The following is a 144,179-nucleotide window of genomic DNA, read 5'->3' as shown; positions in this document are numbered from 1 at the left end:
GGGGGTCAGTCTCAGTCTGGGGGAAAGAAGGAGGGGGAGAGAGAAACAAATAGAAGCTCAATTGTAGAGAGGGACTGACTGGGTAGAGTGAGCTGTGAGCTGCAGGAACCCGGGGACCTTCCTGCCTGTAATGTTGCTCCACAGGCGGGAGGTGGCGCTACATGACAGTGTTGGAGATGAATCGGTCAGTGGGTCTCAGACTGGGCTCAGTGGGAGTCTTTCTCGGGTTTGGGACACCAAATCATTTCACTGCAGGGTCAGTGGGGTCTTTCCAGGGGGGGACACAAAATCACTTCACTGCCGGGTCAGTGGAGTTTTTCCACGGGGACTGGGCTCAATAAAAATAAAAATGTCAAAGTGATCTTCTTTCGTGTTCCAACATGTATTAGTAATGTATCTCCCACAAATGATTTAATAACATTGAGAAACTGGTCTTGTTTTGCTTAGTTTTGTAATTATTGTCCAGAATGTTACTGCTCTTAAATATAATTGGAAAATATGAAAACCTCAGCTTTGAAAGTGATGGTAAAGACAATGACTGCAGATGCTGGAAACCAGATTCTGGATTAGTGGTGCTGGAAGAGCACAACAGTTCAGACAGCATCCAAGGAGCAGTAAAATCGACGTTTCAAATAAAAACCCTTCATCAGGAATACAGGCAGATAGCCTGAAGGGTGGAGAGATCAGTGAGAGGAAGGTGGGGGTGGGGAGAAAGTAGTAAAGACGACAATGGGTGAGTGGGGGAGGGGATGAAGGTGATAGGTTGGGGGGGGCGGAAGGGTGGAGTGGATAGGTGGAAAAGAAGATAGGCAGATAGGACAGGTCATGGGGACAATGCTGAGCTGGAAGTTTGGAACTGGGGTGAGGTGGGGGAAGGGGAAATGAGGAAACTGTTGAAGTCCATATTGCTGCCATGGAGTTGAAGTGTTCTGAGGCAGATGAAGAAGCGTTCTTCCTCCAGGCATCTGGTGGTGAGGGAGCGGCGGTGAAGGAGGCCCAGGACCTCCATGTCCTTGGCAGAGTGGGAGGGGGAGTTGAAATGTTGGGCCACAGGGTGGTGTGGTTGATTGGTGCGGGTGTCCCGGAGATGTTCCCTCAAGCGATCTGCTCAATGTAGAGGAGACCGCATCGGGAGCAACGGATCCAATAAATGATATTGGTGGATGTGCAGGTAAAACTTTGATAGATGTGGAAGGCTCCTTTAGGGCCTTGGATAGAGGTGAGGGAGGAGGTGTGGGCGCAGGTTTTGCAATTCCTGCGGTGGCAGGGTAAGATGCCAGAATGGAAAGGTGGGTTGTAGGGGGGCGTGGACCTGACCAGGTAGTCACGGAGGGAACGGTTTTTGCAGAAGGCGGAAAGGGGTGGGGAGGGAAAATACCCCTGGTGGTGGGGTCTGTTTGGAGGTGGCAGAAATGTCGGCAGATGATTTGGTTTATGCGAAGCTTGGTAGGGTGGAAGGTGAGCACCAGGCTGGTTCTGTCCTTGTTACAGTTGGAGGGGTGGGGTCTGAGGGCGGAGATGCGGGATGTGGACGAGATGCGTTGGAGGGCATCTTTAACCACGTGGGAAGGGAAATTGCAGTCTCTAAAGAAGGAGGCCATCTAGCATGTTCTGTGATGGAACGGGTCCTCCTGGGAGCAGATATGGCGGAGGCGGAGGAATTGGGAATACGGGATGGCATTTCTTCAGGAGGTAGGGTGGGAAGAGGTGTAATCCATGTAGCTGTGGGAGTTGGTGGGTTTATAAATGTCGGTGTCAAGTCGGTCATCATTAATGGAGATGGAGAGGTCCAGGAAGGGGAGGGAGGTGTCAGAGATGGTCCAGATATGTTGGTGAATTTGATGAATTGCTCAACCTCTTCGCGGGAGCATGAGGTGGCGCAAATGTACTCTTCAATGTAGCAGAGGAAGAGGTGGCGAGTGGTGCCGGTGTAATTACAGAAGATGGACTGTTGTACGTAGCCAACAAAGAGACAGGCATAGTTAGGGCTCATACAGGTGCCCATGGCTACCCCTTTGGTCTGGAGGAAGTGGGAGGATTCGAAGGAGAAATTGTTAAGCGTGAGGACCCGTTCGGCCAAACGAATGAGAGTGTCGGTGGAAGGGTACTGTTGGGGATGTCGGGAGAGGAAGAAACAATGGCTTGGAGGCCCTGGTCATGGTGGATGGAGGTGTAGGGAGATTGGATATCCATGGTGACGATGAGGCATTGGGGGGCAGGGAAACAGAAGTCTTGGAAGAGGTGGAGGGCATGGGTGGTGTCTCGAACGTATGTGGGGAGTTCCTGGTCTAGGGGGGATAGGACAGTGTTGAGGTAGGTAGAAATGAGTTCAGTGGGGCAGGAGCATGCTGAGACAATGGGTCGGCCAGGGTGGTCAGGCTTGTGGATCTTGGGAAGGAGTTAGAACCGAGCAGTGTGGGGTTCCCGGACTGTGAGGTTGGAAGCTGTGAGTGGGAGATCTCCTGTGGTGATGAGGTTCCGTATGGTCTGGGAGGTGATGGTTTGGTGATGGGGGGGTGGGGTCATGGTCGAGCGAGCAGTAGGAAGAGGTGTCCTTGAGTTGGCGTTTGGCTTCAGTAGTGTAGAGGTCAGTGCGCCAGACTACCACTGTGCCCCCTTTATCTGCTGGCTTGATAGTGAGTTTGGGATTGGAGCAGAGGGATTGGAAGGCTGCGCATTGTGAGGATGAGAAGTTGGAGTGGGGGAGGGGGGTAGATAGGTTGAGGCGGCTAATGTCTCGGCGGCAGTTGGAAATGAATAGGTCGAGGTCGGTAAGAGGCCAGCACAGGGTGTCCAGGTGGATGCAGTGTGTTGGAGGTGGGCAAAGGGGTCCTCGGAAGGTGGGCAGGAGTCCTGATTGTGAAAGTAAGCTCGGAGGCAGAGGCGGCGGAAGAAATGTTTGACGTCACGGCGTGTGGATGGAGGGGGATGAAGGTGAGTCCTTTGCTGAGGACTGATCGTTTGTCCTCAGTGAGGGGTAGGTCTGGAGGGATGGTGAAAACTTGGCAGGGTTGGGAGCTGGGACCTGATGTGGGTCTGGAGCTGGGAATCGGGGTGGAGCCTGTAACTGGAGTGGGGGAATGGGGGTGGAGTCATCAACAGGGGTGGTGTTCCCCTCCGGGTTCTGGGCAGCAGGGACGGTGACAGTGGGATCTGAGGGGGCTGTGTCAGCAGAATGCAGGTGAGTGGCGTTGGGGGCGGAAGTGGTGGCAAACACAGCAGTTGGGGTAGGGCGGAAGTCACTAAGCATGTGACATCAGCGATTATGTGAGGGGCAGAAGTGATGTCATGTGTGGTGCATGAGGAATTGTGAGGGGCAGAAGTGGCTGTAGGAGCGGCCATGATGGGGGCGGAAGTGAAATCATCAATCAGCGTCGGGGTGGCAGCTGCACCCGCCATATGGCTAATGGCGTCCGAGCAGTTCCAGAGGCCAGGGGAATCTATGGAATGTTTGAGGAGCGCTGGTTATGGAGGTGGGTAGATAAAAGTTTGTTGTACTTCTAGTTTCTGATTCTAATCCAGAATTTGAAAGTGATGGGTCAACTGATCATTTCTGTCATGATCCGATAATACTTAACCATGTTTGAAACCATTCAGTTGGTGCAAACTGCAATGTAGGTGGAATCACAGATATCACTTATCCCAAGTTATTGCTTTCCCATCATTATTTACAGTGAAATAATCCTTAAGTCACCCCAACGAATATGTCTTTGATAAAAATCATTACTCTCACACTCTGTGCAAGGAGGCAAAAGTGAGCACTGCAGCTGCTCATTACCATCCTCATGACCTGTCCTACCTGCCAATCTCCCTTCCCACCTATCCGCTCCACCCTCCCCTCTGACCTATCACCTCCATCTCCACCCCCATTCACCTATTGTAATCTTTGCTGCCTGCCTCCATTCCTGCTGAAGGGCTTTTGCCCAAAGCATCGATTTTCCTGCTCCTCGAATGCTGCCTGACCTGCTGTGTTTTTCCAGCACCACTCTAATCTAGATTCCGTGCAAGGAACCAATTCAGATTTTGTCACTGTTTATGCTTATGTAAATTATAATTTATATTGGAGTGCAGTATTAAATTTGAAAATATTTTCTTCAATCAAATCAACATCAGCGATTCACTAGAGTGAAAACAAGATTTCTGAAAACATTACTCCATCAATAAATCCAAAAGAGTAAACCTGTTCTCATTTTATTTGTAAATTTCTCCAGAATGTGTATCCTTATACCTCGCATTCCAACTTCATCTGGATTATTTTATTTATTTGAGCATGGCTGATATATTTCTCAGTCCCCATTCTCCTGCCTTCTCCCTGTAACCCTGGTCCCTTTACTAATCAAGAAGCTGTCCATCTCTGTCTTAAACACACACAATGACTTGGTTTCCACATCATTCTGCAACAATGAGTTTGACATTAAAAACCCTCTGGCTGAAGAAATTCCTCCTCATCTCAGTTACAGAGTCAAAGAGTCATAGAGATGTTCAGCATAGAAACAGATCCTATGGTCTAACTCATGCATACCAACCAGAGATCCTAAAGTAATCGAGTTCCATTTGCCAGCATTTGGCCTGTTACCCTCTCAACACTTTCTATTCATATATCTATCCAAAGTGTCTTTTTTTATAATATATTTTTATTAAGAAAAAATAGATTTTTAAATATTCCAACAAATACAAAACAATGCAATTCAAAACAGTACAAAAATAGTACAAAACTAAATCCAAATGATAAAAAAATTCCCCAACCCACCCTCCTATACGAATGTATAAACATATATAAAGAAGTATAAAATTCAAAGAAAACCTAAGCTAGCTATTTAACTAACTAAATAAATACCTAACAACAAACAAATAAATACTAATAACTCAGCCCAGCCAAACAAAACACTCATACATTCACAGTTCCGCCTCCCTGGATATTGGACTCATGAAACACAATCCTTACGGCTATATAAAAGCCCTTGTTAGTGTGGCAGATAAATCTGTGTCCAGGTATTTCAAAAAGGGTTGCCATTTCTTGTAAAAATTCTCAGTTTTGTGATGTACCATATTTGTTAGAAAATCCAGGGGAATATGGTCCATAACAATCTTCCGCCAACCTGACAGGCCTGGGGGGTTTTCTGATATCCAACCTAGCAAGATATTCTTCCTTGCACAGAATGTAAGAATATTGAAAAGTTTTGCCTTATGCGAGCCTGCAGGAAATACAACGGGTAGGCCCAAAAGGAGTGAAATAGGGTCCTTCTCCACCCCTACATCTAAAATCCTCTCCATTGCACCCACCACAGTGCTCCAATATGTTTGAAGCCTGTCACAAGTCCAAAGACAATGGATAAGAGTACCCGTACAGATCTTGCACTTGGGGCATGCTGAAGATACCCCTGGTTTAAATTTTGACAAATGGTCTGGGGATAAGTGGACCTGTGGAGAATCTTCAACTGTAAAGCATGGGTCCTATTGCAAATTGATATCTTCCTTGCATTCTCCTAAATATCCTCCCATGCCTCTGAAGAAATTTCAACACCCAGCTCTCCCACGTCTTGCAGAGTCGATCAGACTCATCTGAGGTGGTACCCCCCAATTGGTGATATAGAGTACTGACAGAGAGTGTACTCTTAGCCCTTAGTACCCCTCTTTCTATGTCAGATTTGTAGGGATCAGCCAAAAGTGTGGTCCTTTTTAAAATAAAATCCCTAACTTGAAAAAACAAAAGCGGTCTCTATTAGGTAACTCGTACTTCCGTACTAACTGATCGAAGGACATCATTACATCTCCCTCAAATAAATCACCCATGCAAGATATACCCCTATCTGCCCAATGTTTAAATCCTGAATCTATCATACCTGGTTGAAAATTCGGCATACCCACTAAAGGTGTAAACAAAGATGTTTTGCTAATATTACCTTCCCTCTGCCGAATTGCCCTCCATGCTTTAACAGGGATGACTATTGGGTTATGGCAATATTCCCTAACTGTCCTCATCTTGTCCAAAAACAGCAAACTGGTAAGAGGGCACCTTGCCTGGGAGACTTCGATATCTAGCCATATTGAAAGAGGGTCTCCACAAACCCAATCACTTACGTAGGTCAAAAGCGAGTTTAATTGGTAATTTTTATTATCCGGAAGGTCTATTCCCCCCAATCTGTGAGTCAACTGCAGTTTGGCTAATTTAATGAGGGGCTGTTTATGGTGCCAGATAAAGGAGCTGAACCAACTGTTCAGTCTCCTGACTGTTTGTTTATTGAAAATCAAGGGGAGCATCTGTATAGGGTATAGCAAATGAGGGAGAATATTCATCTTAATAAGTGCTATCCGACCCAACCATGAGACTGGAAGTGCCTCCCATCTTTGGAGATCTTGTTTAATTTTTTCAAATAATTGAGTAAAATTGGCTTTGAACGGCCAATCCAGAACTGGAGTAATGAATACGCCCAAATACACAAAACCCCCCTGTGACCTCCTAAATGGGAATCTATAGCCACTCTCAAGAGCCAACTGAGCTGAAAATGTGTTGCTGGAAAAGCACAGCAGGAATCCTGAAGAAGGGCTTGTGCCCGAAACGTCGATTCTCCTGTTCCTTGGATGCTGCCTGACCTGCTGTGCTTTTCCAGCAACACATTTTCAGCTCTGATCTCCAGCATCTGCAGTCCTCACTTTCTCCTCAAGAACCAACTCTTTTGTAAGACCACGCATAGGCATAGCCTCTGATTTAGCAAAATTAATCTTATACCCTGAAAAAGCACCAAATGCGTGAATGCATTGTATCAGATAAGGCACTGAGACTGCTGGATTTGTCAAGAAAATTAGAACATCATCTGCATACAGCAAGATCTTATGTAATTTTGACCCCACTTCTGGAGCTGATATATTGAGATCCCCATGAATGGCCTCTGCCAATGGTTCAATCACCAACGTAAAAAGTAATGGTGAAAGGGGACAGCCCTGCCGGCTGCCCCTACAAATATTAAAATTGCTTGATCATACCCCGTTGGTAATGACCACAGCGAGAGGTACACTGTAGAGAACCTTTACCCATCTTATGAAAACTTCGCCCAGACCAAACCGGTCTAGAGTATAGAAAAGATACGGCCACTCAACTCAGTCAAATGCCTTCTCTGCATCTAAAGTAATCACCAATCCCTGTATTGACTGCTGTTGGCATATCTGAATTACGTTAAGCAGCCTCCTAATGTTATTGGAGGTTTCTGCGATCCTTTTGAAGACCGTCTGAACCTCTTTAATAATAGAGGGTAACACAGTCTCCAGCCTTAACGCAAGAGTCTTAGAGAGGATCTTAAAGTCCACATTTAAGAGCGAGATGGGCCTATATGAAGCACAGTCTTCCGGATCCTTCCCTTTTTTAAGGATAAGTGAAATATTGGCCTCTCTCAGAGATGGTGGGAGACAAACATGACTGTTTGAATCATTAAACATATTCAGCATTGTGCCTGAAAATATACTTATAAATTCCTTATAGAATTCACTGGGAAGTCCATCAGGACCGGGTGCCTTTCCACTCTGAAGCTGCGTCACAGTTTCCTGCACTTCTTGCTCTGATAGTGGGGCATTGAGAAAGGACCGTTGTTCGGGAGTCACACCCGGGAGTTTCAGATCTCTAAAAAAGGATTCCATTTTGGCCTGTCCCTCCTCACAATTCTCAGACTGATATAACTGAGAGTAGAATCTCTGGAACACCACATTAATCTTTTTAGAATCACATGTTAGGTTCCCAGACCCTTCCCTAATCGCTGAAATGGTTTGTGGGGCCCTTCTCTTTCTGGCAAGGAATGCTAAGTATTTGCCTGGCTTGTCACCATGCTCGTATAACCTTTGCTTTGTAAAAGCCAGCTCCTTCTTTGCCGTCTGCGTGAGCATGGAATTTAGTGCAGACCACAGTGCCGTAATCCTCTGTAGTTTGACCAACAAGGATCTACCAAAATAGGTCTTCTCGGCTGCCTTCAACCGTGCTTCAAGGAGACGTTGTTGCTCACCCTTCTGCCGCTTCCTACTTGTGGAATATGAAATAACTAACCCTCTGGCATAAGCTTTAGCAGTTTCCCAGTGAACAGATGAGCTATCAACCAAGCCTATGTTGATGTCTAGGAATGCCCGAAAGTCCCTGAAGAAATACTCCACAAACTTGCTCTCCATGAGAATAAAGGGGTCCATTTGCCAGTACCTTGAATCCACTGGAACATCCTTAATTTTAACCATGAGGTACACTGGAGCATGATCAGAGATGGCAATATTACCAATCGTACAGGATGCCACCAGATCCAGGGTTACTGCAGGGGTCAGAAAAAAAATCAATCCTCATGTGACATTTGTGCGGATTGGAGAAAAACATGAAATCCCTACCTGTAGGGTGAAGACACCTCCACATGTCCACCAATCCTAATTCCCCACACAAACCCAATAACTGTTTAGTTTGTGCAGAGGGTATCGAGGGACCTTTAGGCAACCTGTCTACTGTGGGGTCCATGAGGCAGTTAAAATCTCCCCCTATAATGGTGTGCCGAGACTTGAGACTTATCAGTTTAGAAAAAGCATCTACCAAGAATTTAAGAGGATGAGCTGGGGGACATTAAACATTTAAAATCCCATATTCTTCCCCAGTTATCTCGGCTTTAAGAATTACAAACTTCCTGTATGTGTCTTTAACACATTCCAACAATTTAAATGAGAGATTTTTCCTTACCAATATAGCCACTCCCCTACTTCTGGGGTTAAATGATGAAAAATAAACTCGGTCAAAGCCATTCTGCTGTAATTTCAGATGCTTCTTGTCATCCAAATGTGTCTCCTGTAACAAAGCAATATCCGCCTTCTCCTTTCTAAGATTCAAGAATAACTTCTTCCTCTTAATTGGTGAGTGACTTCTCTTGATATTGCAGGTACACCACTTAATCAAATCATTAGCCATAATCTTCTGCAATTACATTTAAATTCCAGAGAGGAGGAACCCGATCGACAAATTGCTGAGCCTTAGTGTCGCAAGGTCCACCAAATATAAAAACGACATAAACTAAAATCACTACATTTAACAAACATACAAAATTATTAAAAATAAAAAACACTAAAAACCAGAAAACAAACCAACATATAAAGCGCCAATAGCGCTGAGTAGGGGAACTCAACCCCTGCCCAGAGGAGGCAACTACCTATCCCAAACTGCCCATAAATAGGCATCTAACCATCTCAACCACCTTCACTTCTCCCAGCTAGAGCCGCATCGCAAGCACAAGCTAAAAAGCATAAACACCCCATAGAATATCAATATGAAGAAAAAATCTTTTTTAAAAAAAGGGGGAATAAACACCTGTTTTAAAAAATTCTCAAGGTCAAGGACCAGGCTCGCAGGAAAGTAGTCTGACACAGAACAAACAGCCAAGAGGCGAGTCTGCTAGAATATAAGTGTTTTATTCCCCGCAGCGTCGCCACAACCAGGTCTCGTACTTACAACGGGTCTGGTTTATACTCACTCTACGTGTTACCGGAACTGGGAGCCGTCAGTTCTCATAGAGCGGTTGCCAACAACCCATGCTCGGCGGTTAAACGCAACCCCGGAGCAGACTCTACCGAACTGGAGACTTTTCCAGCTGATATACTCTTTTCGAGATCTAAACATTCATGTGAACAGCAGAGCAAGGCTGAAAAACACATTCCATTCTGGTCACATACAGATAAGAAGATTCACACGGGAAGGTGTGTAATAAGATTCACACGGGACTAAGCGACACCTTCCATTTTCGGTTAGATTCACACATGTATTGGGACACAATTTTAACCCTTTCACCACATTCCACTGCTTGGCCCATCACACATGTATTGGGACATAATTTTACACCACATTCCACTGCTTGGCCCAATACATGTGTTACATTATGAGCACACATGTATTGGGACACACCACATTCCACTGCTTGGCCCAATACATGTGTTACATTATGCCCATATGTATTCTTTCAGAAAATAATATCCAGAAGATGTAATCACTGGTAATACATAATATCGACAGACCGTAACAGTGTGGGTTACATTCATGGTAACAAAGTATCCGTTACACATAGTTGCGTTACACCATGTTCGTTCTGGATGGGTTATCATCCACAATTTCTCAGATACATTCCATATTCCCCTCCACGCTTGTACATTGGGGGATGTTACCACACGCAAAAAGCGTTCTTTCTGTATTTGAGCATGCAACATTTGAATATGACAGGCAGTCCAATTTAACTGAGCCGTAATGTTCTCAAACAGTTCCTGAGTGGCACCCCAGACATCCAGTTCCCATTGCAGAGATCGTATCATTATTTCAGCTGTCTCTCCTTGAGTCATCATTACGGATGGCATCCACCTTCCATTTAATGATGCTGCTCTCTTGGGCAGTTCCTATTCGGTGGGTAGTGGGGTCACTAAGTACCCACGGAAGAATAGGGATAGCTGTTCTCATGATCACTTCATGTCCAATGGTCAGGGCTTCGGTTTCCACCAAGCCCCAGTAGCATGCTAATAACTGTTTCTTAAAGGGGGTATACCGTTCCCCTGCCGGGGGTAATTTTCGGGACCAAAATCCCAATGGCTTACGGGTTCTTCCCTGTTTTTGCCATAAGCTCCAATTGGCATAATCCCCCTGTGCTGAGACTTGCAGTTCTACAGGTCCTGACTGTATCTTTCCCAAGGATACAGCTTGCTGTATCGCTTGCTTGGCCATTTCAAATGCAGTTTGATGGACCTCCGTCCATTCGAACGCTGCCTTTTTCCTCGTAACTCGATACAAAGGTTTTAAAATTTGTCCTAAATGGGGAATATGCTGTCTCCAGAATCCGAATAACCCAATAAATTGCTGCACGTCCTTCTGGGTGTGAGGGACGGCAAAGACCTGAATCTTATTTTTAGCTTTCGCAGTGATTTCCCTTTCCCCCTTGTTCCACACGATTCCTAAGAATTTTACTGTTTGTGAGGGACCCTGGATTTTGGCTGGGTTGATCTCCCACCCATATCCTCGCATATGTTGAACCAGTTGGTCCAGCAATTCCTGAACCTGCTTCTGACTTGTCCCCTGTATCATCATATCGTCAATATAGTGCGAGATCATCACTTCGTCAGGCACTTTAAAGGCAGCCAAGTGTTCTGCAACTATCCGGTGGCAGATAGTAGGGCTATGCAGATATCCTTGGGGCAATCGCGTGAACGTGAATTGTCTACCCTCCCAAGTGAATGCGAACTGTTCCTGCCTATCTTCGGGAATAGGAATTGTGAAGAAGGCATTAGCCAAATCAATTACTCCGTACCACACCCCTGGATGATGTTGGATTCGTCCTATAATAGTGACGGCATCCGGGACCGCTGCCGTCAAGGCCGGAGTGTGACGGTTTAGTTGCCGATAATCTACCGTCATCCGCCATGACCCATCGGCTTTATGTACGGGCCATAAGGGGTTATTCCACGCCGTGGTGCATGTCCTAAGCACTCCCGTTTCCAAATAATCCTTAATTGTGGCGGATATTTCTTTATGTCCGCCGGGAATCCTATACTGTCTAAGACTTATTACGCGATCGGCGATCGGGATGGGGAAGGGGTCCATTTTAACCTTTCCCACTAACACCGTCCTACAGCGCAAAGCCATTTTCGTGATTCCAAATTCAAACTTCCCTTGTTGGAGGTGAAGTGTTAAACCGGCCAGAATGTCCATTCCCAGGATCCATTCTCTAACTGGTGTAATGATAATTGAATAAGTTTTAATGGGCATTGTACCTATCTTTAGGGGCAATTGTACTGTTTTTCCTTCAATCAGATTACCTCCCAGCCCAACCAGCGTGACTGGGGTTCCTTTAAACTTATGGGGCGTCCCATAGATTAAGGTGGCCTCCGCCCCTGTGTCCACTAGAGCCATAACGGTTTGGACGGATTTGCGCCAATAGATAGTCAATGATACATGAGGTCGAATGTCGTCTGCTGACCATTGGCTCGTTCGTGGGCAAACCCTTGGGGCTTGGCCCGATTCCTATTGTTCCTCCCATTCATCTTCCCCAGACAGCACTGGGTGAAGACGTTTGCCTCGCCCTTCTTTGTTCTTGCCTTTCTTACTAGGTTTCCGGCCACGCCTATCCACTTTATAACACTCTCGGAGGGGAGGCCGTACCTCCTCCTCCTCCTCGTCCTCCGAGGATTCCCACCGCTGGGAAGTGGAAGTTCTACCCCTTCGAGGCTCATTAACAACCGGACCCCGTGTCTGACATTTTTGTGTTAGTAATTCCACTAGGTCTTCCATAGTGGGTCGGGACTCCGTCTCTACCCGGGACACCTTCAGTCCCTTTCGTCTGCATAAGTCTTTTAATTCCGGTGTAGGTAGGCCATCAATCTCCAATGCTGGGACCTGCGCCCGTATCAAAGCTTGCCACAAAGCATGCCGTGAGGGGCCTTGGTTACTTCCTTGATTAGGGTTTACTTTTCCCCCTGCCCGAGCCTCAGGGCGACGCCCCTCCGTGCCCCCCTGAGAAGCACGGGTTGTGGGTCCCCAATCCCCCAAACCACCCATCTCCCTCATCATACTACGGGCATCTCCTAGGGTTTCTCCCCGTCCACTCAACATTATGGTTAATAACAGTGGTTTATAATGGGGGGGGGGCAGTCTTCACTAGGTGGTCTCTAGTCTGTCTACTAACATTTGTGTTATCTACCTCGTCCAGCACTCCCAGCAACAGGGCATCCCGCACACACAAACGGGTTAGCCTCTGAACCCCTTCCTTAATTGTTGTCCAAGTTCCTTCCAAGGGGGGCCAATCGGACGGGAAGGGATACTGTTCGGCCACTGCCCTGGCATACATCCCAAATAAGGTCCCCATACTGCGATCTATTACCATATCCTTGGCTTGTCTGCGGTACCCCAGGTCTATGGCAGCATCCTTTGCTAATCCACCAAACTTGGGAGCATCCTGATAGTCTACCTGCACTTGTTGCCCCCCTTCCTCGAGGAGCCGAATTAGCCATAGCTCTAACGACTCCCCAGGATTACGTCGGGTTTTCTGGGTGATAAACAGCACCTCATCGGTAGTGAAATCTTCCGTTAATTCAGAGAATTCTGCCGGAGGCTGAGCCCGCGGTAATTCATGCATAATTGCCTCCCCTTGTTCATTCCGTATAGGGTTTCCTTCCTCATCTAACATTACCTCCCGTTGCACTGGGAGACGTCTCTGAACCTGCTTTCTCCTAACCACTGGTTTAGCTTGGAGTACGGGTAGGTCCTCTTCGTACTGAACATCTGAATCTCCCCAAATGTTCCCATCCCAATGATCGATATCCCACCGATCCCCGTTATTTAACTGGGCTACAAACGCCCGTACTTGTACTGGGTCCGGGGTTCGAGGGACCTTCCTTTTCTCTTTCCGTTTCTTAGCAGACAGATACATAATAGTTCGTCCTGCTAGTTCAGTTAATGCTGTCAATTCAGCTTTTAACTTCATAATTTCCTGCCTCAACATAGAGGCATCTCCCGAACTGAGTCCCTGCTCATGTTTCAGGAGGGCTAATTCTGCTTCAGCTTTTTGGCGCTTGTCTGACTGTTGTCTACAAGCCGCCGCACAGGCCCACATCCTCCGCTGTACCCCAGGCAAGGGGTTCTTCGGCAGGACTGGGATCCTCTCAAGGGTGGACAGCAGCGACCCTGGGGTTCCTACGCCCTCGGCCTCCCAGTTCTCCGGTCGCCCCCCACCATTTCTCAAACAAACTGCCACGCCATGCCACGGTCCATGCCATCCCGGGACGGTCGGGACCTCCATAGTTTGTTCCTCTGGTTTCTTAGCCTTTTTCCAAAACATTGTTCTGTATCAAAATCTTTCCTCAATTGCGATTGATCCTGCCGACTACGCCAAAATGTTTTAAAAAATTCTCAAGGTCAAGGACCAGGCTCGCAGGAAAGTAGTCTGACACAGAACAAACAGCCAAGAGGCGAGTCTGCTAGAATATAAGTGTTTTATTCCCCGCAGCGTCGCCACAACCAGGTCTCGTACTTACAACGGGTCTGGTTTATACTCACTCTACGTGTTACCGGAACTGGGAGCCGTCAGTTCTCGTAGAGCGGTTGCCAACAACCCACGCTCGGCGGTTAAACGCAACCCCGGAGCAGACTCTACCGAACTGGAGACTTTTCCAGCTGATATACTCTTTTCGAGATCTAAACATTCATGTGAACAGCAGAGCAAGGCTGAAAAACACATTCCATTCTGGTCACAAACAGATAAGAAGATTCACACGGGAAGGTGTGTAATAAGATTCACACGGGACTAAGCAACACCTTCCATTTTCAGTTAGATTCACACATGTATTGGGACACAATTTTAACCCTTTCACCACATTCCACTGCTTGGCCCATCACACATGTATTGGGACATAATTTTACACCACAACACCCCACCCATCGTTTGGTATGTCCTAACTTAGAAATTTAAAATGTACATCTTAACTACAACCAGACATAGTTTGAGCCAAATTATTATCAATAGAGTCAAAAAAAGAGGAAAGTCAAAGTTCCAACCAGATTTCCTCCATTTCTTTTATGGAATGATAAACACATATCCAAGCAACAATATTTATAGATACTACAATTGTTTAAATTAGGTTAGTTTGTCCATAAAGTCTCTTGCCTTCTCCGGTGTGTCAAAGAGATGCACGGATCCATCTAAGGTGATTCGCAGCACTGCCGGATATCTCAGGGAGTACTGAATCCCAAGCTCCTTCAATCTTCTCTTGACACTATCATACAATTTTTGTTTCTGGATCACTGCCGCTGAAAACTCCTGAAAAAACATGATCTTAGACCCGTCGTAAATTAGGGCCTTTGGATCCTTCCCCTGGAGTCTGGAAGCCCCCATGACTCTCTCCTTATCCCGGTAATGATGGAACCGCACCAGAAAAGGACAAGGGCGTTGACCCAGACCCGACCTCCGTGCAGCGACCCAGTGAGCCCTCTCCATCTTCAATCCTCTCAAGTCAGTCTCCAAGTCAAGGAATTGAGGAAGCCAATCTTCAACAAATTCCACAGGCCGCTCACCTTCTTTACCCTCAGGCAGACCGATGATCCGAATGCTTTTTCTCCTACCCCTGTTTTCAAGATCATCCACTTGGCTATTTACTCTGTCTGTGCTCTGCGTGATTATATAAACTTCTGCAAGTCATCCTCAGACTCCAGACCTCCAGGGAAAATAGCCACAGCCTATTCAGCCTCTCCCTACCACTCAAAGCCTCCAATCCTGGCAACAATCTTGGAAAGCTTTTCTAAACATTTCCATCTTTCGATAGCCGTGAGACCAGAATTGAATGTGACTGATTCTTTTTGAAGAAGGAACGAATAGGATTGATGAAGGCGGAGTGGTGGATGTGATCTATCTGGATTTCAGTAAGGCGTTCGACAAGGTTCCTCATGGTATACTGGGTAGCAAGATCAGATCACATGAAATACAGGGAGAACTAGCCATTTGGACACAGAACTGGCTTGAAAGTAGAAAGCCAAACACTTTAACTCCCCCTCCCAGTGCACCAAGGACATGCAAATCCTCTGCCTCCTCCACTGCCAAACTCTAGCCACCCTTTGCCTGGAGGAGGAACACATTATCTTCGGCCTTGGGGACCTCCAACCACACGGGAACAATGTAGATTTCACCAATTTCCTCATTTCCCCTCCTGTCACTTTTTCCCAATCCAACCTTCCAACTGAGCACCGCCCTCTTGAACTGTCCTACTTGTCCACCTTCCTTCACAACTCTCTGCTCCACATTCCTTTTCAAACTATCACCATCACCCCCCAACCTCCATCTACCTATCACATTCCTATCTAGCTTCTCACCAGCCCCACCCATCTCCCATTTATCTCTCAGCCCCCTTGGGCCATGCTCTCATTTCCTGATGAAGAGCTTATGCTCAAAACGTATGTTGCCTGACTGGCTGTGCTTTTCGAGCACCACACTTTTTGACTCTAAACTCCATCATCTGCAGTCCTCACTTTCTGCTTTAAATCATCTTTGCAGAAACTCTCCACCATCATGTCTCTCCCAGACACCATTTCCCTCCACACCTTCCGAGCACATGCCTCATCAGTTGTCTCACCTTCACTGTTATCTCTCTCTGCTCCTCAACTGCTTTTCCTCCTCATGCCATCAACTTGCATCCTCCTTTCCTCTTCCATGTCTTCTATCCAAATATATATCTGTTGTCAGAGCTCTGATTGTCCTACTCATCACACTCACCAGTTCTCCAAACATAGTGGGTTCTCTCCATCATTACCTCTTAGTCCAGCATTTCTTCATGTCATCTGTTATCTTTGTGATCATTTACATGCTATTTCATGTTACCACAATGATTGCATCTCCTCCGGCCTCACATGATGGCTTTCCCCTCCTTCCCACACCGTTTTTGGTGATTCATTATAGTGATCAGCCGAGATAACTCCTCCGCAGCATTTAAGAACTGTTGTGGCAGCAAATTTCAAATATCACACAAAACATAAGGAGGCATTTTCAAATATAATTGATAAAATAAATGACAGCATGAGTATAAATAACTATGTTACGTAAATTACTCCAGCTCCAGCGTATCTGACATTGGATCTGAACACAGCAAACCCTTGGCTCATCCTGTCTGAGGGCCGGACCAGTGTAAGACTCAGAAACAAACTACAACCTAACATCCCGGAGAGATTTGTCAACTGGCTCTTTGTCCTGGGATCAGAAAGATTGATATCAGAGAGACATTACTGGCAGGTGGAGGGAGAAAACAAGACAGAATCGATACTGGAAGTGGTCTAAGGGTCTTTGGAGAGGACAAAAGGAAGTTAGTTTCAATGCTGACACTGGCTATTGAATTATGCAGCTTTTTCCTGGAAAAGGTTATTTTGCCAACACCACCATCTTCTCGACCCCTCTCATCCCGAAAGCTAAATGCCAAAATATTTGCGTTTTCCTGGATTGTGAGAATGGACAGGTGTCATTTTACAATGCAGGCAACATGTCCCATTTCCACATTTTCACCTAAGCTTTCAATGAGAGGATCTTTTCCTTCTTCAATTTGGGATCTAACGAATGTGGAAAGAACTCAGCACCACTGACAATCTGTGATATTCAAGATCGTTCACAGGTCCTGCATGTAATTCCACACCATCTTAATTTTCCCTGCCAGCTATAAATTGATGGAGATTTGTCTTCATCAGCATGAAGTAAATATTTTATCTTTTTTGTAATAAAGAAACACTGATTGACAACACACAGATCAATGCTGTTGGAAGAGTAAAACACAAACTGCGATAGAATAAAAACCAAAAGAACTGTGGATGCTGCAAATCAGATTCAAAAATAGAAGTTGCCAGAAAAGCTCTGGAGGTCTGGCAGCATTTGTGAAGATAAATCAAGATTTCGGGAAAGATGCTGCCAGACTTGCTGAGTTTTTCCAGCAACCTCTGTATTTATGAAACAGATGAATTGTTTGCAAAGCCAGGTCTCAGAGGGACCTCATAAAGTAACTTGTAGGTTCCTTACTATCAGCTGCCCTTGCATTTCTGGGTATCAGAAGTCACAGATTTGGAAGGTGCTATCGATTAAGATTACCAAGGACAACCTACAGTTATATAATGCTTTCCATGTAGTTCAATTCATTCCGTACATAGAAGTCATAGAGTCAGACAGAACAGAAACAGATTCTTTGGTCTAATTTGTCTGCACCGAACACATATCCCTGTCAGACCTCGTCCTACCTGCCAACATTTGGCCCTTAAAACACTTCCTATGCATACAACCATCCAGATGCTTTTAAATGTTGTAATTGTACCTGCCTCTAGAGCTTTCTCAGGCAGTTCATTCCAAAAATACACTGCCTTTTGTATGTTATGCCTCAGGCCATTTCATAATCTTTTCCTCTAACTTGAAACCTCTGTCTTCTCATTTTGGCCTTCCCCACCCAAAGAAAAGGAGATTAGTTAATTATCTTATGCATGCCCCTTATGATTTATAAACCTCTAGTTCTCCAGCTCCAGGACGGAGAAACAAGTCACTGATTCATGGGGTCACGAGCATTTATGAATAATCCTCCCTGCCAAACTCTCTGGATTTCCTTCCTCACTGGAGATCAGGGGCTTCACTGGATTTCCCAAGAGTGAAAGGTCTTGCTTCTGGACAGCATGGTTTTGTGCAGGGGAGATCTTGCCTCACTGTCTTGATTGCGTTTTTTGAGGAGGTGACAAAGATAATTGATGAGGGAAAAGTGATTGGTGTTATCTAAATCATAGATTTCTGCAAAGCCTTTGACAAGGTCCCTCAAGAGAGATTGGTACAAAATTTGAAGTCACATGCTACCAGGGGTGAACTGGCAAGATCGACACAGAATTTGCTTAGTCACAGGAGAACAGAGGGTGGCAGTGGGTCGGAATGGAAGGTTGTGACAAGTGTTTCCAAAGGGATCAGTGCTGGGATCTCTGCTGTTTGTGGCCTACATAAACAATTTGGGGGAAATCGTGGCTAGTATAATTAATAAATCTGCAGATGAAACAAAGATTGGTGTACATGCAGATAGTGAGGAGGATTGTCAGAAGATATGGCAGAATATAAATGAGATGGAGGCATGGAAAAAAATGGCAGATGTAGTTTAATCTGGACAAATGTGAGGTGATGTATTTTGGAAGGTCATATACAGGTAGAAACTATAGTGACAGAAACTTAGTAGGATTGAAATGCAGAGAGATTTGAGTGTGCAGGTCCACAGATCACTGAAGGTGGAAGCACACGTAGCCAAGGCAGTACATAAGGCATATCACCTGCTTTTCTTCATTGGAAGGGGCATTGACTGTAAGGATAGAAATGATATGCAGCAGCGTTATAGAACTTTAGTTATGCCACACTTGGAATATTGCAGTTCCGATCAGCAGACTACCAGAAGAATGTAGATGCTTTGGTCAGAGTGCAAAAAAGAATGTTACCAGGATGTTGACTGCTATGAGAGATTTTAGCAAAGAAGAAAGGTTGGATTGACTGTATTAGCTTTTACTGAAATGAAAAAGATTGAAGGGTGACACGAGTGAAGTTTACGAGATTGTGAATGGCATGGATAGAGCATTTTATTTCCCCAGGGTGGAGGTGCCAATTACTAGGGGACACAGGTTCAAGGTGTGGAGTGCGGTGAAATGGATGATCTGAAAGAAATGTATGAGACACGTTTTTTTCACACAGATTCTGGTCAGTGCCTGCAACGCGCTGTCAGAGGAGGTGCTGAAAACAGACACAATAGCAATATTCAACAAATACCTGGACGAATACATGAATTGGAAGGTACGAGAGGGATGCGAATCCTGCAAAGAAAGACCATTTCAGTATGGAAGAGCCAAATGTATTGGCGCAGGGCCTGTTCCTGTGCTGTATTCCTCTTTGTTCTATTACACAAAACGTCAGCCACCCCCATCTCGGGGACATAAACCATCTCCCTTTCTCCGCCTCACGATCGTGGCTGTTCCCTGATGGGACGCTTCCTGGCAGGGAGGGTAAAAAAAATACCCGTCTGCAGACCCGGGAGCTACTCATTCTGCAGGCTTTGTGGCCATCACACAGAGTTTCTGCAACCACCCGCTCCAGGCATCACTTTCCTCTGCAAATACAACAAAGGACGGTCCCGTGTGTGGCAACGTCCGCGCAAGCGCGTCTTACAATGCAGGAGATAGAAGAAGTCCATTACCCTGTAGTATTATGGGTAGCCAGCCCACCATTGGAATCCATACTGTAGTTGCGGTTACACGTTTGTTGTGACATCGGATAGATAGATGTTTCAGAATTAATGGACAGAGTCCCACACGTAGGAGCAGCTATGGTTGGGTCTCACACATAACGGCAACTATCACCGGAACAATTCCTTCAATGTTTGCTCAACGATGCCCAGAAGGTGGGATGCTTGAGGGAGTGTTTTCTGTTAAGAACTGTCAAAATCGCATTCTCGTAAGTGTACCATTTTACTTATGCCAGTACACGAGGAAAGAGCAGGGAATCCTTGGGACACAGGCCACAGCTTCTTTATTAACTCCTTAAGGGTGAAGTTGCTGCCAGCATAGTCTTTTGTTATTGCCATTCTTAAAAGCCATGAGAAGATTCCATTGAACTCATTGTCGGTCTATTTGCTGCATTCCATTTGGATTGTAGTGTTTCCAAATGATTTGTACACAGCCACAGGTATTTCAGACTCAACCACTTGGTTGTGTTTGTGGAGAAATCTGGAGGTCAGATTAGAATGGCAAGTTTCTCTTCTGAAAGGAAGAACATATTTTTACTTCTATTTTATTTACTTTTCAACTATGCAGCAAAATTGGAAAACATTACTTTGAATTAACAGAACTGTAGAAAGAAAATGGCCACTGTTTACAAAGAAACGACTCTTGCTGAATTTGCCTATAGTTCGCAAAACAAAAACACTGAATGGGCGAGAAATAAATGATGTCAATGTGTGGGAATATCGAAGCCATACAATTTCTCTCTACCTATTCATTTTTGAGAAAATTATATGCAGTGACAATGGTTGTCAATGCTTAGCTTTTTCATTGACCAGGAGGAGTGGTTTGGAGACAGATCAAATGGGAAACAGCTTTTGGATTATCGTGACCAGTTTTGCCATGCAAGAAAAAAGGGAGAATCTAACTTCTGTAGAGAAAGTATCTGGAGACAGCTCTATCTCTCTCTAACCTACATTTGAAAAGTACCAGTAAATCCAGCTTCGTTTTTAAAAATTATTTGTGCATGGAGACATCGCTGACTTGTTAGCGTGTTGCCCTTGAAGGGACTTAATAGTGATTAATACTTATGAATGGCTTGCTTGGCCATTTCAGAGGGTAATTAAGAGTTAACTACCTTAGAACTGGATGAAGGCAAGACCAGGTGAGGATGGCAGTTTCCTTACCTGAAGGATCAAATTGAGTCAGGTGGGATTTCCTGAAATTGATTTTATGGTAGGCAGTCGACGCTGAATTCCAGCTTTTATCTGCTTTTTAAAATTCAAATTCCACCACGCCCCCACCCGATTTGAACCCTGGTCCACAGAACATGAGCTGAATTTCTGGATGAATAGTCTAGTGATTATGATCACTATGCCATCGCTCTCCATTCTTTATATTAGCAATTTTCATCTACCATCTTCATTATGGGGGGTGGCACTGTGGCTCAGTGGTTAGCACTGCTGCCTCACAGCACCAGGATCCCAGGTTTGATTCCAGCTTGGGTGACTGTCTATGTGGAGTTTGCACATTCTCCCTGTGTCTGCGTTGGTTTCCTCCGGGTGCTCCAGTTTCCTCCCACAATCCAAAAATATGCAGGTCAGGTGAATTGGCCATGCTAAATTTCCCATAGTGTTGGGTGCATGAGTCAGAGGAGAAATGGGTCTGGATGGTTACTCTTCGGAGGGTGGGTGTGGACTTGTTTGGCCGAAGGGCCTGTTTCTACACTGTCGGGAATCTAACCTACCCATTTCTATAAACTACCTTTTACATATCCCAACTGAAGGAACTAAAGGAAAAGTTTCCAGAGTAGCGTAAAAATCTATTTCAAATGATACAAATCTAGTCCCTTTTGTTTTCTAAATGTTGTTCCATGGCTCAAGGAAGTCCTTGACTTTTTTCATAGGGCAATAAACCAGGCTGGACATTCTGGTTTGGTACAGAGATGAAAATGATTTGGAGAGGCCTTTTGTGTATTTGTAAACAGATGAGACTTCAGGACAAAGCGGTCATGTTTTAGAAGTGACCTGTCTAATGAAAGGGGACTTATCCTGTCTCCAACTGAGTAGTTTAGTTCAGTCTAAAACTGGTGAGAAGTTCAACAGAGAGCTGTTTGGAAACTCTCTCTCTCTCTCTCTCTCTCTCAAGCATGTGTTTCATTTAAACTGGATTTGAAAGAGAGTTTGCTTGTTGGGACTGTTGTGTATATTTGGAACAGTATAATTAATTCTAGTTGGATAGGCTAACTTCTGTCGGGATTCTTTATTCTGTTCTTTGTGTTTCATTGTGTAATTTTGTGAATAATTTTTTTGTCTGTTTTAAAATCTAGTAGTCAATCTAGCTAAATTAATCGGGGTAATTTTCACTGCACACTCACGCAAACAAATTGCAAAGTTATGATCTGAGCTGTCTGCTTAATAATGTTTTGAGTGGTCTGTCTTAGTCCATAACACAAATTAGTGACTGATTATTAAATAATTGGGCAAATTGTTTTGTGGCATTTTCAAAAATAAGCATGAAGATTCCATGATAGCATGAATATAAATAACTATGACTTTTTAAAAAAATATACTTCTGTTAACAAAAGTAATTGCTTTTATTTTGCATATTAAAACAAATACAAAACTAAACAATTCGAACCAATGTTAAAAAACAAACGAACTAATTATGTAATAAATAATAACTAATAACTAAGCTAAAAAGGAAAAAACTTAATAATTTTTATTATTATTATAATAACCATAACACAGCTCAGCGAAACAAAGCAATAGCCCATGATCATCAAATGTATAAGTTTACACATATTCATATGTTTGTCGTTCCTCCGCTCTGGATACAGATTCATTACATGGAATTGCAATGACTGTATAAAGGCTGTTATTAGTATGGCGGACAAATCTGTACCCAGATCATCCAAAAAGAACCACCACATCTTATAGAAATTTGCAGTTTTTGGTACACCATACTCATAAGAAAGCCCAAGGTGATGTGCTCCATGACCAGCTCACGCCAGCCTGCCGGTCCCAGGGGATATCTGACACCCACTCCAATAGAATGTTCTTTCTTGCACAAAAGTGAGGATAATGAAAAAGCCTTTTTGTGTGTGCATCCAATGAAAATGAATTAACAAAGCTAAGAACAAGATGTCCATCTTCATCTCCATCTCCATCCCCATCCCCAAGGCATTCTCTATTTCACCTGCCCCAGTGCTCCAGTATGTCTGCAGTCTGTGGCAAAACCAAAGACAATGAGTATGTGTGCCTATGCTCACTTTACATTTAGGCCACATTGGAGAATCTCCCGCTTTAAATTTAGCGAGGCTGCCTGGCGCCAAATGGATCCTGTGGGGAACCTTCAATTGCAGGACATGGGTCCTGTTGCCAATCCACCTCCTTCTTGCATTTTCCCAGATATCCTCCCATTTTTCAGAAGAGATCTCAACATCTAACTCCCTCTCCCATACCTGACAGAGCTGTTCGGTTTCTTCCAAGGGATCCTCTCCCAACAGATAATAAGTGTTACGAACAGATAATGTCCTCTTCTCCATGTCGGACCTATAACGATCAGTTAGAAGAATGGTCTCTTTTTGAATGAAATTTCGAATTTGAAAGCAATGAAACAGGTCCCCACTGGGCAATTCATATTTCTGAGCCACCTGGTCAAAGGACATCAATGCGTACCCTTCAAAATAATCACCCAGGCAAGACATGCCCTTTAACTTCCCATATTAAAACCCAGAGTCCAGCATCACTGGCTGAAAGCCCAGCATACCAACTATGGGTGTCAAAAATGATGTTTTGGCCATATTGCCCTCACACTGATGCATTGCCCTCCACACCTTCACAGTAATTATGACTATTGGGCTATGGCAATATTCCTTAACTGTTTTCATTTTGTCGAAGAAGAGCACGCCAGTAAGGGGGCATCTTGCCTCAGATGCTTCAATGTCCAACCAAAGTGAGTGAGGGACCCCCGTCCCAATCATTCACAAAAGATAGCAATGAGATGAATTGATAGTTTTTGATATCTGGGAGGCAAACTTCTCCCAGTCTGTGAGATAAATACAATTTAGTCAATTTGATTCGGGGCCGCCTGTGACCCCAGATTAAGGAACTGAACCAGCCATTCAGTCTTCTCAACATTTGCTTAGTTAAAAAGCAGAGGAAGCATTCACATGGGATTCAACATGTAGGGCAGAAGTTCACTTTAATGTGGGCTATCCGACCTAACTAAGCACCTCCCATCTATGAAGGTCCTGCTTGATTCTGACAAATAAATGGGCAAAATTTAAATGGCCAATCAAAAATGGGAGTAATGAATATACCAAAGTAGAGAAGGCCCTCCTGCAACCATCTAAAGGGGATCCACCCACAGGATTAGGCACTCGCCAGAGACCGCCCATGGGCACGGCCTCTGATTTCGCAAAATCGATCTTATAACCCGAGAAGGCCCAAAATAGATTGATGCATTGTATCAGGTTTGGCACTGAGACTGTTGGTTTGATAAGAACACAAGAACATCATCCGCATACAACATGATCTTATGTGACTTCATCCCCACTTCTGGAGCGGTTATCTTGGGATTCCTATATATTACCTCTACCAGTGGTTCCATCACCAATGTGAAGAGCAATGGTGACAAGGTGCAGCCCTGGCCACTGCCCGTACAAATATTAAAATTGCTTGACCATACACTATTGGTGAGCATTATGGCAAGAGGATTACTAAACAAAACCGCCACCCACCCGATGAAGATCTTTCCCAGGCCAAACTGCTTCAACATGTGAAAAGGATATGGACCCTTGACCCTGTCAAATGCATTTTCTGCATCAAAGGAGATCACCAATCATCGTACCAATGGCTGTTGACATACTTGGATCATGTCAAGTAATCTCCTGATATTATCTGTCGATCTGCCAACTTTTATGAACCAGTCTTCCTTCATCATGGAGGACAGTACAGTTTATAGCCTTAATGTCAGAGTCTTAGATATGATTTTGAAATCGACATTCAGGAGTGAAATGGGCCTACTGGATGCACAGTCCTCCAGTTCCTTCCCTTTAAGAATGAGAGAGATGTTCACCTCTCAAAGATGATGGGAGGAGACCACAACTATGTGAGTCATTAAACATACTATGCATGTACAATGTACTCACAAATTCCGTATAGAGTTCACTGGGGAGCCTGTCAAAACCCAGTGCCTTTCCATTCTAGAGATGCCACACAGTCTCCTGCACCTTTTGCTCTGACAACGGGGCATTGAGAAGAGACTCTTGTTCAGAAGCCACTCCCAGAAGGTCCAAATTCTTAAATGAAGGCTCCATCCTGACCTGCCCACTCTCAGAGCTGTCAGATCGGTATAATTCAGAGTAAAGTTTCCAAAATGCTGCAATAATCCTTTTAGAATCGTAGTTTAAATTTCTAGTGTCCTCCCTGATCAAAGTAATGACTTGGGTGTTTTTCCTCACAAAGTATGCTAGGTACTTGTCTGGCTTATCCCCATGCTCAAACAGGCTTTATCTTGCAAATGTAGGCTCCCTCTTGGCTGTCCATGTGAGCATGGAGTTCAATGTAGCTGGAAGCACTGTGATCCTCTGCAGTATAACCAGCAAGATCTTGTCAAAGTATGCCTTTTCAGCTACTTTCTGATTCATCTCAAGCAAGCATTGCTGCTCACCTGTCTGACACTTCTTACTGGTTGAATAGGAAATATCCAACCCCCTTGCATAGGCTTTAGCTGTTTCCCAAAGAATAGCTGGGCTACTGGCTTAGGCTAAATTAATATCTAAAAAAATCCCTGAACTCAGTCGAAAAAAAATCAATAAACTTGCTATCCTTGAGGATAAAGGGCCCGGTTGCTAGTACCTTGAGCCTACCACAGTATCCTTACTCTTAATCATAAAATACATTAGGGTGTGATCAGAAATAGTGATACTGCACATTGTATATGATGCCACCAAGCCCAGATGTGCTGTGGGAGTCAGAGAAAGATCAATCCTGGTATGGCATTTATGTGGATTCCAGAAGAATGTGAAGTCCTTGCCAATAGGATGAAAGTGCCTCTAAACATTAGCCAACCCCAATTCAGCTGAATCCCTTAATTGTTTAGATTGCAAAAAAGATATTGGCTGGCCTTTGGGCAATCTACTCACAATCGGGTCTATGAGACAACTGAACTCACCTCCTATGACAATATGTTGAGATGCAAGGTTAACCAGTCTAGAAAGTGCAAGTGTCAAGAATTTAAGTGGTTGGACAGGTGGACAGTAAACATTTAAGATCCCATATTCTTCCCCATGTATCAAAGCTTTATTACAAATCTCCTGTGAGTGTCTTTAATACCCTCGAATCACTTAAATGGGGGTTCTTTTTCACAAGAATGCCCACCCCTCTACTCTTCATATACTCCTCATACCTATTCTGTTGCAGCTTCAAAGTGTGTTTCGGCATCATCCAAGTGTGTTTCTTGTAATAAGGCAGCATCCATCTTCTCCCTTTTAGTGCTGGAAAGTACCTCGTTTCTCTTGACAGGCACATGACTCCCCTTAATATTCCAATGGATCACTTAAACATATCCTTAGCCATAACCTTCTATAGCACCATTTAGACTCCAGAGAGGAAGAATTTGAACTACAAATCACTGAGCTTTCATGCAAAAGAATTTACAAAACCCAAAAACTACAGACTAAAATAACTAGCCTATAAATCTACAAAACTTACAAAAACTATATGTAGCAAAAACAGAAATACAAAAAATTGCCAAAGGCACCCGATTGGAGGAATTTACCCCAACCAGCCGCCACCCTTCAAAGGAGTAACATCCACATCCTACAACTCTACAAATCATCCTGACCGTCCCCCTAACTCCTACCAACTAGGGCCATGCCACATATACCGACAACTTGGTCAAGAAAAACAAAGACCAACCAAGAGCAAGGCTAGTACCATAGACAAGTAAACTAAAAATAAATATGTCACCCATCCCTTAATATCTGGACATCATTTCACACAACTTATTAATTGAAAGGAGACTCCATAAAGTTCTTTTTGAAAGAAGAACAAACCCAAACAGCTCTGTCCTCTGTGCCTATTTGGCCATTCGACTTAAGTCAATGTGTCCACAAAATTCTTTGCTTTCTCTGGCGTGTTGTAAAAAATGGATTATGATTGATCCAAAGCACTGCTGGATATCTTGAAGAATAGTGGTCCCCAAATTCTCAATCTCCTCCTGGCGCCATCGTAAGACTTCATTTCCAGATCACTGCCACTGAGAAGTCTAGAAAAAACATGACCCTGGAGCCGCCATAAAGCAACGCCCTCGGGTCCCTCCCCTGGGTTCTCGAGGCTTTCATGACCCTCTGCTGGATTTTATAATGATGGAGCCTTACCAGAACAAGGTGTTGGCGCTGATCCACACCTGGCTTTCATGCCGTGATCCAGTGGGCTCTTTCATTTGTTATCCTTCCCTTCTCAATATGCAAACCAAGGAATTCCCAGGAACCACTTCTTGAAAAACTCCACTAGCCACTCACTTTCAGTCCCCTCCGTATGCCACAATGAGCAGGTTCTTTCTTCTGCACCTGTTTTTGAGATTGTCTACCAGATCCAACAGACCATGAACCTGTGTTTCCAGGTCTTCAGTTTGGCCCTTGCAGGAGTCAGTCTCTGCCTCTCCCCCTGCAGCTCGGTGCTCGAGTTCATCAGTCCTTTTTCCGAAGTCTTGCAGCATATCAAATACAGGAGCCAGGTTCTCTTCAATTACTTTCCTGGATCTGCTTCCCCAGATTCACGACATCGTGAGATTTGACCAGCTCCTCAACCAGGGTCTGCTGAGGCAGCAAGCCTGCTGCTTCAGTGGGCTGGGCTGTGACCCCGGCTCCGGGAGAGTCTGGTAAGGAGGGAAGGTCTTTTAAGAAGAGGCTGAGGGACTTGAGGCAGTTTTCATGAGAGAGAAGAATGTTGAGATGTGACTTAATTGTGACATATAATCAGAGGGTCAGATAGAGTGGACAGTGAGAGCCTTTTTCCTCGGATGTTGATAGCTAGCACAAGTGGCCATGGCTTTAAATTGAGGGGTGATAGATACAGCACAGATGTCAGAGTTAGTTTCTGTGCTCAGAAACTAACAAGGGTGTGGAACACACTGCAGGCAACAGCAGCAGGCTCGATAACTTTGAGGGCATTTAAATGGTCATTGCATAAACATATGGATGAAAATGGAATACTTCAGTCTTAACTGCCTCTGGTGGTGTACAAATCACTTGGAAATACTAAAATTCAAATGGAATGCAGCAAATAGACATAAAATGAGTTTAACAGAACCTTCTCAAGGCAATAATGAAAGGCAATAACAAAAGCTAACACTGGTAGTAACTACACACTATAATGAATTAAAAAAGGGGTTGTGGCATGTGTCCCAAGGATTCCCTGCACTTATCTAGGTCATTTCTCAAAATGACAAACAACAATGCCCCCAAAACAGACCATTGCGGTACATCACTAGTAACTGAACATTTCCCATCAACCAACACCCTCTGTCTTCTTTCGGCTAACCAATTTCTGATCCAAACCACTGAATCACCCTCAATCCCATGCCTCTGTATTTTGTGTAATAGCCTACCATGGGGAAGCTTATCAAATGCCTCATGAAAATCTACATACACCACATCGACTGCTTTACCCTCATCCACCTGTTTGGTCACCATCTCAAAGAACTCAATAAGGTTTGGGAGGCATGACCCACCCTTCACAAAACCGTGTTGACTATCCTTAATAATAATTGATTATGAATTCTATCTTTTATCAACTTTTCCAACACTTGACCCACAATCGAAGTAAGGCTCACTGGTCTATAATTACCAGGGTTGCCTCTACTCTCCTTCTTGAACAAGTGGACAACATTTGCTATTCTCCAATCTTCTGCCACTGTTCCTGTAAACAATGACAATGTAAAGATCAAAGCCAAATGCTTTGCAATCTCCTCCCTGGCTTTCCAGAGAATTCTAGGATAAATCCCATCTGGCCCAGGGGACCAAACTATTTCACACTTTCCAGATTTGCCAACACCTCCTCCTTGTGAACCTCAATCCCATCGAGACTAGTAGCCTGGATCTCAGTATTCTCCTTGGAAACATTGTCTTTTCCCAGTATGATTACAAATGAAAAATATGCATTTAGTGCTTCCCCTATCTCCGCAGACTCCACACAACTTCCCACTATCCATGATTTCCCTAATCTTTTGTTCCTTTTACAGCGATAGAAAGTTTTAGGATTTTCCTTGATTATATCTACCAACAACTTCTCATGTCCCCTCTTGGCTCTTCTTAATTCTCTCTTCAGGTCCTTCCTGGTTAACCTGTAACTCTTAAGTGCCCTAACTGAGCCTTCACATTTCATCCTAACATCCGCCTTGTTCATCCTCTTAATGAGAGATTCAACTCCTTTAGTAAACCACGGCTCCCTCACTTGACCACTTCCTCCCTCCCTGACAGGTACATACTTAGCAATGACATGCAGTAGCTGTTCATTGAATAAGCTCCACATTTCAATTGTGCCCATCCCCTGCAGTTTTCTTCCCCATCCTATGCATCTTCAAACTTGCCTAATTGCATCACATTGCCTTTCCCCCAGCAATAACTCTGCCCTGTGGTAATACCTAGCCCTTTTCATCCCTAAATTAAACATAACCAAATTGTGGTCACTATCACCAAAATGCTCATGTGCCTCTAAATAAAACACCTGGCCAAGTTTGTTACCCAATACCATATCCAATGTGGCCTCGCCCTTTGTTGGCTTGTCTACATACTGTATCAGGAAACCATTGGACAAAAACTGACCATCTAAAGAACTCTAAAGCCCCTTGTTAAATGTTTTATATTTGGTTTAATCTGTTGGGTTTTTTTGTACATGTTAGAAAAAGTGATTTCAGCTTAGTTTTTTTTTAGGTTTTTTGAATCTATTTTGTCTATACTCAGCAGTTGATAAGTTGAATTCTTCCTTTTTGGAGACTTAATTATGTTAAAAAGAGTCATGGCTAATTGTGTCCTCAAGTGGTGTACCTGGAATGAGAGAGGGATCCATTTGCCAGTTAAACAGAAAAAGGAGAGGCTGAATATTGCCATTTTGCAGGAGACTCATCTCAATGATAAAGAACATTTGAAATTACAACAGGGTGGGTTTGATGGGGGAGTGGGGTACTTCTCTTCCTTCATATTAGGAGCAGGGGAGACCCATATCATAAGGAAGCATCTTCAAGTTAAGTTGTTAGAACTGATTAAAGATGAGAACAGGCGGTTTATCATTCTTAAGGCCTCAATACATGGAAAAGACAATGATATTTTGAATGTTAATTGGCCCCCAGCACACCCTCTTAAATTTTTAATTGATGCATTCTCCAAATGTCTCTTGTACTGCGGCAGATTATGATACAAGAAGACTTTAATTGCCTCATGGATCCCACGGTGGACAGAATGCCTAAAGGCCCCTTAACACATAGTGATCTCTTTAGATAGAGAAAGGTCACTTGTTTGGGTCAAGCGGCCTTCTCTTTTTTACAACTTTGGATTGGGAGAGGATTGTATTTGGTGGATGAAGGTCCTTTTTACTCATCCTCTGGCGGCAGTTCTCATCAATGGTGTGAGATCGAATAATTTTAATATTTGTCGGGACTGTCAGCAAGGTTGCCTTCTCTCACTTTTCACATTGGTGATTCAGCCGCTGGCAGAGGCGGTCCGTCGGGATCAGAATATAGCTGCCCTGAAAGTAGAATCTAAATCACATAAGATCTCATTATACACAGATAATGTTTTTGTTTTTTCTGTCGCATCCAGTGGTCTCTGTATCTCATCTCATACAATGTATCAACTCAGTACCTGCTTTTTGGATTATGAGATTAATTCGTCTAAACTGAAGGCTATGTCTATGAGGGGGCCGGGGTGGTCTTATGAGAACATCTGAGGTGGAGGGTGAATCATGGTTCCCCTTCAAATGGTCACAGGGGTTTTCTTTATTTTGGCATCTTTGTTATTTTTGACTTTGATCAGTTGCTTAAGGCCACTTCTGCCCATTTGCTTGACAGGATTAAGCAAGATCTCCAGCGGTGGGTGGTGTTTCCAATATCTTGACTCGGCTGGATAGCTCTTATCAAAATGAATGTTCTCCCCCTTTTGTCATACCTTATACAAACACTCCCCTTCGTTTTTCTGAGTGAAACATTCCAGAGACTTAATGGATGGTTAAGCTCCTCTGTTTGGTGCTGCAGGTGACCTCTTAACAAGCTGTCTAAATTACAGTTGCCTCATGAGTTGGAGGGGATGTGGATTTCCCGGATATTAAAAGATACCAATTAAGTTCCCTTCTATCTTTTATCAGTAACTGGGCTTGTAAAGGCTAGGTGTCAATATGGCTAGACATTGAGTCCTCCCAGCCAAAATGTCCCCTTATTATTCTGTATTCTTTGACAAAATGAAGACGATCATGGAATATTGCCATAATCCAATAATTATCAATACTGTGAAGGCATAGAGGGCAATGCAGCAGAGGGAGGTTAATATGTCCAAAACGTCCTTTCTTACCTCTATAGCTGATATGCCAGGTTTTCAGCCGAGGATAATGGGCATCAGATTTAAGCTCTGGGCAGCTCGGGGAATCTCCTGTCTGAGTGATTTATTTGAAGGTGAAATAATGATGTCCTTTGACCAAATAATTCATAAATATGTCCTGGCTAGTAAAGACCTTTTTCACTTTTTGCAGGTCAGGGATTTTATTCAAACAGGGACAATGCTTTTGACCAACCCTTGCAGATCTGTTATGGAGAAGAGGATGCTTCATGCTAAAAGTGGTCTCTCTATTGCTACTCTTCATCATATGTTAGGGGTTGATCTTTCAGTAGATGTTGAGTGACACTGTGTGGTCTGGGAGAGAGCACTCAGGTTGAGATCTCTATGGAGGCATGAGGGACATTTGTAGGAATGCGAGGAAGATTTCAGTCTGTAATAGGACGCATGCCATGCATCAGGTCCATCTGGCCCCAGACAGTCTCTCAAAATTAGAGATGGGAGTATCTTCCTTATGTTCTCAGTGTAAAATAAGCATCATTACTCTCACTCATTGTCTGTGGTCTTGCAACAGGCTCCATACATACTGGAGTGCTGTGGCAGGAGTTATAGAGCAGTTATTGGGGGCCAGATTTACGAGGGACCCTATCTCTGTTCTCCTGGGCCTACCCAACATTATCTCCATTGGACAAACATAAGAAAAAAAAACGTTATAATATTGTCACTTCTTGTGCAAGGAAATATATTCTAAAGTGTTGGACTTTTGAAACCCCTGCCGGGTCTGTCAGGTTGGCATAGGCTTATTTTTGGAACATATTCCTCTGACCTTTCTTCCGAATATGGTACACCAGTAAACTGAAAGTTTTTATAGGTTATGGCAGCTCTTTCTGGACTATTTGGATGTCGATTTATCTACCATTTTAATCAGGGTTTTGTGTAGCTGTGATGGTCTGATCCAGTGCACTTGATGTCCTTGAAGAATTTTGAATAAAATTGTGTGTAAAACTTAGTGCTCTCAGAGATTGGGAGTTAATGTTTTACTGTGCTGAGACATTCTATTTATTTATTTATTTATTTATTTATTACCTTTACTGATTTGCCTATTTTGCACATGAGTATAGTTGTGTTTTGTTTGTATTTTTTTCTCTCTTTCGCTGTTATATTCATATAGAGTAATGTTACTTTCCTCTTGTTGGTTTGTTAGTGTTATAATTTTGCTGTAATTTTGTAATTTTATAAAAATTCTTACTTTCAATCAAAACATCGATGTAAAACAATATTACAGTAGTATGAAAAATGCTAGAATCAATGAAAAGGATGGAACAGACACTTGGGATGACAATGATCTACTAGGAAACTGCATGATTTACGAATAGAAAATCAGTTTTTATGAAGCTGTGGATTTTGTTTTGAAAATGTTATGAATGAAATTGATAAAACAGAGCAGATGGAAACAATATCCTAATATTTCTTGGAGGCTTTTGTCAAAATCCACCAGTGGAGATAGTTTTCGTAAAATAAAAGCATATTGAACAGGAGGCAATATATTGAGGTGCATTCAGAATTGCTTGACAGACAGATTGGAATAAACAGGGCTTTCTCACATTATCAGGCTGTGACTAGTGGGGGACACAAAGATTAATAATTGGACCCCATCAATTCACAACATTGATCAGTTATTTCAAGGGGAGTATCAAGCGTAATATTTCAAAAGTTGTGACCGATGCAACGCAGTGTGAGAATTTTTGTTGGAGAAAGGCGTAAGGCAGGATTAGGAGGATTGGGACAAGATTATTGAATTGACAAAAAAGCACAGAAGATGGAATATAACATGATTAATTGTGAAGTTATCCCTTTGGTGGCGAAAGACATGAACAGATTAGTTTTAATTGGTAAGAATTTGGAATGCCTAGAGGTATAAAGGGATGTAGTCTGTGTTAATAAGTCACTGAAGTCTAACTTGCAAACTCAGCAGAATGCTTGATTGATTAATAGAATGTTAGCCCTTGTTGCAACAGTTGTTGAGTACAAATGTAGAACATAATATTGCCATAGATAGAGACAGTCTTGTGTCCTTCTTGGTGGGGTTGATAAAGCATGGCGCTGGAAAAAGCACACCAGGTCAGGTAGTATCTAGGAGCAGCGTCAATGTTTCGGGCATAACCCTTCTTCAGGCACATGGAGGGTGAAGTGGGCTGAGAAATAAATCGATGAGTGGGACTGGTTGTGGGATGGCGATAGGTGGGCAAAGTTAGGAGGTGACGATGATAGGTCAGTGGGAAGTGTGGAGCAGGCAGGAGGGTAGATAGATGGACAGGTAAATCAGGTCAAAAGGGTGGAGCTGAGTTGCAGGGTAGGCTGTAGGATGGGGTGGGGGAGAGGAGATGTATAAACTGGTGAATTCAATGTTGAGACTGTGTGGTTGTAGGCTCCTGAGATAGAAGATGAGGTGTTCCTCCTCCAGTTGTAGGTGGCCTTGTGTAGGCGGTGGAGAAGGCTCAGAGTGGACATGTCATCGGGAGAGTGGGAGGGGGAGTTGAAGTGGATGGCCACAGGAAGGTGGGGTTGGTTGGTGGGTATGGACCAGAAATTTCCCTGGACTGTTCTATGAGTTTGACCTCGGTATACGCAATGTTGGAAGAGACCACATCAAGAGCAACATTGCAACAAACTAAATTCAAGGATATACAACTAAATCTCTGCCAGATTCGGAATTGACATTCAGGGCCTTGGATGGAGGTGGGGGGATGGGTTGGTGAGTGGTATGGGCACAGGTTTTGCATACTTTCAGTGGTAAGGAATAGTTCCAAGTTGAGAGAGGGGCTTGGTTTGGATTGTAGGCCCTTGTCACGGAGTTGTGGAGGGAATGGTCCCTACGGAATACAAATAGGAATGGGGAGGGAAATACATTGTTGCTGGTGGGATTTGACTGTAGGTGCAAAACTGGCGGAGTATGATACACTGGATTGTGGAATGTGAGAACCAGGTATCAGTGCTGAATTGGTCACTGGAGATGGACAGGTGCAGGAAGGGAAGGTAGGGGTCAGAGATGGTCCAGGAGAATTTGAGATCAGGGTGGAAGGTGAATGAACTGCTCAAGACCCGAGAGAGAGAATAGAGACAGTCTTGTATCCTGTTTGGTGGAGTTGGTGCTGGAAAAAGCACAACAGGTCAGGCAGCATCTGAGAAACAAAAGAGTCAACATTGATATTGTCATTGATGTTGAGGAGGAAAAGGTGCGGGATGGTACCAGTGTAGCTATGGATGAGGAACTGTTTTATTACCCAACAAAGAGGCAGTCAAAGCTGAGAACTATGCAGGTTTCCATAGCCACCCCTCTGGTTTGTAGGAAGTGGGAGGATTGAAAGACGAAGTTGTTAAAGATGAGGACCAATTCTGCCAATCGAAAGAGAGTGTCATTGGATGGCTGGGTCAGCAGGAGAGCTTTTGGGCTTTCCTTGTGGGAAATGCCGGTGTAGATGGACAAGATGCCCACGGTGAAGATGAGGTTTGGGGTCAGAAAATCGGAAGTCAAGGAGAAGGTGGATGGTGTGGATGATGTCTTGAATGTATGTGGTGAGATCCAAAGCAAGGTCCAGCAGGGATTTACTTGTATATCCTCAAACCTCATTTACTGCAACTACTACTCTCAAAGTAGTCTGCTCTACACCAGAGAGACCGAGCACAAACTCATGGAACAGTTTGTCTCTGGTCTTTCCTGTGGCCATCCACTTCAATTCCCCCTCCCACTCTCCTGATGACACGTCCATTTTGGGCCTCCTCCACCACCGACACAATGCCACTCAAGCACTGGAGGACAATCACCTCACCTTTGGCCCCTGGACCCAAGAACCACATGGCCTCAACAATGAAATCATCTGTTTCCAAATCGCCCCTCCCCCTACCCCATCCCAGATCCAACACTCCGAGTCAACTCTGCCTCTTGACCTGACTTACCTGTCCATTTTCCCTGTCAACTATCCACTCAACACGTCTTGCCGACGTATCACCATCACCTCCAATCTTCCCCCACCAATTGCTATCCCACCTCCCTTTCCCCAGCCCCACCACCACTATTTATTTCTCAGCCCACTTCCCTCTCCGCAGTCCTAATGCTGCCTGACGTGCTTCCTGACCTGCTCTGTTTTTTTCCAGCACCACATTTTATCAACTCTCACTCTCCAGCATCTGCAGTCCTCACTTTCTCCTTGTTCCTGGATGGTGGAATTGTCTTTTGAAGAGCGATGAGAAAATTGGGTTTGTATTCTTCAGGATTTTGAATATTGAGAAATAATCCCATTTAAATGTGACAGGGTATATGCAGGAAAGTTGTTTCTTGGATAGATATCTACAAAATATAAATGGAGATGGCCCTTTTCCTGGAGATGAATAGAATTAATTTTCACTTAGATTTAAATATGATTAATAAAAATAAATTGATAATTTTCAGATTATCATTTATGTATGGGAAAATGGGGATTGGGTGTGTGAGAAGCATTGTAGTGTTCAATTAGCCCATGATAGCACTAAGTGCCTGAACACACGTAATGTGTTGAGTGACTTACTTCTGTTCATATTTTTCCCAATTTCATCCAGAAACTTTCAGTGAACATTTATGAAATTCCATGTTTGTTTTGGTTTTGTAAACTACTTACAGCACCCATGTGGACTTCTTTCAATTTGAAACAAAGCTTTAACAGATTCAGAAGAAATGTAACTTGCAGCTTATGTAACTTGCATGTGGTAGTTCCTTCTGTATTGGCTGCCTGCTTTCCAGGCCTCAGTTTTGATTCTCTTGGTCACTGCTGGGAAGGCAGTTGTCATAGGCTCCTGGCTGGAAAAAGGCAAATTGATCGACAGTGTGGTCAAACAGCAAGGGATTCTGGGCACATTGGCCAAGTAAAATTCTGAAGTCACAAACATGGACAATGGACGCAGTGCAAATGCAGCAGTCAGGTGCTAATAATATTAGCATAATTTAAAAGGAACAGTTACCCTGGACAGAATATCCCCAGCAATTTATCCTCCAAACAAAGGAGGGCCCAGACAGAGAGGCACCGGGTCCTGCTGCACAACGAAACAAACAGCAGGAAGCCATCCAAATGATTAACAATGTTTCAAACTGTTAAACGAGTGTCACTGATTCGCTAGACATGGAGAATGTTTCAGAAAACTATCCAAAAACGTATCAAAACAAAGTTTACCTGCAAACCAAGCTCTTGACACCTTGTGGAGACCTTTTGAGGAGACCAGCAAATGCAAGAGGCCGAGACCATCTGACCATCCAGAGAGAGAGAGAGAGAAACAGAGAGAGAGAGAACAGCATTACAGACCCAAAGACAAAGCCAGAGAGAAAGCAATTGTGTCAATCCACAAGAGACTTGGGTAATATTGTAAGCTTAAAGGGTCAAATAGGATTGGAATCAGAATGTTACTATTAAAGTTTATTCTAACTTGTTGCCTAATAAAGTTGGGATTAGAACATAGAACATAGAAGAATACAGCGCAGTACAGGCCCTTTGGCCCTCGATGTTGCGCCGATCCAAGCCCACCTAACCTATACTAACCCACTATCCTCCATATACCTATCCAATGCCCGCTTAAATGCCCATAAAGAGGGAGAGTCCACCACTGCTACTGGCAGGGCATTCCATGAACTTACGACTCGCTGAGTGAAGAACCTACCCCTAACTTCAGTCCTATATCTACCCCCCCTTAATTTAAAGCTATGCCCCCTTGTAATACCCGACTCCATACGCGGGAAAAGGTTCACACTGTCAACCCTATCTAACCCCCTAATCATTTTGTACACCTCAATCAAGTCACCCCTAAACCTTCTTTTCTCTAATGAAAACAGCCCCAAGTGTCTCAGTCTTTCCTCATACGATCTTCCTTCCATACCAGGCAACATCCTGGTAAACCTCCTCTGCACCCGTTCCAGTGCCTCCACATCCTTCCTATAGTATGGCGACCAAAACTGCACACAATATTCCAGATGCGGCTCACCAGAGTCTTATACAACTGCATCATGACCTCAGGACTCCGGAACTCAATTCCTCTACCAATAAAAGCCAGTACGCCATATGCCTTCCTCACCGCACTATTTACCTGGGTGGCAACTTTCAGAGATCTGTGTACATGGACACCAAGATCCCTCTGCTCATCCACACTACCAAGTATCCGACCATTAGCCCAGTACCCCATCTTTTTGTTATTCTTCCCAAAGTGAATCACCTCACACTTAGCTACATTGAATTCCATTTGCCACCTTTCTGCCCAGCTCTGCAGCTTCTCTATATCCTGCTGTAACCTGCCACATCCTTCCTCACTGTCAACAACTCCTCCGACTTTCGTATCATCCGCAAACTTGCTCACCCAACCTTCTAACCCCTCTTCCAGGTCATTTATAAAAATGACAAACAGCAATGGTCCCAAAACAGATCCTTGCGGAACACCGCTAGTGACGGCACTCCATGAAGAAACTTTGCCATCAACTACTACCCTCTGTCTTCTTCCATCCAGCCAATTCCTAATCCAAACCTCCAACTCACCCTCAATGCCATATCTCCGTATTTTCTGCAGTAGCCTACCATGGGGAACCTTATCAAATGCCTTACTAAAATCCATATATACCACATCTACCGCTTTCCCCTCATCAACCTCCTTCGTCACCTTTTCAAAGAATTCAATAAGGTTTGTGAGGCACGACCTGCCCTTCACAAAACCATGCTGACTATCCTTGATCACATTATTCCTATCCAGATGTGCATAAATCCTATCCCTTACAATTCTCTCTAAGACTTTGCCCACAACAGAAGTGAGACTCACCGGCCTATAGTTACTAGGGTTATCCCTACTCCCCTTTTTGAACAAGGGAACCACATTTGCTATCCTCCAGTCTTCTGGCACTACTCCAGTAGACAAAGAGGACATAAAAATCAAGGCCAATGACTCTGCAATCTCCTCCCTTGCTTCCCAGAGAATCCTAGGATAAATGCCATCAGGCCCAGGGGACTTATCTATTTTCACCTTTTCCAGGATTTCCAACACCGCTTCTCTACATACCTCAAAGCCATCCATTCTACTTATTTGTGACTCAGTATTCACATCGACGACAATGCCCTGTTCCTGAGTAAATACTGAAGAAAAGTATTCATTCAGTGTCTCCCCAATCTCTTCCGCCTCCACACGCAACTTCCCACTACTATCCTTGACTGGACCTATTCCTACCCTAGTCATTCTTTTATTCCTAACATACCTATAGAAAGCCTTAGGGTTTTCCCTAATCCTACCGACTAAGGACCTTTCATGTCCCCTCCTTGCTGCTCTTAGCTCTCTCTTCAGCTCCTTCCTGGCTACCCTATAACTCTCAATCGCCCCAATTGAACCTTCACGTCTCATCTTGAGATAGGCCGCCCTCTTCCATTTAACAAGGGATTCCAATTCCTTATTAAACCACGGCTGCCTCGCACGACCCTTTCCTCCCTGCCTGACAGGTACATAATTATCAAGGACACTCAATAGTTGCTCCTTGAACAAGCTCCACATATCATTTACACTCTTGCCTTGGAGTCTACTTTTCCAAGCCACACATCCTAAGTCATGCCTCACCACATCATAATTTCCCTGACCCCAGCTATAACTCTTGCCCTGTAGTACACACTTATCCCTCTCCATCACGAGAGTAAAAATCACCGAATTATGGTCACTATCCCCAAAGTGCTCACCTACCTCTAATTCTAACACCTGGCCTGGTTCGTTACCCAGAACCAAATCCAGTATGGCCTCACCTCTTGTTGGCCTGTCTACATATTGTGTCAGGAAACTCTCCTGCACACATTGAACAAACACTGACCCATCTAACGAACTTGAGCTATAGCTTTCCCAATCAATATCAGGAAAGTTAAAGTCCCCCATAACAACCACCCTATTACTGTCACTCATCTCCTGAATCACCTTCCCTATCCTTTCTTCAATGATTCTAGGACTATTAGGAGGCCTGTAAAAGACTCCTAACAGGGTGACCTCACCTCTCCTATTCCTAACCTCAGCCCAAACTACCTCAGATGGCAAGTCCTCATCCATCGTCCTTTCCACCACTGTAATACTATCTTTGACAAGCAATGCCACACCTCCCCCTCTTTTACCCCCACCTCTGACCCTACTAAAACATTTAAATCCTGGAACCTGCAACAGCCAATCCTGTCCCTGTTCTAGCCATGTCTCCGTAATAGCCACAACATCGAAGTCCCAGGTACCAACCCACGCTGCAAGTTCACCTACCTTATTTCGTATACTTCTTGCATTGAAGTATACACACTTCAAGCCACTTTCCTGTTTACAGACACCCTCCTTGGAAATTGATGCCATGTTCCTAACCTCCCTACACTCCAGGCCCTGCACCCTGAAGCTACAATCTGGGTTCCCATGCCCCTGCAGAGTTAGTTTAAACCCCCCCCAAGAGCACTAGCAAACCTCCCCCCAAGGATACTGGTGCCCCTCAGGTTCAGGTGTAGACCATCCTGTTTATAGAGGTCCCACCGTCCCCAGAAAGAACCCCAGTTATCCAAAAACTGGAATCCCTCCCTCCTGCACCATCCCTGTAGCCACGCATTTAAGTGTTCTCTTTCCCTATTCCTCGAATCTCTATCACGTGGCACGGGTAACAAACCAGAGACAACAACTCTGTTCGTTCTAACTCTGAGCTTCCAACCTAGCTCCCTGAAAGCCTGTCTAACATCCTCGGCACTCCTCCTACCTATGTCGTTGGTGCCAATATGGACCACGACTTCGGGCTGCTCCCCCTCCCCCTCCAGGACCCGGAAAACACGATCAGAGACATCACGTACCCTTGCACCTGGGAGGCAACATACCAAACGTGAGTCTCTCTCGTTCCCACAAAACCGCCTATCTGTGCCCCTAACTATCGAGTCCCCAATTACTACTGCTCTGCTCTTCTTCACCCTTCCCTTCTGAGTAACGGGGACAGGCTCCGTGCCAGAGACCTGAGCCCCGTTACTTACCCCTGGTAAGTCATCCCCCCCACAAGTATCCAAAACGGTATACTTGTTCTTGAGGGGAATGGCCGCAGGGGGTCCCTGCACTGACTGCTTCCTCCCAGTCCCCCTCACTGTCACCCATCTATCTGCCATCTTTGGAGTTACTACTTCCCTATAACTCTGATCTATGACCCCCTCTGCCTCCCGAATGATCCGAAGTTCATCCAACTCCAGCTCCAGTTCCCTAACACGGTCTTGGAGGAGCTGGAGATGGGTGCACTTCCTGCAAGTGTAATCGGCAGGGACGTCGATGGCATCCCTCACCTCATACATGTTGCAGGAGGAACATTGCACTGCCTTCACTGCCATCCCTCTAAAGCTAACTTTTATTTTTAAAAAAAACTGGGTCTAAAGAATACAACAAGCAAAATTCAGCACTTACCTACTTACCAAAACAGGTGTTATTATTAGGTTAGAGGAGGAGGGCGGGTGGGAGGCACTACCCGTGTAGTGCCTCGGGTTCCTCTCCTTCGCGCTTTTAAAGGTAAGCTTACACTAACTGCTTCCGGGTCTCGGCTGCCCCTCTGGTCGTCGTCACTTCCCCCTGGTGCTCCCGCTCTTTCTGTGAAGAGAGAGTGAAAGAGAAAAAAAAACACCACTGTTTATATTAGTACCAGCTTGTGTTCATAGTGTTATATTAGTACCAGCTTGTGTTCATAGTGATTTAGGAGAACGTGAGGACTGCAGATGCTGGAGATCAGAGCTGAAAATGTGTTGCTGGAAAAGCGCAGCAGGTCAGGCAGCATCCAAGGAGCAGGAGAATCGATGTTTCGGGCATGGAGCCCTTCGTGATTTGACCACTTCAGTGTTTTGGCCACCTGGGCAAGTTCATTCATCACATTCAGGTTGAAGTTGCCTCACTATTTTTAAGGAGGAATAAGACAATACTGCAAACTCCCCAGGATTCCCAATCCCTATTCCTACAGCTTGCGACTTGACTCCCCAAGTGAGGATGATGTGACCTGACTCCTTCCTCTTTCCAGAGTCTGCTTCAATGAACACTGGTGATTACAACTTGGCTGGAGCTCGAAGTGATTGCATGGCTAAGTAGTGAACTTCAAAGGCGTGGACTTTGTTCTGGTTTGTGGAGGCATCTGGTATTCCAGGGTTGTTTATATGGCTGTTGGACTTGTACGGCGTGGAGTTCGAGGGCACTCCTTTCATTGACTGTCCAAACAGATGACATTGCTGCGTGGGTAGGTTCTGAAATCCCACGTGTGGCCATGCACATGAGCAGCTTACAGGGAATTCATTCTTCTATATTCCAATGATCACAGGCTCAATCACTCAACCACTCTTTCAAGACAGTCCTTCCAAACATGGTAACAGCAAAATGAAGCTTCTCTGTACTGTCTTCAATGCCAGTAAATCTTACCTTAGATAAGGAGCCCACAACTATTCATGTAACCCAGCTGTGGTCTGGCTAGTGCATTATGATCCTTTAACAGAACTGACCTAATTTTATTTTCGATGATCTTTGAAATAAATACCAACATCTCATTTGCCTTCTCTAACACCCACTGAAATCGATGCCAGTTTTCTGTGATACATGAATGAGGACTCCTAAATCCCACTGTTCAATAGCTCTAAGGGGAGGGGATCCAGCAGAGGTTTACAAGCATGATTCTGGGATGAATATCCTGCCACATGCGGACTCTGGGTCCTTACTCATTAGTGTATAGAATGACGTGAGGGGGTCTGATTGAAACGTACATAATTCTGTGATGCCTAGATAGAGCTAACATCGAAACAATGTTTCCACCAGGAGGAGAGACTCAGACATGAGGGCACAGCCTCTGAGTGAAGGGATGACCCCTCAGAACTCAGATGAGGAGGTATGCATTCAGCCAAAGGGTGGTTAATCTGTGGAACTCATTGCCACAGAAAGTTGTGGAGACAAAGTCATTGAGTAATTTTAAGATAATGATTGACAGGTTCCTGATGAGTAGGGACAACAAGTGTTATGGGGAAGGCAGGAGAGTGGAGAAGGAAGGAGAATGAATGCAGGAGTTGAGAAAAAATCATCCACAATTGAATGGCATAGCAGACATGATGGACTGATTGCCCTGATTCTGCTCCTGGTCTGAAATTCCAGGAGACTCAGCCCTAATCTTTACTGATGGCAGAACAGGGTCAAGGAGAAAATGGCCTGCTCCTACTGCTGGTTTGTATGTTTCTACGTTCATATCAATTAACTCTTGAGGCTGGGCAGATCCTTAATTGAGCTGTACGTGAGGTTTGCCCAGCTTTGAGACACATCGGCAGCCAAGCTGTTCCAACTGATTTGCATTTGATGTTTCTACACAACTGCATGACTGTGATTAAAGGTCGACGCACAGAAATTGAATTGTTTAGTTTTAAGTAAAACAGATCAGTGCTGCGGCACATTGCATATTGTGTGAATAATTGACAAATTGTTCAACTTCAAGAGAATATTTGTCACACACACGTTATTTCTGTGGAACCTGTTAAATCTTTTGTTGTCCCTCCCGTTAAATGGACCCTGTGCGGAGCGGTGGATAAAGATGTGGCAAGGCTGAGTAAATGATAATGGAGACAGCATCTGGTGCAATGCGAGATTGAGACGAAAACATCAGCCCAAGGTCACCCGGTGGGAGAAGAGAAAGTCCCAGGGCTTAACCCTCAAGTCTGCACTCACAGGCTTAGCCAAGGCTCCAGGTCCATGGCTAGCCCTGGGCACCAGATGGCTGAGGCATTGACCGTGATGTGTGTGGATCCAGGCCAGGTCCCTGCAGCACCATCAGTGGCTTCATAGCTGAGCTCGGCCCAGCATGAAATCATGGCGGCAGCATTGGTAGAGGCGAGATGGCGCTGGAGTGTGGCAATTCTTTGTTCCAGCAGTGACGGTGTGGTGAAGCATGGTTGCAGTCATGTCATCAGTTTAGCAGCAGGGACTCGAGGCATCGGGGTGGAGGAGCTTATATCCAGGTCCATGTCTGAGCTAGAAGGGGAGTTGTTTCAAAGACACCTCACTTTATTGAGATAAATTTATGAGATGAATTTATTGTTCTATTTTTCTGGTTTTATATTCTGCACTTTGGTTTACTTTCTGTGTTTAAAGATAGGGCCATCATTGACAACATTAAATAACATTTTTCACTGCATTTGTCATTAATAGACTTGACAAGAAATCAAATCAAATGGTTGGCCTGTGTCATGTTTCTGATCCATTGGTCCCATCAAGGTGTTTGAGTGCAATTGGCATGAAGTTATCTTAAATCTGGCATAAATCTGGACAAATTATCCTGTTTTTTTTTTACTTCTTTAATTCTTGCAGTCAGATTTTCCACTACAAAGTTAAATGATTAAATTTCTGGATGCGGTTAGCCTGGATTTCTGATGTGATAATCACATTACAAGTTACTGCCACCATTTTGTTGAATGCAATAGCAGTTTGCCTACGCAATGGCTGTATTGAAACTTGAATCTGAAATGAAAATAGTAGTCTTCTATCATTTTGTTGCTCATTTTGGATTGTATGACATTATTGATGTGTGAATAATCTTTTATTCCTGTACTGTCCCAATTCTTTACTTTGCTTTTTTCCCAACCTTGATTTGGCAAAACACCTTGGCCTTTATTTGCAGCTATCCTCGTTTGTTGCTGCTGAATGTTGAAATTTACCAAACTGGGAATCATCAACATGAGTTACAGCTGACCACTCTGAACAAACTCACTTCAGCATTTGGGCTACATAGTCATTTCTTGACTTTCTCTATGACTATTTAGCCAGTTAATTTCTGTTCTATTAACTAAAATAATGCACGGGTTTAACTATTGTTTTTAATCATAAGAAAGTATTTAAGTATTCAAACTATTGAATTTAGGCACTGGGATGGCAGGTTGCAATTGTACAAAACATTGATGAGGTCACTTTTGGAGGACTGTGTATGGTTTTAGTCACCCTGCTTTTGGAAGGATATGACTGCAGTGGAGAAGGTTTAGAAAAGGTTCACAAGTAAGTTGCCGAGACTGCAGGTTTTGAATTATTAGCAGAGGCTGGATAGACTGGGACTTCTTTCACTGGAGCATTGGAGGTTGAGTTTCATAATATCACAAGGAGCACAGTTAAGGTGAATACCAAAAGTGTCATCCTGTGGATATGGGAGTTTAAAACTAGAAGCATATCTTTTAAGGTGAGAGGAGAAAGGTTTAAAAGGAGACTTTTCACACAGGAGGTGGTGCATATGTGCCAGTGGACTGCCAGAGTAAGTGACAGATGCAAGTACAGTTAGAATATTTAGAAGATATTTAACAGGTGCATGAAGAGAACATGTTTACATGTACAGGGACCAAACACAGGCAAATGGGACTAGGTTAGTTTGGGAAACTTAGTTGGCATGGATGAGTTGAACCAAAGGGGCTGTTTCTGTGTTCTTCGACTTGATGATTTGCTGCCTCAATGACTCTATCATTCTTTTGATTCTTGTCATCTTTTGTTCTTAAACATAGATTCTTGTTCAGTTTTGCTGCAGCATGTTTGATTGAAAACTCTGTGCCAAGCAGACCAGTGATCAGGACACACTTCCCCAACCACAAGTAAAATATAACATAGAAATTTGAAAAGGCTGCATGTACAGTGTACTTTATCATGCTGTCAATAAAATTACATATCATATTTGTAAGTTAGGTGTTATTTTCACTGAAGTGGACAGTGATGGGAAAGAACATTAAACCAGAAATAAATGATTTTTTTAGCTCCACCAATATTCTCATGGGGAGAAATATTATGTGTGGATGCCCTGATCAATACAATGCGTTGCACATCATATCCAATACAGATAGTCAAATCAGTCTCACACCACATAAATGTTGGAAAGGCTAAAGTCCTGTTTACTGTTTTAAAAGCATCATATGAGTTTCCTTCTATTCAATTTTATGACATAATATTGACCTTAGTGTGACAATATTTACATGTTAACAATAAATAATAATTTATACATTTATAACTATAAATAACAATATTCGTGGTATTCCTGATGAAGGGCTTTTGCCGGAAACGTCAATTTTACTGCTCCTCGGATGCTGTCTGAACTGCTGTGCTTTTCCAGCAACACTCCAATTGAGACTCTGGGTTTCCAGCATCTGCAATCATTATTTTTCCCTAACAATATTCATAGACCTGTGCAAATCTAGTCGACTTTGTCAGTATTACTTTACCATGTAAGGACATTGCTTCCGCATGATGAGATTTCCAGTGAAGTGAAATTGACAGGTTTATCACAATTGTAGACATTAACACGAAAATGATGGAAACACTCACTGGGCCAGGCAGCACTTGCTCATTACCTGAGTCCAAACTGAAGAGAGCCAAATATCACAGCAGCAGCTGGTTTTCCTCCTCCCATTCCATCCTACCGAAGGTAGTTCAGAGTTTCCCTGCTGAAAACCATAACAATCAAGAATCTCCATCACTATGAAGAAGGTGAGAATTTGGGAAGTTTGAATGTTCAAATGTATTGCCTGCTGGGCCGTCCTCATTGCCCTTGAGAAGTTGGTGAGCTCTCTTCTTGAAACGCAGCAATGCATGTGCTGTCGGTAGACTCACAATACCCTGAGGGAGCGAACTCTTGGGTTTCCACTCAGCAACAGTGACAAGTTTCCAAGTCAGTTTGGTGAGTGATTTGGAGCTAATTTTCAGGTGGTGGTGTTCCCATGTATTTGCTGCTTTGCCATTTTAAATAGAAGCAGTCATGGGTTTGTAAGGCTTTTTGGTGAATTTCTGCAGTTCAGCTTGTCAATAGTACACACTGCTGTTACTGAGCATTGGTTGTGGAGGCAGCAGGGTATTTGTTGATGTAGGCCAGTCAGGTGGCCTGCTTTGTTCTGAATAGTGTCAAGCTACTGGGGTATTGTTGGAGCTGCACCCACCCAGGCAAGTGGGGTGGATTCCATCACATTCCTAGCTTGTGCCTTGCAGATGAGTGACAAGCTTTTGGGAGTCAGGAGGTGCATGACTTCACACAGTATTCTGAGACTCTGACCTGATCTGAAAGCCACTCCATTTATATGGTGAGGCCAGTTGCACATTTGGTTAATGGTAATCCCTGGGCTGTTGTCAGCAGGGAATTCAATAAAGGCATTGTATGTCAATGGGCAGTGGCTGGATTGACTCTCATTGGAGAAGGTCATGACTCGGCATTTGTGTGGCACAAATTTGAATTCACACCTGTCAGCCCAAGCTTCAATATTGGTCAAAGTCTTGCTGCATTTGTACATGTGATGTTTCAGAATATGCAGAGTCATGAATAGTGTTGAAGATTGCACAGTTATCCAGCAGACAAACATCTGACTTTATTACTGAGGGAAGATCACTATGAAGCAACTGAAGACATTCATGTTCACGTTCATCATCTGTGCCAGGTAACCAGTGGAACGTTTGTCTCCCTCCACCCCTGATTGCCACAGACACCAGGGTTCCTTGTTACCACACTTGATGAAATGTCATGATTTGGACACCCTGATGAAGGAGCGGTGCTCCGAAAGCTAGTGTTTCCAATTAAACCTGTTGGACTATAACCTGGTGTTGTGTGTTTTTTTTAACTTTTATTGATGAAATGTGGCTGTGATATCAAGGACCTTCACACTCACCTCACCATGCCAGAATAAGACAAACTTCTGGTAACTTAGAGAACGTGGCATCTGTTGCAATTTCCCTTCCAATCCCTCATCACTCAGACCCCATTAGTTCCTCAATCACACTCGGGAGAAATGATTTAGTGTCCCCCCTGGAAAGACTCCCCTGAGCCCAGTCTGAGAACCACTGACTGATTCATCTCCAACATGGTCATGTAGCGCCATCTCCCGCCTGTGGCGCAACATTACAGGCAGGAAGGTCCCTGGGTTTCTGCAGCTCACAGCTCACTACCCAGTCAGTCCCTCTCTACAATTGAGCTTCTACTTGTTTCTTTTCTCCCCCTCCTTCTTTCCCCCAGTCCTACACAGCTCCTTGCTGATCTTTCAGTTCCCAGTTCCGATACAGGGTTTACTCCTGGAATGTTAACCTGGCTTCTCTCTACACCTGTGACTGAGATCCCCCCCTCCCCCATCAGTTTAAATTTGGCAGGAGGCAGGGGGACGGAGTGAAATTATGGGATGGATCTGTCAGTGCCCTTGAAACCCGCAGCTTGTCAGAGGGGCGGAATTTTTCCCGCCGTCATTCCCTCCCGGACAGAAGAAGGGAAAGACCCTCTCAGTGAAAGTGTGGAGATGGGACATTGTGTCTGCATTGTAAAATGACACCTGTCCACCCTCATAGTCCAGGAAAACCCCGATCTTCCAGGGATTCACACTCGGGGAGAGGGGAGTCAGTGAGGGGGAGGTGGCGGCGAAAAAACCTCTTCCGCGAATCAGCCACACAGTGTCTCCCTGATCCCAGGACTCATTCGCAGGGATCAAATCTCTCCGGGGAGTCAGGGAGCGGCTTCCGTTTGTCTCCGAGTCTCACACTGGTCCGGTCCTCAGACAGGATGAGCCGGGGATGCGCTGTGCTCGGATCCAGAGTCAGAGAGGCTGGAGCTGGGGGAGAGATCAAATAACACCGTCAGAGAGAGGCCAGGGAGAGTGAGGGGCGCAGGGAGTGAGGGGTGAGCGATGAAGAGAGTGGGATGAGTGTGGAGGCGAGATAAGGTGAGCCTGAAAAGGGGGAGTTTGGAGGAGGGGAGGGTCAGGGAAAGGGGAGTGAATGAGGAAGAGTGCAGTGAGTGATGAGAGTGTAGGAATGAGTAGGAAGGATGTGTAATGCGGATGGATGGGGAGGGAGGAAAGGTGAGAGAGAAAGGAAAGGAGATTGAAAAATGGTACGAGAGAGAGGGGTGTGGAGAATGAAGGCGAGCCCGGCGGTGGGGTGGAGGGGAGGAATGGGAGGGTTGAGCCCAAATAAATCTATTCACTCGCCTTCCCAGAGCGCAATTCGACCGCTCCCACCCAGCTCCTCACTCTCCCCGCTCCCGCAGCAAAATCAATCTGCCTCCTGGTTGGAATACAGACACACTCTAACCTCACACCTTTCAGGCATTGTCTGAGCTGAGATGCCACTTTTTAAAATAAAACTTAAAGTTATATCGGAACTGTGACTTGAATCAATTAATTTGCATATTAATCGACCGAAACCTGCAACCCATTTTAAGTGATTAAAGAGTTAACAGCAATCTAGGTTTGTTCAGTACATCGCAACATTTATGTGACATTTTCTTCTTTTACAAAAAATTGTGTGCCCTGTGATCCTGCCCCACTAGCTCCCTGACGAAGGAGCAGCGAAAGCTTGTCCTTCCAGATAAACCTGTTGGACGATACCCTGGTGTTGTGTGACTGTTACCTTGGTAATTCTTCGTGTCGTGAAAGACGATACTTAAACGTAAGAGACTTACAGACCGGATCCCCGGAACTGCCTCCGTATCTGTCATCTCATTATCTCGATATCTAATACTTTGTGTTTGAGGGTGAGCGGGTACAGTCATTCACACAACCCAGCTCAGTGATCTGGATCTTACACCGGGTTGCTCCAGACCGGGTTTGTAATGGGCTTGTAATAGTGAGTTCAGTCTGCAGCAAAATTTAGGGATAACTCGCTCCCCGCCCATCTCCACCCCGCCCCCTCTCTGTCTCTCTCTGCCCCTCCCCAAGGGACAGCATTCTGTGTGTCTTCACCCTCCCGTCCAGGGTTCAAGTTCAAATCCCCTGCTCAAGTTGTGTTTCTTCTTCAATTTATGCGTGTTTGAATATATGGAGGATCAAGTTTAAAATAACCATTATTTGTACTGAAATTCATCGGGAAATCGATCACCTGAACGTGTTTACCTGCGCAGGAACCTGGGAGCGGTTTAAATCGGGAAGCGCTAAGGTTGATCATGACTTCCAGACGGAAACTTCTCAGACTGACCGAGGAGACAGTTTGTCCCATTTGTTTGGATTTCTTCACCGATCCGGTTACACTGGATTGTGGACACAACTTCTGCCGCTCCTGTATCACCCAGAGTTGGGAAAAGGAGATAAACTCCTGCCCGGAATGTAGAGAGGTGTTTCCGGAAAGAAACCTCAGGGTAAATCGGGCCTTAGCGAATCTGGCCGAGGAGGCTCGAAAATTAAAGCTGGATCCGAAAGAGAAGGAAAGTAAACCTCACTGTGAGGTACATCAGGAAGATCTGAAGCTGTTTTGTGAAACTGACAAGAAATTGATCTGCCTGATTTGTCGAGATTCCCGGGAACACAAAACTCACAACTTCCTGCCGATAAATGAGGCTGTTGAAATCCACAGGGTAAAAGAGAGAATACTTTATAATCTGCGCGTTTCATCACATATCGAACACCTGACCTAACACATCTCACTCTGCAATTTCTCTCCCCATTCTAGAATAAGCTGAAATCTTCTTTAGATTCTCTCACAGAGAAGAAATCGGCGGTTCTACAAACGGAACTGACCCAGAAACGGAAGATTTCCGAAGTGAGGGTGAGCTCTCCCTGTGCTGATTCTCTGGGATCTGGGTTAGTTTTGTTCCCTTTATCGCGGGACATTAATGAGGTTTCACATTTCATTTGGTAGGAACAGGCGAGCAGTCTGCAGACCCACATCACATCCGAGTTCACTAAAATGCACCAGATTCTCACTGAGAAAGAGCAGCGTTTACTCAGAGATCTCAGGGAAGAAGAGGAGAGGATTGTAGAACCAATGGAGAGAAACCTTCGAGAGATTCAGGAGAATTTAAATTCTATTGAGGAGGAACTCTCAAAGTTGCAGAGTCAGATGGATCAAAAAGACGAGCTGATATTTCTGAAGGTGAGGGATTATATTCCAGGTAAGGTAATGGAAATTTCACCCAGTTACAAAAAAGTATTAATTGTTTTATTAATAAAGAATTTTACAAGAAAATATAGAATTCAATCAATCTGTGACTGGACTATTGCGATGCTGTCACTGAATTAAACTCATGTACACTGTCTGATGCATTACTCTCAGGAATGGATGGTGATCTTGACAGTTGCTTAGTTATTATCTCCATGCTCCGTGTTCCCCAAGTTTAATTATCTCTTGGAATTCCCACTGTAATCCTGTTGCAGCTCCATGTGGAGGGTGTACGGGTGTGTTTGGTACAGTGGGAGTGTGAGAGTCACTGTGTCCGTGAGCGGGACTGATGGTTAGATCCAATTTACTTTACCCTCTCCTCAATCTTCCTTCCAAAATGTATCACGTTACACTTCCGTGTTGTGTCTGCTCATTTCAGCAGCCTGTCTGTCTCCTCCTGAAATCTGTTACTGCCATCCTCATTGTTTGTGATGCATTTCTTTCAGGAGGAAGCTTGTCGCAAGAGAAGGTAGGACATGCTCTTTACTGAAACTGCACAATTTGCTCAACAATTTAGTGACAGGTTATTATGGGGTTATTTCCTGGTTATTGTGACCGCTTTAAAGAGTCATTTATTGGGCGGCAATAACTCCAGTTATGGTTCACACACAAGCGTTTTTCTAAAAAAAGTTTGTTATAGATTTTATTGGATTTTATAAAACTGTTCTGCAGTATTGTAAACAATGACAAGATGCCTGTAAATGATGCGACCTGGTTCTCAGGCTGGAAGTGATCACTGTCCTGATTTGGGCTGTTTGTGTCACCCTGACCTTCCTTCTGACCGTGAGAGAGACCGTCGGCTCACGTTTCCAGTGAATGGCCATTCCTGTCCCTGCATGGCTCCTGACCAACCCCAGACGGTCAGAAGGGAGAGTTTAAAATACATTTTGTTCTCGCCTTTAAAGAGTACAAACTTGCTGTTTAACATTTTGACTGCAATACTTTTCTGTGTTTAAAGAGCACCTCGAACGTCTCGAGCTGTTTCACAGGAGCTTTCGGAAGTGAATAAAATCAAAATGACACCGATATATGAATCCAGATGATTAGTGCAGGATTTAGTGCATCTTAAAGGAGGAAAGAGGAATAGAGAAATGGAGAGGCTCTGGAGGCAATTCCAGAGCTGAGGGTCTTGGCAGTTGAAGGTCCAACCTCCATTGGGGAGAGAGACAAATCAGAGATGGTCAAGAGGCTGAAAGTATAGGAGCAGGATTCTCAGAGGGTTGTGAGACCCATATATTGCACAGTTAGACAGGAGGCATTTAGTTGTTTAAGTTTTTTGTGTCTGTTCCACAAGCTCTGTTTATAATACAGCAAGGGGATGGGGGAAATGTATACCATCTCCTGAGGTGTATGATGTCCCAGTAACTAATCTGTTATCGGGACACGGGCCTTTCTTTGGACCTGGGTGTTTTCCAAACGTTTTCCTTTCATTATCAAATTCTTGCTTGATCAGTTACAAAAATAAGATGAATATTTCACTTTCTAGCCCATTCACTCAAACGTGAACAGTGCTGAAAGCTTGAATATTTAAATTATTCCATAAATGTTCTAACGAAGCACCATTTCTAATGTCACCTGTTTAATGTTTACAGGATTAGTGATGAGGTGAAGACACTCTCAGCTGCTGATGGCTCTCTGTCTCTCGGACAGTTCACTGGCCCTTTACAGTACACAGTCTGGAGAGAAATGATACACACCATTCACCCAGGTAAACATGTATATTCATTTTCATGATGATAAATCCAGTTGTGCAGGGGTTCCAAGGCATCTTCAAATCGATAGTTATAGAGTCAAAGAGATGTAGAGCACAGAAACAGACCCTTTGGTCCAGCTCGTCCACGTCGACCAGGTTATGCTAACATAATCCCGTCCCATTTTCCAGCAATTGGCCCATATCCCTCTAAACCCTTCCCATTCAAATACCCTTCCAGAAGCCTTTTAAATGATGTAATTGTACAATTATCCACCACTTCCTCAGTCAGCTCATTCCACACACGCACTACCCTCTGCGTGAAAAAGTTGCCTCTTGGGTCCCTTTTATGTCTTTCCCCTCTCACCCTAAACCTATGTCATCTAGTTCTGGACTCCTCATACTAGCGGAAAGACCTTGTATATTTATCCTATCCATGCATTTCACGATTTTATAAACCTCCATAAATTCACTCCTCAGCCTCCAATGCTCCAGAGAAAATAACCCCAGACTATTTAGCCTCTCCCTGCAGCTCAAGCCCTCCATCCCTGGCAACATCCTTGTAAATCTTTTCTGAACCCTTTCATGTTTTACAGCATCCTTCCGATAGGAAGGAGACCAGAATTGCACACAATATTCCAAAAGTGACCTAAACAATGTCCTGTATAGCTATAATATGACCTCTGAACTCCTAAACTCAGTAATCTGACCAATAAAGGAAAGTGAACCAAATGCTTTCTTCAGTATCCTATCTACCTGCGAGTCGACTTTCAAGGAACTTTAAACCTGCATTCCAAGGTCTCTTTGTTCAGCAACACTCCCGAGGACCTTACCATTAAGAGTAAAAGTGCTGCACTAATTTGCTTTTCCTAAATGCAACACCTCACATTTCTATAACTTAAACTTCATCTGCCACTCCTCAGCCATTGGCCCGTCTGATCAAGATCCTGTTGTAATCTGAGGTAACCTTTTTCACTGTCTACTTCACTCCAATTTTGGTGTCATCTGCAAACTTACTAACTCTACCTCCAATGTTCACATCCAAATCATTTATATAAATGATTAAAAGTAGTGGACCAAGCACAGATACTTGTGGCAAACCACTGGACACCGGCCTCCAGTCTGAAAAACAATCCTCTACTGCCATCCTCTGTCTTCTACCTTCGATCCAGTTCTATATCAAATGGGTTGTTCTCCTTGTATTCGATGAGATCTAACTTTGCTAATCAGTCTCCATGGTGAACCTTGTTGCACGCCTCAGTGAAGTCCATATAGATCACGTCCACCACTCTGCCTTCATTAATCCTCTTTGTTACTTCTTCAATAAACTCAATCAAGTTCGTGAGACATGATTTGCCATGCACAAAGCCATGCTGACTATCCCTGCTCTTAATTCCAAGAGACTCTCCCTGGAAACATGATACTTTCTGTGGTTCATTTAGATCAGTGTCTGGAGCCATCAGCTCTGTGTATCAGAGCAGTGAAAGGTTCTGTCTAACCAGAGGCATAGAGCATGGAACCAGGAATTCTAAAGGAGACTGGACTGGCTCCATCTGGAGTGACATTGGAGGAACAGTTTTTATCACAATATCAGAAAGACATGAAGACATTAAACAGCCAGTGTTAATGGGAACATGTCTACTGGGGATTGCATGAGAAACAAAAACAGAAGTTGCTTGAAAAGCAGAGATGATGGCCAGAGAACAGGGCAGTGTGTTAAAGTGGCAGAACTTAGATGTTCTGGAAAGTGGTCACCCAGTGTATGCTTCGTTTGCTCAGTGTAGAGGAGACCACATTGCGAGCAGTGAATGAACTAGACTAGACTGTGTGAAGTGCAGGTAAAGTGCTGCTTCACCTGGGTGCTGTGTTGGGCCCTTGAATACCGAGGAGAGAGCAGGTAAATTGGCAGGTTTTGTACCTTTGGTGGGGAATGGGGTAAGGACTGTGCTGTAGGTAACTAAGAAATAAACAAAGGATGATTACCTCATTGGGATTGTTGTACAAGCCCTCAAACAGACAGTGGGAAATTGGGAAGCAACATGGAGGGAGACATCCGATAGCTGTAAGATTAATATTGTTGTAATAGTAAGGGATTTTAACTGTCCAAACACAGAATGGAAATGCCAATGTGTTAAGGAATTGGATGGAGAGGAATCTTAGTGTGTCCAAGAAAATTTTCTTATTCAATATGTGGATGCACCTGTTTTCCCTGCAGGTCTGGAGGCTGAGGGGTGACCTTATAGAAGTTTATAAAATCATGAGAAGCATGGATGGGGTAAATAGACAAGGTGGAGGTGGGGGAGTCCAGAACTTGAGGGCATGGATTTAGAGTGAGAGGGGAAAGATTTGTAAGGGAAGTAAGGGGTAATCTTTCCACTACTGCGTGTGTGGAATTAAGTGCCAGAGGAAGTGGTGGAGGCTGATACAATTCCAACATTTAAAAGCCATTTACATGGGTATATTTGAATGAAAGCTTTAGAGCGATATGGGCCAAGTGCTGACAAATGGGACTAGATTAGTTTAGACTATCCGGTCGGCATGAACGAGTTGGACTGAAGACTCTGTTTCTGTGCTGTACATCTCTGTGAATCTATAACTCTTTAAAGAAATGGCAAAACATGACTTTGTCTTGGGAAGTAGGGCAGGGCTAATGACTGAGCTGTCAGCGGTGGGACACTTTGGGGCAAGTGATAATAATTCCATTAGTTTGAAAACAGTTATGGAAAATGATGGACCAAAACTAAAATTGAAGGTTCTAAATTGTAGTAAAGATCCAGAATTTGATGGTATTAAGCAGAAACTTTCAAACATTGATTGTGGCAAACTGTTCACAGATAGAGGGCGATAATGGGATGTCAGAGACAGTATGTTCCAATTAGTGAGAATTGCAAAATTGGCAGGACTAGAGAAATTGAGGCTCTGGTCAAGAAAAATAGGGAGGTGTTTGCCAGCTTTTGACAGCTGGAATGGAGTGAATCCCGTGAGGTGTATAAGAGCAGTAGTTGTGTAATTAGAAGGAAATCAGGAGGGCAAAAACAGGGCTTGAAATAGTTTTGGTGAATAGCATTCAGTGAATCCAAAGAGATTGTACCAACACTAAGGGCAAAATAATAACTCGGGAGAGAATAGGACCCCTTACAGAACAAAGAGGATGTGTATGTATGGAACTACAGGAGATGGGTGAGATGCTAAATGAATATGTCACGTCAGTGGTTTGCTGTGTAGAAAGACCTGGAAGTTAAGGAAATAAATAGTGATGTCATGAAGAGTCCATATTACAGTAGTGGAGGTGCGGATAAGCGCCTGGAACCTGATCAGATTTATAGAGTCATAGAGATATGCAGCACAGAAAAAGACCATTTGGTCCAACTTGTCCATGCCGCCCAGGTATCCTAACTTAATGTAGTCCCATTTGCCAGCAGTTGGCCCACATACCCTTGAAATGCTATTCATATACCCATCAAGTCGCCTTTTAAATGCTGTAATTGTACCAGTCTCCACCACTTCCTCTGGCAGCTTATTTTGTACACGCACTTCCATCTGCACGAAAAAAATTGCCTGTCAAGTCCCTTTTATACCTTTGAACTTTGTAGGAAGCTCAAGATAAGATTGCAGGGCCCATTGCTGAGATATTTGCATCATCAATCAGCAAGGGTGAGATGAGGCAAGACAGGTGGATTCTTAATGTTGTGCCATTATTTAAGAAATGCGGTAAGGTAAAGCTAGGTGATTGATGACCTTGATGTCGTTGGTGGGTAAGTTGTTGCAGGGGATTCTGAGGGCGTGTTACCATGTATTCGGAAAGGCAATGATAGCCTTCATGGCTTTGAGATTGGGAAAACATGACTCACTGATATGATTGAGATTTTTGAAGAGGTCACAAAGAAGATTGTCCTCGCGCTCTGTCTCTCCCCTCACTCTCATTCTCCCTTCCCCTTCCATCCCACAATGCCCATTCCTGTCAGTTCCCATTACTGTCACTCTCACCCTCAGCTTTATGCTCACTTCTGCCTCACTCTCCCTTCTGCCCCACCCTCCAACCTTACCTCTCCCCTCCACCTGGCTCTGCTACTCCATTGATGTTCCCTCTATATCAGTTCCCAGCTCTAAATCCCCATTACTCCAAATCTCACTGGTTAATAATCTCATGTTCTCCCCTGCCACTCTACATCGCCCTCCCTCCTCATATTTATTCTCACTTTCCCTTCTGGATATCAATAATACAAGGCACTTCACATCAACACAATTAACAAGAAAATAAAATAAAGAATTGTGGATACTGTAAATATGAAACCAAATCAGAATCTATGATAAAAACTCAGCAGCTCTGGTCGCACCAATGGAGAGAAAGCAGAGTTAGGTTTTCTGATCCAGTGACTCTCCTACAGAAGTGGATGGTACCTGGAAAAAGGAAGTAGATTTGCTGAAAGCAGGGTGTCCAGGTGGAAGTGTGGGGGCAAGAGTTTGTCAAGAAATAAAAATAACATCAGTGGAGACAGAGCCCAGAAGAGAGAATGACAGTTAGGCCGACAAAGGGATGGATAATGGTGAGCCAGAGAGACAGAAAAGCTGATAGTGGGGACTATAAGGAGGTGAAATAGGGTTGGCTGCACTGAAGGTAGCTCATGTCATGACAGGGTCTGGGGTGTCTGCATTGGTAAAGGACATGGAAGAAGGTGTTCAGGCCCGAACATTATTGAACTCAGTACTGACCCCTGAATGCTGTAGTCTCCCCATGTAGGAAATGAAATCTCAGAGAAGTGCAAAAGCAAAATGTTAATAATATCAGGGAATTCAGCTTCCCCATGATGAACTGGGACAGGCAGATTGTGACGGGCTTAGACAGCACAGAATTCTTAAAATGTCTCCCCTTGATCTTCTTAAGGCAGTGTATAGAAAATCCAATAGGAGACAGGGCAGGGCTGGAACAGCTGAGATTCACCAAGATGTTGCCTGGGCTGGAGCGTTTCACCTCTGAAGATAGACTCGATCAGCTGGGGATGTTTTCATTGAAGCAGAGAAGGCTGATGGGAGAACCTGATAAAGGTGTAGTAAGTTATGAGGATTACAGTTTGGGTAGACAGGAGGGTACATTTCCCCTCAATGGAATGGGCAATAACAAGTACATAGATTTAAGAGAAGGAGCTGGGGTTTTCAAGGGGAATTATGATAATATTTTTCCCCCAGATGGCAGTCGGCATCAGGAACTCACTGCCTGAAAGGAAACAGAAATCTTTGCAGAATTTAGAAAGTTATTCAGATGGAGTTATACAGTCATAAAGGATGGAAACAGACTCTTCCATCCAATGAGTCCACACTGATCAGATATCCCAAACAGACCTTGCCCCATTTGCCAGCATTTAGCCGATATCCCTCCAAACCCTTTCCTATTCATATCTCCATCGAGATGCCTTTTAAATATTGTAATTACACCCACCTCCACCACTCCCTCTGGCAGCTTATTTCATACACACATCACCCTCAGCGTGAAAAATCTACCCCTTGAGTTCTATTTAAACCTTTTCCATCTCACTTTAAACTAATTCCTTCTAGCTGTCGAGTCACCTTCCCTGAGGAAAATACGTTGGCTATTCACCCTATCCATGCCTCTCGTCATATTATGAACTTCTTTAAGGTCACTGCTCAGCCTCCAACATTCCAGGGAAAAAAGTCCCAGCCTATTCAGCTACTCCCTATCACTTTTTTCAAGACATCAATATTTATTTCCCCAAGTTCCCTCGCTGCTGGAAAATGGAATATACATTGAGAGGCTCTTGATGACCGGCACGGTGGGCGGCACGGTGGCACAGTGGTTAGCACTGCTGCCTCACAGCACCATAGACCCGGGTGCAATACCCGCCCCAGGCTTCTGACTGTGTGGAGTTTGCACGTTCTCCCCGTGTCTGTGTGGGTTTCCTCCAGGTGCTCCGGTTTCCTCCCACAGTCCAAAGATGTGCAGGTCAGGTGAATTGGCTATGCTAAATTGCCCGTAGTGTTAGGTAAGGGGTAAATGTAGGGGTAAGGGCGGGTTGCGCTTCGGCGGGTCAGTGTGGACTTGTTGGGCCGAAGGGCCTGTAATGTAATCTAATCTAATCAAGGTCACAATGTGCTGAAGGACCTCATTTGATGCTGTATTACTTGCTAGCTAATGTAGATTGGTTAGCTCAGTTGGCTGGACAGCTGCTGTGTGATACAGGTAACAGTAACAGTGCAGGTTCAATTCCTACACTGTGAAGATCCTGTCTTCTCATCTTTGCCCCTTCAATGCAGGATGGTGCCACTGACAATAAACTCAGCACCAGCCTTTCACTCTCTCTCAGATCAGAGAGCACCCTCTGGGACGATGACAGCTTCACTTGATTTTTACTCTTATTACTCAAGAAGCGGACTCTCTGGTTCTCCCTATAACTATGAGATAATGTTTTTACTGGAATGTTCAGCTTCTCTCGACATAAAGGTTAACCTCCCATTAACCCTCTTAATTACTCATTGTTCCTGCAGACTAACGTTTTCTGACTCAAGCGCTCTAACACCCAGATCATTCCGTAAATTGCAATTCTGCAGGTTTTCTCTGTTTAAGTGATGCTGATTTTAAAAATTCTTCCTTGTGAAGACTCCTGTCCCCCTCACATCACTCAGGCCTCACTCTTGCCTTCCCCACATCATCTCCTCTCCCACTTCAACCACACTCACTACCTCCAGCAAAGCAACACCTTTTAATAATGCCCCACCTCTTAAACTTGTCCTTCATTTACCCCTCTTTGTCACACTCCCCTCCACCACTCCATCCTACACCCCACTTCCTCCATGCTCCAATGTCAATTGCACTCCCCTTACCCCTCTCCCTCCTCACATTTTACACTCATCCTGCACCGACATCAAACACATCACTCCTCTGGTCCTCTTACCCTCATATCCACTCGTCCTCACTCTCCCCTCTCACTCGCACTTCCCCTCATTTTCTCTTCCAGCCTATTCTCCAATTACTCTCCCACCTCACTCCAACTCCCGAACACTCACGTCCTGACTCTTCACTCTTCTGTTATGGATCAGGCCAGAATCCCTCAAAACATTTCAAGAAAGTAGCCCAGACCATAACATTTCCAATTGTTTTCTACAGATGTATAGTGGATATTCCAGGAGGGATGCAGATGGCCCAACCACACACTTTTAAACAAAGCAGTATTTATTTACACATGAACTAAAGAAAACCAAATTTAGAATAATATAACTATTTAAAAAAAACTAGTCGACTCTCTCGCAACTGAATGACGCTGTTCCAAATATTTGCAACATCCTTTTGGCAAAAAGAGGAAACATTAAACTCAGGTTCTCCCAGGAGAGATGTCAGACAGAGAGAGGATCAGCATGGAGTTGTTTCTTTGACTAGCAGCCTAAAAAAAAAACTGCTTGCCAAATCCAGAACAAACCCAAACCAGAGTGAAGCTGAGCTAGGAGAAGTGGCCATTCCCCTTTCATTGTACAAGTGTTTTTTTTAAACTTGAAAGCCTTTTAAAGCCTGAAGCATTATCTGCTAACTATAATCAAATTGACCCTAAAACCCATAGAAACCAGACACATGGGAACCGATGCATTTATGGCCTCTCTGACAAAAAACCTTTAACCTTGTTAAAGGTGCAGCATCGTCACACCCCTCACTCACCCCAACACTCTCTGCCTGTCTCCACACATTTCCCTTTCACTCTCTCCTCCCCTCTCCCTGGTTCTCCTCCTCTGAGTCATCCTCCTCATTTTCATCCCCCTTCCCCATTTCCCCCTCGGCTGCCAATTTCCCTGTCTTTTTCACTTATACTCTTTGTCCCCTCCTCCAGATTCATGAACTTACACACAGCCTGTCACTCTCTCCTCAGGTTCCTTGTCCCTATCCATCACTGCATTATATCTCCAGACAGGCCCCATTCTCCTCACCCTCCCTCCCCATCACTTCCATGGATCTCACTCTCCACTCCCTACCTCTAAGCAACACTCCCTCCTGATCTCCCACCCCACTCTCTCCTGCTCTCACTGTCTCCCTTCTGCAAACTACCCACTCCCATTTCTGACACACCTATCCACACACACACCCCTACTTCTTCTCTGCCCTCCTGCTCATTCTGCATTCACTCTTCCCTCTTATTCTCTGTCCCCTCTAGCTCAGCTTCCCATCCCGGTCACTCTCCCCTCGACCTCATTCTCCTCTTGGTTTGTACCTGCCATTAACTATCCCTTAGCCCGACAGACCATGGTCTCACTGCATTCTCCACCTTCCATCCCACTCACCTTCACATTCCCCATATCCATTTCTTATATCAACCTCACTCTGATCTCACCCTCTACCTCACACTGCCCCTCACCCTTATCTCACATTCGCCCTCCCGCTCCACTGCATTCCTTCATAAGCACTTCACCAATTCCCACACCCCTGACTCTCCCCTCCCTTTTAACCTTGCTTCCTCACACTCCCCTTCCCCTTCAGTCTCACCTCCACCTCTCTCCCCCTCCACCTCATCCTCATATTCACTCACCTCCACCACATTCCACAGACATCAACGTCTGAGACCTGACTCTCTCCTTCCTTTTAAACCTCCAACCTACATTCCCCTCATCTTTACTCTCCTCCCCCCCTCACAGACTCCACCTCATCCTTCAATTCACTCACCTCCAGAATCCCCACAAGACCTTATTTTGATCCCCTCCAGCTTCCACATATGGACTAATTCCTCGTACTCTTAACATTCCCTCCCTCTTCTATACCCTGCCAGTCCCTGCCACTCACTCTCCTCTCCCACTCTCTCATTCCTCTCATGGTCAAAAGGAACCTGCATTTCTCCCCTCCAGCTCAGCCATCTCTTCCTTCTCATTCTCACCTCCCTTTCTCTCTTCCCCTTACTCATTGCATCTCCATCCCTCAACCTTCCCACTCACTCTCTCAATCTCCAAATCTCAAACGTCCACTTATTTTGAAGACCTCGTGTCCGCACACTCTCATTCTATCCTGTCACTCACTTTCCCTGACCCCATCCCAAACACCTTTCCCCTCACAAAACCAGTACACTCTCTCCCACATCCTTATTCAGCATCCACTCATTCCCTCCTCCATCACTTACCGCATCTCTTTACAATCCCATTTCATGCCCTAAGGTGAAAAACCTTCCCTCATTTTCTCCCATTCTCTGTGATGCTCCCCTCCTCCTTCCTTAAACCCTCGCTTACACATGCAATCCCACTCTACCCTCCCCCAGTCTTCCCACTCCCTTGCTGCCCATCACTCCTGCCTCCCCTCACTATCCCTATTCGCACCGACTCACATCACCTCACTCTCCCCTTCCTCTTGCATTCACTCACCTTCTTCCTACTGACCCCACCTTCTTCCTACTGACCCCTCCTGCTCCTATCCCCCTTTCACCTCACCCTCATGCTTCCTTCGTTTTGTTATTGCACTCCTCCCTGTGCTCACTTCCCCATTACTTGGCCCTCCTCTCACTCTCCCTTCCTTGTTCCTACTCACTCGCTCTCCTACTCGCTCTCCTACTCACTCTCCCTCCTAATTTGTGACTTCTTTCTGGACCTAGCCATCTCCCCTTCCAGTCCATGCCCCATCCCTCTCTCTTAGTTTCTCCTCTCCCTCACACTGACTTCCCACACCCTGTCCATACCTTTCACTCTCACTAACCCCTTCCCTCTCCCCCACCTCTTCTGTACCCTTCAGTCTCCCCTCCCCCACCTGGCCCCCACCATCTTACACTCCCCTTTGCTCTCCCACACCCTCTTGCTCTCCCCTCACTCTCGGTCTCATTCCCCAACCCCTAGAACTGCTTCTCCCTCCACGTCTGCCACACACTCTGCCTCTCGCTCCCCCCCACACCCTCTGCTTCAGTTTATCCTCCCCAGCTCCCTCCTGCCACTACCATCACACTTCATATCCACACAATTCCCCCTTCTTCTCCCAAATCCTCCTGACTCTCCAGATGATGCTGCATCTTCCAACCTGCTCGCTCCCTCCCCAGCCCTCATTTGACACCTTCTCATTGCTCTCACCTGAGCACTCAACCCTCCCATTACTCATCCCCTTCTGAGATCCCCCTCATTCTCCACACCTCTCTTTCTCGTACCACCCCTGCACTCTCATTTATCTCCCACCTCTCCATACTCTATCCCACATCTCCTCACCCTCCCCCTCTCTTTAACCTTCCCCCCCTCCCCCTCTCTTTAACCTTCCCCTCCCTCCTGCGATAAGGTTAGGGTTAGGGTTCTGTTCTTCATTTCCCCACTCACTCCCCTCAAGTGAGCCCTCTCACCTCCCCTCCCTCATTCCTTCCTCCCAAGCCCTCTGCCTGAACCATCCTTCCTCCTCATTCCTTCACTCTCCACACTCACTGAACTCTCCTTCACTCACTCCTCTTTCCCTGACGCTCCCCTCCTTCAAACTCCCCTTTTCAGATTCACCTTATCTCCCCTCCACACCCATCCCTTCTGTCACTCAACCACTCACTACCTGCTCCCCTCACCCTCCTTGGCCTCTCTCTCCCTCCCTCTCTCTCCCTGACGGTGTTATTTGATCTCTCCCCCAGCTCCAGCCTCTCTGACTCTGGATCCGAACACAGCGCATCCCTGGCTCATCCTGTCTGAGGACCGGATCAGTGTAAGACTCGGAGACACAGAGCAGATGCTCCCTGACTCCCTGGAGAGATTTGATTCCTGGCTGTGTGTCCTGGGATCAGACGGATTCACATCAGGGAGACATTACTGGGAGGTGGAGGTGGGGGAGAAGACCTGGTGGTGTCTGGGAGTGGAGTGGCCCGAGAGTCTGTGGAGAGGAAAGGGAGGATCAGACTGAGCCCCGAGATTGGATTCTGGATTGTGGGACTGTTTCCTGGATGTGAATCCAGGTTATTTAGCCGCCACCTCCCCCTCTGAGACCCCCCTCTCCCCGAGTGTGAATCCCTGGAAGATCGGGGTTTTCCTGGACTATGAGACTGGACAGGTGTCATTTTACAATGCGGACACCATGTCCCATCTCCACACTTTCAGCCACACTTTCACTGAGAGGGTCTTTCCCATCTTCTGTCCAGGAGGGAATATTGATGGGAAAAACTCCGCCCCGCTGACAATCTGCAGGATTAAAGGGCACTGAAATCCTATAATTTCATCCCGTCCCCATGTCTCCTGCCAGCTGTAAACTGATGGGGTCGGTCTCAGTCTGGTGGAAAGAAGGAGGGGGAGAGAAGAAATAAATAGAAGCTCAGTTGTAGAGAGGGACTGACTGGGTAGAATGAGCTGTGAGCTGCAGGAACCCGGGGACCTTCCTGTCTGTAATGTTGCTCCACAGGCGGGAGGTGGCGCTACATGACGGTGTTGGAGATGAATCAGTCAGTGGTTCTCAGACTGGGCTCAGTGGGAGTCTTTCCGGGGGACACCAAATCGTTTCACTGCAGGGTCAGTGGTGTCTTTCCAGGGGGACTGGGCTCAATCCCAATAAAATGTCAGAATGATCTTCTTTAGATTTCCACCATGTGTCAATAATGTGTATCCCACACGTGATTTAATAATATTGAGAACTGTCTTGTTGTGCTCAGGTCTGTAAATATTGCCCAGAATGTTACTGCTCTTTCAAAAAATTTGGAAAATTTGAAAACTTCAGATTTGATGGGTGAACCGATCGTTTATGTCAAGATCAGATCATATTTAACCATGTTTGAAACCATTCAGTTGGTGCAAACTGCAATGAAGGTGGAGCCACAGTTTTCACTTATTTCTGAGTTATTGCTCTCCCATCATTATCTCCTGTGAAATAATCCTTAAGTCACCCCAATGAAAATGTCGGCTTGATAAAAGTCATTACTCTAGCACTCTGTGCATGGAACTATTCAGATTTCTCATTGTTTATGTTTATGTAATTCTAACTTATATTGGAGTGCAGGATCAAATTTGAAAATAGCTTCTTCAACCAAATCAACATCTGCGACTCACTAGAGTGAAAGCAAGGTTTCTTTAAAAACTACTTCATCAATAAATCCAAGAGAGTAAACCTGTTGTCATTTTATTTGTAAATTTCTCCAGAATATGTATCCTTCTACCTCGCATTCCAACTTCATCTGGATTGTTTTAAAATTTACTGTTTCGAGTCAATGGAGTGTTAGTTGCCCGGAAATGATCCCAAGTTTACTCTAGACATTCAGTTGTTGCTCCTTTCAGTGGGGCCTTTGTGTCAGAGATTGTTAGAGCCCTACAGCATAGACTGGCTCAAACTGATCCATGCCAAACAAAAGGTCTATCCACACTTATCACATTTCCCGGCACTTGGCCTGTAACCTTCTAAACCTTTCCGATTCATGTATTTCTCCAAATTTCTTTGAAATGTTGTTAATATACACATCTGAACCATTTCCACTGGCAGCTTATTCCGCATACAATCCACCCTCTGTGTAAAAACATTGTCCCTTTTATTCTTTCCCCTCTAACTGGAAACTGATGTCCTCTCTTCCTTGATTCTGCAACTCTGGGTAAAAGACTGAGTGCATTCACCTTGTCATTGCCTCTCATGATCTTATTCACTTCTGTAAGTATCCCCCCCTCAGTCTCCACTGCCCTAAAAAGTCCTCGTTTGTCCAACCTTTCCCTATAACTCAGACCCTTGAGTCCAGGCAACATCCTTGTAAACGTTTTTGCACACGTTCCAGTTTAATGCTTCCTACAGCAAGGTGACCAAAACTGAACCCAATAATCCAAGCGCAGCTTCACCATGTCCTGTACAACTGCAGCATAACTTCCCAACGTCTATACTCAGTGCCCTGACTGATGAAGGCCAGTGTGCCAAAAGCCTTCTTCATTGTCCTGTCTACTTGTGACTTTCAGAGAACCGTGTACCTGAAGTCCCTCTGTTCCACTACACTCGTTAAGGCCCTAACATTCATCATGAAACACCTACCTTGATTTGACTTTCCAAAATGCAGGACATCAAACTTATCTATATTAAACTCTATTTGTCATTTCTTGGCCCATTTCCCCAGCTGATCAAGGTTCTGCTGCAATTTCTGACAACCTTCCTCACAGTCAACAATACCGCCGATTTTAGTGTAATCTGAAAATTGTCATGTGGTGGGCAGTGGGAGTGTACACATGTTTCAGACAGTGAAGCTGTAAAGGCACATGGATAGAGTATTCAGCTGGTCCAAGTCCAGTCCCTTTTCCTCTCCTGCCCTGTAATATTGTTTTTACAGTCAAACATCCATGTAATTTTGTAGTACCGTCAGTGGTTAAGTTTCTTAACATAAAGTGTAAATGTAAAGCCTCAGCAGTGGTGAGATTAACCTCAGTGGGAAATTTTAAGGATAATGTTCAACACAGTTAAGCAATTCTGGATAATTGAGGAAAGCCAGTGTGGGCTTATTCAAAGCAAGTGATGTTTAACTGAATTGATTGAGCTTCTGACTGAAGACACAATTAGGATTTAGAGGGAATTTGATCCTGGAATTGAAAAGGCTTTTGCGAAATTGTCACATAAAAGATTTAGAAGTATAATTGAAGCCCATGGAATGAAATGCAAGTGATAACATGAGGTTGAATTTGACAGGGTGGCAGTGAATGAGGATTTTTGAGATGAGGTTAATTTTACAGTAATGTTCTATGTCGGTCTGTTCCAGGAACATTGGTGTGGCAGCATCTGTGCAGAGAAAAGAGTTTCTCCATCAGTTTGCGTTTTATTTCTGATTTCCAGCATTTGTAATTCTTTATTTCTTGAACACTAGGTGTGCTACAAACTTCAATTTTCACTGCCAGGGTGAAATTGCTGGTGAGAATCAGCAATCTGGCAGTGTGAGTGGAGAGAAAGAAGAGACAACATTTTAGGTCCAGTGACACTAATTCAGTTTTTCGAACAATTTTTATTTTTGGAGGATACCTTGTGATTGGCAGTGAAACACAAATTCTTCCAGATCATTTCAAAGGGTTGATGACTTTGGTTTCAAGTAGGCTGAGGGGATTCCATGTTATCTTCTCGAATTCCCTTTACATTGCAGGGCTGTGCCTCTGTGGTGAGAAAAGGACTGTGAAGCCTCTCTAACCCATCGCATGAATCAACACTTTTCTACACCCTCCCACTGGACAGACACAAGCAAGTCTGAACAAGAGTCATGCTGGATTTGAAACATTGCTCGCATCTCAGCTGCTGCCCGACCTGCTGGGTTTCTCCAGCATTCTCAGTGTTTGTGTGGAATTTGATGTGGCAGAGGGCTGTTAAGGCTGGCACATTCAGCATATACAAGGCTTGGAAGGACAGATTTTTCATGAGGAAGCAAATCAAAGATTATGGAGTTAAGGCCAGAAAGTCGATTTGAGAATGATCAGATTGGTTATGATCTTATTCTCTGGCAAAGCAGAGGAGAGATCACATCTGACACACTTCAATGAGATGTTTGTGGAAGTGACAAAGAAGTTTGATGAATGCAATGGAAATGTGTTTTTCTGACTGGAGATCTGTGACCAGTGATGTTGTGCAGTGACCTGTGCTGAGATCCTGTACATTTATAATTTGGAAGAGAATGTAGGTGGTCTGAGCTTGCAGTGTGTGACATGATCGTGAAAACTCAGACTGACACTTGAGTGCAATACTGAGGGAGTGCTGCAGTATTGGGACTGCACTCTGATCAATGACACTTTGATCCAAACCTCATGTAGGGATGAATATAAATAAGATCTCATGGCCAATATTTATCTCTCATTCAACATTAAAATGATTTGATGACCTGTTCACATTGCTGTGTATGGGAGCTGCTCTGTACAGACTGACTGCCTTATGTTTCACCTTCCATCATTGAATACAATTCTGAAATACTTCATGGACTGTAAGAAGCTTTGAGATGTCATTACAAGCGCTTTGCAAATACTAGTCTTTTTATTTGAGATATTCAATAGGGTATTCAGAAGCTTGACACGGTCAGTATACCATGTTATCACTTGTGATTGGGAGTTATAAATATAAGACAGTCACTAATATATCCAGATGACAGCTTCCCCTCTGCTGACCATAAGCTGCAGCAGCAGAATGAGGTCATGCACCAATCGAGTTTCCTCCAGCATTTGATTGTGGCTGATATATTTTTCAGTCCCTATTCTCCTGCCTTCTCCCTGTAACCCTGGTCCCTTTACTAATAAAGAACCTATCCATCTCTGTCTTAATCACTCTCAATGACTTGGTCATCACATCATTCTGCAACAATGAGTTTGACAGATTAAACACCCTCTGGCTGAAGAAATTCCTCCTCATCTCAGTTACAGAGTCAAAGAATCATAGAGACGTTCAGCATAGAAACAGACCCAATGATCTAACTCGTCCATGCCAACTAGGTATCCGAAATTAATCTAGCCCCATTTGCCAGCATTTGGCCTGTTACCCTCTCAACCTTTCTATTTATTGACCAATCCAAATGCCTTTTAACTTTTTAATTTTACCAGCCTCCACCACTTCCTCGGGCAGTTGATAACATTTTTTTCCTGAAAACATTGCCTCTGAGGTCCTTTTTTTAATAGATATTTTTATTGAAAGAGGTAGTTTTTTTGTAAAATTATAGAAGTACAACCACAATAAGCCCACAAAAAAACACTACTCTCTATCTAAAACAAAAAAAACAAGAAACAACAATGCAAACAAAACACAACTATTCTCATGTGCAAACTGAACAAATCAGTGAATGTAATAAATAAATAAAACAGCTCAGCACAAGAAATATCAGTTCCCAACCTCTGAGAGCATTGAATATTACGCATGAATTTATTTGAAATTTTTCCTTCAAGGGCATCAAGTTCACTAAATCAGATCATCGTGGCAACACAAAAGCATGAGTTAAGATGGCAGATAAATCTATATTCCAATCATCCAAAATGGGCCGCCATATCTTATACAAATGTTCAGTTTCTCGGTGGACTATATTTGTTAGAAATTCCAAACGAATATGTTTCTAATTAGCCTACGCCAAACCAACAGACATGGGGGGTTTACAGAGATCCAACACATTACAATTTCTTTCCTTGCACAAAAAGTAAGAATATTAAGAAGTTTTTTTCCCTTGAGGGTCTAAAGAAGATAAATTAGGGAGGGCCAGGAGAAGAGAAATAGGGTCCCTCTTCACTTTGATCCCCAAGAACCTCTCTATTACTCATGCCACAACCCTCCAGTATCTGCCTGAGGCAGGACCACAGACAATGTGTGAGAGTACCGATACTTATTTTACACATTGAATGCTTCTTCCACTCCCTCTGCCTCTGGGTTACTTTTTCCATCAAGACACCTGACCACCCTCCAAAGACCCCTTCTCCTGCCTGCAACACACCCCATCCACCTGGACACCCCGTGCTGGTCTGTTACCTACCCGTGATCTCTTTATTTCAAACTGCCACTGAGACATTGACCGCCTCAACCTGTCCACCCCCAATACCCACTCCAACCTCTCACCCACGAAACGCGCAGCTCTCCGCTCCCTACGCTTCAACCCCAAGATCACCATCAAACCTGCAGGCAAGGAGGGTGCAGTGGTAGTTTGGCATGCTGACCTTTACACCGCTGAAGCCAGGTGCCAACTTGAAGACACCTCCTCTTACCGGCCCCTCGACCACGACTCTCCTCCCATCACCAAACCATCATCTCCGAGATCGTACACAACCTCATCACCTCAGGGGATCTCCCACCCACAGCTTCCAACCTCAGTTCAGGAAACCAACACTGCCTGGTTCTAACTCCTACCCAAGGTTCACAAACCTGACTACCCTGGCCAACTCATCATCTCAGCCTGCTCCTGCCATACCAAGCTCATCTCTATGTACCTTGATATTGTCCTATCCCCCCAGTCGAGGAACTCCCCACATACATTCAGGACACCACCCACTCCCTCCATCTCCTCCAAGACTTTTGTTTCCCTGGCTCCCAACGCCTCATTTTCACCATGGATATCCAGTCACTACACACATCCATCCATCATGACCAGGGCCTCCAAGGCCTCTGTTTCTTCCTCTCCTGGCATCCCCACACTTACCCCTCCACTGACATCATGTGGCTGAACTGGTCCTTACCCTCAATAATTTCTCCTCTGAATCCTCCCCTTCCTCCAGCTGAAAGGGATAGCCCACATGGGCCCCAGCTACGCCTGTCTCTTTATCAGTTATGTGGAACAGTCCATCTTCCACAGCTACACCGGCACCATTTCCCACCTTTTCCTCCATTACTTTGTGGACTGTATCAGCGCTATCTCGTATTCCCAGGAGGAGGTTGAACAGTTTGTGAATTTCACCACGATATTCCATCCTGACCTCAAATTCACCTGGACCATCTCAGACACCTCCACCTCCTTCCTGGACGTCTCCATTTCCATCAACGGTGATGACTCAACACAGACATCTTCCACAAACCCACAGCAATCTGGACTACACCTCCTCTCACCCTGCCTCCTGTAAGAATGCTATCCCTTATTCCCAATTTCTCCACCTCCACTGCATCTGATCCCAGAAGGACCAGTTCCACCACAGAACACACTAGATGGCCTCCTTCTTCAAAAACCATAGTTTCCCCTCCCACGTCGTCGATGATTCCCTCCAGCACATCACATCAACTTCTCGCACCTCCTCCCTTGAATCCCACCCCTCCAAGTGCCATAAGGACAGACCCACCCTGGTCCTCAACTTCCACCCCACCAACCTCCAGATACATCGCATCATCCTCCATCTTTTCTGCTGCCTACAAACAGACCCCACCACCAGAGATACATTTCCTTCTCCACCCCAAATGCATTCCAGAGAGACCATTCCCTCCGTGACTCTCTTCTCAGGTCCACGCCCACCACCAGCCTACCCTCCCCTCCTGGAACCCTCCCTTCCCGGCACCCTCCCCTGCTACTGCAGGAATTACAAAACCTGCGCCCACAACTCCCCCCCTCCTCCGTCAAAGGCCACAGAGCGGCTTTCCACACTATCAGAGTTTTACCTGCACTCCTACACATGTCATTTACTGTATCTGTTGCTCCCGTTGTGGTCTCCTCTACACTGGGGAGACAGGACGCCTATTTGCAGAATGCTTCTGAGAACACCTCTGGGACACTCGCACCAACCAACCCCACTGCCCCATGGCCAAACACTTCAACTCCACCTCCGCCAAGAACATGCAGGTCTTGGGCCTCCTCCATCGCCACAACTTAACCACCTGACACCTGGAGGAAGAAGGCCTCATCTTCCACCTTGGCACCCTCCAACCCCACGGCATCAATGTGCATTTCACCAGTTTCTTCATTTCCCCTTCTCCCACCTTCTCCAAGACCTAGCCATCCAACTCAGCACCGCCCTCATGACCTGTCCTACCTGTCCATTTTCCTTCCCATCTATCCGCGCCACCTTTCTCTCTCACCTATCACCATTACTCCACCTTCATCTATCTATCGTACTCTCAGCTATCTTTCTGGCAGCCCTTCCCCCCTCCCATTTATCTCTCCACCCCCTTGGCTCACAAGCCTCATTCCTGATGAAGAGCTTTTGCACGAAACGTCGATTCCCCTGCTCCTCAGCTGCTGCCTAACCTGGTGTGCATTTCCAGCACCACACTCTCGACTGTGAAAGGGCAATGTCCACCCTCTCCTTTCTGAGATTCGAAAGCACCTTTTTTCTCTGAACTGGCAAATGGCTCCCTCTAATATTTTAGGTACACCATTTGAGGAGCCAGTTGGCTACGATTCCCTGTAACAACAGTTGAACTCCAAAAAGGAAAAATTCTATTGACCAATTGCTGCGCATAAACAAAAAAAAATTAATGAAGCCTAAAAAATACATAAACTAAAACTACTACAACAAAATACATGTTACGACATACACAAAAAACCCAACAACTAAACCTAATATCAGGCAACTAGTGAGGGGATCTATCCCTGCCCACAAGAGGGACTTAAATATCCCAAAAACACATTCATAACTCCTTCCAGCTTGAACTGCATCCCAGACGCAGGCCAAGAAAGGAAAGAAAAAAATAAGCAACATGAACAAGGAAATTGAAAGTAGGCACTACACCCATCCCCATATACATTAACACCCATTGATATCAGAACAAAAAAGTCGACAACACTTTCTTTAAGAAAAGGAGACAGAGAAAAGGAAAAAGAAAGACACTATTATCCACATCCTTGAAGTCATTCAGTCTATTTTAAAGCATCCAAAAAGTTTTTTCACTTTTTATGCAGTGTCAATTGAGTGCACAGACCCATCATAAGTGAAATGAAGCATCGCTGGATATCTCAAGGAATACAGGATACCAAGGTCTTCTGTTGACTTCATCAAAGGACTTCCTTTTATGAATCATAGCTGCAGAAAAGTTCTGGAAGAACATTATCCCAGAACCTTTGTGAGTTAATGCCTGTGAATCCTTCCCCTTCATTCTAGAGAGTTCCATAACTTTAACTTTGTCCCTGTAACTGTGGAACCGCACCAGGACCACATGAGGGTGCTGATCTGAATTGGGCCTATGCACTGCGACCCAATGGGCCCACTTAGCTTTCACCCGGCCAGATGCAACCTCCAAGCCAAGAAACTGCAGCAGCCAGCTGTCAAAGGAGCTCACTGGCTGATGGCCTTCTTCTCCCTTCAACAGTGCCACGCTACGGAGATTGTTCCACCTCCCTCTGTCCTCTCTCACATCCTGAAGTTAATCCCTCTGGTTTTAGGACATATTCCCAGTTATCAAATTCTCCTGGATGTCATGGAGTTGCTGCTCTGTATCTCCAAGTCTCACGCCGATCTGGTCCTTAGACAGAATGAGCAAGGGATTTGCTGCAATCGGATCCAGAGACAGAGAGGCTGGAGTTGGGGAGAGATCAAATAACACTGTTAGAGAGAAGGACAGAGTAGGGTTGAAAAGGTCCGTGGGCAGCAAAATCTCGGAAAGTGAGGGAGAGTGGGAACAGGTGAGTAATGGATAGAAGATGGGAATGGAGGGGAGAATGAGACGATTGGAAGGAGGGGAGTTGAAAGGTGAATGGTTGAAGAGTGAGTGAGAGAGAAGGTAGTGAGTGAGGACAGTGAAGGATGAAAGGACAGGTGGAAAAGGGGAGATACTTAGGAGGGGGAGGCAAGAATGAAGGAATGAGATGAATGACCTCATTTCGAGGGAAGTTTTTGGGGAAGGGACGGGTGATGTGACAGCAGATGGAGGGGAAAGTGATGTGGTAAGAGGCAGAGGTGGCACAGTGGTTAGCACTGCTGCCTCACAGCGCCAGAGATCCGGGTTCAATTCCCACCTCAGGCGACTGACTGTGTGGAGTTTGCACGTTCTCCCCGTGTCTGCGTGGGTTTCCTCCGGGTGCTCCGGTTTACTCCCACAGTCCAAAGATGTGCAGGTCAGGTGAATTGGCCATGCTAAATTGCCCATCGTGTTAGGTAAGGGGTAAATGTAGGGGTATGGGTGGGTTGAGCTTCGGCGGGTCGGTGTGGACTTGTTGGGCCGAAGAGCCTGTTTCCACTATGTAATGTAATGTAATGTAAGAGAAGTGAGGGTTGGTGAAGGGGTCAGTGTGGGTGCAGCAGGGGATGAGAAGAGTGCAATCTGGAAGGGGGAAGTGACAGAGAGAGAGAGAGAGAGACGGAGTGAAGAAAGTGTGGGTGTGCTGCGTATGAAGGACCAGTTGAAGAGAACAAGAGGAGAATGAGGTAGAGAGGAAGGACTGTCACTGGGAGAGGATAATTGTGGGAAGAGTCAAGGTTAGATGGGAGAGGCCACAAGGGGCCACAAGGGGTGTGTAGGAATGGGAGGGAATGGGAGTATGGTTAGGGTAGAGGGGTGAGTGTGCGCGGTCAGTGGATGGGGATATAGAGAATGGATGGGCAGGGAATTGGGAGGGCAGTGGTGAAGTGAGTAGGGTAATGAATGAATGTGGGTTCAGAGAATGTAAGAAAGCAATCGGTGTGGCCAGAGGACAAGAAGAGGGTGAGCAAGAGGAGAGAAGATGGCAGAGGGGCAATGCTGAGTGAGGTGAAGGAGGGAGAGTGAGGAAGTGGTGGCAGATTGCAAGGGAGCAGAGTGAGGGGAGGGGAGGGTGATGGAAGGTAGTAGGGTTGAGGAGACTGAGTGTGTGGAAGATGGAGGGATAGAGGATGGGGAAGTATCTCCATGAGGTGGGCACAGGGAAGTGATGTCGAAGGAGTGGGAGTAGGGGAGCAGGGTGTGGGGAGTGGGGAGAGAAGATAGCGAGGAGAGGCTGGGAGACAGGAGAACGTGGGGATGGGAGAGTGGATGGTAAGTAGGGGGTTGGCTGGAAATTATTGTAAGGGCAGGAAATCAGCATTGGGGAGAAGAGTGCCAGGGAGAGAAGGGCAAGGCCAGAGGAGAAGAGCAGATGGAGAAGGGGAGGGGGGAAGTTGCCCAGTGTCATGTCGACTCCAACAACTTGTAAGATAGGGGTCAAACAGACCCATCACCTTGAAATCCACCTCAGCTTCTGTAGCAATGAGAACAGAGAGTGAATCAGATCCATCCGTCTTCGCAAAGGTCATTACTTTTGTATCATTCATAATATTAAAAACAGTAAGGGAGGGCGACAGAAAGAGTCTGAGAGAGAGAAACAGAGGGACAGAGAGAGAGACAGCCAGATGATAGTGAAGTCAGAAAGAGATTGATAGTTCTCTCAGTACAAATCTGTGATAGTGGAGTACTCTCAGAGTACAAGCTTTCCACTCAGGCAGAACTCCCTCAGTAGAGATTCTGACACTGCACTCTCCCATTCTGACAGTGTGGCATTCCCTCAGTTCTCACCTTCTGGCAATATGGCACTCCCTCAGTGCTGACCTGTTGACAGCAAAGCACTTCCTTCGTCCAGAGCATCGACAGTACAGCACAGTCTCTGTACTAGCCCTTCAGAAGTGTAGTACTATCTAAGTGCTGAGCCTCCAAATAGTGCCCTGTTCCTTGCATCCTGTCCCTCTGGCAGTCTAGCATTCAACAGCTAGCCACGTTTGCTGACTCAAATCTCTGGTCCAGGAACTGCCTGGATGCGTTCAGCTCCAATAACATTTGAGAAGCTTGAAATTATCGAGGACAAATTAGCCAACTGGATTATCACCCCCTCCATCATATTGAACTTTCACTGCCTCCACTAGCAATGCACAGCAGTCAGAATGTGTATCTTCTGCAAAGTGCAATGCAGGAACTTAACAAAGCAACTTTGGAAACTCTTTCCAAACTTTGAAACTAAAGAAACTCAGCAGGACAAGGGCAGCAGACAGGTGGGAAAACCACTACCTGCAAGTTGCCCTCCAAGCATCTGGATTTGGAAATATATCACTGTTCATTCAGTCTTCTCAGATCAAAATCCTGACAACTCCTTCCCTAATATTGCTATGGTTTCTGACATCCTGGCAGAAGGCAGCTCAATACCATCTTTTCTGGACAATTAAGAATAGCCAAGAAAACCTGCATTCATCAATGAATAAAAAAAACCTTGCTCCTCTAAGTCGGTGTGTAATGAACGACTAATTCCACCAGAGAAATGGTGAAATTGAAACAAGTTTTTTTTTTGTGCAATTTCTTTCTCACCCATGGAAGTACAAATAGGAAATGGAAGCTGGAGAAGCATTCCAGAATTTCAGAAAGCCAGTGTCAGCAGATTCAGAACATGATGAGTTGCAATCACCTGAAATGGTATCCGAAGCTTAAATCACACACAAACTACAAATGAAATAATCGAAGCAAACATTCTGGCCTCAGTAAATGGAATATTCATGAATGTGCATCCAGACATATTGACCATGTATCAATTTCTAGGAACTTACATTGTAGAATTTCCAAAAAAAGGGATAGATTCCTTATTCTATTTAAGTAACATTTTCCAAATTTGTATAAACTTACAGCAGATATTTTTTCAAGGAGTAAGAAAAATTCCAAAGGATGGATCAGTAACCATGGTTAACTCAAAATGTTAAAGGTGGTATCAAACATAAAAAGAGCATGTAATTGTGTAAAGACAGATGACAGGTCAGAAGATTGGTCAAAACATTTTTAAAAACCAAAATATGACAAAAGGTTAAAGGGGATTGGTAAAATTAAGCTAACCAGAAATATTTTTAAAAACAGCAAGTAAGAAGTTTTATAAATATTTAGAACAGAAAAATTAAAGTGAATGTTGGTTCTATAGAAAGCGAGGATGAAGAATTAATAATGGAAAATAAGGAAATAACAAACAAATACAATGGATTTTTCCATTTGCCTTCACAACCTGAGATATATGTAACATTCCAGAAACAGGGAATGGAAGAAAGGGAGAAACTCAGGACACTCATGATCACTTGAGGGGCAGAGCGATGGGGAGAGAGAGAGAGAGAGAGAAAGAAAGAGAGAGAGAGAAGGGAGAAAAGACTGAGGCGAAGAGTAAGGGTGGGACAGAGAGATTGGGATAGGAATAAGTGGGTCACTTATTTCCTTTCAGGAGGGTAAACTGCCACCCTTACCTGGTCTGACTTACATGTGACTCAGAACCACAGCAAGGTGGTTGAATATGTGCCCGAAACGTCGAATCTTCTGTTCCCTAGATGCTGCCTGACCTGCTGTGCTGTTCCAGCAATAAAGTTTCAGGTTGAATTTTAACTGTCCTCTAAAATAGTCCCACAAATCACTCAGTTCAAGGGCAATTAGGGATGGGCAATATATTTTTGCTGTGTCAATGATGCCTACAGCCCATTAAAGAATAGGAAAAAGTAAGAAGGAACCAGTCAGCACCATCAGTGATCGTTCCAATGTTGGGCCAAGTAAAAGATGAACCTGACATTGTGAGAAGCATGGACCTGACATATTGAACTGTGGGACCCAAGGTTGGTGTTTTACCCAAGTGATAAACAGCGAAACACTCAGAACCATAGAGCGAGCTGGATTCATGAAGACAGGAGAATAAATGTCTGCAAGGCCTGCACAAATAAGTAAACATGTAGGACAAGGCAACCAATGGAAGAAATTCTGTTCTGGCTGCATTCTACTAATCAGTGGATTCCCCACAACTTCAGACTTTGGAGTCCTGGCAATTCACAACATAATCAAAGGAGGGAAACAGAGGATTTTTAATGAATTCTTCCATTGTGATTACTAATTCTGTGAAAGTGCATTTCTTGCACACCATTACTGTTATCTCAGAGCACAATATTTCAGCGAGGGCAGGCCTGTAAATGAACATGTACTTAGAGAATCCCCTCCCTACTTCCTGTGATGGAAACATAAGTCTCAGTGAACGCTCGGGACTTGACACAACAGAACCACCAACACCCAAGACAATGTTTGGAGAAAGTGAGGACCGCAGATGCTGGAGACCAGAGTCAAAACATATGGTGCTGGAAAAGCACAACTGGTGAGGCAGCATCCGAGGAACAGGAGAGTCAATATTTGGAGCGTAATCTCTGAAATAAAAGGTGGGGGGGAAGGGGGCTGAGAGATAAATAGGAGGGGATAGGACTAGGGATAAGGTAGCTGGGAATGACATAGATAGATAAAGGTGGCGTTCAATGGTGATAGATTGGAGTGAAGAGTGGAGTGGACAGGTGCGAAGGAAGTCGGACAGGTAGGTCACTTCAAGAGGGCTGTGCCAAGTTGGAGGGGTGGATCTGAGATAAGGTGGGAGGGAGGGGAGATGACAAAACTGGTGAAATTGACATTGATCCCATGAGGTTGGAGGGTCCCAAGGCGGAAGATGAAGTGTTCTTCCTTCAGGGGTCTGGTGGCTAGAATTTGGCCAAGGAAGAGGTCCAGGGCTTGCATGTCATTGGCGGAGTAGGAGGGGGAGTTGAAGTGTTTGGTTACAGGGCAGTGGGGTTGCTCTCAATGTGATCTCCTCTGCACTGGGGAGCTAGGATGCCAACTTGTGGAATGTTTCAGAGTACATCTCTGCGACACGAACAATCTATCCAACACTACAGGGGCTAGGGTAGATTGTTGTGTGTGTTCCAGAGATGTTCTCTGAAATATTCCACAAGTTGGCATCCTGTCTCCCCAGTGTAGAGGAGACCACATTGACAACAACTCTTGAATCCACTTTTCAATTGTCTCTGTAGTGAGAAAAGACCATGAAACCTCTCTTACCCACCTCACAAATCAGTAATTCTATACTGTCTCACTAGACACACACAGACAGCTCCAAAGACGTTTCATATCAAACTCAAAATACAAATTTGTTTCCTTCTCCCCAGCTCCTGTCAGAACTGCAGAGTTTCTCCAGAATTCACTATGTTTATGTGGATTGTATTACTGCAGAGGATCTGATGAGGCTGGGTCATTCAGTACATTCAAGGGTCAATGGATAGATTTTTAACACGGAGGCAAGTCAAAGACTACAGGATTGAGACCAGAAGTTGGAATTGAGGATGATCAGATCAGCCGTAATCTCATGACAGTAACCTGAAGAAGGATTACACCCAAAACATCAACTTCTTAGATTAGATTACTTACAGTGTGGAAACAGGCACTTTGGCCCAACAAGTCCACACCAACCCGCTGAAGTGCACCCATCCAGACCCATTCCCCTACACCTAACACTACGGGCAATTTAGCATGGCCAATTCACCTAACCTGCACATTTTCCCACTGTGGGAGGAAACCGGAGCACCCGGAGGAAACCCACCCAGACAAGGGGAGAATGTGCAAACTCCACACAGTCAGTCGCCTGAGTCAGGAATTGAACCCGGGTCTCTGGTGCTGTGAGGCAGCAGTGCTAACCACTGTGCCACCGTGCCGCACACATACCACCTTATGCTGCCTAGCTTGCTGTGTTCTTCTTGGGTCCTGCTTGATTATTTTGGATTCCAGCATCTGCAGGCTTTTTTTTCTTGAACCAACTATGATCTCCTTCAAGGCAGAGCAGATTCGATGGGCTGAATGGCCAACTTCTGCTCTTGCTATGTTCTCATCTGATACAATCCTTCAAGTATGCAGTCATAAACAGCAGATGATCTTCTCATTATCTCACCATTATTTGAGAGAGCTTGCTATGTGTAAATTGGCTGCAGTGATTATAATACAACACTGACTACACTCCAAAAGGACGTAAATAGCAGCAAAGTGCTTTGACTCATCAAGTTGCCTAGTAAGGTGCTTTATAAATGCAAGTCTTTCATTTCCTTCCTCTTAAATCTCTGTCTTTATCCTCCTGTAAAGCATTACTTCAATCTTTCTCTTTTCCCAAGTTCTGATCAAGGTCCTGTGGGGATTGGTATCAAATGTTTGTTTAATATTTGCTCTTGCAAGGCTATAATCTTAAAGATGCTATAGAACTCAATTTGTAACCATGTAACCAGGTGCCAGACATCAATTTACACAATTTTTCCAAAAGTGCATTATGAGGAAGTGTGGAAAGATTTTGAAGTTCGGTCTTTTCAAGGATAAAGTGATGGAGCTAGGTGACATGATTTAATATTTAAAATAGTTGACATGGGAGGATAGGGTCATTTAAATAATAGGGCTTCACATTCACTACATTGTAACATTCTTGCCTCAGTTTTGAAAAGTCACTTCATTGACTGTGAAGAACTTTGGGGCATCCTGACATCAAAAAAGGTATCGTATGAATGCAAGTTTTTCTCTCTCTACTGTATGGAGAGTGTCAGCCTGGATTTTGCTCTCAAATCTCTGGAATGAGGGAGTACTGGCTGAGCTTCTGAGGTGCTATGTTTAGCTGAACACACTGTGCAAGGAATCCATGGGATGTGGAGTTTGAGGGAGGAATATTGAACTCACTGCTCAAAGTAGTGCTAGAGTTAGAAACTGCTCTCTACATTTAAAAAAAATTGAGATCTGCTCATGAAGTCCTGGAACCTACACAACTGCCGTTCAGGAGTTGGAAAACATGCATAAACCAATTCTGTGTCTTTCTATAAGCTTGTACCCTGACCCTATATGACAGAGGAGCTGAATGATGCCATTCAACCGATCTGGACTCCTTCACCATTCGATATGTATGATATGTTTCTCAACCCAATTCTCCTCCACTTCCCGCATGCCCCGCCCTTGAACCCCATCCCGCTATTCGCAACAAGGACAGACCCCCTGGTCCTCACCTTCCATCCCACCAACCTCCAGAGATGATACATCATCCTCCATCATTTCCACCAACTACAAACAGACCCCACCACCAGGAATATATTTCCCTCCCCACCCCATCTGCATTCTGCAGAGATCATTCTGTCTGCGACACCCTTCTAAGTCCCTGGACCACACCAATCCACCCACACTCCCAGCACCCTTCCTTGCAATTGCAAGAAGTGAAATGCCTGTGCCCCCACCTCCCCTCTCACCACTATCCAAGGCCCCAAATAATCCTTCCACATCCAAAAGAGATTTACCTGTACTTCCACACACACCATCTGCTGTGATCATTGCTCTCGGTGTGGTCTCCTCTAACTTGGGGAGACAGAATGCCAACTTGTGAAATGGTTCAGAAAACATCTGTGGGACACACGCACTAAACAACCACACCACCCTATGGCCGAACACCTTAACTCACCCTCCCACTCCACCAAGGACATGCAGGTTCTGGGCCTCCTCCACTGTCAAACTCTAGCCATCAGACGCCTGGAAGAGGAACACCTCATTTTCTGCCTTGGGAACATCCAACCACATGGGATCAATATAGATTTCACCAATTTCTTCATTTGCCCTCTCACCACCTTTTCCCAGATCTAACTTTCCAACTGAGCACCGCCCTCTTGAACTGTCCTACCTGGCCACCTTCCTTCACAACTCTCTGCTCCACCTTCCTTTCCAACCTGTCACCATCACTCCCAAACTCCATCTGCCTATCACATTCCTATCTAGATTTCCACCAGCCCCACCCATCTCCCATTTATTTCTCAGCCTCCTTGGGCCATCCCCTCATTTCCTGATGAAGGGCTTGTGCTAAAACGTTGAGTCTTTTGGTTCTCGGATGCTGCCTGACCAGCTGTGCTTTTCTAGCACCACACTTTTTGACTTTGATTGCCAGTGTCGGCAGTCCTCACTTTCTCCTATAGCCTTTGCCTAAACTCTCCATCATACATCTCTCGCAGACACCATTTCCCCCTCATTCGCCCTCTATACCTTCTGAGTATTTGTCTCAACCTCATTATTGTCTCTCTACTCCACAACTGCTTTTCCTCCTAATGCTATCAATTTGCATCCTCCTGTCCTCTTCCACCTCTTCTGTCTACCTGTATCTCTTTTGTCTGACTCTGATTGTCCTATTCATCACACTCACCAGTTCCTCAAACATTGTGGGTTCTTTCCATCCATGCCCCTCAGCCCAGCATCTCTTCATGTCACCTGTTATCTTTATGACCACTTACATGCTATCTCATCTTACCATAACGATTGTGGCTCCCCCAGCCCCGCATGATTACTTTTCCCTCCTTCTACACTGTTTTCAGTGATTTCCAAGATTCCAGACAATAAAACACTGATTCATTGTGGAGAAAGGCCGACATATCTCCTCCACAGTGTATAAGCCCTGTTGTGACAGAAACTTTCACATACCACATAAAACTTGAAGAAGTATTTTCAAATATAATTGTTTGATACCACAAATATGAATAGCTATGTTATTTTAATTACTCGAACTCCAGCTTCTCTGACACTGGATCCGAACACAGCGAATCCTTGGTTCATCCTGTCTGAGGGCCGGAGACAAATGCAATGGCTACCTAACAACCTGGAGAGATTTGTGAACCGGCCCTTTGTCCTGGGATCAGACAGATTCATATCAGGAAGACATTACTGGCAGGTGGATGTAGGAAACAAGACTGAGTGCATTCTAGGAGTGGTCTGGGAGTCTGTGCAGAGGAAAAAGGAAAAAGAAATTAGTCTGAAACCTGGACACCGGCTATTGGATTATACGGCTTGTCACTGGAAAAGGTTATTTGACCAACACTACTGTCTTCTCGACCCCTCTCATCCCAAATTTTAAACACTGGAATATTGGCATTTTGCTGGACTATTACAATTACACATGTCCCATTCCAAACTTCCACCCACAATTTCAATCCACCATCTAAGAAAGGTGGAAAGAACTCAGCACTACTGACAAGCTGTGATATTCAAGATCATTCACTGGTCCTGCATGAAATTTCACACCATCTTCGTCTCTCCTGTCAGCTATAGACTGATGGAGATTTGTCTTCGTTAGTATGAAATAAATACATCATCTGTTTTGTAACAAAGAAACACCGATTGACAACACACCGATCAAAGCTTATGGGAGTGTAAAGCATGAACTGCGATAGAATAAAAAACAATAAAAAAAAATTGGTTGATGTAAATCAGACTGAAAAATGGAAGTTGCTGGAAAAGCTCAGCAGGTCTGGCAGCAGACCTGAGCTTGTGCCTTGATTTTATTTAACAGGTTTCATGTAAGCTCCAGGTGGAGAGAGTATAGCAACAAGCAGCCCAAGCATTAGACTAATGATATACAAGTGCCTATGCTCCTACCATCTGCAACTTTATGAGGTCCCTCTCAGAGCTGGCCTTGCATACAACCCATAACGTTTCATCAACAAACACAGAAGTTGCTGGAAAAACTCAGCAGGTCTGGCAGCATCTTTCCTGAAACGTTAATTTTGATTTATCTTCACAAATGCTGCCAGACCTGCTGAGCTTTTCCAGCAACTTCTGTGTTTGTTGATGAAACGTTATGGGTTGTATGCAAGGTCAGCTCTGAGAGGGACCTCATAAAGTTGCAGATGGTAGGAGCATAGGCACTTGTATATCATTAGTCTAATGCTTGGGCTGCTTGTTGCTGTACTCTCTCCACCTGGAGCTTACATGAAACCTGTTAAATAAAATCAAGGCACAAGCTCAGGTTTGCAACTGATTGCAGACTATGAAATGTAATTGATTTTGATAAGTTGAATGATAAAATAACAGATTGACTTGGGAAAGGAATCTAAAGAGTTAAAACTTGGAAAAAATCAATTCACTGCACAGTAAGAGACAGGGGAAGATGTGGACATCAAGGCATAGACCTCAATTTGTTGCCCATTGTGACAATATTTGGGAAGATGGAAGAAAGTACTGCTTTGACCTAGTGGGATGCTTGGCATATCAGGATATGCACAGTGTTGGCTACAAGATTTTGATGCAGTCACATTAAGGAAATGCCAATATAGTTCAACATCAGGATGTTACTTGGTTTTGAGGGTAACTTGTAGGTTCCTTTATATCTGCTGACCATACATTTCTAGGTGCCAGAGGTCATGGATTTGGAAGGTGCTATCAATTAAGATTTGCAAGGAGAACCTGCAGTTATATAATGCTTTCCATGTAGTTCAGTTCATTCCATACATAGAAATCATAGAGTCATACAGAACAGAAACAGACCCTTTAATCCAATTCATCCATGCCGACCATACATCCCAGTCCAACTTAGTCCCATCTGCCAACATTTGGCCCTCAAAACACCTCCTATTCATCCAGCCATTTGGGTACTTTTAAATGTTGTCATTATACCTGCCTCCAGAATGTCCCCAGGCAGTTCATTTCAAACATGCATTGCCCTTTGTGTGTTATCCCTCAGGCCATTTTATAATATTTCCCCTCTCACATTAAACCTCTGCTTTCTAATTTTGGCCTCCCCCACATGAGGAAGAAGTAATTGGTTAATGACTCTAACCATGCCCCTCATGACTTTATAAACCTCTAGTTCTTCAGCTCCAGACTGAGAAACAAATCACTGATTCAAGGGGTTACGAGCATTTATGAATAATCCTCCCTACCGACCTCGGTGAGTTTCCTTTCTCACCAGAGATCTGAGGTTTCATTTGAATCACCTCAGAATGAAAGGTCTTGTTTATCAACAGCATGGCTTTGGGCAGGGGAGGTCTTCCGCATAAACTTGATTTCGTTTTTGAGAAGGTGACAAAGATGATTGATGAGGGAAAAGTGTTTGATGTAATCTACATCGAAGATTTCTGCAAAGCCTTTGACAAGGTCCCTCATGGGAGACTGGTACAAACCATGGAGTCACAAGATATCAAGGGTAAACTGCCAAGATCAATACAGAATTAGCTTAGTCACAGGAGACAGACATTAGCAGCGGGAGAATGCTTTTCAGAATGGAAGGTTGTGACAAGTGTTTCCAAAGGAATCAGACCTGGGATCTCTGCTGTTTGTGGCCTACATAAATGATTTGGGGGAAATTGTGGTAAGTATAATTAGTAAGTCTGCAGATGTAACAAAGATTGGTGTAGATGCAGATAGTGAGGAGGATTGTTGGAAGTTACGGCAGAATATAAATGAGTTGGAGGAATGGGCAGAAAAATGGCAGATGTAGTTTAATCTGGATAAATGTGAGGTGATACATTTTGGAAGGTCATGCACAGATAGAAACTATAGTGACAGAACCTTAGGAGGATTGATATGCAGAGGGATTTGGGTGCGTATGTCCACAGATCACTGAAGGTGGCAGCATATGTAGATAAGTTAATACAAAAGGCATATGGCCTGCTTGCCTTCATTGGAAGGGCCATTGAATGTAAGGATAGAAATGCTATCCTGCAGCTTTATAGAACTTTAGTTCGCCCACACTTGGGATAATACAGTTCTGTTCACCACATTACCAGGATGTTGCCTCGTATGAGAGATTTTAGCTAAGAAGAAAGGTTGGAGAGACTGCATTTGAGTTCGCTGAAATGCAAGAGGTTGAAGTTTAAAAGATTGTGAATGGCATGGATAGAGTGGAAAGTCTGAGGCGATTTTCCCAAAGTGGAGGTGTCAATTACTAGGGGGCACGGGTTCAAGGTGTGGGGGGGAGTGGGGTGGGGCATCTAAAGAAATGTGTGAGGCACGTTTTTTTCACACAAAGAATGGTGAGTGCCTGCATCGCGCTGCCAGAGGAGGAGGTGGAAGCAGACACAACAGTCGCGTTCAAGAAACACCTGGATGAATACATGAATAGGAAGGTAGTGGAGCGATATGAATCCGGCTAGTAAAGACAGTTTTAGCATGGAAAGGCCAGAATTATCGGCGCAGGCTTGGAATACCGAGCGACCTGTTCCTGTGCTTTATTGCTCTTTGTTCTATTACACACAACGTCTGCAGATGTTGGAGATCAGAGTCGAACAGTGTGGTCCTGGAAAGCGCAGCCGATCAGCAGCATCCGAGGAGCAGGAGAATCGACGTTTCGGGCATAAGTCCTTCATCAGGAAAGGATGCTCCTGGATGCTGGCTCAGCGGATTTGCTTTCCCAGCACCACATTCTTCGACTGTACATGAACCATCCCCCTTTCTCTGCCAAGGTTGTGACTGTTCCCTGATGGGACGCTTCCCAGCAGGGAGGGTAAAAAAAACACGGGAGCTACTCATTCTGCAGGCTTTGTGGCCTTCACACAGAGATTCCGCAACCACACCCTCCAAGCATCGTTTCCCAAAGGTCACGGGCGAGGGCAGTTCCGCGCAAGCGCAGTGTATCTTATAGCGCAGGCGATAGATGGGGTTACATAGCCTGACGTGTTATGGGTAGCCTAATCGCCATGGGAATCCGTATAGTAGCTGTGGTCATATTTTTATTGTGACATCGTAGAGAGAGGTGTTTTGGAATTGATGGACAAGTGGAGTCTCACACGTAGCAACTATAGTGAAGTCTTACACATAACGGCAGTTATAGTCGGAAAAATGCCTTCAATCAAATGTTAGGTCAGTGATGCTCCAGAAGGTGGGATGCTTTCGAAAATCTTTTCTGTGAGGAACTGCCAAGATCGTAAATGTTCCAGGGTATGCATTTTACTGATGCTGATACATGAGGAAAGAGCAGGGAATATTTGAGACGCATGCCACAGCCCCTTTTTAATTCATGACAGCATGTAGTTACTAACAGCATGGCCTTTTGTTATTGTCATTCTTAATTTCTCTGAGAAGATTCCGCTAAACTCATTTCAGGTCTATTTGCTGCATTCTGTTTGGATTGTGGTATTTCCAATTTATTTGTACACCACCACAGGCAGTTAGGACTCAACCACTTTGTTGTGACTCTGGAGAAACCTGGAGGCCAGATTAGAATTGCAGGTTTCCCTTCTGAAAGGAAGGACATCTTTTTTACTTTATTTACATTTCAACTGTGGAGCAAAATTGGAAAACATTTCTTTGAATTAAGGGAACTGCAGAAAGAAATTAACTACCGTTTACAAAGAAATGACTTTTGCTGAATTTGCCTGCAATTTACAAAGCAAGAGTATTGAATGGGTGCCTAATAAATGGTGTTAATGTGTGTGAAAATCGAAATCAGACAATTTCTATCTGCTTGTTTGTTTTCTTTAAAATTCTTCGAATCGATAATGGTTAGCTTTTCTATTGACCAGGAGGAGTTGATTGAAGACAGAGCAAATGAAAAAGAGCTTTTAGATTATGGTGTCCAGTTTTTCCATGTAATCAAGAAGGGAGAATCTAACTTCTGCAGGGAAAGAATCTAGAGACAGCTCTGTCTCTCTCATCTGCATTTGAAATGTACCAGTAAATCCAGCTTTTTAAAAATGTATTTCGGAAGGATATATCTCTGACTGGTCAGCATGTTACCCTTGAAGGGACTATTTAGCGATTGGCACATCTGAATGGCTTGCTTAGCTATTTCAGAGGGTAATTGAGAGTTATATGAAGGCCACACGAGGTGAGGATGGCAGTTTCCTTGTTGGAAGCTGATAATTGAATCAGATGGGATTTCCTGGAAATTGATTAATGATAGTCGATCAATACTTAATTCAATCTTTTTTCTTCTTAAAAAAGACAAAGTCCACCGGATTTGAATGCCGGTCCACAGAACAGTAGCTAAGTTTCTGGATTAATCATCTCATGATTATTCCACTAGGCCATTACTCCACATTCCTTCCATGAACCATTCTCATCAACTCATCTCCACAAAACTACTTTTTGCATATCCCGCCTGAAGGAACAAAAAGGAAACCTCCCAGAGTAGGGTAAAGATCTATTCTAAATCAGTGACTGATTATTAAATAATTGGGCAAACTGTTGTGTGACATTTTCAAAAAGAAGTGTTTAAGTAAATGATAACGTGAATATAAATAATTATCTTATTTTAATTACCCCAGTTCTAGCTTGTCTGACTCTGGATCAGAATACAGTGAATTCTTGGCTCATCCTGCCTGAGGACTGGACCAGCATGAGATTCGGAGACAAACTGCAACGGCTATCTGACATCCCCAAGAGATTTGACAATTGGCCCTTTGTTCTGGGATCAGACGTCTTCATATCAGGGAGATATTACTGGCAGGTGGATGTTGGATATAAGACTGAGTGGATTCTGGGAGTAGTCTGGGAGTCTGTGGTTAGGAACAGGGAAATTAGTCTGAACCTTAACACCACCTATTGTATGATGCAGCTTATCCTTCAAGAAGGTCATTTAGCCAACACCACCGTCTTCTCAACCCCTCTCACCCCAAAGGTTAAACCCCAAAATATTGTCATTTCCTGGACCATGAGAGTGGACAGCTGTCATTTTACAATGTGGACATTTTACAATGTTCAATCTCTACACTTTCAATGAGAGGATCTTTCCCTTCTTCAATCCGGCATCTAAGGAAGTTGGAAAAAATTCAGCACCACTGATTATCTGTGAGATTAACATCAGTCATGGGTCCTGCATGTAATTTCACACTACCGTCATGTCTCCTGCCAGCTGTAAACTGTTAACATGAAATAAATATTTATTCTGTGGTAGAGAAACATTGATTGAAAACACAATGAACAACGTTATTGGGAGAGTAAAGCACGAACTGTGATCGAATAAAAACCAAAACAATTATGGATGCTGTAAATCAGTCTCAAAAATTGAAGTTGCTGGAAAATCTCAGCAGGTCTGGCAGCATATGTGAAGATAAATCAAAATTAATGCTTCACGAAAGAGTCTGCCCAACCTGCTGAGTTTTGTTTTCAGCAAATTCTGTGTTTGTGAAACATGTTGAGTTCTGTGCAAAGCCAGCTCTCAGAGGGCCCGCAAAAGGTTGAAAGTAATGGGAGCATATGTAATTGAGTGTCAGTGGTCTAATGCTTCAGCTGCTTGTTTTTATACCTTCTCCGCCTGCAGCATACGTGAAACCTGATAGATAAAATCAAGGCACAAACCCAAAGTTGCAACTTATTTCAGACCAGGAGAGGTAATTGATTTTGATAAGTCAACAGATAAAATAACAGATGAACGTGAGGAAGGAATGTACATAGTTACAACTTGGACAAATTCACATCAATGCACAGGGGAAGTGGTGGACATAATGGGCTTGGCCTGCATTTGTTGTTTATTCTCGCAACCTTTGCGAAGATGGAAGAAAGTAACTTTTTGAGTGGTGCAATCCTTGGCATGTTGTGATATGCACAGATTTTCATGCATCCATATTGAGGAAATGCCAAAATAATTCAAAATCAGGATGTTACCTGATTTTGCGGGTAACTTGTAGGTTCCTTTACATCTGCTGCCCAAACATTTCTCGTTGGAAGAGGTCATGGATTTGGAAGGTGCTATCAATTAAGATTCACAAGGAGAATCTACAGTAATATAATGCTTTCCATGTAGATCAGATCATTCTGCACATGGAAATCATATAGGTATACAGTGCAGAAACAGACCCTTTAATCCAATTCATCCATGCCAACCATACATCACATTCTGACCTAGTCCCACCTGCCAACGTTTAGCCCTCAAAACACTACCTATTCATCCAGCCATTTGGTCACTTTTAAATGTTGTAATTATACCTGCCTCCAGAACTACCCTAGGCAGTTCGTTTCAAACATGCATTTCCCTTTGTGTGTTATCCCTCAGGCCATCTTATAATCTTTCCCCTCTCACCATAAACCTCTGCTTTTGAATTTTGGCCTCCCCCACATGAGGAAGAAGCGATTGGTTAATGACCCTATCCATGCCCCTCATGACTTTATAAACCCCTAATTCTCCAGGTCCAGACTGAGAACCAAATCGTTGATTCAAGGGGACATGGACATGTATGAATAATCCTCCAGGCCATCCTCTCCGGGTTCCCATCCTCACCAGAGATCTGGGGCTTCACTAGTTTTCCCCGGAGTGAAATGTCTTGTTTATAGGCAGCATGGTTTTGTGCAGGGGAGGTCTTGCCTCAGTAACCTGATTGCATTTTTTGTGCAGGTGACAAAGATGATTGATGAGGGAAAAGTGGTTGATGTTATGGACATCACAGACTTCTGCAAAGCCTTTGACAAGGGCCCCCCATGATGCACTGGTGCGAAAGGTGAAGTCACATGATATCAGAGGTGAACTGCCAAGGTCGATACAGAATTGGTTTCGTCACAGGAGACAAAAGGTAGCAGTGGAAGGATGCTATTCAGAATGGAATGTTGTGACATGTGTTTCCACAGGGATGAGCACTGTGACCTCTGCTGTTTGTAGCCTACACAAATGATTTGCTGGAAAAAGTGGCTAGTATAATTAATAAGTTTGCTGATGTAAAAAAAGATTGGTGCAGCTGCAGATAGTGAGGAGATTTTCAGAAGATAGAGCAGAATATAGATCAGATGGAGCCATGGGCAGAAAAAAATGCAGATGTAGTTTAATCTGGACAAATGTGAGGTGATGCATTTTTGAAGAAAAATACAGGTAGAAACTTTGGTGACAGAACCTTAGGAGGATTGATATGCAGAGGGATTTAGGTGTGTAGGTCCACAGATTACAGAAGGTAGAAAAAAGGCTTATGTCATGCTTGGCTTCATTGGAAGGGCCATTAACTGTAAGGATAGAAACGTTATGCTGCAGTTCCATAGAACATTAGTTACTCCACCCTTGGAATATTGCAGTTCTGGGTGTCACTACCAGAAGGATATCAATGCTTTGGTCAAGATACAGGAAAGGGTATTTACCAGGATGTTTGCTGGTATGAGAGATATTAATGAAGAAGGAAGGTTGGATAGACTGTGTTTGAGTTCACTGAAATGCAAGAGGTTGAAGTGTGACATGAGAGAATTAAAGATTGTGAATGGCATGGATAGAGTGAAAAGTATGAGGCATTTTTCCCAGGGTGTAGGGGGCAATTACTAGGGGACACAGGTTCAAGGTGCTGGTGGGATGGGGTGGAGGATGTAAAAGAGATGTGTGAGGCAGGTTTTTCACACAAAGTTGAGTGAGTCCCTGCAAGGCGCTGCCAGAAGAGATGGTGGAAGCAGACACAACAGCAGAATTCAAGAAACACCTGAACAAATACTTGAATAGGAAGGGAATAGAGGGATATGGATCCTGCAAGTGAAGACAGTTTGGAAGAGCCAAATGTATCTGTGCAGGTTTGGAGGATAGAATGGCCTGGTCTTGTGCTGTATTGTTCTTTGTTCTATTACACTCAACGTCCACCCCACCTCGGCCCCCAGCTCGGGTAAGTGAACCATCTCCCTTTCTCTGCCCCATGATGGTGGCTGTTCCTTGATGGCACACGTCCTGGAAGGGAGGGTTTTAAAAAAAGACTGCAAATGTAAGCTACTCCTTTTGCAGGCTTTGTGGCCTCCACACTGAGTTTCAGAAACCACCAACTCCAGCTATCACTTAAATCCTGCAAATCCAACCAAGAGAGGTCCCAGGAGAAGGCAGCTCCACGCAAGTGTACGTTATCTTACAGCACAGGAGATAGAGGGTCCACAGAACATTAGCTGAATTTCTGGATTAATACTCTAGCAATTATACCTCTGGGTCATTATGCCTCATTCCTTATATTAGGCATTCTCATCTTCCCATTTCCACAAACTTTTTTTTAAATTTCCCAACTGAAGGAACAAAAAGAAAACCTTCCAGAGCAGGGTAAGGACCTATTCTAAATCAATGACTGAAGATTGAATAATTCAGCAAACTGTTGTATTTTCAGCCAATAACTGTGAAAGGATCAAGAGGAACTGGAAGACATAGAAATGAAATAGCCAATCGAAGCCAATCTTGACACTATTAGACAGTATCATCACTGTTTTCATTCCTAAAATCCATATCTTTAACTATATCTATCTGTGTACTTTTCTGCAAACTTAAGGAGAGACAGAGTCATAAGGTTTTATGTAAAGGGAATTCATCTGTAATATTTTATTTTTCTTTTTGTTAAAATGTACAAGCCTGCAAGTATGTCTGGAAAAAAAAGAATTGTGGTTGCTGGAAATCAGAAACAAAAGCAGGAATTGCTGGGAAAAACTCAGCAGGTCTGGCAGCATCTGTGGAGAGAAATCAATCTTAATGCTTATGGCCAGCTGACTTTTCTTCAAATGTGAATGTTTCGGAGGAACTGTCACTGGACTTGAAACATTAACAGTGTGTCCACAGTGTGTTTTAACAATTTACACAGCAACAACCTGACAACTAGGTAATTGTCATGATAACGGAGGCATATATGTTGTCAGAATCAAGAACACTGGTCATCAGCACCTCATCAAGGGCAACCTGGGACAGACAGTAACTGATTGCCAGACAGTGATACCTATGTACCATGTCCCATGAATGATTTTTTTTTTAAAACAGAGAGGAATGAGAACGTGGTCATACTAATGTGAATTGTGTCAGTGTTTTGCTTACATCAATGTAAAAGTGTAGATATGGCTTCTATTTAACATGTCATCCAATATATTTTCTGTGTTGCACTAAGTTATCATCCAAAACCCCACACAACAGGCCTTGTCAACACATAGTCTGCTCTTACCCAACCCATTCTTAGCTTTTAACAGTCCCCATTATTAACTATTCATCATCATTTTTGAATTTGTTCTCACATTGAGGAATCACTGAAATTACTATATAATGATATCAACAAGTTTCATGCCACCATCAGACTTACCATGGATTACTCTTTAGAATCAGTTTCATTCTTCGACACATGCAGATCCATCCAGGATGAGCACCTCAGTACCTCACTCTACTGCAAGCCCATGGATAACCTCATGAAGCTGCATTTCTCTAGTTTTCAGCCTAAACATGTTAAAGAAGCCACTCCTACAGGCATGCTCTGCATATAATAGGATTTGTTCAGTTGATGAAGCATGTAAAAATGCTAAAATCTGCCTTCGTAAGAATGGGGTACAATGCCCAACTTATTGATCACCAGTTCCAACATGCCACAGTGAAAGACATACACAGGACACGGCCAATAAGTAATTTCTGTCATCTAGTACTTCTCTGGAGCAGAGGAATTACATCATATTCCTTGCAGCCTTCAAAATGTCAACAAACATACTGCCAAGATCATCCCTAATTGCTTTCAAACAACCACCAAACCTTAAACAGACCATCGTTTAAAGCAAACTACATAGGACAGCATCAACAACAGCACCACACAACCCTGCCATGGTAACCTCTGCAAGACATATCATTGACATGAATACTACTATCACACATGGGAACACCACTGACCACGTACATGGGAGATATTCATGTGACTCGGCCAACATTGTCTACCTCATACTCTGCAGCAAAGGATGCCCTGAGGCATGCTATGTTTGCGAGATCATGCAGACACTATGACAATGAATGGATGGACGCCACGCAATAATCGCCAGACAGGAATGTTCCCTCCTAATCGGGAAACACTTCAGTGGTCAAGGATGGTCCGCCACCAATCTTCAGTTAAGCATCCTCCAAGGTGGCCTTCAAGATACATAACAATGCAGAATTGCCAAACAGAAACTAACAGTCAAGTTCTCTACCCCTGAAGACAGCTTCAACCATGATCTTGGGTTTATGTTGCACTACATGTAACCTCACCTTACTGTTCTTCACTTGTAAAATCTTCCTTACTGTCCTCTTTGACACCATCACCTCAATAACTTATTATGCTCCCTCTCCCTTAATTACTTTGCAGGTTAACTACTTGTTACTTTGATTGGACTCTCAGCATGTGACTCTTAAACCTATCATATTATTCCAGCCATTTGGTTTGTCGCCAGCACCACCTTATTATTAACTTTTTTGCAATTGTGTGTCAACTATTTGTGCCATCTTTTGAGCTCTCTGACTATAAATTCCATGTTTATGTGCCTCTCTTCACTTCATCTGAGGAAAGAGTAATGGTCCAAAAGCTTTTGATTTTAAATAAAACTGTTGGGCAATAACCGAGCATCGTGTGCCGAGAGATCCAAGTGGCTCGGGAGAATAAGGAGTTGAAGGAACATAGACCATAGAACATTACATCGCAGTACAGGCCTTTCAACCGTCGATGTTGTGCCAACCTGTGGAACCAATCTGAAGCCTATCTATCCCATACTATATCATTTCATCCATATTTTATCCAATGACCATTTGAATGCTTTGAAAGTTGGTGAGTCTACTACTGTTGCAGGCTGTGCATTCCATATCCCTACTACTCTCTGAGTAAAGAAACTACCTCTGCCATCTGTCCTACATCTGTGACCCCTCAGTTTAAAGCGATGTTCCCTCGTGCTAGCCATCACCATCCATGGAAAAACGCTCTCACTCTCCACCCTACCCGCCCCTCTGATGATCTTATATGTCTCAATTCAGTCACCTCTCAACCTTCTTCTCTCCAAGAAAAACAGCCTCAAGTCCCTCAGCCTTTCCTTATAAGACTTTCCCTCCCTACCAGGCAGCATCCCAGTAAATCTCCTCTGAACCTTTTCTGATGCTTCCACAGCCTTCCTATGATGCAGTGACCAGAAATGTAGGCAATACTTCAAGTGCGGCTGCACCAGACTTTTGTGCAGCTGCAGCATCACCTCGTGGCTCCAAAACTCAATCCAGTTAGCCCAGTACTCTTTATTTCTGTTGGTCCTTCCAAAGTGAATCACTTCACACTTTTCTGTAAAAAATTCATTTGCCACCTCTCAGCCCATCTCTGCAACTTATCAATATCCTCTGCAACCTCTAACATCCTTCAGCACTATCACAACTCCACCGACCTGAGTGTCATCTGCAAATTTCCTAACTCATCCTTCTATGCCCTCATCCAATTCATTTATGAAAATGATAAACAGCAGTGGCCCCAAAATAGATCATTGCGGGAAACCACTAATAACTGAACTCCAGGATGGACATTTCCCATAAATCAAGACCCTCTGTATTCTTTCAGCTAGCCAATTTCTGATCCAAACTGCTAAATCACCCTCAATCCCTTATCTCCACATTTTGTGCAATAGCCTACCATGGGGAACTTTATCAAACACCTTACTGAAATCCATACACACCACATCAAACACTTTACCCTCATCTGTTTGGCCACCATCTCAAAAACTCAATAAGGTTTAGGAGACAGGACTTACCCTTCACAAAACTGTGTTGACTATCCCTAATCAACTTATTCCTCTCTACATTATCATGAATCCTACCTCTTATAACCTTTTCCAACACTTTACTCACAACCGAAGTAAGGCTCACTGGTCTATAATTACCAGAGTTGTCTCTTCTCCCCTTCTTGAACAAGGCGACAACATTTGCTATCCTCCAGTCCTCTCGCACTAGAAAATGATGACATAAAGATCAAAGCTAAAGCCTCTGCAATCTCCTCCCTGGTCCAGATAATCCAAGAATAAATCCCATGCGACCCAGGGGATATCCCTATTTTCACACTTTCCAGAATTTCTAACACTCCTCATTATGAACCTCAATCCCATCTCGACTGATAGCCTGTATCTCAGTATTCTCCTTGGCAGGATTGTCATTTTCTAATGTGAATACTGATGAAAAATATTCATTTAGCACTTCCCCTATCTCCTCAGACTCCACGCACAACTTCCTACTACTATCCTTGATTGTCCCCAATCTTTCTCTAGTCATTTTTTTATTCCTGATGTGCCTATAGAAAGCTTCAGGGTTTTCCTTGATCCTGTCTGTCAACGACTTCTCATATCCCCTCCTGGTTCTTTTTAATTCTCTCTTTAGCTCTTTCCTGGTTAATTTGAAACTCTCAAGCACCCTAACTCAGCCTTCAAGTCTCATCCTAACATAAGCCTTTTTCTTCCTCATGACAAGCGATTCAACTTCTTTAGTAAACCATGGCTCCCTCACTTGACCACTTCCTCCCTGCCTGATAGGTACAGACTTATCAAGGACATGCAGTAGCTATTTTTTGAATAAGCTCCACATTTCAATTGTTCCCATCCCCTGCAGTTTCCATCCCCAACTTGTGCTTCCTAAATCTTGCTGAATCACATCATAATTGCCTTTCCCCCAGTAATAACTCTTGCCCTGCGCTATATACCTATCCCTTTCCATCACTAATGTAAACATAACAAAATTGTGGTTACTATCAACAAAGTACTCAGCACATCCAAATCTAACACCTGGCCAGGTTCAGTACCAAATCTAATGTGGCATCATCCCTTGTTGGCTTGTCTACACACTGTGTCAGGAAACCATCTGTACACATTGGACAAAAACTGACCCATCTCAAGTACTGAACTACAGTATTTCCAGTCAATATTTGGAAGGTTAAAGTCCCCCATAACAACTATCCTATTACTCTCGCTACTATGCAGAATTATCGTTGCTATACTTTCCTCTACATCTCTGGAACTATTTGGAGGCCTATAGAAAACCACCAACAGGATGACCTCTCTTTTCCTCTTTCTAACTTCAGTCCATATTACCTCCGTAGATGAGTCCTCATCAAACGTCCTTTCTGCCACTGTAATACTGGCCTTGACTAACAAGGCCACATTTCCCCCTCTATTACCATCTTTGCTATTCTTACTGAAACATGAAAATCCTGGAACCTGAAACAGCCATTCCTGTCCCTGCTCTATCCATGTGTTTGAAATGGTCACAACGTCGAGTACTCCTCTCCCTTAAGGATCCTGAAAACATGATCCGAGACATCATGAACCCTGGCACCTGGGAGGCAACACATCAACCGTAAGTCTCTCTTGTTCCAACAGAACCTCCTAATCTCTCCCCCTAACTATGGAGTCCCTAAGGAGTAACGCTCTGCTCATTCTCCCCCTTCCTTTCTGAGCAACAGGGACAGACTCTGTGCCAGAGATCTGTACCCCATGGCTCACCCCTGGTAAGTTGTCCCCTCAACAATATCAAAATGGTATACTTGTTATTGAGGGGAAAGGCCACAGGGGTTCCCGGCACTGCCGACCAGTTTATTTCCATATACTGACTGCAACCCATTTGTCTTTTTCTTGCACCTGAGGAAATAAATAAGAACAAGGTATGGGAAAAACTAATGGTACTGAAAGTTAATAAGAAACTGATTGTCTACTCCATCATGCATTCAACCACATCAAATGTCATCCATGCACTGGCAATTATTTTCCAACATTCTATCAGTTCTGGAATGGTACCCTTGAACTGGAAGGCTGCAAATTTGTCACCACTATTTAAAAAGGGAACAAACAAAATATTCTTAATTAAAGATCTGTTAAACATATTCTGGGGCTCCAAGATGGTGGCAATCTGAGGGGTCTGCTTAGCTGAGTTCTGCACCTCAGTTCATACAAAGTAGCACTCTCACCTCCCCACTTAAATAATTTCTTTGATAATTCAGTCTTTAAAGAGCTTTTCAACTTATAGAACTTGTATAAATTATTTTATGAAGTCTGCTTTATTAAAGAAACATGTCAGAAGGTAAAGGCTTCAGCATGTCCCAACACACGGGAAACTCACCTGAGAAGTCAGACATGTCCGCACCTGCAGCTTCCTCTACCAGCCCACCGGAGTTGTTCACTCACCAGGCCCTGGCTACGGAGTTTGTGAAGAGAGATGATCAAGTCGTCAATTAAAGAGAGGTTCCGCACCAGACTGGACCCAGTCATGGCCATGCTCCACAACTATGAGGAGCAGCTGTAAGACCCAGGATGCAGAACAGAGACAGTTGAAAGGGGGACCACAGCTTCAGAAACCAAGGCTGATTCTTCAAAGGAAGGAATCTGAGTACTGGAGAAGCAGGAGCTTCCAGGAGCAAGTCGATGACCTCAAGAACAAAGGTAGGCAGAACAATGTTCACATTGTGGAGCTGCTGCAGAGAGTAGAAGATGACCAGCCAGTGAGCTTCTTTGAAAGCTGGCTGCCTCAATTTCGAGGTCTGGAGGCTACATTGGACTAGGTTAAACTTGAAAGGGCCCATTGAGTCACAATGCGCAGGCCCAGCTTGGACCAATGCCCTCGCATGGTCCCAGTGCAACTCCACAGCTATAAGGACAAAGGTAAAGTTATGGAGGTCTCCAGAATCAAGGGAAAAAGTCCACAGGCCTTAACTTACCAAGGTTTCAGAAATTCTTTTCAGCTGTAATTCATAAAAGGGAGACTCAATGAAGCCAACAGAGACCTTGGTATCCAGTATTCTCTAAGGTAACCAGTGGTGCTTCATGTTATGTATGATGGGTCTATGCATTTGTTTGACTCTTCAGAAAAAGGGAAACATTTTTTGGACTCTTTAAAATAGGTCAGATAACCTAAAGGATGTGGGCCATCATGTTTCTTTTTCCTTGTCCTCTCACCCTTTATTTAAGAAGATGCTGCTGATATTCTTTCCTGATGTTAACGCGTGAATGTGTCTATTCAGGAATGGGTAGAGTGTTGACTTTTAATTTCCTTGTTAAGATTTTTGAAACTCTTTTTCCATCTCTTTTTAGGCCTGAGTCTGTGATGCTGCTCAAGCTGGAAGCAAGTTTGAAGGTGTTTTTGGGATATGTCAGTGCCCCCTGTGGGCAGGTGGTTGAGCCCCTTGTTCAATGTTTTGTGTTTGGATTAGTCTGTTGGTGTTTAGTGCAAGTGGTTATTAGGATGTTAGATGTAATAGTTTCAGCTTATATACTTTTTAGGTTTTGTGAATCTTTTTTTGTCTATGCTCAGCAGTTGACAAGTCGAATTCTTCCTTTTTGGAGATTAACTGATGTTTTTGAGCGTCATGGCTAATTGGGTCCTCAAGTGCATTGTTAGAGGGATCCATTCGCCATTTAAAAGGAAAGAGGTGCTTTCTAGTCTTAGAAAGGAGTGGAGGATAGTGCCCTTTTGCAGGCGACTCATCTCAATCATAAAAAACATTTGAAATTGTAACAGAATGGGTTTGATCAGGGGTACTTCTCTCCCTTCAATACTAGGAGCAGGGAAGAGACCATACTCATGGGAAAGAATCTTCCATTTAAGTTGCTGGAACAGATTAAAGATGAGTATGGGCAGATTATCATTCTTAAAGCTTCAGTACATGGAGCAGAGTATGGTATTTTGAAGGTTTATTGGCCCCCAGCACAACCTCTTAAATTTTTGTTACATGCACTCTCCAAATTGATGGCTCATGTACCATGGCAGATTGTTATTAGAGGAGACTTTAATTGCCTCATGAATCCCATGGTGGATAGTATGCCTAAATGACAATTAACACATACTTCACAATCTAAACAACGAGTGGACTTAAGTGCGGAGTTGGGATTGATGGATGTCTGGAGGCATCTCCACCTCATTCTTTTCTAATCCACAAAAGTGTCATACCAGGATTGATCTTTTCCAAATCCCTACATTATTCCTGGATTCAGTAACATCCTATATAATTGGAAATATTACTATTTCGTATCATGCTGCAGTATATTTAGAGATTAAAGTTTTGAGGACAATGTTGTGGGCTCTCAGCACTGATGTATGGATCCCTTTATTCTGAGGCACAGTAAGTTAATTGAAAATTTCCTGAATGAATTTAAGGTATTCTTATCCATTAATTCGGATTTGGCCAGTAACCCGTCTATTCTTTGGGAGACAGCTAAGGTTAATGCCAGGAGGATAATCATTTTTTATTCTGCCAGTCAGAAGCAACAGAAGGGGAAGCAACAACGCCTACTCAAGATGTGGTGAAAGACTGCTGAAAGAGCGCATTCTGATAAGCCATCAGTGGTTAAGCTGCAGCGGGTTATGGCTCTGAGGTCCACCTTGAATTCCGTGCTTGCACAGACAGCAAAGACTGTTTGAAAATGGTGACAAACCGGGCGGGTATCTAGCATATCTTGCCAGGAGAAAGAATAGCCCCCAATCCATTGCCTCAATGAGGAATGGGACTGGGATGGTCACTTGCGACTCTAAAAAGATCAATGCAGCATTTCAGAAATTCTATTTTGAACTAAAACAGTCTGAGCGTGTGAGGGTGGATGGGCTAAGATGGAATCTTTCTTTAAGAACTTGGATCTTCCAGGTGTAACTTCTGAACAGGCGTCTTTCCTTGATGCTCCTTTAAAAATACAAGACATACAAGGAGGCTGTGAAATCGATGCAGAGTGGGAAAGCGCCTGGCCCTGATGGTTTTAAAGAATTTATAAGTATACTGTCGGGACCAATGTTCGACATGTATAATTATTCATATAGCCACAAGCATCATCCCTGGGTGAGACTAACATCTCTCTCATTCATAAGGAAGGGGAGATTCCAGAGGAATGTGCCCCTTGTAGGCCCATCACACTTCTGAATTCTGATCTTAAAGTTCTGTCTGAGGGTCTTGCATTAAGATTGCAAAATGTGCTGCCTGCCATTGTTAAGGATGACCAGACTGCTTCTATAAAAGGCCATAGATCCTCTAATAATGTCAGGAGGTTGCTGAACATGATTCAGGTTTGTCAGCAGCAGTCAGGTCAGGGATTAGTGGTCTCCTTAGATGCAGAGAAGGCACTTGGTCAGGTCAAGTGGCCATATCTTTTTTTATAACCTTCAACGATCTGGTGAAGGGGAGATTTTTATTAGATGGTGAAGGTCCTTTATTCTGATCCTCTGGAGACAGTTCTCACAAATGGTGTGAGATCTAGTCATTTTAATATCTGTAGGGGCAGTAGACAAGGTTGTCCCCTCTCGCCATTACTTTTCACATTGGTGATTAAGCAGCTGGCAGAGACGGTCCGTAGGGATCCTAAACTAGCCGCTCCAAAAGTAGGATCCAAATCACATAAGGTCTCATTATATACAGATGACGTTCTTGTTTTTCTGTCGAATCCAGTGGTCTCTGTGTCCCATCTCATAGAATATGTCAACTCATTTGGTTCCTTTGCAGGTTATAAGATTAATTTGTCTAAATTGGAGGCTATGCCTCCCCCGTTTTGCTATATCCTATACAAATGCTTCACTTCATTTTTCCAAGGCAAACATTCCAGAGACTTAATGGATGGTTAAGCTCCTTCATTTGGTGCTGCAGGTGACCGCTTATCAAGCTGTCTGAATTACAGTTGCCTCATGGGTTGGGGGGAGTGGATTTCCCGGACATTAAAAGATAACAATTAAGTGTTTTATTGTAACCCAGCGTCAATATGGCTAGACATTGAGGCCTCCCAGACAAAATGCCCTCTTATTAGCATGCTGTTCTGAGGCAAAATGAACACAGTCATGGAATGTTGCAGTAATCCAAGAATTACCAATACTATTAAGGCATGGAGGGCGATGTGGCAGAGGGAAGGTAATCTGTCCAAAACGTCCTTTCTTACCCCTATAGTTCATTTTCTGGGTTTTCAGTCGGGGATAATGGACATTGTATTTCAGCTTTGGGCAGCTGGGGGAACCTTCTGTTTGGGTAATTTATTTGAAGGTGAATTAATGATGTCTTTAGGCCAAATAATCCATAAATATGTTCTAACTAGTAAAGATCATTTTTGCTTTTTTCGGGTCAAGGATTTTATTCAAAAAGCGATCATGCTTTTGACCGAGTCCAACAGATCTGTTACGGAGAAGAGGATACTTCATGCTAAAAGTACTCTCTCTGTTAGTATTCTTTATCATATGTTATGGGGTGATCTTTCAGAAGATGTTGAGTGGCTTTGTGGGTTCCTGGAGAGAGAACCATGGGTTGAGATCTCTGGAGGCATGGGGGGACATTTGCGAGAATGCAAGGAAGCTTTCAATCTGAATAGGGTCCATGCCAAGCAGCTGAAGATTTTGTATAGAGTCCATCTGGCCCCAGACCATCTCTCAAAATTTAAGGTGGGAGTATCTTCATTATATCCTATGTGTAAAATAAGTATCTGTACACTCGCTCATTGTCTGTGGTCTTGCCGCAGGCTCCGTACGTGTTGGAGTGCTGTGGCAGGGGTAATAGAGAGGGTCTTGGGGGCAAAGGTTAAGCTGGATGCTATTTCTCTTCTTCTGGATGTACCCAATATTATCTTCTCTGGAGGCTCATGGGAAAAAAAAACTATTAATAATCTCACTTTTTGTGCAAGGAAAAATATGCTAAGGTTTGTGCAAAGATTTGTAGCTTGGGTGCTCGTTTTTTGTGGTTCTGTTCGCCGAGCTGGAAATTTGTGTTGCAGACGTTTTGTCCCCTTTCTAGGTGACATCCTCAGTGCTTGGGAGCCTCCTGTGAAGCGCTTCTGTGTTGTTTCCTCCGAAATTTAGAGTGATTTGTATCTGCCGCTTCCAGTTGTCAGTTCCAGCTGTCCGCTGCAGTGGCCGGTGTATTGGGTCCAGGTTGATGTGTTTGTTGATAGAATCTGTGGATGAGTGCCATGTCTCTAGGAATTCCCTGGCTGTTCTCTGTTTGGCTTGTCCTATAATAGTAGTGTTGTCCAAGTCGAACTCATGTTGCTTGTCATCGGCGTGTGTGGCTACTAAGGATAGCTGGTTGTGTCGTTTCGTGGCTAGTTGGTGTTCATGGACACGGATCGTTAGCTGTCTTCCTGTTTGTCCTATGTAGTGTTTTGTGCAGTCCTTGCATGGGATTTTGTACACTACGTTGGTTTTGCTCATGCTGGGTATTGGGTCCTTTGTCCTGGTGAGTTGTTGTCTGAGAGTGGCTGTTGGTTTGTGTGCTGTTATGAGTCCTAGTGGTCATAGTAGTCTGGCTGTCAGTTCAGAAATGTTCTTGATGTATGGTAACGTGGCTAGTCCTTTGGGTTGTGGCATGTCCTCATTCCGTTGTCTTTCCCTTAGGCATCTGTTGATGAAATTGCGGGGGTATCCGTTTTTGGCGAATGCATTGTAGAAGTGTTCTTCTTCCTCTTTTTGCAGTTCTGGTGTGCTGCAGTGTGTCGTGGCCCTTTTGAATAGTGTCTTGATGCAACTTCTTTTGTGTGTGTTGTGATGGTTGCTTTCATAGTTCAGGACTTGGTCTGTGTGTGTGGCTTTCCTGTATACCTTTGTGGTGAATTCTCCGTTCAGTGTTCTCTGTACCATCATGTCTAGGAATGGGAGTTGGTTGTCCTTTTCTTCCTCTCTAGTAAATCTGATTCCTGTGAGTGTGGCGTTGATGATCTGATGTGTGTTTTCTATTGCTGTTTTTAATTATTACAAATGTGTCATCTACATATCTGACCCAGAGTTTGGGTTGAATTTGGGTAAGACTGTTTGTTCTAATCTTTGCATTACAGCTTCTGCATGGGTGTGCCGTTGATTTGTTCATATATTTGGTTGTTGAATGCGAAGTGTGTTGTGAGGCACAGGTCCAGTAGTTTTTGTTGATAGGTTCCCCGTCTTGTTGTCTGTTCTGTATGTCCAGCAGGTTGGCTATTGTTTCTCTGGCTAGGGTTTTGTCGAGAGGTGAACAGTGCCGTTACATCGAATGAGACCATAGTTTCTTCCTTGATTATGTGTATATTTCTGATGTTGTCCAAGAATTCCTGTGTTGACTGTATAGAGTGTCTGGATCCACTGATCAGGTGTTTCAGTTTCTATTGCAGTTCTTTTGCCAGTTTGTGTGATGGTGTCCCTGGTAGTGATACGATGGGTCTGAGTGGGATGTCTGGTTTGTGCACTTTAGGTAGTCCATAGAATCTGGGGGTGGTGTTGCTTTCAGGTTTCATTCTCTGTAGGTCAAACCTGGTTATCTGTCCGTTTTTTTGCAGATTCCTCAGTGTGTTGTTTATCCTGTTGGTGAACTGTGGGGTGGCGTCAAACTCCCTCTTTTAGTAGGAGTTGGTATCTGCAAGTAGTTGTTGCGCTTTCTGGATGTACTCTGCTTTGTCCAGGATGAGCATCATTCTGCCTTTGACTGCTGATAGTATGATTATGTTCTTATCATTTCTTAGTGTTTTTAGTGCTTCCCTCTCCTTGGTGTTGAGGTTGTGTGTTTGTCTTTTCCTTGTTATCAGGGTACGATATTTTGTCTCTGTTTGTTGTGTCTCTTCTGTCAGGGACAACACTACTATTATAGGACAAGCCAAACAGAGAATAGCCAGGGAATTCCAAGAGGCATGGCACTCATCCACAGATTCTATCAACAAACACATCGACCTGGACCCAATATACTGGCCACTGCAGTGAACAGCTGGAACTGACAACCGGAAGCGGCAGAGACAAACCACTATAAATGCTGGAGAATAACTCAGAAGCGCTTCAAAGGAGGCTCCCAAGCACTGAGGATGTCACCTAGAAAGGGGATGAAACGTCTGCAACACAAATTTCCAGCTCGACGAACAGAGCCACAACAAAAATATGCTAATATGTTGGGTTTCTGAAACCCCTCCTGGTCTATCGGGTTGGCATAGGCTTATGATGGAACATGTTCCTCTGGACCTTCTTACGAATATGGTACACCAGAAAACTGAAAATTTTCAGAGATTATGGCCTCTTTTTCTGAACTATTTGGATGCAGATTTATCTGCCATTTTAACTCGGGTTTTTGTGTAGCCATGACAGTCTGATGTGGTGTACTTGATGTCCTCAAAGGAAGAATTTTGAATAAATTTGTGTTTAATACTTAGTGCTCTCGGAGGTCAGGAGCTAATGTTTCATTGTGCTCAGCAGTTTTATTTATTTATTCCATTTACTTATTTGTCTATTTTGCACAAGTATAGTTACATTTTGTTTGTGTTTTTGTTTTTTTTTCTCTTTCGCTGTTATATACATATCGGATAATTTTTTTCTTGTTGGTTTGTTGGTGTGAAAACCTTTTTGTAATTTTGTCATTTTATTTTAAAAATCTTTCTTTCAATAAAAACATCGACATAAAAAATTCCAGTCGTATGGAAAATGCTAGAATCAATGAAAAGGATGGAATAGACTTTGGATGATAATGATCCACTTGGAAATAGCATGATTTATGAATGGAAAATCAGGTTTTATGAAGATGTGGATTTTGTTTTGAAAATGTTATGAATGAAATTGATCAAATAAAGCAGATGGAAACAATTTCCTAATATTTCCAGGAGGCTTTTGTCAAAATCCACCAGTGGAGACTATTTTAATAAAACCAAAGCACATTTAATAGGAGGTTATATATTGAGGTGCATTCAGAATTGCTTGACAGACAGAAAACAGAGTAGGAATAAACAGGGCATTCTCACATTGTCAGGCTGTGACTAGTGGGGTTCACAAAGATTAGTAATTGGACCCTGGCAGTTCACAACATTGGTCAGTTATTTCAACGTGAGTATCAAACATAATATTTTAAAAATTGTGACCAATGCAAAGCAATGTGAGAATTTCTGTTAAGAGGAAGGTGTAAGGCAGGCTGAGGAGGATTGGGATAGGCTTACTGAATTGACAAAAAAGCACAGAAGATGGAATATAAAATGATAGACTGTGAAGTCATCCCTTTGGTGGTGAAAGACATAGATTGTTTTAAGTGGTAAGCACTTGGAATGTCGAAATGCATTAAGTGATGTAGTCTGTATCAATAAGTCACAAAAGTCTAACTTGCAGGCTCAGCAGAATGCTCAAAGGATTAATAGAATATTAGCCCTTGTTGCAAGAGACGTTGAGTACAAAAGTACACCGTAATATTGCCAAAGATAGAGACAGTCTTGTAGCCTTGTTGGTGGGATTGATAAAGCATAGTGCTGGAAAAAGCACAACAGCTCAGGCAGCATTTGAGTAGCAAGACACTCAACATTTTGAGCATTTTCCTTCTTCAGGCATTACGGGGGGAAGGGGCATGAGAAATAAATGGGGTAGTAGGACTGGGGAAAGGTAGGTGGACAAAGTTAGGAAGTGATGGTGATAGGTCAGTAAGAAGTGTGGAGTACACAGTTGAGAAGAAAATGGACAGGTAAATCAGGTCAAAAGGGTGGAGCTGAGGCAGGGTAGGATTTGGAATCGGGTGGGGAAGGGGAGCTGTGTAAACTAGGAATTCAATGTTGAGACTGTGTGGTTGTAGGCTCCTGAGGAGGAAGATGACGTGTTCTTCCTCCAGTTGCGGGTGGCCTTGTGTAGGCGGTGGAGGAGGCTCAGAATAGACATGTCATTGGGGGAGTGGGAGAGGGAGTTGAAGTGGATGGCCACAGGAAGGTGGGGTTGGTTGGTGTGTAAGGGCCTGAAATTTCCTTGAACCGTTCTGTGAGTTCGTGCTTGGTATCAGCAGCGTGGAGGAGACCACATCAAGAGCAACATTGCAGTAAATGAGGTTCAAGGTTATACAACTAAATCTCTGCCAGATTTGAAATGATCCTTCGAGGCCTTGAATGGATGTGAGGTGGGTAAAGTGGGGGTTGTGGGGTTGGAATGGGTGGTAGGGGGAGGTGTTGGCACAGGTTTTGCACTCTTTTGGTGGCAAGGGAAGTGCCAATTGTGGAGAGGGCTCTGATTGGGAGTGTGGACCTAACAAGGGAGTCGTGAAGGGAACAATCCCTACGGAATACAGATAGGAGTGGGGAGGGAAATATATTTTTGATGTGGGATATGACAGTCGGTGGCAAAACTGGTGGAGTATGATACACTGTATTGACAACTGTTGGAGTGGCATGTGAGAACCAACGGGAATCTATTCTTGTTGGGATTGGTGGTGGGGGGGGGGTTGGAGTATTGAGTGCGGTGGTGCAGGAAATAGAAGAGAAACAATTGAGGGCACTGTTGATCACAGGGGAAGGGAAATTATGGTCCTTGAGGTAGGAGGACATCTGGGATGTCCTGGAGTGGAATTGCTCATCCTGAGAGCAGATACAGCAGAGCAAGAGCAATGGGGAGTAGGGGATCATGTTTTTGCAGTTGGGTGGGGCGTTGGGAGGAAGTATAGTCAAGGTAGCAGTGGGAGTTGGTGAGTTTGAAGTATGTGTCAGTGTTGAGTCAGTTGCCAGAGACAGAGAGGTGCAGGAAGGGGAGGGAGGCATCAGAGCTGATCTTGGTGAATTTAAGGTCAGGGTGGCAGCTGTTGGTGTGGTGAACGAACCGTTCAAGTTCCTCATGGGAGCATAACATGGCATCATACTGTCATCATTGTAGCGGAGGAAACTGTGGGGGATGGTGTCAGTGTAGCTATGGAAGAGGGACTGTTCTATGTATCCTACGAAGAGGCAGACATAGCTAAGACCCATGCGGCTTCTCATAGCCCCCTCTCTGGTTTGTAGGAAGTGGGAGGATTGAAAGAAGAAGTTGTTAAAGATGAGGACCAGTGCTGCCAATCGAATGAGAGTGTCATTGGAGGGGTACTGTGTGGATCGATGGGGGAGGAAGAAAAGGAGGGATTTTAGGCTTTCCTCATTGGAAATGCAGATGTAGATGGACTGGATGCCCACAGTGAAGATGAGGTGTTGGTGATCAGGGAATCGGAAGTCAAGGTGGATAGTATGGGTGATGTCTTCAACGTATGTGGTGAGTGCCGAGACAAATTCTGGCAGGAATTTACTTTTGTGTCCTCAAACCTCATTTACTGCAACCGTTGCTCTTGATGTGGTCTCCTCTACATGGGAGAGAGTGAGGACAAACTCTTGGAATGGTTTGTCTCTGGTCCTTACACACTAACCAACTCCACCTTCCTTTGGCCATCCACTTCAACTCCCCCTCACACTCTCCCGATCATATGTCCATTCTGGGCCTCCTCCACCGCCTACACAATGCCACCCGAAGACTAGGGGAGGAACACCTCATCTTCAGCCCCTGGACCCGAAAACCACATGACCTCAACATTGAATTCACCAGTTTCTAAATCACTCCTCCCCCTTCCCAATCCAACACTCCAATTCAGCTCCGCCTTCATGTACTGACCTATCTGCCCATTATCCTTGCCAACTATCTGCTCCACACTTCCCACCGACCTATCACTACCATGTCCTAACTTTGCCCACCAATCACCAACCTCCCTGTACCCAGGTGCACCACACGCAATTTATTTCTCAGCGCCCTTCCCCTCGCCAGTCCTGTCGAAGGGTTATGACTGAAAAGTTGATTCTCTTGCTCCTTCAATGCTGCCTGACATGTTGTGCTTTTTCCAGCACCATACTTTATCAACTCTGACTCTCCAGCATCTGCAGTCCTCACTTTCTCCTAGTTCCTGGATTGTGGAATTGTCTTTTGAAGAGAGACGAGAAAACGGGGTTTGTATTCTGCAGGATTTTGAACACTGAGAAATAATTTCATTGAAATTTATTATGTACTTACAGCCATGACAGGGTATATGCAGAAAGGTGTTTCTTGGCTAGATGCCTGTGGGATATAGGTAAAGTACTCCTGCCAACTTAATCTGCAGGAAATGCAGTCAGATCCTGCTCCTCACAGAACGAGTTAGGGAACTGGAACAGGAGTTGGATGAACTGAGGATTATTCGAGAGGCTGAGAGGGTGATAGATAGAAGCTACAGGGACATAGTTACGCCAGAGAACAGAGGTAGCTGCGTAACAGTTAGATGTGGGAAGGGGAGGAAGCAGGCAGTACAGGGATCCACTGTGGTCGTTCCCCTCAACAATAAGTATACCGCTTTGGATATTGTTGGGGGGGACGGCCTAGCAGGGGTAAGCTGCAGTGACCGGGTCTCTGGCACGAGGTCCGGCTCTGAGGCTCAGAAGGGAAAGGGGGAGAGGAGGAGAGCGCTAGTTATAGGAGACTCTTTAGTTAGAGGGACGGACAGGCGGTTCTGTGGACATGGGCGAGACTCTCGGATGGTTTGTTGCCTCCCGGGTGCCAGGGTCCGAGACGCCTCGGACCGTGTCTTCAGAATCCTTAAGGGGGAGGGTGTGCAGCCAGAAGTCATGGTGCACGTTGGCACCAACGACATAGGTAGGAAGAGGGGTGGGGAGGTCATTCAGGAGCTCAGGGAGTTAGGCTGGAAGCTAAAAGCTAGGACAGACAGAGTCGCCATCTCTGGGCTGTTGCCGGTGCCACGTGACAGTGAGGCAAGGAATAGGGAGAGAGTGCAGTTGAACACGTGGCTGCAAGGATGGTGTAGGAGGGAGGGCTTCAGGTATTTGGACAATTGGACTGCATTCTGGGGAAGGTGGGACCTGTACAAGCAGGACGGGTTGCACTTGAACCAGAAAGGCACCAACATCCTGGGGGGTAGGTTTGCTAGCACTCTTCGGGGGGGGGTTTAAACTAATTTGGCAGGGGAATGGGATCCGGACTTGTAGTCCAGCAAGTAGGCTAGCTGTTTGTCAGGATGTCCAAGAATGTAGGGAGGCTGTGGAGAAGGTAGCACTGACAGGGAGTACTTGCGGACATAGAGATGGGCTCAAGTGTGTATACTTCAATGCAAGGAGTATCAGAAATAAGGTGGGTGAACTTAAGGCGTGGATCGGTACCTGGGACTACGATATTGTGGCCATCACGGAAACATGGATAGAAGAGGGACAGGAATGGTTGTTGGAGGTTCCTGGTTACAGATGTTTCAGTAAGATTAGGGAGGGTGTTAAAAAAGGAGGGGGGGTGGCGTTGCTCATTAGAAATGGTATAACGGCTGCAGAAAGGCAGTTCGAGGGGGATCTGCCTTTGGAGGTAGTATGGGCTGAAGTCAGAAATAGGAAAGGTGCAGTCACCTTGTTGGGTGTTTACTATAGGCCCCCCAATAGCAGCAGAGATGTGGAGAAACATTGAGAAACAGATTTTGGAAAGGTGCAGAAGCCACAGGATAGTAGTCATGGGTGATTCAAACTTCCCAAACATTGATTGGAAGCTCTTTAGTTCAAGGAGATTGGATGGGGCAGTGTTTGTGCAGTGTGTACAGGAAGCTTTTCTAACTCAGTATGTAGATTGCCCGACCAGAGGGGAGGCCATATTGGATTTGGTACTTGGTAACGAACCGGGACAAGTGATGGGCTTGTTAGTGGGTGAACATTTTGGTGATGGTGACCACAATTCTGTGACTTTCACCTTGGTTATGGAGAGAGATAGGTGCGAGCAACAGGGTAGGTTTTACAATTGGGGGAAGGGTAAATACGATGTTGTAAGACAGGATCTGAGGAGCATAAGTTGGGAGCATAGGCTGTCAGGGAAGGATGTTGTGATAATGTGGAACTTTTTCAAGGAACAGATACGACGTGTCCTTGATATGTATGTACCTGTCAGGCAGGAAAGAGATGGTCGTGTGAGGGAACCTTGGTTGACGAGGGAGGTTGAATGTCTTGTAAAGAGGAAGAAGGGGGCTTACATAAGGTTGAGGAAACAAAGTTCAGACAGAGCATTGGAGGGATACACGATTGCCAGAAGGGAGCTAAAGAAAGGGATTAGGAGAGCTAAGAGAGGGCATGAAAAATCTTTGGCGGATAGGATCAAGGATAACCCCAAGGTATTTTATGCGTATGTGAGAAACATGAGAATGACGAGAACGAGGGTAGGTCCAATCAAGGACAGTAGTGGGAGACTGTGTATTGAGTCGGAAGAGATAAGTGAGGTCTTGAATGAGTACTTTTCTTCAGTATTTACAAACGAGAGGGACCGTATTGTTGAAGAGGAGAGTGTGAAATGGACTGGTAAGCTAGAGGAGATACTTGTTAGGAAGGAAGATGTGTTGGACATTCTGAATAACTTGAGGATAGACAAGTCCCCCGGGCCTGACGGGATATATCCTAGGATTATGTGGGAAGCAAGAGAGGAAATTGCAGAGCCGTTGACAATGATCTTTTCGTCTTCACTGTCAACAGGGCTGGTACCAGGGGACTGGAGAGTGGCGAATGTTGTGCCCCTGTTCAATAAAGGGAATAGGGATAATCCCGGGAATTACAGGCCAGTTAGTCTTACTTCGGTGATAGGCAAAGTAATGGAAAGGGTACTGAGGGATAGGATTTATGAGTATCTGGAAAGACACTGCTTAATTAGGGACAGCCAGCACGGATTTGTGAAGGTTAGGTCTTGCCTTACAAGTCTTATTGAATTCTTTGAGGAGGTGACCAAGCATGTGGATGAGGGTTGAGCAGTGGATGTAGTATACATGGATTTTAGTAAGGCATTTGATAAGGTTTCCCATGTTCGGCTTATGCGGAAAGTCAGGAGGCATGGGATAGAGGGAAATTTGGCCAGTTGGATAGAAAACTGGCTAACCGATCGAAGTCAGAGAGTGGTGGTAGATGGTAAATATTCAGCCTGGAGCCCAGTTACAAGTGGAGTTCCGCAGGGATCAGTTCTGGATCCTCTGCTGTTTGTAATTTTTATTAATGACTTGGAAGAGGGAGTCGAAGGGTGAGTCAGTAAATTTGCAGATGATACGAAGATTGGTGGAGTTGTGGATAGTGAGGAGGGCTGTTGTCGGCTGGAAAGGGACTTAGATATGATGCAGAGCTGGGCTGAGGAGTGGCAGATGGAGTTCAACCCTGCCAAGTGTGAGGTTGTCCATTTTGGAAGGACAAATAAGAATGCGGAATACAGGGTTAACGGTAGGGTTCTTAGTAAGGTGGAGGAGCAGAGGGATCTTGGGGTCTATGTTCATAGATCTTTGAAAGTTGCCACTCAGGTGGATAGAGCTTGCAAGAAGGCCTATGGTGCATTAGCGTTCATTAGCAGAGGGATTGAATTCAAGAGTCGTGAAGTGATGTTACAGCTGTACAGGACTTTGGTTAGGCCACATTTGGAATACTGTGTGCAGTTCTGGTCGCCTCACTTTAGGAAAGATGTGGAAGCTTTGGAGAGGGTGCAGAGAAGATTTACCAGGATGTTGCCTGGAATGGAGAATAGGTCATACAAGCATAGGTTGAGCGTGCTAGGCCTTTTCTCATTGGAACAGAGAAGGATGAGTGGTGGCTTGATAGAGGTGTATAAGCTGATCAGGGGAATAGATAGAGTAGACAATCAGAAACATTTTCCCTCGGTACAACAGAGTGTTACAAGGGGACATAAACTTAAGGTGAAGGGTGGAAGGTATAGGGGAGATGTCAGGGGTAGGTTCTTTACCCAGAGAGTGGTGGGGGCATGGAATGCGCTGCCTGTGAGAGTGGCAGAGTCAGAATCATTGGCGAACTTTAAGTGGCAATTGGATAGGTACATGGATGGGTGCTTAAGCTAGGACAAATGTTCAGCACAACATCGTGGGCCGAAGGGCCTGTTCTGTGCTGCATTGTTCTATGTTCTATGTTCTAGTGTTACTTCTGCAATCATAATTACTTATGCAAGGTAAATGAACTCACACTAGTGTATAATTGTTTCACTAAGAGCTGAGTCAACAAGAATGAAAACTATGTGAAGGATATACATAATTGTTTTTGTATTAGCTAAAATGTGCATGCAAGAATGAAATGTGCCTGCATTCAATGATAGATGTTACAGACAAATAGATAAGGTGCTGTGAGGGGAGGGGTTTAAGCTAGGGGGTACTGTACAAACAGTAGTTATAAGCATCTATTTCCCGCTTCTGCAAAAACAAGAACAAACCACAATCAAGAGGTCATGAGGTCATAATAAGTAAGGGAAACGGATGGTAGTGAAGGAGGGTATACCTAACAATAGACCACAGAGGGAGATGGTCAAACGGCCTTGTGAGGCCAGAAATAAGCGTTTTGTCACAGACAGGGCCAGATAAGGCAAGAGACAAACAAGAGTAATGGGCGCCGGTCTTAGAGAAGTGGGAGATGTAAACAGGGGAGGAGCAATGGGAGGAGAGAAGGGAAACAAATTATATAAATATTGTGTACTAGTTGAATTCAGTGTGTGCGTGTCTGTGACTGCCTTTGTACACAGTCGACACCACACCCCTCTTGCAAGAGCGAAATAAATAACACTACTGATTCAGATCTTATCTCGGACTGAAATTATTGAAGTGAGTGAGCTTCGTTTCTCACATGCCTATAAAAATATAAAGGGAGATGGCACTTGTTTTCTGAAGATTAAGAGAATTATTTTTTACTTAGAAAGTTTTGAACCTTGGGAATTGTGTCCCACATAGGACTGTGGAACTTCAATACTTGTGTATGATTAATGTAGAAATTGATAATTTTCAGGTTATCATTCAAGTATTGGATAATGTGGATTGGGTGTGTAAAAAGCATTGTAATGTTCGATCAGCCCATGATAGTATTGAGTGACCAAACAGACTTCATGTGTTGAGTGACTTACGTCTGTTCCTGTCTCCCTACTTCCTCCAGAAACTTTCAGTGAGCATTTATGAAATTCCATATTTGCTTTGGTTTTGCAAACTACTTACATCATCCATATGGACTTTTTCAATTTGAAACAAAACTTTAACAGATGAAAATGAAATTTAACTTGCGGCTCATGTTATGTGGTGGTTCCTTCTAGAATGGCTGCCTGCTTTCCAGGCCTCAGTTTTGATCCCCTTGGCACTGCTGGGAAGACAGTTTTGATAAGTTTTTGGCTGTTAAAATACAGGTTAAACGATAGTGTGATCAGACAGCAAGGGATGCTGGGTACATTGGCCAAGTAAAATTCCAGTCACAAATATGGACAACAAAACACAATGCAAAAGCAGCAGCCAGAGATACTTATAATGTTAACATAATATCAAAGGCAACAGTTATCCTGGACAGAATATCGCTAACAACTAATTCACCAAACAAAGGAGGTCGCAGACAGAACGGCACCGGGTCCTGCTGCACAAAGAAACAAACAGCAGCGAGCCATCCAAATGATTAACGATGTTTCAAACTGTTAAATAAGTGTCACAAATTGGCCAGAACTGTAGAAAGTTTCAGGAAAGTTTCCAAAAACATATTTTGAAAATGGGCCTAGATTAGTTTGGGAAACTTCGTTGACATGGATGAGTTGAACCAAAGGGGCTGTTTCTGTTTTCTTCGACTTGATGATTTACTGCCTCAACGACTCTATCATTCTTTTGATTCTTGTCATCTTTTCTTCTTAAACGTAGATTCTTGCTCAGTTTTGCTGCAGCATTTTTGATTGAAGACTCTGTGCCAAGCAGACCCGTGATTAGGACACACTTCCCCAACCTCAAGTACAACATAACACAGAAATTTGAAAAGGCTGTATGTACAGTGTACTTTATCATGCTATCAACAAAATGACATATCATATTTGTAAGTCAGGGGTTCTTTTCACTAATGTGGACAGTGATGAGAAAGAACATTAAACCAGAAATAAATGATTTTTTTAACTCAACCAATATTCTGCAGAACAAATATTTTCATGGTGAGAAACGTTATGTGTGGATGCCCTGATCAATACAATGAGTTGCACATCATATCCAATACAGATAGTCCAATCAGTCTTCACTGCAGTCTCACACCACATAAAGGTTGGAAAGGCTGAAGTCCTGTTTACTGTTTTAAAAGCATCATATGTGTTTCCTTCTTTTCAATTTTATGACATAATACCTACCTTAATATGACAATATTTACATATTAACAATAAGTAATGATTTATATATTACTAACTATAAATAACAATATTCATAGACCTGTGCAAATCCAGTCCACTTTGTCAGTTACTTTACCATGTAAGGACATTGCTGCAGCATGATGAGATTTCCAACGAAGTGAAATTGACAGGTTTATCACAGTTGCAGACATTAACCTAAAAATGATGGAAACACTCATTGGGCCAGGCAGCATGAAAATGGCACTTGCTCATTATCTGAGTCGAAACTGAAGAGAGCCAAATATCACAGCAGTAACTGGTTTGCCACCTCCCATTCCCTCCTACGAAGGTCATTCAGAGTCTCATGCTGAAAACCATACCACTAAGAATCCCCATCACTATGAAGAAGGTGAGAATTGGGAAGTTTGATGGTGGAAATGTTCACAGATGTTCATTCTTTTACTTGCTCAAAGGACAGATGAGTTGCCTTCTGGGCCATCCCTAGTTGCCCTTGAGACGTTGGTGAGCTCTCTTCTTGAACCGCTACAGTCCATGTGCTGTAGGTAGACTCACAACACTCTGAGGGACGGAATTCTTGGGTTTCCACTCAGCAACAGTGACAAGTTTCCAAGTCAGGTTGGTGAGCGATTTGGAGCTAATTTTCAGGTGGTGGTGTTCCCATGTATCTGCTGCTTTGTCGTTCTAGATGGAAGCAATCGTGGGTTTGTAAGGTGCTGTCCAAGGCTGTTTGGTGAATTTCTGCAGTTCAGTTTGTCAATAGTACACACTGCTGTTACTGAGCATTGGTTGTGGAGGCAGCAGGGTATTTGTTGATGTAGGACAGTCAGATGGCCTGCTTTGTTTTGGATAGTGTCAAGCTACTGGGGTATTGTTGGAGCTGCACCCACACAGGCAAGTGAGGTGGATCCATCACACTCCTGGCTTGTGCCTTGCAGATGAGTGACAAGTTTTTAGGAATCGGGAGGTGCGTGACTTCACAGTATTCTGAGCCACTGACCTGATCTGAAAGCCACTGCATTTATATGGTGAGGCCTGTTGCACTTCAGGTTAATAGTAATCCCTGCGCTGTTTTCAGCAGGGAATTCAATGAAGGCATTGTATGTCAATGGACAGTGGCTGGACTGACTCTCATTGGAGAAGGTCATGACTCGGTATTTGTATGGCACAAATTTGAATTCATGCTTGTCAGCTTTAGCTTCGATATTGGTCAAAGTCTTGTTGCATTTGTACATGTGAATTTTCAGAATATGCAGAGTCATGAATAGTGTTGAAGGTTGCACAGTCATCGAACATACCAACTTCTGACCTAATTACTGAGGGAAGGTCACTATGAAGCAACTGAAGACGTTCATGTTCTTCTTCCCATGTGCCAGGTAAACAGTGGAAAGTTTGACTCCCTCCACGCCCACTTGCCACAGACTCCAGATTTGCTCAGGTTCCTTGATACCACACTCGATGAAACGTCATGATTTGGACACTGATGAAGGAGCGGCGCTCCAAAAGCTAGTGTTTCCAATTAAACCTGTTGAACTATAACCTGGTGTTGTGAAATTTTTAACTTTCATCGATGAAATGTGGCTGTAATGCCAAGGGCTTTCACACTCACCTCACCACGCTAGAATAAGACAAACTTCTGGTAATTTACAGAGTGTGGCATCTGTTGCAATTTCCCTTCCAATCCCTCACCACCCAGCCCCCATTAGTTCCTCAATCACACTCAGGAGAAATGATTTGCTGGGCCCCTGGAACAACTCCCCTGAGCTTCTATTTGTTTCTTCTCTCCCCCTCCTTCTTTCCCCTAGCCCTACACAGCTCCTTGCTGATCTTTCAGTTCCCAGTTCTGATACAGGGTTTATTCCCGGAATGTTAACCTGGCTTCTCTCTCCACCTGTGACTGAGACCTGTCAATTTACAGCTGGCAGGAGGCATGGGGACAGGGAGAAATTATGAGATGGATCTGTCAGTGCCCTTTAATCCCTCAGATTGTCAGCGGGGCGGAATTTTTCAAATCATCATTCCCTCCCGAACAGACCATGGGAATGACCCTCTCAGTGAAAGTGTGGGTGAAAGTGTGGAGATGGGACATGGTGTCTGCATTGTAAAATGACACCTGTCCACCCTCATAGTCCAGGAAAACTCTGATCTTCCAGGGATTCACACTCGGGGAGAGGAGGGTCCGTGAGGGGGAGGTGGAGGTGAAATAACCTCTTCCGCGAATCAGCCACACAATGTCTCCCTGATGTGAATCCCTCTGATCCCAGGGATCAAATCTCTCCGGGGGGTCAGGGGGCAGCTGCTCTGTGTCTCCGAGTCTCACACTGGTCCGGTCCTCAAACAGGATGAGCCGGGGATGCGCTGTGTTCGGATCCAGAGTCAGAGAGGCTGGAGCTGGGGAAGAGATCAAACAACACCATCAGAGAGAGGGGCCAGAGACAGTGAGGGGAGCAGGGAGTGAGGGGTGAGCGATGAAGGGAGCGGGATGAGGCGAGATAAGGTGAATCTGAAAAGGGGGAGTTTGAAGGAGGGGATAGTCAGGGATAGGGAGTGAGTGAGGGAGAGTGCAGTGTGTGATGAGAGTGGAGGGATGAGGAAGGATGGGTAAGGCGGAGGAATGGGGAGGGAGGAAAGGTAAGAGAGAGAGAGAAAGGAAAGGAGATTGAAAGGTGGTATGGGGGGGGGGGGGGGGAGAATGAAGGCGAGCCCAGAGTGGGGTGGGGAATGGGAGGGTTGAGCCCAAATAATTCAGTTCCCTCACCTTCCCAGAGCGCAATTCGACCGCTCCCACCCAGCTCCTCACTCTCCCCGCTCCCGCTGCTGCAGTAGCAAAATCAGTCTGCCTTCTGGTTGGAATACAGACACACTCTAACCTCACACCTTTCAGGCATTGTCTGAGCTGAGATGCTGCTTTATTTTAATAATAAAACTGAAAGTTATCTCGGGACTGTGACTTGAATCAAGTTCTGGGATTTACGTATTAATCAATCGAAACCTGCCACCCATTTTAAGTGATGATAGATTTAACAGCAATCTAGGTTTGTTCAATATATCGCAACATTTGTGTGATATTTACATATTTTACAAAAAAATTGTGTCCTGTGATCCTGCCCCACTAGCTCCTGACGAAGGAGCAGCGAAAGCTTGTCCTTCCAGATAAACCTGTTGGACTATACCCTGGTGTTGTGTGATTTTACCTTGATAAAGCTTAGTGACGTGAAAAACGATATTTAAATATAAGAGTCTTTCAGACCGGATCCCCAGAAAGACTGCCTCTGTATCTGTCATCTCATTTTCTCGATACCGAATACATTGTGTTTGAGGGTGAGCGGGTGCAGTCATTCACACAACCCAGCTCAGTGATCTGGATCTTACACCAGGTTGCACCAAAGGGTTTGTCGTGGGCAGTGAGTTCAGCAAAATTCAGGGAAAATTCGCTCCCCGCCCATCTTCACCCCCGCCCCCTCTCTGTCTCTCTCTCTCTCTGCCCCTCCTGGGTCTTCACCCTCCCGACTCCCTCTCCCTGTTCGAGTTGCGTTTTTTTCTTCAATATATGAATGTTTCGATTCGTCTCTGTCAGAATATCGGGAGAATAAAGTGGAAAGTAATAATTGTTTGCAGTGAAATTCATCGGGAAATCGATGACCTGAACGTGTTTACCTGCGGAGGAACAGTGAGTTTGAATCAGGAAGTGCTGAGATTGATCATGGCTTCCAGACAGCAGCTCCTGAGACTGACCGAGGAGGCAGTTTGTCCCATTTGTCTGGATTTCTTCACCGATCCGGTTATACTGGAATGTGGACACAATTTCTGCCGCTCCTGTATCACCCAGAGTTGGGAAAAGAAGGAGATAAACTCCTGCCCGGAATGTCGAGAGGTGTTTCCGGACAGAAACCTCAGGGTAAATCGGGCCTTAGCGAATCTGGCTGAGGAGGCTCGAAAATTAAAGCTGGATCCGAAAGAGAAGGAAAGTAAACCTCACTGTGAGGTACATCAGGAAGATCTGAAGCTGTTTTGTGAAACTGACAGGAAATTGATCTGCCTGATTTGTCGAGATTCCCGGGAACACAGAGAGCACCGCTTCCTGCCGATCAATGAGGCTGTTGAAATCTACAAGGTAAAAGAGAGAATATGTCACGAACTGCGCGTTTCACACATTCCTGATCCAACACCTGAACTAACGGATCTAACTCTGTAATTTCTCTCCAAATCCTAGAAAAAGATAAAATCTTCCTTGGACTCTCTTACAGAGAAAAAATCGGCGGTTCAACAAGCGGAACTGACCCAGAAACGGATTTCCGAAGTGAGGGTGAGCTCTCCCTGTGCTGATTCTCTGGGATCTGGGTTAGTTTTGTTCCCTTTATCGCGGGACATTAATGAGGTTTCACATTTCATTTGGTAGGAACAGGCGAGCAGTCTGCAGACCCACATCACATCCGAGTTCACCAGATTCTCACTGAGAAAGAGCAGCGTTTACTCAGAGATCTCAGGGAAGAAGAGGAGAGGATTGTAGAACCAATGGAGAAAACCCTTCGAGAGATTCAGGAGAATTTAAATTCTATTGAGGAGGAACTCTCAAAGTTGCAGAAACAGATGGAGCAAAAAGACGAGCTCATATTTTTGACGGTGAGGGAATATATTCCAGGTTAGGTAATGGAATTTCACCCAGTTACAAAAAAAAACTCATGGTACTTGTTAATTAATAAAGCAATTGCTAAAAAATATAGTATTCAAGTCAATCTATGACTGGATTATTGCGACACTGTCACTGAATTAATCGCTTCTACACTCTGATGCGTTTCGGGAATACCGGATTATTTTACCCTCTCCTCAGTCTTCCTTCCAAAATATATCACTTTACACTTCCGCGTTGTGCCTGTTCATTTCAACAGCCTGTCTGTCTCCTCCTGAAATCTGTTACTGCCATCCTCAATGTTTGTGATTCATTTCTTTCAGGAGGAAGCTTGTCAGAAGAGAAGGTAGGACATGCTCTTTACTGAAACCCTGCACAGTTTGCTCAATAACTCAGGGACGGGTTATTATGGGGTTATTTCCTTGTTATTGTCGCAGCTCTAAAAGGTCATTTATTGGGTGACAGTAACTCCAGTTATGGTTCATAAACAAGTGTTTTTTTTCTGATAACAAGATTGTTACAGGGTTAAAACAGTATTAGCTTTGATAAAACTGTTCCATGATATTGCGAACAATGACAGGGTGCCTGGATATAGCACAACCTGGTTCTCAGGCTGGAAGTGATCACTGCCCTGATTTGTGTTGTTTGTGTGACTGTGCCCTTCCTCCTGACCCTGAGAGAGAGACAGGGCCCACGTTTCCAGAGAATGGCCATCCCTGTTCCTGCATGGCTCCTGACCAAACCGAGGCAGTCAGAGTTTAAAGGGAGAATTATTTTGTTTCACTTTTTACAACACTAATTGCACCTAGACTTTATAAAGGGTACAATAATTCCAAAATCAGAAACTAAATCCTAATTAATGTAATGTAATGTTCTGAGGTACTTTACAGGTGTGTTGGAAATTATAGAAAAGTCACACTGAACTATTAATCCAGGTCATTGGTGCAGGTTTTAGTGCAACTTAAAGGAGGAAAGAGGAACAGAGAAATAGAAAGGTTCAGGGAGGGAATTCCAGAGCTGAGGCATTCGGCAACTGAAAGTCCAACCTCCAATGGGGGTTGGGGGGGAGAGGCTAAAATCAGAGATGGTCAAGAGGTCAGAAATAGAGCAGCAAAATTCTCGGAGGGTTGTGGCACCCATGTATTACACATGGTGCAATGTGATGTATCAGTAACTGATCTGTTAGTGGGATATGGACATTTCTCTGGATCTGGGGGGTTTCCAATCCTTGCCCTTGTATTATTGAATTCAGTTTGGATCAATTTACAAAAATAAGATGAACATTTTTTCGCCCATTGACTGAAATGTGAACAATACTGAAATAATTTATGATTTGAGTTTAATAATTTATAACGTAATCTGTTCAATATTCATAGGGTTAGTGACAACAAGAACAAACTCTCAGCTGCAGATCCCTCTCTGTCTATTGGAAAGTTCTCTGGCCCTTTACACTACACAGTCTGGAAAGAAATGATACACACCATTCACCCAGGTAAACACATGTATTCATTTTCTTGATGATAAATCCAGTTATGCAGGGACTCTCAGGTACCAGTTTAAACCTTCACATCAGGTGTTGTTAATTCTGGGACACAGAACAATATTTTGAGGAACTTTCTTCAGCGTATTTGCAAAGATTTGTAGCTCAGGTTATGAACAGATTGTTAATTTCCTTGCTGAGTTGGTAAGTTAGTTCACAGATGTTTCATCCCTATTCTCAGTAACATCATCAGGGTGCCTTAGATGAAGTGTTGGTGTTCTGTCCCACTCTGCTAGGGTTGATGGTACCATTTCCAGTTTTGTTGTTGGTTTTGTATCTTAGTGATTGGTAAATGGGGTCCAACTCTTCCTATTTGTTAATGGAGTTCAGGGATTAGTGTGAGGCTTCCAGGAATTCCTCTGACATATCTCTGTTTGGCTTGTCCTAGAATGGATATATTGTCTCAGTCGAATTGGTGTCTGTCATTGTCAATGTGAAGTGACATAAGTGCTAAGTGATCATGTCACTTGCTGGCTAGTTTGTGGTTTTGAACCCTAGTGGCTAATTTCCTTCCTGTTTGCCCAATGAAGGTTTATACCCAAAACATTGCCTTCTCCACCTCCTGATGCTGCCTGGCTTGCTGTGTTGTTCCAGCCCCTTATTTGTTTACTCATGTAGTGTTTTTGGCAGTCTTCACATGGTATTTTGTGTATAACATTGATCCTGTTGGTTGTGTGTAGAGTATATACTTAGAATCATAGAGTCATCGAGATGTACAGCACAGAAACAGACCCTTCAGTCCAACTCATCCATGCTGACCAGATACCTTCATCTAATAGAGTCCAATTTGGCAAAACTTGGCCCATATCCATCTAAACCCTTCCAATTCATAAACACATCCAGATGCCTTTAAAATGTTGTGAATTTACCATCCTCCACCACTTCCTCTGGCAGCTCATTCCATACACACACCATCCTCTGTATGAAAAAGTTATCCCTGAGGTCTCTTTTATATTTTCCCCATTCACCCAAAATCTATGCCCTCTAGTTCTGGATGCCCTCACCCCAAGGGAAAATAACCCTGTCTGTTTATCCTATCATATCCCTTGTGATTTTATAAACTCTATAAGGTCACCCCCCAGCCTTTGATGCTCAAGGGAAAATAGCCCCAACCTATTGAACCTCTCCCCATGGCTCAAATCCTGCAACATCCTTGTAAATCCTTTCTGAACCCTTTCAAGTTTCACAATATTCTTCTGATAGAAGGTAGACCAGAATTGCACACAATGTTCCAAAAGTGGCCGAACCAATGTCCTGTACAGCCACAACATGGCGTCCCAGCTCCAATACGCAATGCTCTGTCCAATAAAGAAAAGCATACCAAATGCCTTCTTGACTATTCTATTAACCTGCAACTCCACTTTCAATGAACTATGAACTTGCATTCCAAGGTCTCTTTGCTCAGCAGCACTCCGCAGGACCTTACCATTAAGTGTACAAGTCCTGCTAAGATTTGCCTTTCCAAAAAGCAGCACTTCTAATTTATCTAAATTAAACTCCATCTGCCACTCTTTGATCCATTGGCTCATCTGATCAAATCCAGTTGTACTCTGACATAACCTTCTTCACTGTCCACTACACTTTCAATTTTGGTGTCATCTGCAAACTTAATAACTATATCTCTTATGTTCACATCCAAATCATTTATTTGTGTGCTGAAAAGCAGTGGACCCAGCACCAATCCTTGTGGCACACCACTGGTCAAAGGCCTCCAGTCTGAAAAGCAACCCTCCACCACCACCTTCTGTCTTCTACATTTGAGCCAGTTCTTTATCCAAATGGCTAGTTCTCCCTGTATTCCATGAGATCTAACCTTGCTAACCAGTCTACTATGAGGAATCTTGTTGAAGGACTTACTGACATCTGTGTAGATCAGGTCCATTGCTGATCCCTCATCAATACGTGCTGTTACTTCTTTAGACAACTCAATCTAGTTCATGAGACATGATTTGCCATGCTTAAAGGCATTTTGACCATCCCTAATCAGTCCTTGCCTTTCCAAATGCAAGTAAACCCTTTCCCTCAGGATTCCCTTTGACAACTTGCCCACCACTGATATCAGGATCACTGGTCTATAGTTCCCTGGCTTTCCCTTCCCATCTCCACTCTTCCAGCACCTGACCTGTGACTATCAATGATATAAATATCTCAGTCAGGGGTGCAGCAATCACTTCCCTAGTTTCCCACAAATGTCTAGGGTACATGTCTACAATGTCCACCTTTTTTCTCAACGGAGGATTCCCCAGCAATGTTGTTGACAGGGCCCTGAATTGCACCAGCCCATCTCCCACACTTCCGCACGTATCCCTCTCTTCCCCACCCTGCAACAGCAATAGGGTTCCCCTTAGTCTTACAGAGAACATAGAACATTACAGCGCAGTCCAGGCCTTTTGGCCCTTGATGTTGCGCCATCCTATGAAAACCAATCTGAAGCCTGTCTATTCTGCACTATACCATTTTCATTCATATGTTTATCCAATGACCATTTAAATGCCCTGAAAGTTGGCAAGTCTACTACTGTTGCAGGCAGTGCATTCCACGCCCCTAATACTCCCTGAGTAAAGAAACTACCTCTCTCATCTGTTCTATATCTCCCACGCCTCAATTTAAAGCTATGTTACCTCATGTTAGCCATCACCATCTGAGGAAAAAGGCTCTCACTCTCCACCATATCTAACCATCTGATTATCTTATATGTCACAATTAAGTCACATCTCAATATTCTTCTCATGAAAACAGCCTCAAGTCCCTCAGCCTTTCCTCATAAGACCTTCCCGCAACACCAGGCAACATCCGAGTAAATCTCCTCTCCACCCTTTCCAAAGCTTCCACATCCTGCCTATAATGCAATGACCAGAACTGTATGCAATACTCCAAGCACAGCTGCACACAACCTTGTGGCTCTGAAACTTAATCTCTCAAGCTAACACACCGAATGCCTTCTTAACAACCCTATCAGTCTGGTTGGCAACTTTCAGGGATCTGTGTACATGAACACTGAGATCTCTCTGTTCATCTACACCATCAAGAATCTTACCATTAATTTTATTCCTGTACCTTTTATTCCAATAATTTTTATTCCTGTTGCTGCTTCCAAAGTGAATCACCTCACAGTTTTCTGCATTAAACTCCATTTGCCAGCTCTCAGTCAAGCTCTGCAGCTTATCTATGACCCTCTGTAACCTGCAACATCCTTCAGCACTATCCACAACTCCACTGACTTTAGTGTCATCCGCAAATTTACTAACCAATCCTTCTACGCCCTCATCTCGGTCATTTATAAAAATGACAAACAGCAGTGGCCCCAAAACAGATCCTTGTGGTATACCAGCAGCAACTAAACTCCAGAATGAACATGTCCCCTCAACCAGCTAGCCAATTTCTGATCTAAACCGCTAAATCACCCTCAATCCCATGCCTCCGTATTTTATGCAATAGCCTACCATGGGGAACTTTATCAAATGCTTAACTGAAATCCACATGCACCACATCAACTGCTTTACATTGATCCAACTGTTTGGTTAATTTCTCAAAGAATTCAGTAAGGTTTGTGAGGCACGACCCACCCTTCACAAATATATGTTGACTATTCCCAATCAATTTATTCCTCTCTAAATGATTATAAATCCTATCTCTTATAACTTTTTTTCCAACACGTTACCCACAACAGAAGCATGGCTATCACACTTACCTACCATCCCACCAGCATTCCCATCCAGAAAATCATTTGCTGTCATTTCAACTAACTCCAGCGAGGTGCCACCACCAAATACTACACACCACCTATCCCTTGTCAGCCTCTCGCAGGAACTATTCCCTTTGGGACACCCCGGTTACTTCCAACACCCCTCACAGCCTCACCGCACCTTCTCCTGCAACCACCAAAGGTGTAACATCTGTCTGTTTACTTCCTCCCTCCTCAGTATCCCAGGACCCAAACACATCTTCCACCTGCCTGCACATCTCACAATCTAGCCTACTGAATTTGCTGCTCACAATGTGGCCTCCTCTCTATTGGGCATATAAAGGGTCGACTGCTTGGTCACTTTACAGAATGCTTGCTTTCTGTTTGCCAAAAAAGACTTTGAACTTCCAGTTGCCTTTTAACACGCCACCGTGTAATCTGGCCAACACCTCTGTCTCAGGCTTGCTGCAGTGTTCCAGTGAAGCTCAGTGCAAGCTGGAAGAACAACACTCCATTTTTCGGAAGGGTATCCTGAAGCTTCCAGACTCAATATTGAATTCAATAACTTTGGGTTCTGACCTCTCCCATGTTGTTACCACAACACACACAACCAGGCCTTGTTAGCACAGAGTTTGCTATTAGGCACCACCCATTGTAACCCACTAACAGTCTCCATTAACAGTTATTCAACCTTCCAGCCAAATCATTATCCACTCCTTTGTCTGCCTAACTGCTCTTCTCTCTCTTTGGGCTCTATCCCCACTTATTATTTACTCCTTACCCATTCCCCACTCTATCTTCTGAATATAAACCAACATTTTCCTAGCTACCATGACTTCTGAGGAAGGGTCACTCAATCCTATACATTAACTCTGATTTTTGTCCACAGATGCTGCCAGACCTGCTGAATCTGATAAATATCCATAGATTTAACATTGTCAAACATTTATAAATATCTGTAAGGGGAGTGTGAAAAGGGGAGTGTTAGTGAGACTGATAGAATCACTGAATCCCTCCAGTGCGGAAGCAGCCAATGAGTCCTTCGAGTCCACACTGACCCTCTGAAGAGCATCCCACCTGGACCGAATCCCCACTATATCCTTGTAACTCAATATTTGCCATGGCTGATCCAACAAGTCTACTCATCCATGGGCATAATAGACAAAAGCTGCACATCTTTGGACTGTGGGAGGAAATCCTACAGACATGGGAGAATGTGCAAACTCCACACAATCACGTGTGGCTAGAATTGAACCCAGATGCCTGGTGCTGTGAGGCAGCAATGCTAACCATTGAGCCACTGTTTCAATATTTTCAGTAATCTCATTGATCAAGCAGTGAACCCAGTTGCTGCTCCATTAGTTTGATCAGAGGCCCAATTCAACATGAGGGTTCTGATTCAGTGCAGTGTTTCATGGTCTGTTTTCCAAGAGTTCGGAATATGAGAAGGTGCTGGGTGGTCCTGCAGGAGGAAACAGGTATCTGGAAAACTGCCTTCACTTCCAGATGAGGGAAGTGTATGATTTGTGATGTTGGGAATATGGGACCAAATGGAAAATAAAGAAGCAATGAATAGCCATGTGAATAATTAACGCAAATCCTGATAACAAGGAATTCATGACAGAGGAGAGTATGATAAATCAAATTGTGTTCAAATATCGCCCATGTGCCTACAGCATAACCCAAAGAGCTTCTGAACCACTGATATATTTTTGATAAATATTCCCTGTTGTAATGTAGGAAATAAGAGAATCAATCTGTGAACAGTGAGGTCACAGAAACAGCATTGTGATGATGAAAAAATCATCAGTTTGAATGGTATTTTTTGTCGTGGAAAAGTTCAGTGACACAGAGGGTAATTATACATTTCATTGTTTCTAATAACAATGCAGGAGATTAAAAACCGGTCATGAAATTAGCCCATATCATGACAGAGGCTAGAGTGTCCATGTGGGTAAAACATGGAAGAAATTGTTCAAACCCGAACATTATTGGTTTCAGCTCTGAGATCTGAAGGCTGCAGTGGGAAATGAGTAATGTTCATCCAGCTCGAGGATCAGCACAAACTGGAAGAACAGCGTCTCATTTTCCACTCCACTGAGGCCACATAGGGAGAACTTTATAAAAATTGGGAATTACATTGTTGGGAGTGTGCTGTAGAGTGTAATCAGAGATAGATTAAATGCTGATGTGGAGCAAATCTCAGAAAAGTGCTAAAACAAATGGTCATAATATCAGGGGAATTGAACTTCCCCTGTATGCACTGGGACAGGCAGATTGTGAAGGGCTCGGACAGGACAGAATTCTTAAAATGTCTCCATGTGATCTATTTAAGGCAGTGTGTAGAAAATCCAATAGGAGACAGGGCAGGGCTGGAACAGCTGAGATTCGCCAAGATGTTGCCTGGGCTGGAGCGTTTCACCTCTGAAGACAGACTCGATCGGCTGGGGATGTTTTCATTGAAGCAGAGAAGGCTGAGGGGAGAAGCTGATGAAAGTTATGAGGGTGACAGACTGGGTAGACTTTTCCCCTTAATGATTTGGGCAATAACAGGTACATAGATTTAAGAGAAAGAGCAGGGATTTTCGAGGGGAATTAAGGATGATATTTTTACCCTGGATGGCTATCAGTCTCAGGAACTCACTGCCTGAAAGGAGACAGAAATCTTTGCAACATTTAGGAAGTTATTCAGATGGAATGATAGCGTCACACAGGATGGAAACAGATGCCTCCATCCAATCAGTCTGCACTGATCAGCTATCCCAAACCGACCTCGTTCAATATGCCAGCATTTGGCTCATATCCCTCTAAATCCTTCCTATTCATGTACCCATACAGATGCCCTTTAAATGTTGTCATTAATCCCATCTCCACCACTTCTTCTGGCAGCTTATTCCATATACGGACCACCCTCTGCGTGAAAAAGTTAATTCCCAAGTTCTTTTTAAACCTTTCCCATCTCACCGTAAACCTATGCCCTCTACTTTTGGAGTCATCTACCCTGGGGAAAATACATTGGCTATTCACCCTTTCCATCCCCCTCATGGTTTGATAAACCTTGATAAGGTCACCCCTCAGCATCCGACATTCCAGGGAAAGATGTCCCAGCCTATTCAGCCATATCCTAAAACTCAAACCCTCCAGACCCAGCAACACCCCTGTAAGTCCCCTCCACACACTCTCGAACCTCACAACATACTTACCGCATTGAATGGTGACCAGAACTACACTCCAATGTGCCTCACCAATGGCCTTCACAGTCACAACATTACACCCCAACATTCCAACACTCAGCACTCCAACAAATGAAGGTAAATTTGCCATACTCCCTATTCACCACCCTGTCCACCTGCAACTCCAACCCAAGGAATCATGTACCTGCTCCCTCAGGTCTCCTGCTCAGTAACACTCCCCAGGGTCCCACCATCAACTGGCCTGATTTGCCTGACCATAATACAACACCTCACATTTATCTAAATTAAACTCCATCTCAGCCCACTACACGATACTTTCATGTCATCAGCCACTTTACTAACAAGCAAGAGGCTGGAAGAATACAGCAAGCCAGGCAGCATTAGGGGATGGAGTATTCGACGTTTCAGATGCAACCCTTTCTCAGGCCTCTATCTCCTGATGCTGCCTGGCTTACTGTGTTCATCCAGCCTCCTGCTTGTCCACCATGGATTCCAGCATCTGCAATTTTTTGTCTCTAATATACTAACTATGCTTCCTATGTTCACACACAAATGATTTATACACATGACCAAAAGCAGTGGGACCCAACCTTGATCTGTGTGGCACACCATTAGTCACAGGCCTCCAGTCATACCATCACACTCTGACTCCTACCTTCAAGCCAATTTTGTACTGAATTGGCTACCTTCCCCTGGATCCCAAGAGATCTAACCTTACTAACCAGTCTACCATGCAGAACCTTGTTGAATGCTTTGCTGAAGTCCATCTCGACCACGTATACTACTGTCTTTATTCAGCTTCTTTGTTACCTCTTCAAAAAAAACTCAATCAAAATGCGATTTCCCACTTGTGAAGCCATGTTAACTATTCCTATTAAGTCCTTGCCTTTCCAATTGCATGTATATCCTGTCTCACCCACTCCAATAACTTACCTACCACTGGTGTAAAGCTCACTGGTCTATAGATCCCTCACTTTTCCTAACAGCCTTTCTCAAATAATGGCACCAAATTAGCCGACCTCCAGTTCTGGCACCTCACCTGTGGTTGTTGATGATACAAGTATGTCAGTAATCGGTGCAGCAATCTCTTCCCTAGTTTCTGGTAAACACCTGATCCGGTCCTGGGGATTTAACTAGCTTTGTACAATTGAAGACCTCCACAGCACATCCTCTTCTGTAATATGAACTCTTTCCAAGACATCACTATTTATTTCCCTAAGTTCCCTAGTTGCTGGGAAATGGAATAGAGCTTGATAGACCCTTGATGACTAGCATTTCCACAATGGGCTGAAGGGCTGTATTAATCTATGGCTATGTCGGTCGATTAGTTCAGTCGGCTGGACAGCTGGTGTGTGATACAGATGATAGTAACAGTGCAGGTTCTCTCTCTCTCTCTCTACCAATTCTCTCTATGGCTAAAAGATATCATTTTTACTGTTAAGTTCATCTTATCTTGAGATAAAGGTTAACTTCCCATTAACCTTCTTAATTACTCACTGTTCCTGCATCCTAACATTTTCTGACTCACACACTCAAACACACCCAGATCACTCTGTATCTCGCAATTCTGCAGGTCTTCTCTGTTTAAGTAACGCTCTTTGTTTTTACAATTCTTCCTTGTGAAGACTCCCATCCTCCTCACATTGCTCAGGCCTCACTCTATCCCCCATTCTCTCACCCCACAAACTCCCATCCACCATCCCAAAGTTGTCCTATCTCCTCAACCTTGCTTCCAACCCCATCTCCTCTCCCTCTTCACCCTCACTCCCTCCCTCCAGCAAAACAACTCCTTTCAACAATGCCCCAAATCTCTTACACTTCTCCCTCATTGACCTTTCTTACTCACACTCCCCTCCCCACTCCACACCCCAACCTACTCCCCAGCTCCCTGCAAGCTCTAATGTCAATCACTCTGCCCCTACGCCTCTCTCTCCTTACCCTTTACAGTCAACACAACACTCACCTGACCCACTTACTCATATCCACTTATCCTCCCTCTCCCCTCTCAATCGCACTTCCCCTCATTTTCTCGTCCAGCCGACTCTCCAATTACTCTCCCACATCATTCTAAATCCCTGACACTCACATCCCCCTGACTCTTCACTCCCCTGTTATGGACCAGGCCAAACTCCCTCAAAACATTTCAAGAAGGTAGCCCAGACCTAACATTTCTAATTGTTTTCAGTAGGTGTACAGTGGATATTCCAGGATGGATGCAGCTGGCCCAACCACTCAGTTTGAAACAAAGCAGTATTTATTTACACATGAACAAAAACCAAATTTAGAATAACATAAGTATTTAAAAACCGAAACAACTCTATTGCAACTTAATGATGCTGTTCCAAATAATTACAACATCCCCATGAACACCTCCTTGGCAAAAAAAGGAAAAATCAAACCCAGGTTCTCACAGGAGAGATATCAGAGAGAGAGAGAGAGAGAGAGAGGATCAGCATGGAGCTGTTTCTTTGATCAGCAGCCTCAAAAAAGCTGGCTGCTTGCTAAAACCAAACCAAAACCAAAGTTGACCTGGGAGAATTGGTCACTCTCCTTTCAGTGTCGAAATGGTTTTTTTTAAGATTCGATTACTTACAGTGTGGAAACAGGCCCTTCAGACCAACAAGTCCACACCAACCCTTTGAAGAGCAACCCACCCAGACCCATTCCCCTACATTTACCCCTTCACCTAACACTATGGGCAATTTAGCATGGCCAATTCACCTAATCTGCACATCTTTGGACTGTGGGAGGAAACCAGCACACCCAGAGGGGGGGCACTGGGAGAATGTGCAAACTCCACACAGACAGTTGTCCAAGACGGGAATTGAACCCAAGTCTCTGGTGCTGTGAGGCAGCAGTGCTAACCACTGTGCCACCATGCCACCAAAGTTTTGTAAATCTTGAATGTGTTTTGCCTGAGGTAGCTTCTGTTAGCTGTAATCAAATTGGCTCTAAAGCCCATTCAACCCAGACACATAGGAAGGTTTGTGTTTCTGACCCCTCTGGAAAAAGCCAAGGATAACCTAAACTTGTTTCAGGAGCATCATTGTCACTCCTCTCACTCACTCCGACTCTCTTGGCCCTCCCCCACACATCTCCCTTTCAGTCTCTCCTCCCCTCTTCCTGGATTCGCCTCCTTTGAGTCATTCTCCTCATTTTCATTCCCCTCGCTGCCAATTTCCCTCTTCTTTTCCCTTACACCCTGCCTCTCACCTCCTCCACACTCATGACCTGACAGCCTAGCTCTTTATTCATCTCATCACTCTCTCCTTGTCCCTATCCCTCACTGCATTCCCCTTCCATCTCTATACAGGCCCCACTCTCCTCCTCCTCCCTCTCCATCACTCTTCCATGGATCTCACTCTCCACTCCCTACCTCTAACCAACACTCCCTCCTGATCTCCCACCCTACTCTCTCCTGCTCTCATGTGTCCCCTCTGCTCAATTCCCACTCCCATCTCTGACCCACTCTCTCTATCCACATCTCCATGACTCTCACTCCCTCTTGTCCCTCCTGCTCACTCTCCATACACACTTCCCTCTCATTCACTCTCTCCTTTAGCTCAGCTTCCCATCCCAGTCAATCTCCCCCTGACCTCATTCTCCTCCTGGTTTATACCTGCTATTATCTGTCCCTTAGTCTGACAGACCACACCCTCACTGCATTCTCCACGCTCCATCCCACTCACCTCCAAATTCCCAACATCCATCCATTCCTCTTGATTGTTCACCATTCAGTCCTCCCCCACCCTCCCTTCATTGTCCACCCTTCACAATTCCCTCTCCCCTCCACCTCACTCTCCAAACTTCACTGTCCTTGCCACTCCAGCTCTCCTTTATACTCTAGTTGGCCAGACTTTCCAATCTCCCTCCCCATCAATGCTGCCTCACTCCCTCCTGCTCTCCCCTTCCCCCTCAATCTCACAGCCCCCTCATGCTCACTTCTCACACCCTCCCAGCTCACTCTTCCATCTTCCTCACTATCCTCTCAAGTACAGCTTCCCAATCTGGTAACTGTCCTCTCAACCTCGCTTTGCTCTCTCTCTCTCTCTCTCTCTATACCTCACATTGCCCCTCATTCCCATCTCACATTTGCCTTCTCCATCTCCTCTGTTCCTCCATAATCACTCTGCCATGATTTCACCCACACCTGGCTCTCCCCTCCATTTTAATCTTACCTCCTCACACTCCCCTCCCCTTCAGTCTTGCCTCCATTTATCTCCCCTCCATCTCATCCTCAAATTCACTCACCTCCTTCACATTCCACAGACTTCCTCAACTTCCGAGACCCAACTCTCTCCTTCCTTTAAAACCCCCATCCTACACTCCCTTCATCTTGACTCTCCTCTTTCCCACAAACTCCACCTCATCCTCCAGTGCATTCACCTCCAGAATTCTCACAAGTCCTTATTTTGTTCTCTCTCATTTCCACATACAGATTAATACGTGGTACTCTTAACCCTCCCTTCTCCCTCATACAGAATATCCCCCTCATTCCCTGGCACTCACTCTCCTCTCCCACTCCCTCACCCTCCCATGGCCAAATGGAACCTGTATTTCTCCTCTCCACCTCATCCATCCCTTCCTCCTCACTCTCACCTCCCTCACTCACCGTATCTCCATCTCTCAACCCTCCCACTCACTCTCCCGACCTCCAAACCTCAAATGTCCACTTATTTTGCAGACCTCCTGTCCTCACCTTCCCATTCTACCCTGTCATTCACTCTCCCCACCCCATCCCAAATTTTCCCCTTCCCTCACAAAACCTCCACATCTTCTCCCAATCCTTACTCAGCTTACACTCATTCCCACTTTCAATACTCCCCCCATCTCTTTACTCTTCCATCCCCTGCCCTGAGGTTAAAAACCTCCCCTCATTTCCTCCCATTCTTCATGATGATCCCCTCCTACTTCCCTAAACCCTCCCTTGCAAATGCAACCTCACTATACCCTCCCTCCGTCTCCCCACTCCCTTGTTGCCCATCACTCCTGCCTCCCATCACTATCCCCATTCCCACCCACTCACATTATCTCACTTTCCCCTTCCTTTTGTATTCATCCGCCTTCCACTTACTGTCCCCTCCTCCCCAATCTCCATTTCCCTCAGGCTCATGTTCCCTCCATCTTGTTATTGCCCCCTCCCCTGTTCTCCCTTGCCCATCACGTTCCCTTCTTCTCGTTCTCCCCTTCCTCTCACTCTTCCTTTCTCCTTCTATCACCCTCACTCTCCCCTCCTCAGTCATGTCTTCCTCCTGGACCTAGCCATCTCACATTCCAGTCCATTCCCCATCCCTCACTCTCAGTCTCTCCTCTTCCTCACCCCACCCTGTCCATACTGTTTACTCTCACTAACCCCCTCACTCTCCCCCACCTCTCCTGTACCCCACACTCTGCTCGTCACTCTCCCCTCCCTTTCCTGGCCCCCACCATCTGACACTCCCCTATGCTGTCCCATACCCCCTTGCTCTCGCTCTACCTCCCCAATCCCTAGTGCTTCTTCTCCCTCTGCTTCTGCTACACTATCTGCTCCTCGCTCTCCCCTCACCTTCTGCTTCAGTTTACCCTCCCCAGCACACTCTAACCTGTGCCACTACCATCACACTTCCCATCACCACAATTCCCCCCTCTTTTCCCCACTTCTCCTGGCTCCCCAGATGATGCTGCACTCCCCAACTTGCTCTCTCCCTCCCACTCCCTCAACTTACCCCTTCCCATCACTCTCACCCGAGCACTCAAACGTCCCATTGCTCATCTCTCTCTAAGCTCCCCCTCATTCTCCACACTTTTCTGTCTCATACTACCCCTTCACTCTGCCCTCCTCTCTCTCTCTCCCACCTCTCCTCACTGTCCACCCTCTATCCTACATCTCCTCGCTCTCGCCCTCTCTTTAACCTTCCAAGCCTTCCTGTTCTTCCTGTGCACTACCTCATTTCCCCACCCACTCTCCTCCAAATGATCCCTCTCACCTCACCCACTCCTCCCTCCCAGCCCTCCACTTTACTCATCCTTCCTCCTCATTCCTCCACTCTCATCACTCACTGCACTTTCCCTCACTCACTCCCCCTTCCATGACCATCGTCTCCTTCAAACTCCCCTTTTCCACACTCTCCTTATCTCCCCCTCCACTCCCATTCCCCTCTATCTCTCCAACCCTCACTTGCTGCTCCCCCCACTCTCCCTGGCCTCTCCCTCCCTCTCTCTGCCTGACGGTGTTATTTGATCTCTCTCCCAGCTCCAGCCTCTCTGACTCTGGATCCGAACTCAGCGCATCCCCGGCTGAGGACCGAACCAGTGTGCGACTCGGAGGCAAACGGCAGCCGCTCCCTCACTCCCCGGAGAGATTTGATTCCTGGCTCTGTGTCCTGGGATCAGAGGGATTCACATCAGGGAAACATTACTGGGAGGTGGAGGTGGGGGAGAAGACTGAGTGGTTTCTGGGAGCTGTCCGAGAGTCTGTGATGAGGAAAGGGGGGATCGGACTGAACCCGGAGACCGGATTCTGGATTGTGTGGCTTGGACCCGGATGTGGTTATTTTGCCGCCACTTCACCTTCTGACACCCCACTGTCCCCGAGTGTGAATCCCCGGAAGATCGGGGTTTTCCTGGACTATGAGGGTGGACAGGTGTCATTTTACAATGCGGCCACCATGTCCCATCTCCACACTTTCACTGAGAGGATCTTTCCCTTCTTCAATTCCGGAGGCAATGACGGTGGGAAAAACTCCGCCCCGTTGACAATCTGCGGGATTAAAGGGCATTGACAGATCCATCCCATAATTTCACCCCGTCCCCCTGCCTCCTACCAGCTGTAAACTGATGGGGGATCGGTCTCAGTCTGGGGGAAAGAAGGTGGGAAATTTGTAAATTTCTCCAGAATATGTATCCTTATACCTTGCACACCAACTTCATTTTGCATTATTTTAAAATTCACTGTTTCGAGTCAATGGAGTGTTAGTTACGGGGCAGTGAGATTAATCTCGGTGGTGGGAAATTTTAAGGATAATATTCAACACAGTGAAGCAATTCTGGATAATCGAGAAAAGCCAGTGTTGATTTATTCAAAGCAAGTCATGGTTAACTGAATTTATTGAGCTTTCGACTGAAGACACAATTAGGATTCAGAGTGAATTTGATCCTGGACTTTGAAAAGGCTTTTGACAAATTGTCACATAAAAGATTCAGAAGTATAATTGAAGCCCATGGAATGAAATGCCAGTGATAACATGAAGATGAATTTGACTGGGTGGCAGTGAATGAGGATTTTTGAGATGATGTTCTGTATCAGTCCATTCCAGGAACACTGAAACTCAGCAGGTGTGGCAGCATCTGTGCAGAGAAAGCAGTTTCTCCATCAATTTCTGTTTAATTTCAGATTTCCAGCATTTGCAATTCTTTGTTCATTGAATATGAGGTATGCTACAAACTTCAGTTTTCACTGCCAAGGTGTGCTACAGAAACAGAAATTGCTGGTGAGAATCAGCAATCTGGTAGTGTGAGTGGAGAGAAAGAAGAGACAACATTTAGGTTCAGTGACACTGTTCCAGTTTCTCGAGCAATTTTTGTTTTTGTGGGATACCTTGTGATTGGCAGCGAAATTCAGATTCTTCCAGACCATTTCAAAGGGTTGATGAATTAGGTTTCAAGTAGGCTGAGGCATTAGCTTCCCCACTGCCGACCAAGGACTCCATGTTATCTTCTTGAATTCCCTTTATGTTGCAGGGCTGTGCCTCTGTGGTGAGAAAAGGACTGTGAAGCCTCTCGAACCCATCATATAAATCAACACCTTTCTACACCCTCCCACTGGACAGACACAAGCAGGTCTGAACAAGAGTCACACTGGATTTGAAACATTTCTCAATCCTCCTCAGCTGCTGCCAGACCTGCTGAGTTTCTCCAGCATTCTCAGTGTTTGTGTAGAATTTGATGCTGCAGAGGGCTGTTGAGGCTGGGTCATTTAATATATACAAGGCTTAAATGGACAGATTTGTCATGAGGAAGGAAATCAAAGGTTATGTAGTTTAGGCTGGAAAGTGGAGTTGGGAATGATCAGATGAGCTATCATCTTATTAAATGGCAAAGCAGAGGAGAGGTCACATCTGACAAACTTCACTGAGTTTTTTGAGGAATTGACAAAGAAGACTGATGAATGCTGAGTGGTTAATTTTGCATAAATGGATGTTAGCAAGGCCTTTAACCATAGCCCTCATGGCTACCTGATACAGTAGGAGATGCCACATGGGACCTATGGTGGGAGGGTGTTTTTCTGACTGGAGATCTGTGCCAAGTGGTTTTGTGCAGTGAGCTGTGATGAGACCCCATGTATTAATAATTTGAAGGAGAATGTAGGTGGCCTGAGCTTGCTGTGTGTGACATGATCATAAAAACCCAGAATGACACTCGAGTGCAGTACTGAGGGAATGCTGCAGTATTGGAACTGCACTCCGATCAAGGACAGTTTGATCCAAACCCCATGTGGGAGGTGAATATTAAAAAAATCCCACAGCCAATATTTATCCCTCATTCAATATCACAATGATTAGATTACCTGTTTACATTGATGTTCATGGGTGACTGCTCTGTACAGACTGGCTGCTTTACGTTCCACGTTCTAACATTGAATACAATTCTGAAATACTTCATGGGCTGGAGGAAGCTTTGAGATGGCAAGAAAAGCACTTTGTGAAAAACAATAATTTTAATTGAGGCATTCAATAGGATATTCAGGAGCTTGACAGGATCAGAATACCATGTTATCATTTCTGAAGGTGACTCGGGGTTATACATATATAGATGCCGGCTTCCCCTCTGCTGACCATAGTGTAAGACCATAAGATATTTGAGCACGATGATGTCATACACCAGTCGGGTTTGCACCACCACTTGGTCGTGGCTGATATATTTCATGGGTGTCTAGGGATTATAAATATAAAACAGTCATTAATATATCCAATTGCTGGTTTCGCGTCTGCTGATCATATTATAAGACCATAGGGTACTGAAGCAGAATGAGGTCATACATTAATTGTGTTTGCTCCACCATTTGATCATGGCTGATACATTTCTCAATCCCCATTCTCCCTGTAATCCTGGTCCCTTTGCTAATCAAGAACCTCTCTATCTCTGTCTTAAATGCACTCAATGTCTTGGTCTCCACATCATTTTGCAACAATGAATTTGACAGATTAAACACCTTGGCTGAAGAAATTCTGCCTCACATTAGTTATAGAGTGAAAGAGTCATAGAGATGTTCAGCATAGGAACATATCCCTCTCAACTCTTTCTTTTCATATTCCTACCCAGATGCCTTTTAACTGTTGTAATTTTACCACATCCACCACTTCCTCTGGCAGTTCATTTCACATTTTTAAAAAAATGCTGCCCCTTAGGTCCCATTTCAATCTTTCTTATCTCACCTTAAAACTATGCCCTCTACTTTTGGACTCTCCAACCTTCATAAAAAGATCTTGGCTATTCACCATGTCTGTGCTCTGCATGATTTTATAAACTTCTATAAGGCCACCCCCTCAGCATTCAATGCTCCAATGAAAACAGCCCCAGCCTCTCCAGCTTCTCCCTACATTTCAAACTCTCCAATTCTGGCAACATCCTTGTATATTGTTTCTGAACACGTTCATGTTTCACAACATTGTTCGCTGGCTGTGAGGCCAGATTTGAATGTGTTCGAGTTTTTTGAAGAAATAACTAATAGAATTTATGAGAGCAGAGTGTTGGATATGATCAATACAGACTTCAGTCAACCTTTTCATAAGGTTCCTCATGGTAGACTGGATAGCAAGGCAAGATCACCTGGAATGTAGGGAGAATTAGCCATTTGGACCAGAACTGGCTTGAAAATAAAAGGAAGAAGGTGGTGGTGGAGGTTTGCTTTTCAAGAGGAGCCCTGTGACCAGTGATGTGTCACAATGATCAGTGCTGGGTCCACTGCTTTTCGTCATATGTATAAATGAACTGGATGTGAACATCGGAAGTATAGTTGGTAAGTTTGCAGATGACACCAAAATTGGAGATGTAGTGGACAGCGAAAAAGATTACTTCAGAGTACAATGTGATTGTGATCAGATTGTCTAGACTAGAGTGGTGCTGGAAAAGCACAGCACATCAGGCAGCATCCGAGGAGCAGGAAAATCGACATTTCGGGCAAAAGCCCTTCATCAGAAATAGAGTGTTGATGAATAAACAGACCTTGGAATGCAGATTCACAGGTCCTTGAAAGTGGAGTCGCAGGTAGATAAGACACTGAAGAAGGCATTTGGTATGCATTTGGTATGCTTTCCTTTATTGTTCAGAGCATTGAGTAAAGGAGTTGGATGTATTGTTGCAGCTGTATAGAACATTGCTTTGGCCACTTTTGGAATATTGTGTGCAATTCTGGTTTCTGTCCTATCGAAAGGATGTTGTGAAACTTAAAAGGGTTCAGAGTATATTTACAAGGATGATGCCAGGGTTGGACGGTTTGAGCTATAGGGAGAGGTTGAATAGGCTGGGGCTGTTTTCTCTAGAACGTCAGAGGCTGAGGGATGATCTTATAGAAGTTGATAAAATCATGAGAGGGATACATAGAGTAAATAAACAGTCTTTTCCATGGGGTGGGGGAGTCTAGAACTGGAGGACATAGGTTTAGGGTGAGATGGGAAAGGGACCTAAGGAACAATTTTTTCAAGCAAAGGGTGATGCAGATATGGGATGAGCTGCCAGAGGAAGTAGTGGATGCTGGTACAATTATAACATTTAAAAGACTAGATTAGATTAGGTTAGGATACCTGGTAGGCATGGATGGGTTAGCCGGAAGGGTCTGTTTCTATGCTGTACATCTCTATGACTCTATTGATGTCTCCATTATCTCTTCAGCTACCTCTTTCAGAACTGTTGTGTGTAGCCCATTTGGTCCACGTGATTTATTCACTTTCAGACCTTCCAGTTTTTCTCTCACTTTTTTTCTGGCTATGTAGCACACCATCTAAATCATTAATCAATAGAGTGATCAAAAGAAGAGAAATATAAATCAATCCTACAAGGAGATAAAATTTCCTGAAGAATTAACAAGTAAGTAAGTATAAATATTTCAGTGTGATAGACAATAGTCCAGGTAGTGGGCCAAGAACATAGGTGCAATGAGGTGAGGAGTTTACATGATCTGAAACTGACAATAACAGAGATTCCTACTGACAGGGCTCAGGTGAAATAAAAAGCAGCTTCAGAGTGTCACAGCATCCCCCTGGCTCATTCTGAGCTCTTGGTTTTTTTTAAAACAAACTGCTGATGTGCTGCCAGAGGAAGTGGTGGAGGCTGGTACAATAGCAACATTTAAAAGGCATTTGGATGGGTATATATATCAATTGAAGGGTTTGGAGGGATATGGGCCTAGTACTGGCAGGTGGGACTAGATTGGGTTGGGATATCTGGTTACCATGGACGTGTTGGACCAAAGGTCTGTTTCCATGCTGTACATCTCTATGACTCTATGAGTAACCATGTGACTGGATGGAATCAGACTCAACAGGACAAACAGACAGACAGGGGCCTTTACAGGATGTGGGACAGGGAGAAGGGAAATGAGGGAAGTGTATGAAGAGAGGAAACCTGTCTATTTCCCCCCACCCCCTCTCTGTCCCCTGTCTCACAGCCAATTTCCCAACCAGCTTTCAATCTCATGTGCTTCACATCCAATATACTTTCCAGGTTACCAACTCTATTTGGCAGAGGTCTACAATCTCATTACCCTCTGGAAAGAAATTCTTCCAAGTCTTGAAGGAAGGATCCATTGTAAGGCCTTTTACAATCAGCTGATTTCCTTTCATTTTGAGCGAGTGTTGGTGGGAATAATCTATTGAACACAGAGGCCTGTCTTATGGAGGTGCCTGGGAGCTCGCAGCATTGATATGAAATCCACTGGCTTATCTCTCCAGACTTCTCTGGAAAGGAACATTCCATAATCAGGTGGGAAACTGCCTCGGCTCCAGTGGGAGGTGTCAGTTGTGGTTCAGTGGGAGCACTCTTCCCTCTGAGTCAGGTCAGGGGCATCGAGGCCTGGACAATAATCCAGACGGAGCCTGCCATGCGGGACTGAGAGGGGACAAGGCAGCTGCTCTGCTCACTGGGCCCCAGGTACCTGACGTATTCCCTCCATCACAGAGTAAATTTAGAGAATATTTCATGGTGTTTAAAGTGGCATTCTTTTGTTGGGAAAGGTGCTAAACAAATGCAATATACTGAAAAATCAAATGCTTGGAATGACCGTCTTACACTGGATTTCACCAGAGGGGTTGTCACTGGCCATGAGTTCAGTCTGTACCAAAGTGTGAGGCAGAGTGATTCCCACTCCTCACCTCTACCTACTTCCCTCTCTGTCTGTAATCCCACCCCATCCTTTGTGTCAGCATCACAGATACCTTCACCCTCTCAGCCCGGAGTCAATTCTCCTTCCACATTTAACTCTGTTTCTCTTTCAAAACTACAACATTTTTCCTCTCCTTATAAATATGTCAACAGAATAAAGCTTGTTTATGATCAGGTACAGGTATGGATTAATGACTGGTGAACATAGGGACAACAGAGAGGAGGAGTGACTGGGACATTCCCGCGGTGACAGGCTGTGACTGACAGGAACTGCAAGGATCAGTATTTGGGCCCCAGCCGTCCACAAAATATATCAGTGAATAGAAGCTAGGGGGCCAAATGTAATCTTTACAGATTTGTGGGGAGGAAAATTCATAGGGGGACAGTGTATTGTGAGGAAGATGTAAAACAGCTTCTGAGGAATTGCCAGGCTTCATGAATGGGCAAGAATATACCGGATGGAACATAATGTGGATAAATGTGAAACGATGCGGAGAAAGAGATTTGAAGGGTATTTCGGGAAGGATGAGGTTGAAGAGTGCAGGTGTACAGTGGGACCTCAGTGTCATTGTCAATAAATCGCCGAAAGCTTTCACGCGGATGCAGCAAGATATGAGGAAGGCTAAAGTAATGTGAGTGAGCCTTCATTGCTCGGGGATCTGAGTACAGGAGCAGGAACGACTTGCTTCAGTTGGATAGGAGCTCAGTTAGCCTGCATCTGCAGGACTGTGTGTATATTTGGTCTCCATATCGGAGGAACTATATCGTCACCATCCAGGGAACACAGAGAAGGGTCACCAGACTTATTCCCGGGATGGCGGGACTGTGACCAATGACGAGAAACTGGGCAAACGGAGCCTGTATTCCCCAGAGTTTTGAAAAATGAGAGGCGATCAAGCTGAAATTTACAAAATGCTGAAAGAGGTGGACAGTGCCGCTTCAGGTGAGATATTCCCGCCGGGCTGGAGATTCCTGAATCAGGGCCCAACTTCAACATAAGGCGGTTCTCAATTCGGTCTGAGATGAGGAGAATTTTGAATTCCCTTGGATGGCTGTGAATCTTTGTGATTCTCTACAGCAGAGGGGCGTGAGAGATCACTCTTTCAGCATGTTTCAGGATGGAGTTTCCAGGTTTCTGATTACCAACAGCATTCAGGGTTATTGGAATCGGGAGGGTAAAAGGCACTGGAGTAATCGATCAGACAGAATCATGTTGAATGGTGGGGGCTGAATAGCCGAGACTCATTCCGATTTCCTGTAATCAGTCTCTGAGTATTGCGGTGAAATTCCTCGGGGAAACGTTGAACTGGATGTATTTACCAGCGCAGGGATATCGAAACTGAAAGTGGTTTGAATCAGGAAGCGCTGAGGGTGAACATGGCGTCCAGACAGCAGCTCCTGAGTTTGACCGAAGAGTCCATTTGTCCCATTTGTCTGGATTTCTTCACCGATCCGGTTACACTGGAATGTGGACACAACTTCTGCCGCTCCTGTATCACCCAGAGTTGGGAAAAGAAGGAGATAAACTCCTGCCCGGAATGTAGAGAGGAGTTTACGGAAAGAAACCTCAGGGTAAATCGGGCCTTAGCGAATCTGGCGGAGAAAGCTCGAAAATTAAAGCTGGATCCGGCAGAGAAGGAAAGTAAACCTCACTGTGAGAAACATCAGGAAGATCTGAAGCTGTTTTGTGAAACTGACAAGAAGTTGATCTGTCTGATTTGTAGAGATTCGCGGGAACACAGAGAGCACCGCTTCCTGCCGATCAATGAGGCTGTTGAAATCTACAAGGTAAACATTGTATTTTGTCATCGATATTTCTAAGCAATCTGTTCAGACCATCTTTGAGACTCGTCTGGACTCACACACCTCCGTCAGAGACCAGAAACAGGAATTGTATCGCTGACAATTGCTCTCCTGCAGCGTTAGTGTTCTTCTGAAATAGTTTTAATAAGGAATTAGCACATTTTCAGGGGCGAACACTTTGAGAATGTAATTTTATTTTCCAATTCTAGGATCAGCTGAAATCTTACTTAGATTCTCTCACAGAGAAGAAATCGGTGGTTCTCCAAACTGAACTGACCCAGAAACGGAAGATTTCCGAAGTGAGGGTGAGCTCTCCCTGTGCTGATTTTCTGGGATCTCGGTTAGTTTTGTTCCCTTTATCGCGGGACATTAATGAGGTTTCACATTTCATTTGGTAGGAACAGGCGAGCAGTCTGCAGACCCACATCACATCCGAGTTCACTAAAATGCACCAGATTCTCACTGAGAAAGAGCAGCGTTTACTCAGAGATCTCAGGGAAGAAGAGGAGAGGGTTGTAGAACCAATGGAGAGAAACCTTCGAGAGATTCAGGAGAATTTAAATTCTATTGAGGAGGAACTCTCAAAGTTGCAGAAACAGATGGATCAAAAAGACGAGCTGATATTTCTGAAGGTAAGGGAAGATATTGCATGTTATTTCAGATACATTTCAGACATAATGCTGACTGTAGAAATAATATCGAATTTAGTGCAAAGAAAGTTAACTGAACTTGTGACTGTCTGGACGATTCTGCTGTTGTCTCTGAATTAGGCTCAGTGCTCCCGAAACGTTCACTCTGAAGTCTGTCCACAGATCCTTCCAAACCTGTTGAGAATTTCCAGTAATCTCTGTTTTCTGTAACTGTTGCCACACCGTCTGCAGATTCTGGGGATTACAGACATTCTCCCGAGAATCAGTTGTTATTTTGTTTTTGTATTATTATCTGTGTTCCCAAAGCTTAATGATCTCCTGGAACTCCCATTATAATCCAGTTCCAGTTCCATGTGGAGGGTGTGTGGGTATGTCTAGTACAGTGGGAGTGTGAGAGTCACTGTGTCTGTGAACGGGACTGATGGTCAGTTCCAGTTTATTTTACCCTCTCCTCTATCTTCTTTCCAAAATGTATCACTTCACACTTCCGTGTTGTGTCTGCACATTTCAGCAGCCTGTCTGTCTCCTCCTGAAACCTGTTACTGCCATCCTCACTGTTTGTGATTCATTTCTTTCAGGAGGAAGCTTGTCGGAAGAGAAGGTAGGACATGCTCTTTACTGAAACTCTGCACAGTTTGCTCAGGGATAGGTTATTTAGTGTTTATTTCCTGGCTATTGTCACTGCTTTAAAGGGTTGTTTATCGGGCGACATGAACTCCGGTTATGCTCACACACAAAGAGTTTTTTACAACAAGAAGCTCATGACAGGTGTGAAACAGCATTAGCTTTGATAAAACTGTTCTACAGTATTGTAAACAATGACAAGATGTCTGTAAATAGTACAGCCTGGTTCTCAGGCTGGAAGTGATCACGGCCCTGATTTGGGCTGTTTGTGTGACTGTGACCTTCCCCTGACCCTGAGAGAGACACACGGCCCATGTTTCCAGGGAATGGCCATCCCTGTCCCTGCATGGCTCCTGACCAGCCTGAGACAGTCAGAGTTTAAATGGGGAATCACAGAGTCATAGAATTATAGTGGCGTACGGCACAGAAAGACTCTTTGGGCCAACTCGTCCATGCCGACCAGTTATCCTAACCTAATCTAGTCCCATTTGCCAGCACTTGGCCCATATCTCACTGCACCCTTCCTATTTATATACCCACTCATATGCCTTTTAAATGTTGCAATTTTACCAGCCTCCACCACTTCATCTGGCAGCTCATTCCATACACACACCACCCTCTGCATGAAAATGATGCCCCTTATGTCCTTTTATATCTTTCCCCTCTCACCCTGAACCCTCTACTTCTGGATTTCCCCACCCCAGGGAAAAGACCTTGTCTATTTACCGTATTCATGCCCCTCATGATTTTTATTAACCTCTACACAGTCATCCCTCAGCCTTCGATGTTCTAGAGAAAACAACCCCAGCCAATTCAACCTCTCCCTATAGCACAAATCTTACAACCCTGGCAAGATCCTCATAAAACTTTTCTAGTCCTGTCAAGTTTCATAACATACTTCCACTAGGAACAAGACCAGAATTGCATGAAAATTCCAAAAGTACCTGATACAATGTCCTGTACAGCCACAACATGACCACCCCACTCCTATACTCAATGCTCTGTCCAATAAAAGAAATCATACACAACACCTTCTTCACTATCCTATCTACCTGCAACTGTATTTTCAAGGAACTATAAATCTGCACTCCAAGGTCTCTTTGTTCAGCAACACTCTCTAAGAACTTTCCATTTAGTGTATAAGTTCTGCTCTGATTTGCTTTTCCAAAATGCAGCACCTTGAATTTATCTAAATTAAACTCCACCTGTTACTCCTCAGTCCACTGATCTTATCCAAATCCTGTTGTACTTTGACGTAACCTTCTTCACTGTCCACTACACCTCCAGTTTTGGTGTCATCTGCAAACTTACTAACCATACATCCAATGTTCACATCCAAATCATTCATATAAATGAAGAAACATACTGGACCCAGCACTGATCCTTGTGGCACACCACTGGCCTCCAGTCTGAAAAATAACCACCACATCCTGTCTTCGACCTTTGAGCCAATTCTGTATCCAATTAGCTAGTTCTCCCTGTATTCCATGAGATCTAACCTTGTTAACCAATCTCCCATGGGGAACCTTGTTGAATGCCTTACTGAAGTCCATACAGCTCATGTCTACTGCTCCGCCCTCATCAATCCTCTTTGTTACTTCTTCAAAAAACTCTGTCAAGTTCAGGAGACATGATTTCCCATGCACAAAGCCATGCTGACAATCACTAATCAGTCCTTGCCTTTCCACAGTTTTCGAAATCCTGTCCCTTAGGATTCACTCCAACAACTTGCCCACCACCAATGTCAAGCTCACCAGTCTATAGTTCCCTGGCTTTTCCTTACCACTTTTCTTAAATAGTGGCACCATGTTAGCCAACCTCCAGTCTTCCAGCACCTCACCTGTGACTGTTAATGATGCAATATCTTAGCAAGGGACCCAACAATCACTTCCCTAGCTTCCCATAGAGTTTGAGTGCACACCTGATTATGTCCAGAGGATCTATCCACTTTTATTTATTTCAAGACATCCAGCACCTCCTCCTCCGAAATATGGACATTTATAAAATATCGCCATCTATTTCTTTATCTTTCATGTCCTTCTTCACAGTAAACACTGGTGCAAAATAGGTGTTTAGTATCTCACCATCTCTTGCACCTCCACGCAAAGGCTGCCTTGCTAATCTTTGAGAGGCACTACTCCCACCCTCATTACCCTTTTGTCCTTCATATATTTATAAAAAGACTTTCAGATATTTCAGATTTTTGTCTCTGTTCCACAAACTCTCTTGATCATACAGTAAGGGGATGGAGGGAATGTCTATCATCTGCATGGTGTGTGATGTCTCAGTAACTAATCTGTTGTCAGGGCATGGGCCTTTCTCTGGATGTGGGGGTTTCCAATCCTTGCCCTTGCAATATCTAAGTATTTTTGGATCAGTTTTAAAATAAGATGAACATTTCACGTTCAAGCTCATTGACTCAAACATGAACAACACTGAAAGCATGATTATTTAAATCATTTCTAATATTTGAACAAAACTGAATTTATAATGTCAACTGTTTAATATTTACAGGATTAGTAAGGAGGGGAACGAATTCTCAGCTGCTGACAGCTCTCTGTCTCTCGCACAGTTCACTGGCCCTTTGCAGTACACAGTCTGGAGAGAAATGACACACACCATTCACCCAGGTAAACATGTGTATTCATTTTGCCTGATGATAATCCAGTTGTGCAGGGTCTCCAAGGCCCCAGGTTACATCTTCATATCATTAGTTGTAAATTCAGACAGACTCTCCATGGAAACATTGTTCTTTCTGTGGGTTCATTTGGATAAGTGTCTTGAGCCATCAGCTCTGTGTGTCAGAGCAGCAAAGGGTTCTGTCTAATCAGAGGAATAGAGCACGGAAACAGGATTTCGAGAGGAGACTGGAGTGACATTGGAGGAACAGTTTTTACCAGAATATAAGGAAGACGGGTAGACCTTAAAGAGCCAGTGTTGACAGGCACATATCAAATGGGGAATGTTTGAGAAACAAAAAGAGAAGTTGCTTCAAAAGCTCAGCAGGTTTGGCAGCATCTGTGGAGAGAAATCAGAGTTAGCATTTCTGATTGAGTGACCCTTCCTCAGAACAGATTCTAACTCAGAAAATGTCAGTTTAAATGCAGAGGATTGGGTGGGGTGAGGGAGTAAGGAGTAAAGGATAACTGGGGATAGACCCCAAAGAGAGAGAAGAGCAGTTAGACAGGCAAAGGAGTGGATAATGATCTGGGTATGAGGGTGAACAGCTGTTAATAGAGACTGTTAATGGCCAGCAATAGGTTGTGTGTAATGTCAGACTATGTGATAACAAGGCTGGACATGGGAGAACTCAGACCCTAAAGTTATGGAAGTGAATACTAATTCCAGAGGGCTGCAGTGTTTGCGAGCAGAAAATAAGCATTGCAGCAAGCTTCTGATGGAGGTATTCGGCAGGGAACAGAATGGTGTGTTAAGGGCAAAAGTACAGCCGGTCAGACAGCATCTGAGGAGTAGGAGAATCGACTTTTCAGGCATAAGCCCTT

General features: G+C 44.4%; 2 protein-coding genes and 2 pseudogenes across 3 annotated transcripts in view; all 4 read left to right on the top strand.

Annotated features, from left to right (window-relative positions):
- The window catches only part of LOC148140082 (zinc-binding protein A33-like), an 11,496-nt gene extending 10,829 nt beyond the window's left edge, over positions 1 to 667 (top strand). For both annotated transcript variants that reach the window (XM_087979278.1, XM_087979277.1), the window contains exon 6: positions 1 to 667. This exon is cut by the window's left edge and continues 608 nt beyond it. The gene's annotated coding sequence lies outside the window, so the exon portion shown is untranslated.
- Positions 668 to 48,670: 48,003 nt separating this feature from the next.
- LOC148140080 (nuclear factor 7, brain-like) lies at positions 48,671 to 132,003 on the top strand (annotated as a pseudogene).
- Positions 54,548 to 63,925, top strand: LOC148140081 (E3 ubiquitin-protein ligase TRIM39-like; annotated as a pseudogene).
- A 6,456-nt stretch (positions 132,004 to 138,459) lies between the features above and the next one.
- Positions 138,460 to 144,179, top strand: part of LOC122541465 (zinc-binding protein A33-like) — an 11,002-nt gene continuing 5,282 nt past the window's right edge. The window contains exons 1-5 of the mRNA XM_087979276.1: positions 138,460 to 139,387; positions 139,612 to 139,707; positions 139,801 to 140,034; positions 140,631 to 140,653; positions 143,191 to 143,306. Of these exons, the coding sequence (XP_087835402.1) occupies positions 138,977 to 139,387; positions 139,612 to 139,707; positions 139,801 to 140,034; positions 140,631 to 140,653; positions 143,191 to 143,306 (880 nt within the window). The 5' untranslated portion in view covers positions 138,460 to 138,976. The remainder of the gene's footprint in view (positions 139,388 to 139,611; positions 139,708 to 139,800; positions 140,035 to 140,630; positions 140,654 to 143,190; positions 143,307 to 144,179) is intronic.

The sequence above is a fragment of the Chiloscyllium plagiosum genome, unplaced genomic scaffold (genome assembly GCF_037043375.1).
Source record: "Chiloscyllium plagiosum isolate Xiang-an unplaced genomic scaffold, Cpla_swu_hap1 HiC_scaffold_35, whole genome shotgun sequence".
Classification (NCBI taxonomy): domain Eukaryota; kingdom Metazoa; phylum Chordata; class Chondrichthyes; order Orectolobiformes; family Hemiscylliidae; genus Chiloscyllium; species Chiloscyllium plagiosum.
This window is presented reverse-complemented; position numbering and strand designations above follow the sequence as displayed.